Below are 120842 nucleotides of genomic sequence, written 5' to 3' on the forward strand. Positions count from 1 at the left end.
CATAACACTCTCTTTAACGCCGGCCCAGCAGTGTGTCTTGAGGAATACACTCCCCAAGCATCTGTCATTGCCTGATACATTTCTAGTGATGATATAAACTCATCTCCACTCATCCGCAAATGGAGGCCGACACAATGCAAATTGATTGGAACTGCAAATTTACCTTCTTTTCCCCATTACCTCTGAGATTTCATTCAAACACTCCATAGTGCTGTCATAATATTGGTGTTACATCTGTCACAACATGCAGCGGCATATTATGCCTACGGTGGTTTTGAAGAAAAAAAAAACACAAAAAACAGCAGAGATTAGCCTGGCAATCATTCCTTCAACACTGATCTGTCTGAAAAAACAATAAGCCCCGTTACTCGCTAAGTCAAACTTCAAGCATTGTATTTGGAGTGTGTATTTAACAAAATCAAGCACGATAAGTACTGTCAGGTGTCAGATGCTTAGCCCAAAATGATAAGTAGGGTTAGAGTTACACAAACAATTGTTATAAATTCTGAGTAACATGATAAGGGAATATTTATTGTTTTCCACCAAATCCAGCAATGTGAACCATAAATGAAGAATTTCATTCATATATATGAGATAATAAACCAGTTATTGCATGCATGTCAATGTATAATTCAATGGAAATGACACTAGCTGACTTAGCTTCTTAGTTGATACTAAATGGTGAGTTAAAGCACTTTTTCTTTTAATTCAGTTTAAATATACAGTGGGGTCTTAGTGACTTTTAATGTAGAATCTCTAAAATAATCATCTAATAAACTCAGTTTAAAGAACAGACAGTAGCACAGTACACCAAGGCTTTAGCCTTGAGGAACATTTGGAGAACAGTCGGTTCCTCTCTAAACTGATGTCTGTGACAATCTCAGTCACACCACTTTTACACCGCCCGTAACAGGACACACTGACAGAGCCGATGGCCTTCACCGAGGTATGTTTAGACTTAACTCAGGAGCAGCAACATCTTGGGAAAATATTTGTGCTTTCAGAAATAGTTCTTTTATACATAAGAAAATATGAGACCAAGGGTTAAAATCTAGATTTTGACACACACGTTGCAAGATGTAAACAAAATGATTAGGAACAGACATCAATGTGGCAGGATACTGTCAATTAGTCATAAAAAGTGTGAGTAGCCTATAGGCTTTTGTGAACAGTGACAATAGTTAAAATAGGTTAAAGTGAATATGTGTAATTTAAAAGGGGTCGCTTGTAGTGACCACCCACTGACAATTAGCCACATGGGATGTTTTAGGGTCTCTCAGCTTACTGTTTTGGTTTTATGGACCATAACAGTGAAGAAGCTCTGATTAACTAACTGCAGATAGATGCACAACACAAACATTAGACAAAGTGTCAGATATTTCCTTTAGTAGTGGGTGAAAATGAGAAAAAGAGAGTGAATACTGGATGTCAGGTGGTCAGAAACACAACTCCAAATGAGTGCTAATGTTGCTCTGTGTCTGTTGGAAGTGTAAATAGGAAACCGTTTGCTAATATGATCACCATGACAACTTAATAAGGTGATAATATGTTAATATTGTGTTTAGCCACCCCCAAGTGACCAAAAAACAATTCATGCAGGATAAAGTCAGTGAACTGACTCAGTGTCAGTTACCTATCATTAGCTAACATTAGCTAGCATATGCTACTGGTCATGCCAGACCAAGTAAGGCTGTAAAACGTGGTTGTATTTGGTGGAGAATGTTTTATGGCGTCTTTCAAATGTTACATAGTCTTACTTTATAGCTGAGCGTGCTAGCAAATCATTTCATGTAATTGTATAGTGCTGCAGTACTCATACCTCAGGTGCTATACCTACACATGCTAGTTATACATGTGTGTGACATTGTACATATTTGATGAACCTTAATGGCCTGAGGCAGCTGTATAGGCAGACTGATGTATAAGCTGCACAAAAAGGTTGAGAGCGGGCCACATATTTCCTCTGAAGCTTCTCTAAGTTAGATGAATAGGACTTCAGGCAGACGTTCCGAGTCACTGAGGCTTTTGTACACCCAAACAGAAAGTCCCACTACCCTAACTCCTAGCTTCCTTCCACTGAAATTCTTTGATTAAGTCACTCTGCTGATGTGAATGTGTGCCTGCTTGTCCATGAGCGTCAGTGGACACGCTTTAATGAGTAAGAAAAAAGCATATTATTCAAGAATTTCAAGCCAAACAAGTTTTTTTTATTTTTATGTGTGGTTTTCATATCTGATACATTTGGAAAAGGGTAGGTGAAAAAACAAAATAAAAGATGTTTGTGTATTTACAGTTTGTCGACTACTAACATCTGAAATATGTGATAGCATGGATATTTTCATGTGGCTGTAACTTTTCTTTTTCTTCCTTTATTATTTTCATGATACCCTGGACTGGAATACAGAAAGGGGGTGTATCAAGGGGGGGAAAAAAGATTGACAAAGAGGAAAAGAAAGGAAGGGTGAAGGAGAGGTTAGCTGGGAGGCAGACATAGGAAGGAGGAAGTTCATCCACCTGTGTCTGATTTACAGCAGTCGGATATAATCTCCCTGACCAGAGAGAGATACAACTCTTTTTTCAGATTGATATGCTCAAACAGGACTACATAGGATGAGGCCTGTTCTTGATATCCGACTACAGATATGAGACAAAGGAGGTAATAGCATTTCAGTATAAGAAACTTATGGCTGAACCATTGAGAGATCAAAGAAGTGAGAATTCAGATGTTTGAGATTTGTTTTATTTATTTAAAAGATAAAATATATTGCTGGATAATGTAGGTGAAGAAAATTTGCACAGTAATCTATACAGTCAATATGCCAGAGGCATATATTTTACAACATCAAATATGTAAAATAGCTTAAGTCCAATATAATGTGAACTTTCCAGAGATTTTTTTTTAATTGCTGCCAGAAAGTTCTTTACTTGCATGCCTAGCTTCAGCACAGAGGCCAAAGGTCAGGTTCAGCTACAGAATAGTGCCTCAGGAAAAGGTAGGATTCAATGACTTGCTCATGGAAACTTCGGCAAGGCAGATGCTAGATGAGACAGCATTTGCCCTGAGTTTTCACCCCTCTGATGCTTGAATATAGTCAGCAAGAATTTATTAGATATGCTATAACTGTATAACAATGTGACAGCAAACATATGAGCTAACAGTTGTCTATTTATCCAACAGTCATGGAGCAACATTAGCATTCGTTTAGAGTTGCGTTTCTGTCCACTGAATGTTAGTCAAATTTTCTCTCAGATTTTTGCTCTTAGATTTGATCTCCACTGATTAGAGTTGTAAGTTAGAATATCTGACTTTTTAGCAGCTAAATGTTCCACTCTTTTAATCTACTTAGCACTAACTCTGTCTGTTTGGTGCTGTGCAGCTAGTGTACAGTGGATTTATTTATTTATTACATAAACAGTTTTCTGCTGGAGCTGAAAATGAGGCTAAAGAGAGCTGCAAGTCTGAACTTATACAGTAATGTCAAGCGTGTCAGAACTGAGGAAAACTGCAGGGTCAGGTGATAATTATCTGAGAGAGCCCTATCACATAGCTCGTTGTCATTTGATCTGTTGTGAAAATACAATATTGATAAGTGCAGCTTTATGAATTATGATATTTATCAAATAAGCACTTAGACCTGGAAGTGTTCAGGCAGTTTTCTTCTTTATTCAGTGTTCTTCTTTCTCCTATTTGAAAACTGGAACAGTGCAAATCACGTTTTTAAGATTTAGCAAGGGTCCATTTTGCTCGGAAAATCATCCATCTCTAATTATGCAGATTTGCAATACATCAGTACTTCCAATATTACTCTCTAATCTGCAGAAATTTCACTGGCTGCAGACACATGAGCACCAAAACATGCGGCGAATAAATATTTAAAAATCATAACAATAACAATGCATTAGCCAATGATAAATGAATACAACATGAGGAAACATCAGCCGGCCTCATCCCCCTCAGTACGAGTGTCTGCTGAACCAGCTGCTTCACTAATCTGTCACCAGTTGTGCTTCTTGATCTTCCGTCTCTCTCAGAAGTTTGTTTAACTTTTTTTAACATGATTATTAGATATGGTATGTCCTCACTTCATTATTCAACAGTCTGGCCTTTTTTTTTTTCTTTTTTTACATTTTCTTTTTATTCCATTTTTGGCTGACTCCATTGTTTTTGATTATCTCCACCTCTAAACTGTGCCCTTTCAGCTCGACATCAATTGTAAACTCCATCCAGGAGGCAGTCACGGTAGGAGATTGCTTTATTAACTGCTGCTTTCGTGAATCGGATTTGCCAATTTCAGATTGTAATCGCAACTTTCTTGAATCATGATGTATGTGCTGGGTGTCAAAAGACAAATGGAAGTTTTCTTCAGCCAGATGCAAGTTGAAACTCCTAGAAGACAGAGTGAAAGAGCAGTAAAGACTTTTATATGAATGTAATAGATTGATGAGGAACAGTATTTTGGCAGTAAGTGCCTCCTTTTCCAGTTAAAGGCCTCCTACCTCCAACAGCCACACTCCATCTCCAGCAGCTATCTCTATGCACGGAAGACCTAATCAGCAATTAGTGATTAGCTATGTCGTGCCACCATCGTAACCCCACCACAGTGACATTTCCTGGCGGCTGGGCCTCCGCTGACTGACAAAGACTCAGATGAAGCAAATATGGCCGCTCATTATGTCGTCCGCCCGCTCCTAGCCTCCTCTTCCCTCGCTCTTTCTCTAATCATGGTCGAAACAGACCTCGGCGTTCAGAACAAAGGGCGGGTGTTTGTTTTTTCGCAGGCCTTTTATTTCAGGCGTGTTCCTCCGCAGTGCGTGTGCTGGCCTTTGATGTGTAACACAGCAACGCTCGCTTAGGCCGGTCCGGGCCCTCGGCGAAGCGTGCAGAGAGGAGGGAAGAAGGGAGGAATACAAAGGAGAGGAGAAGTGTTTTCTTTCCTCCTCAATCACTGATCAGGTTTTTTTTTTTCTTTACAGTTGGGTATTTTACAGAGGAGCCTTTCATTTAGCAGTTCCGTGTAATCAGCTGCTGTGACAATGAACTTTTCAACTTCAGCACACAGGGCAAGACCTGATGTGAGCCATTTCTAAGTTTAGCTCAAACAAGTTAGACTTGTAACGACGGTCATATTTTCCTCTGCAGATCCCAGCTGCTGATCATGAAAGATTCTCTAAGTTTTTTGTTCTTTTTGATCCTTATTTTATTATTGAATCATTTTTTATAAAGTCTAGACAGACTCTGACTCATATAAAAGTACATGATTCCTGCATGTGAGAAACACCAAAAGTAGATATGGCAAATGATGCTAGAAGTTGATGGTGCTGATTGTCTGATAGGAGGAATGTCTCTCTAAGAATTCTCTCTATGAGAAAAAGACAGACAGATGATGAAGCGACAGAAGCAGATAAGGTGGTGTTACACGATGAGTCCCCCCAAACATACATTGACACACACATGCACGCACCTCTCCATCGTCTGCTGGATTTGACGCATGAGCTCACATGGAGAATGCCAGTGTGTGTGTGTGTGTATTCTGTGTGCGTGTGTATGAGAAAATCAGAGAAGGTGTGAAAAGTCTGACTTGTAATTCACCTCCCCCTGCATAGGGGTTAATTCTTCCTTTCCATCCGGCTTACTTTAGATTTAAGAGAAGGGGGGGCTGAAGTGGCAACAGATGCGTAAATGTGCCTGTGTAAAGATTCAGATGTGTTATTTAAAACCTTTGCTGCCTTTCCCTCCTCTCCATCCACCTGTAACCTAAAATCTGTTAATTGCTTAATGATTTTGAGCACAGCCCCACTTTCACATCTGCAGGGAGGATATTCATTTCTCCTCTCAGTTTGTTAAGCTCTCTGTGTTTTTGCAGTCTCTATGGGCAGGCAGGAGCTGTTTGGAATAACACATCTACAAAACAAACCAAACAGACTGTTATCAGGCTGGGATCAGTCACACAGACAGTCAGTAAGAGCTCTCTGTAAAGCTGTTTATGTTCTGTGTGATGGTCCACAAGGGGGCAACGTTTGGAGGCCAAATGTGTGACATAATTATAGTGACCTGACATGTTTCCCATACATACTGAGCAGGTTTTGAGTGACTCTGTAGAAAAGTGACTCTATTAAATATACTCAATGAGTCAGCATGCATAGTAAAAACAGCTATTTTCCCACACTGCACAAAAGAAACGGACAATCTAGAAAAAGAGAATATTCATATTTTTCTGCACATTTCTATGTGTAAAGTTTAATAGGAAATTGCTTTCTAAAGTTGCAGTTTGATTGATATATATATCTATACAGTATACAAACAGCAAAAACAGCTAAGGGACCATGACTGACAGAGGCCCTAATAATATTTTTATTAACATATCATCATTAATAGATATTAATAGAATATGTCATTAACACTTTATTTGTATGCAGAATGTTGCATGAATGTTTACACAGTGTTATATTATTACAGTTTAATGTCAGTACATATTGTACAGTTAGTATTGGACAACAAGAGAGTTGCAAGCCTTCACAGAGGTGTGGTTACAGAAATTACACATGGTTGGTGTGACCTGTGTGTAGTGGTGGGGCCCAATGTGATATCCCAAAATCCCCGGCAGCGCCCATGAATACCATACAGATATGGGACAAATTAAGTGGATTTAGTCTGCATACTGACAACTTTGAGAATAACTTACTCACTTTTCCACAGTTAAAGCACTACATAAGTAAAACTTATTAAGAGTTAGTGTGTAGTGTAACAATTGAACCTTTATCTAGTTTATGTATCACAACTAATTTCAGGGGGACAATGGACGCTTATTCCATTTTCGTAACAGCCACAAACTCTGATAGCAGCCATAATACACCACATCCCTTTCTCGGGGTGTATCACTCCACCCGTTACAGTGTTATGTAGTCCCCACCAAAACACAAAAATGTGTACTTTTTGAGCAACACAATGTTTGTTGCATAGTTAACATTCCTTCATTTATGTCCACTAGCAAAGAAGGTTAATCCACAACATACTTCTAAAATCTCATTTTATAATAGCATGAAATTGAAACAAAGCTTTGGTGATGCTTGAAAAGACTGAATATCATAAAAGAGGAAGAGGAGAAAAAGAAGGAGGATGCTGTTGCTATCAGCCTTCATGGATATATTCTCTTATAATATCTCCATATGCTCATTTGAAATGCTTTATTGTTACACCTGAGATGTGCTCTATATTCCTAAAAAAAACACCTCTACCTCCAGCCTGGCTTTATATCAAGCTGTTCCATCTCTCCTTGCTGGTAGCCAGCTCTGGTAATACCATACATGCCCTGTAAAGGCTCATAATTGCCAAGTGCTATTAGATGGCCAAATGGGATTATTTCTTCAAAAGAAACATTAGCTGCCTTTAGGAAGGAGTGTGAGGGATTGGGGGGCTCGCCACCCCCACCTAATCTAGCAGGAGACCCCCACAGTCACACTGCTCCACCTGGCTCCCATTACCCCTCCTCAAATCCCTAATCCCTCCGTTTGTTTTCCCGGATAGAGACGGAGAAGAATGGAGGAGAGAGCAGGCGGAGGAGGAAAGGGAAGACAGGATCTGGGGTCATGGGTGATGGTGATAATAGTGATTTGACAGCTATTTGCCAGCGCTGATTTACAGCTGCTTAAACTTTGTGTTCATAAAACATGACACATAAATTTTGCTCCCATTCTTATTTAAAGTAAAGAAAATTGCAGCTCGTGTGTGTGTGTGTGTGTGTGTGTGTGTGTGTGTGTGTGTGTGTGTGTGTGTGTGTGTGTGTGTGTGTGTCTGTGTGTGTGCGGATGGCCTCAGCGGTCTCCACTCTTTAATAAAAGTATTGTTTGTGTTTCTCCTGATTGGGAACACATTGGGCCTGGGTCGGGCCCTGCCAGGGCTGGGGTCCGGGGTCTGGGGCAGACCGGGGGTCCTGTTCTCCGGGGGTCTCTCCTCTGGTCCTTCCTCTTCTCTCCTCAGAAGTCCCGTCTGCTCGGGGGGCCACAAGGGGCGGCGGGGTCGCCCCTGAGAAGTGTCCCGCTGCGGGATGACCCCGCGCTGCCTCTATCAGGGGGTAACCTTAGTCCCCTCCTGACGGACCCCCTCTCTCCCCACAGGGATGTAATACACACACGTACACACACACACACACAAGCCAGTCACCAAACAGCCACACAGGGTGATGAAATACACGTGCGCACAAAAAAAAAAATCACATACCCAGCCATTGTTCTCTTTGTACCAGACTGTGAAACACACACACACACATTCACACCCTTTACTCTCCCAATCCCTTATAGACAACTTACACAAACACACACGCACACAAACACACACATTACCAAAGAGACCATCATGCAGGTCGAACTCAGCTGCCTGTGTGGCTTCAGCTTTGTTGTCTTGACGACGCCCTGTGTTAGAGATCCCCACATCTGATAGTGTTAACATGATCAAATTCAAGCTGTTAGAGCCATGTAGCTGAGATGGAAAAAAAAGAGCAAGAGTGAAGGAGATAAGAGGAAAAGAGGGAGCATTCAAATATCCCGTAGTCAAAAATGCTCAGAATTAAGAGGCGAGATAGCAAACGGGGGATGCATGGTGGGAGAAAAATGGTCATTAAAGACGGAAGAAATTGAAGTCGGGGATGAACAAAGAAACCACCGTCCACCACACCTCTGCGCAGCATGAGCAACCAACACATGGACTCTATATTAGCTCATGGACTTAACAGGCAGCAGCAGTGCTCTGACATGAGCTCATGTGTTTGGACAGATCTGCTGAAGGTTTAAGACCAGTACCGAAGCCTTATCTGATCCAGAGATAAAGTATCACACTAAGAATGAGAGGAAACACACACACACACACACACACACACACACACACACACAGAGAAAGAGAGAGAAGCAGCCAGTGTGAATGAATGGTCATAAGGAGAAAGAGAGAGAGAGAGAAATGTAGCTTATGTATGAAGAGAGAGAGAGAAAGAAGAATGGAAAAGAGAGGGCCTAGCTGTGGATAGAGACTCAAAGAGCAAAGTGGGTCCTGGGAGACCCCCGGCCACAGAATGTACACTGGGTGTGTGTTGGTGATGATGTCAGTGTGAATTACAAATGTGTGGATAGATATGAGAACAAAAGTCACCACGGGCCTCAGTGTGTGTGTGTAAGTGTGTGTGAGTGTGTGCATATTTGTAAATTATTTTAAATCACCAAATTTTATGAATGAATGTGACATCTGTGTGTGTGTGTGTGTGTGTGTGTGTGAGTGCTGTATTATAGGCACGGGTGCATGCAAATAGTGTTGGATTCCACTGTTTGAAAAAGTTGAATCTCACATTTGGCTTTTAATTTTCTCTCACTGCAAGTTTTTGGATCCTGTTTTTAAGGTGGAATAATTTAATTTGTTTCCGATGACTTTCTCATACAGCTTTCATTTTAATGGCTTCATTTTAACCTGGCTTTGAACACATGGTTCCTATTCTTCACTAATTCCATCACTAATCGTTTGATGAGAGTTCGTCCCATTGCAGTTATTAAACTTCGGCCGGCACTTTCTGCTGAATTTATCACGCTTAAATTAACAACTCCATTCAGAGCTTACATTAAAACTTCAATTTTTTTTTAAGAGATTGGTTTGTAAATGCCCCTTTAACCTCTTGGAGTACTTCCATAGTTTTTACTGCACATTTTCCACTGGTAGCACACTTGCGTTTTCTTCCGAATTTTAGTTTTAATGCATTTTCCTCCGTCTTTGGAAGTTTCTGTGAGTTTTGGGGTGTCTATATTTAAAAAGAAGCACAACATGGAACATCACTAGATTTTTTTAAACTAATTAACAGACTTGATTTTTTTCCCCACTTTCTGAAAAACACGTAGTTTATATCATTCTTTGTCTGTTGTCCTGTTTGTTACATAGCCTTTAGATTCTCCAGGCAGTTCATCTTAAGAACTGTTTCCTGAAGTGACATGTTATAAATTCAAGCGTTCTACCGAAAACATGCATACAGTGGCTCCGGCACTTCTTCAGCATCTCACATCAATTACATTTGACTTGTTGCCCATCTGTATATCTGTCCATTATTGTTCCATCACATTTGTAGACAGCACACATCAGTACCAGATCTGAATAGCCAGAGCTTGCCAATGCTTTGGTGCCCAGCGTGATGTTGCTTCCTGCAGGAAGAGGGAGAGCGGAGGAAAAGCAAAACAGGACATCTTCAGATCTGTCAGGGGAGCAGCCCCTCTCCTCCTCTCTGCCCTCAGGGGACAACGCACCAAAGGAAGCGCTCTCTCCCTCCTGTTATCCCCCCTTTTCTGCCCTCGCCCCTGCTCCGCTCTCGCTGGGACAAGCTCTCCCTTCTGATTACTCCTCTTTTTCTCTGTGTGATAGTGATCACCTTTCATGATCTGCAGTTCTGACAGCCACTGTAATTTGTCATCACTGTAGTGATATATTTCCTGTGAGAATTCCTATAGTGTTTGAAAACAGTATGATGAATTGCACTGTTGCTTGCTTACAGTAAATATTGATTATTATTGGTGTGGAATCTGACCAGTCTTTATCTGATGCTAGCAGTTTTGTGTTGGTTATATTAAATGTATTGTATTTTTGTCTATATCTCTATGTGTATATTGGTATTTTATCACTTTTTCTATTGTTTTTTTTTATTACTGTCATATGTTTATCTTTGTAAAGCACTTTGCAACTGTTAATTTGCAACTGTTGAAATGCTTTATAAATAAACAGTATTGTATTATTATTATTATTCTAGTTTCTCAAAATTAAGATTTTTTTTTCCTAAACACTATTGCTTGTTTATGCAAAGAGCATATTGTTACCTCTCACTTCATAAACATACCGTAAATTCTCTCTTGTCTTTTACATTTTAACACTCACTGTTAGAACTCTGTACAACTTTCACAAACAGCTAGTACCATGAAAAATGACATATGATATATATAAAATACATATCATAATATATACATTTCTGTTTATGCTCCATGTAGTTATTTTCACACCCATAAACATAGTTAATGTACAATGTATTAGAGCATATGCCGAAACTTCCACACATAGACATAAAAAAAATTTTTTGATTGGAATAATAATTTTTGTGATGTGTTTTTTTTCCACAAAAAGTTAGTTTAACAATTCTTTAAATTACATCTATTCATATAACATCAGAAAAACAAAATTACATGAATATGCAAATGTTCTCCAAATGTTTAGCAGCTTGACAAAACATGTGTCCCACTTCACTCTAAGCTTTCTAGTGACTCACTCTAGTGACTCACACTGAAGTAAAGCAACTATAAGCAAGCTCCTGAGTGCTTGAGAGGAGATGAAAACATGCTTTTAAATAGTTAACTGAGAAGGATAACTATTTCATATGGATCAATACTCCAATTACCTGCATCTGTTATTTTTGTGGATATTTTTCTGCATTTTCCAGCAGTAATAGCATTAAGTGATTATAACTGGCCCAAGTGGAGCCAGATGGGATTCTGCAGTGTTCCAGTTGGAAACAGTCCTCCTAAACTGTCTCTCATCCTCTTACTCCCAGCTAGCCCGCTCTTTAACCATCGTCAAGGTTACCGCAGCCACTGTATGCGTGCCGTTTGTGTGAGCGAGGGAGCGTGTGTGCGTGCGTGTGTTTTTGTCTCTTCATGCGAGTGTGTTCCATTGCCTGGTTTTCCTGTTTGTTATTGCGGTCATGACAGAGGCAGGAGAGCTGGAACTGAGGAGGTTTGTGTAGTGGTGCTGTGTGGGAGCAGATCCTACGGAGAGTGACACTCCGTTGGCCGAGCGCAGTGTGTTTTAGCGGTGCGTGTGGTTTCGAGATCTCATCTTTATCCTATATTTACTCAAGTCTGTAGGATCTGTTTGAAGTCTACGGCGGTGGCCTCGAACATCATCTTTCAGCATTCGCAACATCGTGTGCCAAAAGAAAATGATGGCCAAATCCAAAATGAAGAGCCTGCGATCGACTTGAGTGTTTGTAAGTCCCTTGAAGATGTTTGTGTGGTAATTCATTACAGTTAAAAAACCAGTAGCCTACTATTACTACCCTGATATTTACCCAACCAGCATAAAAGCATTGAGTCAAAGCCCCATACTTTGTCAAAACACTTAAAGGCTGAATTTTTTTTTTGCATTCTACCATGATGTCTGCAATACTGTAATCTGCCTCATTTCAGCCCATATCCCCTTTAACAGTTACTCCTTATCCTCATTTGTCTCCATCTCACCCCTGATTGACCAATATGTGTACATGTAGCAGCACATCCTGCCACAATGCATGGAAGACATCTACCGCCTCAGGCTTCTGTTTGCATCAACGAGGAAGACCTTCATTAGCAAAGTAGCATAGCAGCAACATATAACGCTCAATTCATAACCAAGAGATGGCGAGATAAAGGAGCAACACTAGAACAATAAAGAACATTGATGAGACAGAAGCAAACCGGTAGAAAGACCATAATGGACAGCTGGTGTTCAGTGGAGACTGCCTGGCTTCCCCTTGCTCGCTTTCCATGAGGTGATTAGATAACATCTTTTTCCCTTATTCACCCAGACCCACATACACTCTGTTCTATTGTACACCGGTAGGCTGGTATTTCAGGGAAAGGAAGAATAACCTTGCCCGGTTGCCTTAACAACGCTGGGTTTCAACGGTAGGCTTGCAGGGTGTGTGAGAAAGAGAAAGAGAAAGAGAAATAGAATTTGAATTTTGACAACAGCTACGACGCAGACTTGAATTAGTACAGTAGAATGAGGGATATAGTAATAATCTTCATTTTAAAAAGTAGGGTTAGGGTTAGGGGGGGGGGGGGGGGTTATGTCAAGAGCAGCTGTCAAGTAATGTTGGTGGTGCTTTAAAGGACGACCAAAGTTGAAAAGGTTAAGATGAGATGAAGCTATGAGTATGAAGAGGCTAATATAATAGGGCCTGTCATACAAAAGAGCCACATTGACAGGTAGCACTTCCACCATGTCCGATATCATTCCTCACCAGGCTAACATGCAAGACCACCAAAGCGGAGTAAGCGCCCCCATATAGCGCGATATATCTCTGCTGTTCTGCACCATTTACGCATACTGTCCTCAAATGCAGCTCAACTGTAAAGGTCACTCTATTCACTTCTGATTCATCTTTCAACTGCAGAACCCCTCCCCGCCTCCCCCACCTCTACCCCTGCCCACATCAGGACAGTGTGTGAAGGAGATGGTGTGTGTGATGTATGCATGTTCCCACAAACACGTCCTCACAGCTACAGTTGAACACAAAAAAAAGGAGAATATGCAAAGCCTGTGTTTGAACATCCTCCTCCTCCTCCTCCTCCTCCTCCTCCTGCAGCGCTCCTTGTCAGGGCCCGGCTGCTTTGATCTGTCTTCAGGGTGTCAGCTGGCAGCCATGTTTGTTTGCCCAGCGAGGTAGCCTACCTGTGTAATTACCTCTAACGAAGTGACTTGTTTTGATTTGGCCTGAAATCTAATCCCCCCCCAGCCGGGATGAAGACGTGGAAATGGGTTTTGAGGTTACTTGGGGATTTTTGGAGTGAGAGTTGGGCCGTGGCTGTGACTAGTTAAGCCGTTTCGGGGGTGAAAAAGGTTCATCTGGTGAGCTTTGAGGAAGTTTACATTGCGAGGAGGAAGGTTTTTGGCCTCAGTGTGAGTTTGGCTTGTTACTGTTCTTTTATTCACATCCACCCAAGAGTTTGGATAATCGGCTGTTACCGCCCAGCTCACCTTCTTTTTTTTCCTCTCATTCGCACATCCTTTCACCCCCCCCCTCCTCCTTCCCCTCTATCTTATCCCTCTCTACACCTCTCACATTAATATAAAGTGTATGCACAGACGCAAAAAAAAAAAAAGAATCTAAACACATGTTGACTCAAAAAGTTCTCCCTCAGCTCTAACACACGTGCGGTACACACATACTTGTGCTCCTGTGAATCATTTAAGCTCTGGCACCGGTTCAAGAAAACCTCAAAGAGAATCTTGTTGGCAGGAGGCTGCAGCACTTCACCTCTCAGTAAAGGTTAGCTAGAACACAATGTGGCTCTTCTCTGCTCCGTCCTCTGTTTTCACCTCTCTCCTCACCTCCCTCTTTAACTCCTCCGTTACAGTCGCTCTTTTCCTCCACCTTTATCCCATTTATTACTTTTAATGGCCTTTTAGCATCTCTGCTATTGCACATGCAGGAAAATCATTGCATCTATCATGACATCTCTTCAGGTGTTTACCAATACACCCACATGCACATATGATAGCATATTTCCAATTTTTCAGCTAATGAAAACAGGATTTTGTCCAATATTAAGGATTTGTTTTTAACTAAAGAGCTATGAAGTGAAATAGTGTTTTTACTGTGTATAACACCTGTGTGTAAGTTTGTAAGTTTGATGGATAATGTCCTTGTCACTGGATTACACTGTGGAAATCCATAGTGCTTCCCATAGGCTTCCTGCAGCCGTTAAGAAGTGTAAACACGCCGTGCCACCAAAATACATGTCACGTTCCATGCTGCAGCTAATGAAGGATGGTGGTTGGGTGGGGGGGACGTGGGGGGTGGGGTAGACTCTCACACAATGATCTGAGTGTTTGAAGGAGAGGGGATGGACTGTACAAAGTAAGGAAGTGTCCCCCACACACCGCCCGCTGAACATCCCCCTTAATAAGACATTTTCATTATGGAAGCACATGCACACACACACGCACACAAACACACACACACACACACACACACGCACACGCACACACACACACGCACACAAAACACCTCAAAAAGAGAGACCATGTGTGTATATGCACGTGTTTATGTCTGTGTGTACCCCCCCAGCCCCACACACACACACACACACACACACACACACACACACACCACCCCTCCCTCCCTCCTTTAACCTTAATCCATGCGGGCGGGGATGTAAAAGAGATGGAGGGAATCTGGTGGTCGCTGTTTATTTGCTCTATCTCCTCTCTTCTCTCCGAGAGGAACAAGAGCCGTGTTGGAGGCGCTGCATGAGGGCTAAGGGTACATCCTTCTTCTTCCTCTTCACCTCATCCCTCCATTCATCTGTCCGTCCTTCTTCCATCCCTTTCCTGCACCTCATAAGGATTCCATTGAGGAGAGGCAATGTCTTGTTGATGTTTAATCGTGCAGGCGAGCCAGATGCTAATGAACCAGAGACCGACCCAGTGAGATCAAACTGGGACAACCAGTGAGAGACGTCTCTCCCAGCAGCATGTCCAGGACACATGTGCTACTCCCCTATGAGTCAATATGAGACAGCGAAGCATGTTTTATAAGACTTAAATATGTAATGTTTCAATCAGTGCATTAACTCGCACACACCAGTCTGTCTTATGCTACACATGTGGCATACCTGCAAGGAAAAGAACCTATGGAAGTACACAGCGATGACAAAACTCCTTAAGCAGCCTGCTTAGCCTTACTGCTAATTTAAACAGTCATTTAGATTACTGTGTTTATTTATTTATTTAGCTGTTAAATGAATCTGACCTCAAAGAAGATTTAATGAATAAAGCTAATCCTACATTAAGAATAGACTTCCATTCCATGAGCCACAAAAATGATTTGCAACACTTTCATTTACATTATATTCTGACAACATCATTCAGTTCATAAATAATGTAAAATCTGGAATGAACTGATGCAAATTCATTTCCAAAAACTGCAATCAGATTTTTTCTTCTTATCTAATGTGTGCACGTGTGTGTTATTACTCAAAACAGTTCAGATCAGTGAAACCTATATCTACATATATTATCTTTAAACAGCAGAGGTTACCTTATATATAAAAGCCAGTGCAGACAAACATATTAAATTGTCATGATAAAAATATACAACTTGTGTGTTTGAAAACAAAGAATTCTTCAGTATAATTCTACCTTTAGATACACACTATATGCATAATATTATTATTGTTGTTATTATTGTTATCATTATTTTCCTAAAATGGTATGTATTTGTTACTAATAAAATGATTAATAAAATAATCATCATCATGCGCATGACACTATTATATTCTACACATTAAAATCTCATTACATATAAGACATCCAGTAATGATCCTAACATGATATTTTAATTATAAATGGTAACATTATCTTACTGACATGGTCTTACCTTGCCGGCAGAGCTTCACTGAAGCCTCTCCAGCGCGCGTGGTTTTTCTCCGGTCCCGACCTGACCCGGCGGATCCGTCCGCCGCATTCCACAAGCACGCGCTATCATAAACATCCTAGTCCCAGACCTGCAAGGGCAGGAAGTGCACGAGGACAGGAATTCAACTCTTTCAAATGACATTACGGCCCGTTACAATGATTGTTGTAGGACTACCACACGCACACCGCGCGTTTGTGGGCCTATATGTCAAATAAAGGATATCACAGCAAAGCTTTAGGCTCTGTGGCTTTATGACATTAATGGCAACATGTTTATTAACTAAGTTGCATATATTAAATGGGGAAAGTACACTAGAATATTATAGACTTTTACTGTGGACTCTATAAGCCACCACTCAGCTCAGTCATATTTATAGGTTAGGAGGAATTACAGTGCTGCAGCCTCTGATTGGCCACAGGTATATATATATTTGTACTATGTATGTGTATATGGTTATATTTATATATAATATTTGCATGTATATAAACATATACATTATTATTTTATCGTTTATGTCTTTTTAATATTTTTATCTTTATGACTCTTTTAACCTTGAATCTTAATGGCTGAACTAATCTAAGAGAAGCTAAATTGCATTTCACTGTATTGTATGCTTCGTGTGTGTGACCTACTTTGATTTGACTTTGACAATTATTGTTACTGCTTTACAGATAAAATATCATGTTTATATATAAAGTCACATCAATGTAAATTAATTACTTTTTACACGTGTTTCCAAAGATGTGCGTGCGTGCGTGTGTGTGTGTGTGTGTGTGTGTGTGTGTGTAGATGCATGTGTTTATTAGCAGTGTGTTTTGGATCAAGTGATAACTTGAGAAAGACTTTTTAGAGGATGTATATTTATCTAAGAGAAAAAACATGAACTCTTCTCTGTCTGTGATATCAGTAGCATTCTCAGTCACTGGAGAGCCTGGTTCTCTCTCTCTCTCTCTCTCTCTCTCTCTCTCTCTCTCTCTAATCTCACACTACCCACAAAATGTACATTATACATGATTTACAACGCAATTACATCCAAATAAATGAATGAAAAACGCATGTGTTGTTTCACTCACATTTGTGCTTGCATTTTTTTAAAATAATCTGGCCTTATTGTAGCTAAATTCAGGGAGGTTTTTCACGTCACTGGAAAGGTGTCACTGCAGATGAAGTCAATATGGTGAAAATAAATAATTAATCACATATTACCAGGAAACCATGTGTAATTTTCCTCCTTGTTTTTACTGTTAATATTTATTTATCTATGTATTTATTGGCCATCAAATTCCCCTTTTTTTCCCACGATAGCAGGCTTTACTATCAAATGAGCATTCCTCACCGCCTCACTGAAGCCTACAGGCAGGTCAAGTTTCAGATTCCTTGTTGTGTTTGTGGATTGTGGACTTGCTAGTTTGCTGCTTTGTTGTGACTTGACGAGCGTCACTACGGCGGCTCCAACCCGGAAAGGTTACAGGTAGTAATGGAGGAACGGACAAATAACCAAAACCTTTTTTTTTTTTTTTACCTGGAAAGAAAACGTCAGTAGTTAAGTATTTCAAGTTTGCAATAAAAATAAAAAACATGCATAATTAAAGTAGATTGAAATATATAAGGCTGGGGCTCCAAATGGTGCGTTCAGGTGAAATATTGTTCCCATTTGAGAGCAACTGCCATCTATAGGCCAACACTTCCTCATAACAAGTTAGCCTAAATAAGCTTATTATAACTACAAAATATTTATTTCAAGTGATCATGTAGACAGAACAGCCTCTCTCACAGGGCTATATTTTCATTTATATGTCCGTTCTTGGGAGTTTTTTAGCATTTAGCCTGTTTTAGTAGTGATGTGTGTGTGTGTGTGTGTGTGTGGGTGGGGCACTTTAACTTGTCTGTCATTTTTATAGCTATTACTTTAAAGGATTTCTATAAATCTAATGCAAACAGTAGAAATGAAGATCAAATTGTATACTATATATATATATATATATATTATGCATAATGATAACTGAGCTATACTGAAAAGCACAATTAAAGATCTTCCCTCCCTCATGTGTATATGTGTGTGTTGTGAGTGTGTGTGTGTGTGTGTGTGTGTGTGTGTGTGTGTGTGTGTGTGTGTGTGTGTGTGTGTGTGTGTGTGTGTGTGTGTGTTGTGTGTGTGTTGTGTGTGTGTGTGGGTGTGCAGCAGAACAAGGGAAGACGAGAAGACCACAGACTTTCTCTGGAACAATAAAAGAAGACTAAACAACTCCCGAAATCATGAGGTAAAACAAACACATAGCGGGCTAGGACAAAGGGGGTCTATTTTGTGGTTTCTACTTTATTTTTACAAACTTATAAACCACTCCATCATATTTCTGACGGTTTGGTTTCTTGTAAAAGAACAGTGAAAAAATGTATGTAAAAGCAAAATTAATTTTAAAAAAAACAGAAAAGAAATGGTTTAATAATTTGTCCACACATTCCATGCAGTATTAATGTAACACACTAATAATCTCCAATTTATAAATATTTATAGGCCTATATCTTTTTGATCCAAACCATTTTTTATCATTTTATAAATTTGTAAATGAATAGTTGGATTTATCTCAACTTGTGTAATTTGATAGCTGTATAAATGAATATATTGAATGATGTAATATTTTAACCAAGCCAAATACTTACAAAGATAATACAAAGCGAGGGTATAATGGTGCTGTTGAGATTATCGGGAAACGCTCTTCGCCTCAAACATGTGAAAAAGACATTGAAACAAGAAATAACATCGCGTTGTGACGCTTGAAACTGTGAGTGTGCGGTAATTGCACGTTGAGAGATGGTTGGCTCTCACCGAAGTTCAGCTGCTGTGTCCAGGCTGCACACTGGGTGCAGGGTGATGACACACATGCCAATGCTGCTCCACCTGCACAACGCTCCCAGAGCACGGAAATACACTCCCAAAGAAACCCGAAGGGACCCACATGGGTGGCCAAAGGCGGGGGTGGAGGGATGGGGGGGATGTACACCTCTCCATGTACCTCCCTCTCAATGTGGGCTAATTAAGCAGCACTATCTGTACAGACTCTCTCAGAGCTGTGCGCGTGCAGCCGTTGGCAAATGTGCGCGTCTTTGCAATGGGATGAGGATGTCAGAGCTTCCATTTGGAGAAGCTTCCTCAGATATATTTCACTGTAGTTTGTTTGGAACGGATTTTGTTTTAAACTGCTTGTCCAGGCTGGAAAATATGAAGTAAGGTAGCATGCTGTATTTCATTTTTCATATATCAGAAAATGTCCCTGAAATGAATTATGGAAAAGAAATATATTTCAATAAATAAATAAACAATAAAATAAATGAAAATATTTTTAAATGACTACTTTCTTTTTTTTTCCTTCCCAAAGCTGGATCCAAATATTTCATATTTTCTTTTTCTGTTGTTTATATTGTGCTGTGTTCTTGCTGTTAGACTCATACACCATAAAAGAAAAAAATGTTTTACAGCTTCATATGTCATTAAAATGAAATCAGTGTCTAAGCTTTTAATATGCAATATAAACAGATGAGATAAGTGCTTTAAAAAGTAATGCAATCTATTAAAATGATAAATCCACATCCATCGTTAACAGCATTGGATGATTTTCATTAATTCAGTAATTAAATGCAAATAGTTGTTTAAAGTCCATAATGTGCTATTTTGACCTGAGTGTGATAAAAACGTATTTCAACAAGTTACTAGAAGCTGATTATTATTTCATTCACTGTAACCACCAGAGGCGGAACTCAAATGCTCGCAAATCACCAGCCACTACGTCTCATTGGAGCAGAAGCAGCCACTCAGTGGACCTGAAAAAAGAGAGGAAAGGGCTGGGCTTCCAGAGTCGCAAACCACAACTTGGGTTGCGCCTCCATCAGAAACCAGTTTAAAAATAATCGCTGAAGAAAGAAGAAGGTCTGGTGCATGTCACCTACTGGGGCGCAAAATAAAACTTTCTCTGTGCGTGATTTGGAAGACGAGCTTTAATCCGAGGCGCATCTTCTAGTTGTGCATCATTCAGCTCATCGAAGTTGCAAAGCGCGCAGAAAGTTGGGGCTTTTTTCTCAAGCATTTGGACTGGACTTGTTTTGTTTTGGTGTGCGCAATGATGGCCACTTACCAAAACCCCGAGGATGACGCAATGGCACTAATGATCCACGATACCAACACTACCAAGGAGAAAGAGCGACCAAAAGAGGAGCCGATCCAGGACAAAGTCGTGGAGAAACCAGACCCGTCCCAAAAACCACCGTACTCCTATGTCGCTCTCATTGCCATGGCCATTCGGGAGAGCACAGAGAAGCGCCTCACTCTGTCTGGTATTTACCAATATATAATCAGTAAATTCCCCTTCTATGAGAAAAATAAAAAGGGTTGGCAGAACAGTATCAGACACAACCTGAGTCTCAACGAATGCTTCATTAAGGTTCCGCGGGAGGGCGGCGGGGAGAGAAAAGGGAATTACTGGACACTCGACCCAGCCTGCGAGGACATGTTTGAAAAGGGGAACTACAGGAGACGCCGCAGGATGAAGCGGCCATTCAGACCTCCACCGACTCACTTCCAACCAGGGAAGTCCTTGTTCGGAGGTGACGGCTATGGATACCTGTCTCCACCCAAGTACCTGCAGTCTAGCTTCATGAATAACTCCTGGTCGCTAGGCCAGCCGCCCACCCCGATGTCCTACACATCCTGTCAGATGGCCAGCGGTAACGTGAGTCCGGTGAACGTGAAGGGACTGTCAGCCCCCTCATCTTATAACCCTTACTCCCGGGTGCAGAGCATGGCGCTGCCAAGCATGGTGAACTCTTACAACGGCATGAGTCACCATCACCATCCCGCACATCCCCACCATGCCCAGCAGCTGAGCCCGGCCACCGCTGCACCACCCCCGGTTTCCTCCAGTAACGGAGCGGGCCTTCAGTTCGCTTGCTCCCGCCAGCCCGCGGAGCTCTCCATGATGCACTGCTCTTACTGGGAACACGATACCAAACACTCGGCGTTACACACGAGGATTGATATTTAAAGTTTACCAAACAAAAAAAACGAGAAAAAAACGGTCTGCGTAAAATAAGGACACTTGAATGAGAGTGAGATTTAATTCCTGTGATTTCAAAACAGAACCAAGAGTATTTTTTTTGTTTTGTTTTTTGTTTTGTTTTTTTGTGAAGAGACCATTCTGACCATGCTGTTTGGGTCCAGCTGACATCCATAAATGCCAAATGGAGAGGTATGTGCGAGTTGATGTTGAGAAGGTTTTACAAAATGGAAACTGGAGGTAAAGGAGTCACCAGGACACATCAGGTAGCACAACCTCTGGGAGCCATTTCGTGCGCCTGTATTACACTTGGACTGATGGCTATAACTTGGTATTGTAGTCGAAACTGTGCTTATGAAAAAAAAAAAACTTTTCATTCTCACGAGGATAGACATTGCTTCAGTTGTGTGTTATTGGTATGCGTAATGATTTCTCTCCACTTTACGCACGGCTTATCTTTAACTTTTGCAAAAAAGAAAAAAGAAAAAAAAATGAGACGTGAAACACAAGATGCCCTAATTAAACCAGTGCTTTAATATGTAATTGAACTAAGAAACCTGCACTGAGCAAAGGCCTGCATGGTAAAAAAAAAAAACCTTCACCTCCTGTCATAGTTGTAAACCTTGTCCAGTTAAATAAGGTGAAAGTGTGGGTATAACAGATCCTTCAGACTGCCAAAAAAATTACAATTCAGGGTTTTTCATATTTCTTGATTCCATCTGTATGTATGATATAATTTCCAATATGACATCAGCCAGTGCCAGGTTTTGTTTATCTTTCTAATTATTATTATTATTATTTTTTACGTGATTAGCTATATCGTCTCATTCATGTTGGGGCCATGTTTCATTTTAATTAGCACTTTTCACTATTTTCTAGGTTTGTGAATTTCTTAATAAACTTGTTTTTCTTAAAGTAATACAGTGGTCATGAAGTAATGTTTTTTTATGTACTTTAGGCGGTGATAACCACTGTTGGCATGCTATTATCACTAAACAGCAACAGAACAGAACTCAGTGAGAGTAGGTTTATTTATTGATTGATTTTATAGAAACAACAATGATATTATTTTTGGTTTAAAGAGAACAGGAGTAGGTGAAGTTTGACTCTGCTGTCATTCAACTGTTTAATGAAATGAGTCCAGACTGATATTAATTGGAATTGGAATTATCCTTACTATTAAGGGCCGATTTACCTTAGTGTTTGTAAAAAAAATCTTTTTATCTCTAATAATAACAATCATAATCAGAACAGCAATAATAATAATAATAATGTACATTTTATAGTGTCACTGATCCGTTTTTGTCACAGTATATTTTTTATTTCATATTTTTCCTGTAGATGTCTTCAAGCTGCAGAACTGCTTCACAAAACAACAACATAACATGCGTCAAACACAGCTAGAGTATTTGGTGTTGTAGATGACTACACAGCAACATACAGATTATTTACTGTTATATTTCAGACCGTGAGGTTTCATTTTATTTTACGGCTCAAGACATTTAGAAATAACCTTTGAAAAAAGTGCAGAGTTTGTCACTTTAAGTCTGATTTCCCTCCTTGCTTTAATGAAGAATATAAAATAGGATATTAACGCAGCTGTCCCCAAAATGCTGCTGAACGTTTAGTTAATAGTTGTAGCCTATAAATAAAAAAAAGCAAATCAACCATTATAATAATAGTCTTCAATATCATAGTGAAGAGATACCAGTATATGAGAATAGATGTATTTTCTATCATTTTATTTAACCCGACGGCTGCCAACGACAAATACAATAATGTCATTAATGCCGTTAACTAAATATTAAAGTATAGTTGAGGATATAAGGCCAACAAAGACAGGAAGACAGGAAGCGTCATTTGAAAAAGAGAATCGGTGAATACATATGAGTCTCATAGCCGCTCATAAAAAACATTTGTAGGGTTGGAAAATGTGACATCATATAAGCTCCAATGGTGAATTCATCCTGTCTCTAACTAATGAATAGAAATATTCCAGTCAGCTCCTCCGTCCTGCTCATGTTTTACTGTGAGATAAACTGTTGAATCACGTAGAAACTTTCCCCCCGTGGACCCCAGAGGATGATCCGGCGGCCCCGGGGCCAGGGAGCCTCTTGCTAAAAGAGACATGTTGACGAGTGAAACGCCTCATAAATACACCGACTGATCTCAGCTGCGTCCCCTCCTATTATCACAACGCATCAGGATCTCACAGATACAGCCATCTGGTTTTGACTTGGACTTTCAAGGGTGTACCACTACAATACATTTACTGTTTTGACATCACCATCGCAGCCATCATGCATAGTTCATTATTATTATTATTATTATTTTTTAAACGGAACAATTGTAGGATATTATTTCTTCACATCTAATAGCTCGATGTAAATTAGGTTATGGGCTCAAGCCTTCAAAGATCACCGCGTATATTTTGGCGCCAGAGTTGACGCTGAAGCTGAGCATAGTCCCGGATCTCCCGTGTATCTACACATTCACCTTGATCCACCCTGTCTGCTCTGCTGCGACTGTCAAACACAGACTCATCATCTAATACAACACAACCAAAAACACAGTGTAAGGCCCACACACTCTCCGGTGTGTGTTCTGCTGCAAGAGGAATCAATGACCCGACACATTAAACCCACATAGCCTGCACAGCGCTGGCACTGGCCTATTCATGAGCTTTTATTTCCATTATTCAATCCTGTAGATACCACTAAACAGGATATATGACTTTGGGTGATTTTAAAAAAAAAAGTGCTTTAATATTTGAATCAGTTAAGAGATTTTTTGGGCACGAGTTTCTCTATTTGTGAACATTACACCAGCCTGCAGATTTTCATCCACCTCCAATTCCATCCAGGTAAATGAGCTCAGTATAAATATAAACAGCAATAATAGTTCAATAATAAAGCAATTTATCATAAGGAAACATAAAGATGCAGTTATTAAAAACTACAAATGAACACTATATTTTAAAAAACGATGTTTTTTATTTTATTTATTAAAACACATTGAAACACATTTATTATGTTTGGATCTTTTTTTTCTTTTCTGTACCACAGCCAACATTTTTGAAACACACTGGTAATCTACAATTTGATTTGATTGAAGTAGTTTAACAGGGTAGAATAATGCTAAGGAGTCCACTTAGTACAAACTGACAAATCATCACGCACACTTAAGTGGCTGACTGAGATTTCATTATGTCTTTGACTCATTAGATGAAAATGAAATAAACTCTGCATGTTTTATTTCTGTATGTTCTCCATGTTTTACTGCATGCATGATCGAAGCGCATCATACTTACCTTAAAGGACGTTTATTTAAAAAGTTAAGATCTTTACCACTGCAGTGAGAGGCTTCAGTCCGTCTCTTATAAATTATGCATGAAGCCATAATCATTCTGCAAAAAAATGGAAACTTTAAATCGACTTCTTGGCTAAATAATGGAGCATGTATGGACTACAGGAGAAAAACAAAGCTTCTTCCTGGCGTTCATAAATATCTGTACATCAACCAGCCGTCGGGTTAAGTGGCATGTTAGAGTCGTTGGCCTAATAAATGTGCACTGGTGAACATAACATGATAATCCCAGCTGAGCCGCGGCCTCACTCGGGCACTCTGACACTTCTCCATCCTCCTGTGTGCAGGGGAGCGACGGGAGAGCCTGAAATGTAACTGTGTACATTCTCTGCTTCCTCACATTAATGTTTTGTAAACAATAAGGAGATAAGGGCGCGTTTGAAAGGCAAGTGTATTCTAAACACCCTCCTAAAAATAATAAATACAAGTGTTTTACACGAAATTATGTTTCGACGAGTGTAACTATCCTTTACACAAACTATAAGGGCATAGATTTATTTAATGATTTCGTCTTGAGTTCAGGTGAATGAAATGTGTTTTTTATGTGTCAAGGCAAAAAATAATTTATTTATTTTTTATTCTGCTTTTACTCATTAAGTAGACATATGATGTTATTATGAACCTAAATGATATCACAGTATAGCTGTTAAATAAAACAGACTATATAATATAATAAGTTTATGGTTGATGGTGCAGTCTGTTTGTATAGCTTGCATTACGCACTGTGTCACAAAGGTGACAAAGAATGATAGTTAACCGATCAACCATAGAATAAAATGCTACTCACTACAGGAGCCAGGCACGCACTAAACTAACAGAAACGTAGTGACACAACACCTCTGTAAAAGGAATAAAGTGAGTACATCTCTGGGTGCTCGGCCAGGCAGGTGTGCCTTTGCACAGAAGGGTTGACAGTTCAGCCGGGCGGCCGGGAACAATGGGCCTGCATACAGGATGTCTCAGGGGCTGAGAGAGATGAGGCCAGCCGAGGTTCATGGCTCCCAACACAGGCCGGCTTTAAAATATATGCTTCTAAAAATATTCATTTACACTGATTATAAAGCCAGCAGAAGTGCATCCATGCTGCCTGGATGTGTTGTTTGGTTTATGAATAATAATTTATTATTTTGAACCATGAGTGTTTGGAATATTTACCACTGACAACATTCATGAACTGATTTCTGATATTAAAGTTGTGATTATATACAGTACCAGTCAAAACCTTGGACACACTTTCCCATTAACATCAATGAGAAAGTGTGTCCAAACTTTTTACTGCTACTATATATATATATATATATATATATATATATATATATATATATATATATATATATATATGAAACATTGTGACTATAATTTTCTCAGGAGATAGATCCTGCAATTCCATCAGAACATTTGACTTTTCCATTAGAACCTGCCTCCTTCTGTACATGTAGGTGTGTTACCTTCTGTTTTTACGCAACAACTGCGCAACTTATCACATGTACAGGCACACAAAAAAATGTGTGTGTATGAATGAGGCGCATAGCTGTAGGTGACAAATAGCGGTTTTCTATTAATCCTACATTATTTCTCCTCGAGGTGAAAAGGTTTAGAGCCGTGTGTGGTTTTGTTTTCATGCGTCTTTTCCGCTGAGCTCGTAGTGAATAACCGTGATTGTATCCTTTGTTGTGCTCTCTGAGATGACAGATTATAATCAACAAGACGAATGAGGTCAACTCATTGTAGAAGCAACACATTTGACCCCCGCTTCTTCTTCTTCTTCTTCAACGCACACGCACACGCACTGGCGCTCTCTCTCACACACACGAGCGTATACCTGGAAGCGTTCCGGGTATGACAGCTTGCATGCTCTGCAGGGCGCCGGCGATGCGACCCGGCCGGTCAAGTCACACGCAGGTTGCAGGTTTTCCAATGCCTGCACACAATTGAATTCCTGGCATTCTCGTTCATGTTTGAGATTGAAGAGCAACCGTTTCCACTTAGAAGCGGTGCACATCACCCCAAACCCATTGAAAAGGAGAGTGGGGGTCACCACTGTTTGGTATACATCTGCTCCAAACAGGAAAATATGCAAAGATTTGATTCGCAGAAAATCCGGCAATTGTTCAAATCAGCACGAGTTTTCTTTTCTTTTCTCTCGTCTTGGACCAGAAATACTCCAAGTTTCATTCTGTCCGCTTCATGATCCGTTTTCTTTCGCATTACTCAACATAGAGCTGTTTATTTTCTAAACGCGTCTATTGGTGGATCTCCAAAGTAATCAACTTGTCACAGTGATCTACGTGATGTTTTCAAAGTGACTGCTGATGTCTATCTCGATGACAACCCCGCGAGACAATGGATAACATGTAATAACTCTTTATTAAGCCAAAATAATTTCAATAGAGTGTGTTGATATACCAGCTACAGTTTATAAATAGGAACCGTGCGTTTGTTAACTGGGCCTCTCTGGTCAACAGAGGTTCATCACATGTCTATTAATACACGCGAGAGTCATCTATTCAAGGACAAAAAAAAAAAAAAGATGGGACTGTCATCTACTCAAAAAAAGGAACATCATCACCCGCTGACCTCTGTTCACCCTCAGCCATCACCGGGGCCACTCCACTGTCTCATAACGCACCATCGTTGAGCTGGAAGTGATGGGAAGTTGGTAAAGAAGATTTGTGAATAACACCATGCATGCTACAAAAAAATATCCCACATTTCAATTTTTTTTTGTTTTTTTTAAATGCAACCATTTTTTTCCTCCCCTTTCACTTTTTACTTTCTGGATCAGGAAAAAAAAACACTTCACCAAACAAACTGGTTTTCATAATGTCATATCAACCTCCGAGCATTAACTGCCAACAAACCTGTTAGAACAGACAAAAGTCAACATTTAAGCAACGTTTGGCTTGGATGTTAATTTGTACTGTGGCGGAACTGGTCGGCTTATACTGTAAAGGGAAGTGCGATAAAATGTTTCCGTTCTCTTGATTATGAGCTGCAAATTGCTTTGTCGGGACTTAAATGGCAGGTCTTTTCCCATCGTGCATTGATGGAGAGTCTATTTTTAAACCCCTTTCCTTTCTCGCCCCCCACCCCCACCCCCACTAAAAACTTCCGCTGGGTTGGCAACAAGAAGCTATTAGGGATAACTTTTCTCCTGTTAACATTCCAATTAATCAAAGATGAAACCAAATTCCCACAGGGATCATTAAGGGTCAGCACCTGTTGTCCTGATACTTCTACTACTACTACAAGCCATATAATAAACTGGTACAACTTCATGGTCAGACTTTTTGGGCTGACCTCTGGGGACTGTGTGTCACTGCAAGCCAGTCATACATCAGCCCTATCTGTAATAGAAATATAACCTTTAAATCAGATATGAATGGCAAATATCTAATGACCTTTTATCACAACCAAAACAATTCCGAAATGCCTCCTGAGTCCTACAATCGGGATTTCCTTAAATTTCATAACAGTGCAGCATAGCCCTATTAGGATACAAATTGCAAAAGAGGTAATACTCAGATTTAATGACACATTCAATTAAATTAAGTGTTGGTTCAGTCAGTTAAGTTGTTATTGTAATATTTCTCCATCAAATGTGTTTTCCAGTGCCATATTCTAATACGCCGTTTTCTTTTCATGATAAGCTTTGTGAAGTCCGTCTCTCTCGATATCAGCTATAATATACACATGGTAAACAGGAAGTTTGCCTCAGGCCTGACCCTCACCCCGCCTCTCCCATCAGGCCTACATGCCAACCCCGAGCCCCAGGTCAGCTCTCAGACACTGCAGTCCAATTTCAGCCATATTTCTTTCAAGCAATTACATACCTCTTGGCAAGGCCTCACAATTAAACAAATGATTATATTTTGATATCCATAATTATACGCATTCACATAAGGTACCCTTTCAAGTTCAATATGCTTTTTATTACACGCTTATCATCTGTGATGAGATTATGCACAGTGTGGGTTTGGAATGAGTTAGGGTACATTTAATCGAATAAGAGGAGGGTAACTCAGTAATGGAACCATGCTGGAACCAGAACTATACTGCAGAGGCTGCTCGCTTTGAGCCCAGCTTATGTTTGGCAAATTTCAGACAATGAGAACGTTATGAGGGGAACTCTGAGGGGAGCGCCTCTAACCCCTGCCCACCAGCAGGTCAAGCACGTGGCACATGACACAAACTCACTTCCACACCACTGATGAGGTGCACCAGGACATACTTGTGGCATAACGACATTATTAAAGTGTACATATCTCTGGCAAAAACAACTAGCTATACTTGATCATTCGGTTTGGATCGTGGTGTTATCCGCTCATTCTACACAATCTCTCAAGGCAGCTGGCTCCATAACACAGTAAACAGGCGAGTATCCACGTGCAGTAATGACACTGAATACCATTATTCAACATTTATTGAAAGCAGTCACATTGGGAACCTAATTTTTTACAGAAGTCACCCAAATCTGCTCACTAAGGAAGAGTTATCATTCCTTCTCTCTTGAAAAGGACTCCCAGCTGATATAAGAGAGTGTGCTATGTAGATCTTTGCTGCCCCCTTGTGATATGAGAACGGCTGAGGCACCTCTCCTAGCTGCATGTGCTGCATGTTAAGCTACCAAACCTAGAGACACCATGAAATCAGGCGAGAAGTCTACATCAATTTAGACTCAAACTAATTGAATTCTTCAGGTGCCCTCTTTAAAAAAAAATAGATGTGCTGGAATGTATATGTTGAATGGTTTCAAAAAGAAACAAAAGAGTTTTATGTCTATCAAGAGAAATGGCTCTTAAATATACTAGTAACAGCTATGGATAATATCCTAATCTATGACAGATGTTGGCATAAGTGGATCCTCTTTTACACAATAGGGTGATGTGACAACACACTTCTTACAGAAACACACACACACACACACACACACACACAAACACATACACAAACACACACAGCACCTGCATTTTCAACATGCGTATGGCCTTAAAATCCCAGTGGAGAATGTTTGGCCAGTTAGGAATGACTTCATACTCTGAGACACTTGATAAATATGGGCCCAGCACTTGTTTTCAAAAGCGATACACTTCTAAATATAAAAGACTTACAGCTAGAGCCCAATGTGTAAATCTTTAAATCTGCCATAGTGGAAAAAAAACAGGACACATTTTGACATGTCACATAATGCAATCAGTGGTGGCTGAATTCCATTTGAGCTGCTTCAGTTTGAGAGGTCCTGGTATTGTTCATGCTGGCTCACTGTCACACTTAAACAGAGCTATCAAAATGTTATTAGTTACACCCTTTTCCTACTGTGAAAAGCCAAAATGTTTGCAGAAATGTTGGTTTCGGTGTTCTAAGAAGATGATTTGTGCCCGTCATTGCTTAGGTCTAGCCCTTTAAAAGGTGTTTATTTAACAGTCAACTGCAGATCAGACTTTGGATGTACTGGTTAGCATCTTGGTGTGAATGTGTGTAATACTGAGTGGGAGCAGGGCGTTGCAACAAACAAGCTAGTGAAACAATTCAGAATGATTAATAATTACTTCTTAATCAAATTAAATGTATTCTTGGATTAATATCACCTCCATAATCTGATTAATCTAAATTTCGCCGACTTTTCACACTAAACTTTTCACCTGTAAAATTAAAATTTTAAATACATTTTAAAAAGTCTAAATTGTAAGATTCTTTTTGTGTGTCCTAAATAATTAAGAAATCACAAAAAAAAAAAAGAAAACAGAAATTGGAGGACATTTTTTTCCTTTGGTTCCCTGGAGGATATCAGCCCTGTAAAGTTAACTGAGGACATTATTCAAGGTGAAGTAAAACTCATTTGGTCACCAGAGGGCAGCAAAGCTCATTTTAAATGCAACCAACACACGCTTTACTGTTTCAGACTCCACGTTTCATGAAGATAAAACGTTCTGACAATGAATCATGACAGTTACTTAATAAAGGTATTTCATGCTTCAACTCGGTGCTTGAGGGGGCTGACCTGCGTTACAGATCATAACTTGCCAAATAAATGACAATCTACTCTAAAGTGATCCGCTTGGATAAGAAATTCACTCCAGTCTTACTTTAACTAGAGGTTCATGAGAAAATGTTGCGTTTCCGGGTGAAACACGGCTCTGAAGTTAGTTTTGTGCTGGTGGTGTGTGGTTTAGAAGGAAGCCGGCTGCCCTCCATGCCTCAACCGGAGAGCTGCAACCAGCTAAAGATAAAAGTAGAGACAATACAACCAGAAGACAAGGAAAATGACTTTCACAATAAAACGACTTGATACAGTTCAGGCATGCTTTCAGTCAAATGTGCTTTGAAAATAAACAGTTATAAATGCAGACTGTGTTATTTCGCTGTGAATTTTCTTGAATGTTGTATTGCGTGAATTTTCTTGAATGTTGTATTGCAAAAGACTATGGATTACCACATAACTAAAATCATTTTTGTTTTGCAGTTTTACAGGGCTGCTGAGACCGGATCACACATAGTCCTCAGAATAATTAACAGGAGAAACCCATGAATACAGTGCTAGAGTCAGTATGGCAGGATTTAGGATTTGTACACTTAATGATTATTATGTAGGCCCATATAGGAGCAGAGACATGAATCTATTTTTAAACATAAATGTTCAGATGAAATGAGATGGAAACTTTTTTTTTTGAAAGGAGAAGAAACATAAAAGGCTTTTAACTATATTTCAGTGCTTGGGACACTGTAATACATATTATTGGCAATATGTTTATTAAACTAAACTAAAACTGTCAGTCCAAATAATAGGCTATGTGTAATGTCAGTTAGGCTACTATATTACTAATGAACTTTAAAAACTGTCATCTGGTGACATTATAATTTCAAATCTTGATGGCCCAAATCCTGCACACAACTGACTTTGTTTCCCAAATCTTTGGGAAGTAGAGAAAACACATTATCAGGCCTTATTTTGCCTTTTTAAGTCTCCCTTCACTCTCTCTCTCTCTCTCTTTCTCTCTCCCCCCCCCCCCCCACACACACACACACATACACACACACATACACACACACACACACACACACACACACACACACACACACACACACACACACACACACACACACACACAAATGTTTTTCTTATTGTTCTGACACTTAGATATTTGAGCTTGTTTTCACATCCATCTGCTGGAAAGCTTCTCTCTGCTCATTAAAAATACATTTAAAAAAAGTGGTGGGCTGATTAGTGATATCACAAATCGTTTTGAAGCCAATCCTGATCCAGTGTTCACACAAATGTGATGTGGAAACTTGAAGCCTCCAGAGCACAAACACTGATAATGAACATTATCGCCAACTCACAACAAAAGTCAGTTTTAAGCCTACTCTTAAATGTAAGGAGGGTGTCTGTCCCCCGGACCAAATCTGGAAGATGGGTCCACAGGAGAGGAGCCTGATAGCTGAAAGCTCTGCCTCCTGTTCTACTTTTAGAGATACTAGGAACCACAAGTAGGCCTGCATGCTGGGAGCGCAGTGTTCTAGTAGGTTCTAGAAGGTACTATGAGCTCTTTGAGATATGATGGAGCCTGACCATTAAGAGCTTTGAAACTTTTACAGGAAGTCAATGCAGTGAAGCTGAAATGGGAGTAATACGATCTCTCTTTCTAGTTTTGGTCAGTACACGTGCAGCTGCATTCTGGACCAGCTGAAGAGTCTTCAACTTGTTAGGGCAGCCTGAAAATAATGAATTACAGATAACTTCATTTTTATATATTTTTTTATTATTGTATTTCATTATATGGAGATAATTATTCCTAGATAATTATTGCACTATAGTCTATAGTGCAATAATTATCTATAGTCTATAGATAATAACAATCTTTTCTATTTTAATATTTAACTATTTTATTCTATTTGTGTGATGTGTGCTGGACAGTGCTTAAATGTATTATGTGATTATATCAGACACAAGTTATTACTCAAAACAGAGTATTTGGGGATCTGCAGTACAGCAGCACTCCTGCGGGCTGTGTCTTTTATTTTGAACACGCTGAGCGGAAGTGCTTCTGCTCTGTCACTGTGTGGGACTTGACACTGTGGGAGGAGAGTATGAGGAGAGGAGGGAGCGGAGGGAAAAGCAGCGGCGGAGGTTTCACCTTCTCTAACAAACAGGAAACGAGACGGAGCGCGCTCTCCTGTCCACCTGAGACACATCTGTGTCCCTCGTCAGAGACACACACAGCCGGGCTGCACCTGAACGCTCCACTGTCGCAACGACTTTTCTCATGTGAAACTACGTCAATGCAACAGTAGCTGTCAGCTGTTCGTTCGTCCGGTACATTTTATTTTTTTTAAAGCTACCAACACGACAGAGTGAGTAAAGGTAAGTCCTTCACTGGTTTTTACACGTCTCATGTTAGCACTCTCCTCTTGTTTAGTGCCCACGTCACGCCAAACTCACTACATGAATGTGTCCATTAGCTTACCTTTAAAGACAAATTATAACCTTGACAACTTCTGCGAATACACAACAGTCAGTTTGTTCACATTCGACATGTTTTCAAAAGATATTGCTGTCAAATGAATGTGATAGCTATAAACAGACATTCAGTAAAATGGACTGTGGAATTAAGAGTGGTGCCAACAGTTTTTAAGTTGCCCACTGTGGATTTATGGCGAATTCAATACCTGATAAGAGAGTTGTTGACTTGTACTGATAAGCGTGGCAACAGCAGACTACAAGATTTTCAAGCCTAGTTTGAGTAATGGTGTCTTCGTGTGTGTGTGTGTGTGTGTGTGTGTGTGTGTGTGTGTGTGTGTGTGTGTGTGTGTGTGTGTTTATGTCTTAACCGAGGTGAATCTTCTGATGCTTGTACACTGTAACTGTACTGTTGCGTTTTGGGCCTTGGAGATGATGAGTTTTTTTTTTCTAAATTTCACAATAAAGACCACAATGACAGAAGGGTTGTTTTTAACTGGCTTGGTCCAGCTTCTAAACTTGCTGTTTTTATTCTACACTAGTCAAATTAGCTCATTTTATGTCTCCACTAAAACATTTTCATGTGACAGACTCCTATTTACAATGAAGTAATTTGCATTCTCTTTCTGGGATCATTTATTTTGAAAATGTTGGGGTTATTTTTCCCATTTCGCTTGTGGTCCTGATGATCTTCTTCCCCACCTTAAGAAACACTAGGAGTAGCAGTGTTAGGATATCAGTGGGACGACTTCACTGAGTCTGTAACTGATGACTGTTATATTGTTGAGAAATAGACAGAACACAGGGGCAAATAAAGGGGATATGAAACTTTGGGAGTTTCATTTATGTAGTCAGCTTGTCTGTTATAAATGTGTCACCTTTTGCTTTTACTTACTTCAAAAACAGAAGTCAGCAGCGGTGTTAGAGTTTAGCTGCTCTGTTAGCTTTACATGACCCTCCTGTTTACCCAAGCTTATTCAGAAAAAACCTTTCATGAATCAACAGTTGAAGACTAATCTTGGTTTGGGTGGACAGTGTTTGTCTTAACCAGTCATATGTACTTGATGTATTGTAGGCGAGGTTGAAATAGGAAGCGAATCATCAAGACAGCTGGTGTGTCACAAATAAGGAGTAACATCCAAGAATTATTGTCATTTTGATGCAGATTTGAGCATGACCGAATCTTTTATAATAACTCAGCCAACTGTACAAACTGTATTGCATGAGTGACACCTGCTTATGTGGAAATGGACTGATTTTTGCATGCATGCTTGCATTTTTTTGGATAGTGATAACCAAAAATAACTTTAGGCTGATTTACCTAGAAGCTCCACTCAGTTCTTTATTTACAGTAAGCTAACAGAGATATTTGTAAATCAAAGTACAGTTTGAGCTCAATCTGTTTCCTGATAGTCAATGACAGTATTCAGTAAGTCTAATATAATGTTGCAGGCTACATGCTGCGTGGGAAGATGTAACAAAATGCTTCTTTGCTGGTAGGTGTGTTTATGTTTGCCCCTCGTGTGCATTTCCAGCACATTTCCAGCACTTAGCCTAACCTTTTCCAACTGGTTAGCTTTAACATTTCTCTGTTGGTCACCGTACAGTTAATATCTCTGGTTGTATGAGGCCATTACAGGCTGTGTTTCAAATCAATGAGCAGTGCTGTTTCATGGCGGTAGTGGATTTGGAGGATTTAATTCACCGTATCGACTAAAAACAGATGATCCAAGTGGTTGTTTTGCTATTTCTCAGTAAAAGTGACACAGAACGTGTCCCGATCATGATATAAAATCCACCCCCCCCCCCCCCTCCCCTCCCCTCCTGCCTGGCCTGAAGCTCATGCGTTCCAGGTGGGTGATGGTGGAGCGATCGTGGCTGCAGTATTGTATGTGAGGTGAGATTTGTTCTGATTGTCCGCGTGTTTGATTAAGCACCTAAAACACTCACTAACACATGTAACCTTAAAGATCATTTGACCTTTTAGTAGTCTGATCTCCAGAGGTACAGCCATTTGTCATAACACGCTTTTAACACACACACACACACATACACACCTGTGCTCTCCCTTACCCTTTGAAAAAAACCTTAAGAGCCTGTTACAAAAAAAGAAGGAGAGATTTAATCAAAGTATCCTACTTATGATTGTTTTTGTGTTCGGCACAGCGCTACCGCTTTAAATGTCACTGCCCAATCAGTGCATTTGATGATGTCATTTTAATCAGGCAAAGGCCCAGGCTGCCCCGTTTTGGGCGGGGTCTGCTGTCAGGCCCCTTTCTCTGAGGTAAAGCAAGAGAACATACTGATAAGGCTAAACTTGACATCACTCTGTAGACATCAGCCAACAATGCTGCTATTTACTCCAAGCCAGATTTAGTCCCAAAGCAGGCCTCTCCTGAGAAACTGGGCACAAATGAAAAGAGACTTCTAAATAAGTGTTTCACGAAAAAAAAAAAAGAAAAGAAAAGGGGTGGTGGAAAACAAAGTTGTGTAACTGTGGTGACATCCCTCTGAATCATTATGAGCTTTAAAAAAAAAAAAAGTTTTCTAACAAGTTTCCGATGCTTTGGTTTTGAGAGGAAACTACCTGAATGATACAGGCTGATGTAACGGAAAGGGGGGGGGGGGATAAAAGAAAAGAGTGTTTCTGGTCTCGATGGCCAGCAGCATGGTGAAATGATGAGGTGAAGTTTAGAGGAAGGAGGCCTGCAACTAATACTTTACACAGCAGTAGCAGCAGCAGCAGTGTGTTTGCTGCCAGTAATCAGAACAATAATGCATTTTATTGGTGTGTTTTTCTGGGTGCTTAACTAGACTTAAAGGCACACTGTAGCGCGGTGAAACTAAACATACAGTGCAGCCTGTTAAGTATTTGAGCAGCGATTGTAGTTTTCATTGCTTTGGCTCGGCTCCATCATGTTTTAATTCCAAATGAAACAATGACTGTGAGGTTAGAATGCTGACTTGAAACTTAAGGGAGGCGTTCACGTCCACACTGTGTGAAAGGTATCCGAAAGATGAAAGTCAACAACCTCGGTGGTGTTTCATTTCCAATCCTACGTGCTGGACTCCAACAAACATAAACAAACACAGACTGCTTTGTGTACAAGTAGGGTTCAAAATCCAAGGTAAAGTTCAAATTGGGTATATTGAAGGTTTTAATATGGAGAATAACTGCTAGCGGCTCATTTTAGCATCAACCCTATATGCTTTTCTACCTTTTTGTACTTTCTGTTTGCGTTTCACTGACTACATGCTGCGTTTAAATGCTGTTAGATTTTCTTAGCTAAACTCTGAAAGCCAGAAGTATTTAACTGCTTAGAGCCCGAGCCTGAGCAGTGGAGCTGGATTAGATAAGATTAGAGCAGCACGCTTACGTAGAATACCTACCTATTCTTGTTAAAAGACTCACTTTTGCAACCTGAATTGTGTATCCTGTTCTGTTGTCGCTGTCTTTGTTTCGAGTGAAACACACCTGTCTCTCTATGTGTGTGTGTGTGTGTGTGTGTGTGTTGTATCTGTCACTTATTATACTATGCCCATTATGTTCTCTCTCTCTCTCTCTCTCTCTCGCTCTCTCGCTCTCTCTCTCTCTCATTCACACTTCCTGCTGTAGTTTTAATGTAATCACCTCTCATTACAGTGAAAGGCTTGCAAAACATCCTCCCAGAGAGTAGTACGACAGAGGAGTTGGTAGATGTTGTTGTCATTTTGTGTGTGTGTGTGTGTGTGTGTGTGAGCTGACTTTCTCTATTTTGTCTTTTTTTATTTTTATTTTTTTAAGCCCTTACAATCTCATCCACCAGCAGCTCCAACCATGGAAAGGGAACATCCAGTATCCAGTTATACTTAGTGCAGGCTGGATCCTACTGCTTATTATAAAACTATACATAGAAATGGTAATTGCCAGAGCAAGAAAATGTGACTGTGAGATGAGAACGGCCTGCTGGAATTCTCCACTTTTGCTGCACAGCAGGCCGAGACCTGCCAAGGAATGCAGGGGAGACAGCAGGAGAGAGATAGAGGGAGATGCAGTGAACAGAGAGAGAGAGAGAGAGAGAGAGAGAGAGAGACAGACAGACAGAAAGAAGGTACAGTGAAATATACAAGAGACAAATCTTACATAACGTGTGTACACAGTAAGGTCATGAAGAAACAGCTGCACAGTTAGCACAACATGCATTTCTGGCTCAAGACACATTTAGACAGTTAGCCATAAGGGAATGTTGTTGTAGTAGAAAATAGGGCTACAACTCATTATTTTCATTGTTGGTTAAGCTGGTGATTATTTCCTCCATGAATCTATTAATTGCCGTCTATAAAATGTTCAAAAATGGCAATGGATGTCTTGTTTTGTCCCATCAGCAGTCCAAAATTCAATATCATCAAGATCAAGAAACAGAATCCACAACCACCAAATCTTGAAATTGTAATCAGCTCTACTAGAAAACATAGAGTTGCTATCTTGAGTCAGGGCCACTCGTGAATTTAAAATGAGAAGCTATCACCCAAACAAACATCATGACATCGTCCATCAGTAAACACATGCAGATCCCTCTAACATGAGACCCGCTGCAGGCTGTTATGTGTGAGGCGGACTCTCGTTGTCGTACGCTAGTGTGAAAGCGTGACATCTTTTGACTTGAAAAGTGGCCACCGAGTGGACTAGCAGCTTAAAGGGCAACCTATAAATGGAAATGTTAAGAAAGCAGTAACACTGTTAGAAAAAACGTTCCTCTGTCCCAGTTAGACAGTTTCCCTTTGCAATAACTAGAATGAGTCTATACTTAAAAATGAACATTTTCATTACTGGAATTGATGGTTTTGTTCCAGTTATTTAGTCTGACAGTGAAAGCATTAATATATTTAATGATAGCATTACGCATGAACAGATATCAGAGAAGCATGTGAGGTTAAACATCCACTTAAAACAGAAAACACACACACACACACATACAGGCAGGAGAAGAAAAACCAGCCGTCTGAGTAAATGGAGGCTAGTTAATGAGTCACAGAGACAAACACTGACATAGATGGAAGATGAATGTGGGTGAGAGGAACAAAATTAAAGCACAACATTATTCATAACCAATTAATTTAAAGTTTAGGACAACAAAACAAACCTGATGTTTATTTGGCCGAAGTGGAAACAAAAGCTGGCAATGGATGACAGAGCACATTCCTGGCTGGACACTGCTCATATGTAAACAAGACATCTGCTTCATGTAGTCTGCAGGCTAGTTACAACCATCATACCAACACTATTTAAATCAACTACATCTAAACTCTTCATTTAATTTGTCTTCTTTTCATGCACAGTATTCAGTTGATTTACATTCACTGCACATCTGATGAAATGAATCAACTGAAGTACTGTGATGGATAACTGGATACTGATTATAATATTGGTTTTTATGATAAGACACAACATGGTATCTGGATAATGATGAGCAGATGTAATCCTTTTCTTATCTTAAATATGAATCAGTTATTTATAGAGGGGAGTTTCATCACAAGCAGGCAAAATCAGAAAAGTAACAGGTGTCAAATTTGTCTGAATGACTTTTAGAAAAAGAGAAATGGAAAAAGAGAAGACAGAATTTGAGAGATGAGCAAGAGGATGGATGTACTGGATGCATGTACAGTATATTAGTATATTATATTGTGTATCCCTGCTGTTGTTTTCACAGTCATGGGTTGCAGTAATGTGTCAAGCAAATAGATGAATAAATAACTTAATGCAGTAAAGCACTTTCTACCTGATGTACAGAAGGTTTTTTGTGCATCTTGATATAAGTAGTAGGTTTATTGCTAGTGAGCTGTGACTTAATGGAAACTAACAAATTCAATGCATGACACATGTTTTTGGATACAGGTACACACATTTACTAACCCAAGTGTGTAGATGGAAAAAGTCATTTGGATTTTCAGTCTGTATCTGAGCCAAGCTGGACTTTTAAACTAAAGATTATGATGAAAAACAGATGCCTTTTGGCTAATTAAGAAACAGAACAGAACTTTTTATGATTATGTAACATTTGGAAACCTTCTAATAAATAAAGATAACACAGCTGTCATATTTTAACAGCTGTGGTTGCAGTGGTTAGTAATCTCCTCCTCACAGGTAGCTAGATGCAGCAACCGCACCAACACTAGATGCATAGATAACGTCGGGAAGTGCTGCCACCCTGGTGGAGGGGAGGGGAGGGGGGGGGGTGCTCCATCCTCCAGCCTCCATCCTCCATCCTCCATCCTCCGTCCTCCGTCCTCCAGCCTCTTGTCTGAAACCTGAGAGGGCAAAACCTCAGCTTCACATCTCTATGGCAACACTTCCTCACAGCGCAGGATGCAGGATGACGCATACACACTGTGTCCCACACACGCTTGGAGAGAGACAGCGAGCGCGCATCAAGGCTTGTGATATGTCGATATGCACACAGCCCTGTGGTTGCACATGCATGTTACATACTGCAGCTGTCTTTACAACATTCCCCACGTCTCCATACATAACTGGAAACTGGTAATGCATGTCACTTTGAAAATGTCTGAGTATGTGTAGGCTCAAGCGCTGCCTTCTCCTTATATCTGGCTCTTTTTTAAACTGTAGATTACCTTTTTTTTTTTTTTTTTTAGAAAGAGATGATGGTATTTGTCTTCAATTGCAGGGGCGTGTCGTCCAACTTTCTGCTCGGCCGCTCTCATGATTGTTATCGTGTCTTAAAGTCCGCAGGTCTGGACAGTTTCTCACACTGTCAGCCCCCCTCTGTCACTTCTGTTTTTCCTTCCTCCTGTAAAACTAGACGTCTGTATTACTGATCTCAGCCAGCTGCATCATTGTGCGTCTGTCTACATTGTAATTATGGTGTGACACTTTTTTGTGTGTGTGTGTGTGTGTGTGTGTGTGTGTGTGTGTGTGTCTCCACTGAGTGAAAACACCAGTGTAGTTCCCCAAGCTGTGAGACGGGACCTTTGCTCCGGCAGACAGCCGGAAGGTAACTGATTTACAGCATCTGAGAACTTTGAGAACACACACTCACACACACACACACACACACACACACACACACACACACACACACACACACACACACACACACACACTCACTCCACCCACCTAAGGGGCAGCCTCACAATAGCAGCTATAAATAGAGATTGAAGCAAGCAGCTAAATAAAGGGGATTCATGGTGGGAGGAAGAAGTGGGTAAAGGCCAACGGTTCAACTCAGACTCCACAAAGAGGAAACCCTGAGTGAAAAAACTACACGTAAAGATCTTCATCCACCTTTTTAAAAAACTTTTTTTTTTTACTAATCTGTGTGTTTTTCAGCCACAGAGGGATGTTAACACCCCACCGTGCTAATGATCGGGTTGGTATTGTTTTAAGAAATAGACAGACAGTGCTCTTTTGTGTACGGCGAGGCAGTGATGACGCATGGTCAAATGCAGCAAGCCCTTCAGACCACACTTGGTTTGGGGAGCGCATAAAATGTGTGTGCTGGCGCATTCCTCTCGCATTCCTTTAGCATGTTTTGAGCTCATTAACTAAATCGTCTTTACTCACCGTGATTTCGGACTGTTTCTCTAAAGCATATAGCACGAGATGAAGTTGATTTTCCTATGAGAAAAAAACAGTTTGAAGAGAAGTTGAACATCACAATGAATAGGCTTTAGCAGCTTCCTAGTAATAGTTGATTTATTATGTTAGATTGTAGAGGTGTTTTATTTCCTTTTTAAATGAGAAAAGTGTGTCCAAACTTTTGTCTGGTGCTGCATTTATGCTTTAATTGCTTATGTTTAAGCCCTGAGGTTAAGTCATCATGAGGTACAGTAGGAAGAGAGAGGTGTAGGGTGTCAGGAGAGGGAGAGGGAGTGTCAACCAGGTTTCAGATTCAGTTTAATATGCAATGCTTCAGGGCTCCAAAAACCATCTGTTTACATTTACAATAGGAGCTTTCACAGCCCCTTTATGCCCCTAAAGGTCACATGGAAATTAGGGATATTCATGACAATAGTAAGGGGTGAAAGCATGCCCCCACCTCTCCTTCACACACACACACACACACAGTGATTGCCCCACATGACCGAGGTGTTTTGTTTGTGTGTGTGTGTGCATGTGCCCCAAGGTGAAACAGAGTGAGCGATGAAGCCCCCAGTTGTCTTAGGATTGCGCATTCCTCTCATTCCTTCACCAGAGGATGGGTGGAGGAGAGGAAGGGTGTGTGTTTGTATGCGGTTGTGTGTGGTGGGACAGAGAGACAGAGAGAGAGAGAGAGAGGGAGAGAGAAAGTCATATCAAAGTTAGATGCTCGCTGTAGTGTTTGTACAATGATTAGAGTGACAAGAGTTTGGAGGGAGGCTCTGAGGATGAGAAACTCTATCTTTGAATGTGTGTGGGTATGTGTGTGCGTTCTGCCACAGGCTACTTTTGGGGACAAATTTGAGACTTAGTACCAGTTAATTGAGGGTGGCTTGTGCCGTTGGGAAAAGGCAGATTTTTGGGGGCAGTGGTTATGGGTTAGGATAAGTCTCCAGAATATAAATGTAAGTCTATCTAGCGTCCCCAGAAGTGACCATGGTGTGATAATATGTGTGTGTGTGTGTGTGTGTGTGTGTGTGTGTGTGTTTGGTCAGTTAGTCATTTAGTACAGAGTGTCATGTTTGTGCAGTAGCCTGAATCCTTTTGCGTAAGTAATAACAGTAAATACACTCGAAACTCAGAGCTAACGTCACTAACCACTGCTCTGTGCATTGTGCTGTGAGCTGTTCTACCACATACATAACTGCAGTTTAGCAAATGACCTCAAACACACTGATGCAGTTAAGAATAGCATTTGCCCTTTACTAATATGAGTATACTTTTTGTCATTTGTAAAGATAATCCCTTACATTGATGATATCAATACATAAACACATTGAAGCCACTGCAGATTCACTTCCATAAATGTCAGCTAATATGATAAAAGTCATCACTGGTGACACCAGCACATTTAATTTTAGTTCTTATCACATTAAGATCTTACTATCTGCTTTGCTCTTCCTGGAATTAAAAAAGTTATCACCCATTAATGGGAAATTAAGACTTAAAGATAAGAATACTTGTGAATTCCTGAAAATGTTAAAAGAAGAAAAAAAGTAGCCGTAAACCAAAATTTCAGGCTTCAAATAAATCCTTTCAGAGGTCTGCAGGGGGGGATGGTGATCGGGGTGGGGGTGGGGATGGGGTGGCGTAGCAGACAGTTATTACATTCCATGATTAAAACCCAGATTATTTTCAGCATCTGCCCCACAACCCATTGACGTTAAAGTGGATGTTTTTCTATTGAACTGAGGCAGAGCTAACTTTTGGTGGGGGGGGGGTGGAGGGGTTTAACCCTCCAGCAAGAGTGTCATCACTGTAGCACTCTGCTGTGAACCCTCTGACTGTCTCTCAGTTTCTCCTAAAAATGACTGAAAACACACACACACACACACACACACACACACACACACACACACACACACACACACAGTGGATCATGTGATGCTCTAAGCAGAATCCAGTCAGGCAGTTAAACATTGACTGTCTCTTGCCTGAGATTTTATCATTGTGTTAAACAGCACACTTCCTGGAACCAGTCATTCCACTTGTGGTTTACTGTAGCTGTGTGTGGCGAATATTATTTCCATTTTCGGAGGGAAACCCAAAGTATCACCTCTTTCTATGAATTTATGCTCAGGCTCAACTGTAAGTATATAAATACGCCATTACATAGAAGATCACTGACTCTAAAACACTCACCACAGTAGGTTTTTTTTTGTGAACCTCTCTCTGTCACGCTCTGGTAAACAAGATAGAGCATCTTAACCACCGGGGGGAAAAACAGGAAATTTACTGGCCTCAAACAGAGTGAGTGCATTGCGTGTCATAAACGCGTATGAGTCCGCCGTGTGTTTTGGTCCACAGTATATTTGTCTTTCATATCGCTGGCTTCACATCTCGGTTTCTATAGTTGCAGCTCTTTGAACTGTGGGCAGATGGTAGTGATGGAGAGGCCTATGGACTGCCTCGGGTGTTCTGTCTGCACACATACACAGGTCACGTCCTTCGCTTCCTTTTCTTCCTCATGTCTCCAACTCTTTCATATTTCCAAGTTTTATGACACATAAATGCAGCAAATCTGAGAAGCTGAATACAGATGATTTTTTGGGGGGTTTTGTTTGAACCTGTACTAAAAAGATTAACTGATTATCAAAATAGTTGGTGATTTATTTACTTCTTATCTCCTCAAACAATAATCCTGACATGAAAACATTGATAGTGGCTGTTATGGCAACTTAATCTAAAAGGTTTATTTTCATTATCAATTCATCTGAAGATAATTTCTTCATTAACGGATTGTTTTGTCTATAAATTATGAAAAATATCAATTTCTAGAGCCAAAGGTGACATCTTCTCACTCCTTGTTTTATGTCACTATCAATCCAAAACTCAAAAATACCATAAACGTCCAAAAAATGCATTCAATCTTCACATTTTGAGATGCTGGAACCAGAAAACTGTATTAATTCTCTGATAATATGTTTTGTTACTTGATTGCTATTTCAAAATATTAGCGACTTAAAGGTGACTTCTTTGAGTTAACTGAATATTTACAAGTAAAATCAAATTAAATATTAAAACAGGAACATGTAACCATTGACAGACAAATAGCACTAAATAATTGCTGATTATATTTTGCTCTGGTTATACACAGTTAATACATCAACAATACATTCTACTGGCCTTGCTCATAATAGTTCCCACATTTCTTACAGGAGTTTCAGACTTTTGATTAGTTGCTGGGAAACCACTTTCAGCCACTTTGGATTATCTCTAAGAGGATTTTAACACCTTGTAGATGTTACTCAGACATTTCTGTAGGTGTGATTCACTGCAAGGCCTTGCCCTGCTTCCACTCTCACTGAGAAATACTGTTTCATTACTTTCTCTTGAATATTTACTCAGCTTCATAGCCACTGTGATAATATTGTGCTTTGAAACCGCGTCGGTATGAGAACTCTTCAGTGTTCATATCAGCAGTCATTACATGCAGAAATTACATTTATTAAGCGTGGAGAACATGATTTAAAAACGTTTGCTTGGTGTTCCTTCATTCCATAGATGAATATTCTTGTATCTGTAAGTGATTTTCAGAATGATCGAGACTATGACCCTAAGTGAAAGGTGAGTGATTAAGTATCACAGAAAAAAGGAGATAATGGGAAATGATTGTAAAGAACAGAGAGTGAGTGGAGAGACGGAGGAACAGAAGAGAGATAGAGAGAAAGAGAGAGAGAGAGGTCAGAGAGGCCATGTTGCTTCGAGCGCTCTGCACTTTCTGTTGTCTTATCTCAAACGAGGGGGGTGGGTGGGGGGGGGCAGCTGGGGGCCCCCTTTTGGAGTGTGTGGTAGCCTGTGTCAGTGTTCAGTGTAGTGTAGTTTCTCACCTCAAGAACAAACTGCCTTTTTTACTGCCTTTGTGACCCCCACTTTCTTTCATACAGTATGAACACTTTAAGATACAGCTCTCAGTCACCTAGCACACTTTCATGGTCTCTTTCCCTCCGTTAACAGTCAGTTTGCTCTCTCCCATCAGATGCAGTGTCCCAGCCGCTATCCAGACACCCCCAACGAGGAGCAGAGGCAAAGGAAATAAGTCTCAAGGCAACAGCAGGTAAAACCCGTCCGTGTGTGTGTGACAGCGATAGAGACCGTGAGCATGCTCTATCTTGTAATTATCTTGACCTACTTTACCTGTGACTCCGCTTCTGTGGGCTTCTGTGTGAAAGTGGGAGAGGAGGAATGGAGCGCTGACTTAGCTGGAATCTGGGAGAGTAGGCCTCGTCCTGACAGGCGCGGGGTGGGGGGGGGGGGGGTGGGTGGTGCACATGGAAGTGAGCCATGCGCGCTCACTTCGCTTTGACGTCACAGCTCGGCGTTACACCATCAGTTTTTTTTTGTGTTTTCTCGTGTCTGACATCCCTTCTAATTAGCTGAATTAGCTTCAAGACTTGTCCGGACAGCGCGGCAAAATAAATATCAAGCAAGTAGTGTTGCAGGTTGTGTTTTTCCACGACTCTACAGCTATAGTTCATGTAGCTTTATGAAAATGATCTGCATCCTTTTTTGCTTCCTGTATTGTCTCCTGCAGCTCTCTCTCAGGCTGCAGTCAAAAATGATAAAGTCATGAGTGCTTTACTGTATCGAGTTTCACCTCTCGGTGCACTCTGCCTTCAACTTCCTCATCAGAAGCGTTGCACCTCTTTTTGGCCCGTTGACGTAACAGCGCAGAAAATAACGCGCGGTAACGTCTGTTTATATACAGATTTCTATGAATTATAGTTGCCTTATTTTTTTCCTCCCTCGCTGTGGTAAGCGGTCGCCCAGAGATCGCCTCTTTTTTTAGAACAGATGTGGTGATTGGAAGAATGTAAAATTAACTGTTAAAGTGCTGAACTGTGATGCTCTCAGTACTACTGACCCACTTAGCAGTGTGTGTGTGAGCCTGCTCTCGTGTACCAGAACCATATCCCAACATGTGCAGGAAGGCTTATTCACTGGAGTTACACTTCTCCTCCATCCTTACTCACCACATGCTACCCTTTTTTTTTATCTTTTTAAGCAGTGCCAACAGAGCTGTAATAATTAGATAAGCATAGGAAATAAAGAGTTCAGGCTTTTATTTGCTATTTTCCCCCCCTGTATTTCAACACAGTGGTATGTGAGCCAGCTGCAAACACTGGCAAAGGAAACATCTTCTTTTTTACCGCCTCCCTTCAAATGTAATGCTGCTCTAACAGTACCATACAGCACAGGTGCAGCTGTGATATTTATAAGCATGACATTTCCTCTTGTCAATCAGTACTGCTGACCAATAACCATCAATAATTGGCACAAATGCCTCCCACCTGCTCTCTTCTTTCTTTCTTTCTTTCTCTCTCCTATCTCTTTCTTCACTCCTACACAAATTTGTTAAAAAATAGCTTGATTCAATTACTCATGCTACGTTCCGTCTCCGTTCCGTGATCCCATTCTTCCCACCGACACACGACCGTATTATCTCCTCGAAGCATAAGGGATTTCTAATGGCACTCCAAGATCATCACAAAGCCAAATGAGGAGGAACTTGTGTGTGTGTGTGACTTTTTTTACCCCCCCCCCCCCCCCCCCCCCCCCCATCTCAGCAATGAATGTTCTCCCTCTACTTTTTCTTATTAACCTTAAGCAGCTCAACCATAACTCTTTCTTTCACACAATCCTAGGAAGCCCTGCCCTTCGATGCATTCTTAGGAGTGTGTTTGGGTGGCATTATCCTTCTGCCTGTTGACCTTGGTACCAGAGTTATTTCAGAGGTTTTGTGTAATTCAATCAGACTGTGTTTTCAGCTGGATAATAGAACATGCACCGCTACTATTAACAAATTAGAGACGGACAATAAATGCCACATCTTATGTCCTGCCTGCAGTAACAAGAGACGTACTTATGCGTCTGTAGATGGGGTAGATAACAAAGATAACACATTATATTTGGTATTGATTACCGTGTGTACAATATTAAAGGTTTAACAGAAAGCGACAGTGTGTGTGTGTGTGTGTGTGTGTGTGTGTGCATAGAGTCGAGCGGCCCAGACAGATGGATGGATGTATAAACTAGAAAGGCGAGCATCAGCCTGCCATTTACCGCAGCTAAGTGTTCCCAGCAACCCAGTCACCCCTATGGTGAGATGACGACCGGAGCCAAGAAACATCTCCCATTTCTAGGCTTGTGTGTGTCTCTCTGTGTGTGTGTGTGTGTGTGTGTGTGTGTGTGTGTGTGTGTGTGTGTGTGTGTGTGTGTGTGTGTGTGTGTGTGTGTGTGTGTGTGTGTGTGTGTGTGTGTGTGTGTGTGTGTGTGTGTGTGTGTGTGTGTGTGTGTGTGTGTGTGTCATTCAAGGCCAATGTGTGGCCCTTTTGTTTATGAGGGAGATAGATGGTGGCTTGGCAAGATGTTGAGAGACCAATACTGAAAAATCAGCAGTGTGTGTGGGAGCCATCCCCGCTACATTCACGGCCGCTCAGTGTTATTTTTGTCCATCTCTTTCCAGTCTTTCCACTGTTTTCACGACATAATCGGTGGCTGCGGTCCTGCGGAGGCTGTGTGACTGTGTGACAGGCCGGGATTTTCTTCCAATCTATTTTCAAACTTCCCATTTTTGAAGGATCCTGTCGCAGCGCGTCGTGCTTCTGACAGTGACCTCAAAAGACCTCTCAATCAGCTCCGTTGTTCTTTCGCTCCGCTTGTTTTTCACGCCGCTCTATGAGAGTCCTCTGTTGTCGATGCGAGTTGTGCCGGCGCCCCCGTGCAGTGGTGGCAGTGCCGAAGAGGCTTTGATTATAATCCACACTGTGGTTATAATAATGTCAACAATAACAACTGTAACTTCTGTAAGAGTTGAAACATGAAATTCAAGCTGAAGTCATTTTCAGTTGATTACTCATTTAGCTGACTGAAAATAATCAGCAACAATTTGTGTAATTGATCATTTCTATGATGTTGAACTGAACATATTTGGGTTTTGATTGTTTGTTAGAATTTTACAGACAAAATGATTAATTGAATCAGCAGCTTAAACAGTAATGAAGTAAAAAGAACAAACAAACCCAAATGCCCTGCTGCCCATAGACATCATCATAAACCAGTAGTACACTTATTTCCTCTTTCATCCATTATCATGTCCACAAAAATAGACAAGCAAATACATAACATATATGTGTATTCATATAACGTTATAATACAATAAACTTTATTGTGTAAAGGACATCAGTGCACTGAAACGGTAAGCTTTACTTTTACTATAATTCTAAATTACTGTGAATAAAAAAGAAGAAAGGAAGAAAAAGAAAAGGATCAAATGTACATAAAATGATGTCAGTATAACGTGTGTAACCGATATATCTGTGAAAGACTAGATCGGCATCCATCTGATATATCAGTCGGGCTCTAAGCGACAATCTAACATCTTTATTGGTCAGACAAAACAACCAATACAAATGGGTCAACTTAGGCTTTGGGAACATTTTAGATTGATCAAGACTATAACAGCTGCAGCCATAATCATAAATATTGTACTAGATACTGTATTGTTGTCGGCTTTTGAAGTATCGGTGGCATCTGTTGTTAATGTGGGACTGAGCTGGAAACTGAGTCAAATGAAAACCAGTTGCATACACAGTTGTTAAGTAGGTAGTCATGAGAAAGGTTAATATTATCTTGCTTACTCCCTAATCATAGCTTTTCATTGTTTCCTTTTTGTCAGAGTTTCCAAGGAAAGCTTCCTCTGTTCTTTTTCAAAAAAAGAAGCTGTTGTGTCAAACGGAACAAAGGCTAAACCTTACGTCACCCTCATACAGCAGCTGTTAGTGCACGATCCTACTCCACATCAAAACAGGAAGTACTATACTGACCGCCTCTCGTCTACGGGCGAATGGCCTGTGATCACTGGATGCTGAGGCAGAAGGAAGGAGGAGCTCAGACCTTGATGCTCCAGTTATTCAAATTTCTTTTTTTTCTCTTTTTTTCTTTTAAGAGGAACAAGGAAGTAGCCTGTTCTATAGTATTCAAAATAGAACTTTTGTTCTCGTTTTGATGACATCAGGTGTATTTATAGAAGTGATTTATGAGAATCTTAGTAGATCATAACCAGTAACTAACTGGTCATCTCTTCTACTGTATTTTATTCACTGACAAAACGCTTATTAATCATCTGTGTGTATATAAATATGCAAGCACTTCCAACATCTTCATTTCCTGTTTCACAGAATCAGATTGGCAAGGCAAACTTTGCATGTGATTTTTTAAATTTTTTTTCTCTCTCTTTTACCTGCAAGGCTTCCTTTTTGCCTGTTAGTGTTAGTGTGAGTGTGTATTGAAGCTCACTTTGAATAAAGGCCTTTTTATCAGGATGAGTGTTTGCATAGCTTTTCAGTGAGGGTGCGGTGAACGTAAGCCCTGTTTGGGTGTCGAGGACATCTCTTTGATTCCGTGTCTGTCAGGAACGCTAAAAAAAAAAACGGCTTATTTATACGTGCTTAGCCTTTAACCCTTGTGTGTGTGTGGAAGTTACTGGAGGTGTGAGTAAGCCACCTGAAGCTGTAGATCTCACACTCTTAAATACAGTAAATCATGTGAGAGCAGTTGTTTATTGTGAGGGGGGGGGGACACTGTGTGACTAGTGCCATGTGACCCCGCTGCCCCCTCCAGCCTCAGTGTTTTTACGGGAGCCCAGTGTGTGTGTTTGTGTTGGTCTGTGAGGCCTAGCTGGTAGGGCTTTGTGTGTGTGTGTGTGTGTGTGTGTGCGTGCATGTGTGTATGTGTGTATTTGAGAGAGAGAGAAATGTTGTAAGGAGGGGTTGATGGGGGCAAGGGCAACACAAGGGCAGTGTTTGTGCAGGGCACGGGACTGTCCTCGCTGGCACGCACGTACACATACAAACATGCACACACACTTGCCAAAAACAGAGGCTTATTGTGGACACCCAGCCCAGTTCGGTCCACCCACTACAGTCACACATTGTATCACACTTTGCCTTTTCTATCTCTCTCCTCCTCTTATCTCCCTCCCTCTCTCTCTCTCTTGCTCTCTCTCTCTCGCTCTCGCTCTCGCTCTCGCTCTCTCTCTCTCTCTCTATATATCTATCACAAATTGCTGCCTCTGTCTGTTTTTCTTCCTCTCTGTCACTTCCCTCCACTCTATTTTAAACTCGTCGTCACTTTCTTGCCTTACCGTGACCTCACATTCACACTTCACCTGTAGGCCGATCTAGCCATTTTTAAAACATCTTTTCGTCCGTCCCCTCCCTCCTTCTTTCTATAATCATCTTGAGTCATCATCCACATCCCCTCTTTTATTTTCATCTCCGAGGGAGGTGTGAAAAGTGGACTCGTGCTATTGCTGCTTATATTTACGTCCGTGTGTGCTTCTCCTCGCTTGTGTTCGAAGTGAATCGGGCTCTGTGGAACATCACTCACACGCACACACACACACGCACACACACACACACACACACACACACACACACGCACACACACTGACAGAGATGGAGGCTGATAAAAGGAACCCATACTCCATCTTTATTATTATGCAGACTATCTGCACAACTATTAATATCCATCTGAAATTACTCTTGAATGATCAACAATGCAATTATGGCTTCTTTTTATGCGTATTATTGTATTTGCACCCTTGTAATATTTTCCTTTGCTTTCATTTTCTCTAGATGTAAACTAATTGACATCTTTTTTTTATGAGAAGCTATGTTACCATGGTCACTAATACATCATTATTCTTATGATCTAATAAAGCCATCCACCTTGCTTTCTATCTATCTGTCAAATCAAAAGCACACAGGATGTTAGGGTCGGGACAAATAATCCACTCAGCATGATATTAAGATATATTTTCTTTTGCTACATAATTGATGGCACCAATTGACGTCCCATTACTATCTCTCGCAGCATCGAGGCATAATGAGATCCTTCCTTTGTGACAGATATTTGAACTGCTCTCTGGCAGTTCAGGATCTACCAGTTTATTGCCTGTTGACATTTGATATATGGCCCACGTGTACACAGGACTGTGTGTACGTGTGTTTTTGGAAGGCAGATGGGTACAGATATGGATAGTGTTACTGAACATCAAGTATGACTTTAAAGGCATGGTACCAAGGGTTATATTTTCCTCTTCGATTACAGATATTTAAATGTACCTTCCATTGCTGTTCAGTATACCGCGACATAATCACGTCACATCATGATCCCGGGAAATGTATAAGGGAGTTGTTGTGTTAGTAGTACTATAATTACAATCAGCACGTGGAGCACCACATGCCAGGAAATAGAGTACATGCAAATACAGGCAAACCACAAGGGCTCGATTCAAGTTTCAGCCATGATGAGTAGAATATCTATGTTGTTGTTGATGATGGTCAGTGTGCTGGATTCACAGGATTTTTGCATTAATGTCTTAATTTACTGTATCACTAATTATAAGTCTATGGTGATATATAATTACCATGCTAGAAGATTTCATCTATCTAACCCAGCCCATGTGTGAATGAGTCAGATGTGACTCTGCTGTTGTTACCACACACACACACACACACACACACACACACACACACACATTCATCCATAACGTAGTCAGTGTGCAGAATATGTTCTAGGCAGGTTCAGACTCAATCTTCTTGTAAGTGGAATTGTGAGATCATTTTTTCGACATGGGAAGTTGAGTATCATGCTTGGGATTGAAGTGGTTTAACAAGATGGCACCACTGCTAGACAGTTAATATCTATATTTAAATAGACAACAACAATGTTGACTTGTTATCTTTTCAGAAGTGGTGAATGATTGTGTGTTTTTCTTTTTCATTGTGCTGTTGAAGGCAGCATGTTCAGGCCACACATAACCGTGATGTCATTACAGGTGTTTTCAGAGGGAAAACTTCTGTTGTGACATAAGTGGGAGGAGTTTCATGCCACAGAGATTAGCTCTGGACAGAAGGGCAGATACATGAGAGAGGTTACTAAAAAAACAGAGTGCTGTAGATAAAGGTCTTTTTTGCTGCAGTAAAACATGCAAAGAGTTAGTAGCATTCATTTGAATTCATGTTTTGAATAGTATCATACATTTAAGTGCACATTTTATGGGAAAAAAAAACTTTAGTGGCATCACAAATCAACTTGTGTGGTCCGGCCGGTGAAGTAGTGATATACTGTTAACTATAGAGATGCTACATTCAACAGAAAAGAAACCGCTAACTTTTTTTAATATAATGGATTTATTGTTATTGCCACTTTTTAAAACAAAATTGCCTACATTTAGGTGGAGGTGAATGTAAACTGAATATGATTGAGTTTTAGATTGGTCTGACAAAACAAGACAATTTGAAGACATCATTGTTGACTTTGAAAAATGTCATTATGTCACTGTTTTCTGAAATGTAATCAACAATATGAATAATCAGGAATATAATTTACAGATAAATCCATAATGAAGTACAGAAAACACTGATCAAAGTGAAATATCCTCACATTTTTTCAACTTTCTGTATGATTTTGTAATGTTATTTATTGTTAAACATTATGTAGCGTGTCATTTTATACATATGGTTGGAGCCCAGGAAGAACAGCTACAGAATAGCTGCATCTAATGGGGATCCTAATCAACTAAACTAAACATTGAATTATTACATCATTTTTGTTTTGAATGATACTCACCTGTACAAATGGATAGTCACAGCTGTAGTGTACTCATGATGTGCCTTTATTGACGTTCATCATATTGTAGGGATTACATGTATCTCTAAGAGCAATCTGCATTGTGCATGATAAAGATCTGTCCTTCCTGTCCTAATCCCCCTCTGCCTGCCTCGCTCCGTCCCTCCTTCCCTCACCTCCGCTCGGCCCGCTCCTCCTGACGCAGATGTGTAAATGGATCGCAAGGAGCGCACATTAGACCTGCTAATGTCATTCAAACTGGATGTTATCGCGAGGCCGACCTGCAATGTCACAACCTATCGGGCAGAATGACTCATCACGATGACACAGATAGATACTTAAAGCGCATAGTTGTCACAGAAGATTTTCAAGATACAGCGGTTGAAGTGGTATGATGTATCTTTTGTGATTATACGCTGTTTTTGTTTACCCTGCCTGTGATGTAACAACACTGCCGCAGGTCGGATATAAGCAGCATCACAGTGGATTGATGCTGATGCTGCAGATGTCACTTTGATTGCAAGCGTATTATTACCATCTTCACTGTAAATGCAGTGGGACGTTTAGTCTTGCTCAGCATAAAACATGTCAGTGAAAATGTCTGAATGTCACTTCCAATATACAAGCACTCTGTACATGATGAAGTTATCCTTCTGGGTGAAAACTTGAACACCTTCCCCCTCTACCATCTACCTAATAACAGTGAGGTGGTGGGCCATCTCAGCTGTATAGAGCCATCCTTTTACGAGAACAAAGAAGATTGCTGGAAGACTGCCGAGCTAGCAGCTCTGTGAGGCAGAGGTGCTGTGAGCTAAATGCTGATATCAGCACGCTCACAATAACTATTAACAGTTAATGTTTATCATGTTCATTATCTTAGTTTACGGTGTCAGCGTACAGACACACATTAACATCTCCAGAAACGCACACAAGGCGTTAGGGGATAGAAAGAAAGCATGTCTCCTCCTCATCTGAATCTGCTCTGTTTGTTCAGAGTAAACACAAAACTCATTTTCTTGCATTGATTTGCTTAAATTTGACCACTGGAGCGTTTTAGAAGTCTGTGTTTATTCCTCCCCAATTCCCAAAGTACTTTCTGTACAGACAGTAGGTTCAACAATGAGTCCATGCTGAGTTTCAGTGAATGCCATGCTGTATTTTCTTCCAGCTTCTCTCCTTCTTACTTCCTTTGCTTTATGATTATGAAGTAGAGTAATCAGAATATAAAATAAGCAAGAAATTAGCTTTGCTTTAATGATGCTGCCTCTGAAATTCAACTTTTGAACTCACCTTTAGATTTGTGATACCAGCACCATTCCTCAACCGTTTTCTGCCATAATGACAGAAATAAGTAGAAATAAAGTTCTACACCCCAAGAGACACACTGGTGTATATATCTGGTGTTTGTAACAGACCAGAATTACTGCTTATTTGCATAAACAAACTGTATGGCTCACGTAAGCCATGCAAAGATATTTAGTCTTCTCCCACGCTGTCTGATAAGAGCGTGTTGATTTAAGTAAAACACAGTATACGCCATCGGAATTAACTTCTAAGGAATTAGAATAACAGCTCAGCCTCTGATTCAGCGTTGATCAGCTTTTTTATGAATGGCTGGTTGGGACTTTTGCGAGGGTTATTTGTCACTCACTTCCCTTCTGGTATCACTGCTTTCTGTCTGAGCCGTGGGCGTGAGCCGCTCTGTCACTGGAGGTGGTTGGTATGATTGAGCTCTGTTAGCTGGCCGGATGCAGTTGGCTCACGTGCTTAATTCTGTTCAAACACAGAAGTATGCACAGACACACACACACACACACACACACACACACACACACACTTCATCGCCTCACTCACATTTCCTCTCTGATACAGCATGTCTTTGGAGACAGTTTGTTCCTTAGCGCCTGTGAGAATATTCTTGCAGGGGATTTGGCTTCAAGACGCTTCCTCATTTCCAGTTCCAAAGCTGCTTGACGTCTGTGCATGATACAGCGTGGTTTTAGGAAGATGATCTCATTTGGACCATCAGATAAAACCGATCCCCCCCCGTGGAGGAACGTGGGCATGGAAGTAACAAATAATTATAGGATGCGGCAAGATTTTAACAATCAAAGCATGACCAGGGTGTGAAATATGTAATGAAAATGAAAGAAATGCCAAATGTAGCCGAAGTTGCAAAAAAAAACCCAAAACACTCATGAATGCTATGTGAATATTTGCAAATATATGCACACATTCATACACGCATAAACATGTCTAGTCACCAACCCAGCCACAGATGACCTTTTAGACTAGTGTGTTTACCGTCTACATCCACCACCTACGTCCACTCCTAAATACAGTAAGTGCTGGTGTTGCTCGACTGGTGACTCACACACACACACACACACACACACACACACACACACAGACGCAGACATACATACACAGTTTAAAGACACACACCCCAGCTGACCACTTATCCACACACCAGCCAGACAAACACATACTGTTGAGCTTAACAGCTTTTCTGTTAACCTACACACACACACACACACACACACACACACACACACACATGCTGGCCAACACTAATATTTAGTCAGATTTAAGCACAAGCTACAAGCACCATGAACTAAAAGAGCCACATATATATGAACATCTGCTCATTAATCCAACTGTGAAAATAGCTCCGCCCCAGTTACCTGAAGCTCTCTATTTGCTGTAATTAGTAATCATTGATAAGAGAAATGGCACATCTTTCATGACTGGACTGTCTGCTGCTGTTGCTAGGATACATGTCTGTATCCCTGCTTTCTTCTTGTTATTAAGATATTTAGAGTGCAGACCGGGTGGGTTAAGGGAGAAACAATCTCCCAATCCTTGATTTTTTTTGAGCCTTAATGTTTACCAGTAGTTACGGCAGTTTGCACACAGTGAGCAACAAGGAAGATGAAACTCCATATTGAGGCGATGGGTGTTGGTGACGTAGTTTCGGTCTCGGTTTCAGGACCGCTGCACCTCTAGTGTGGGCACAGTGTTGTGGTTAGCTTTGATGTAATCTCTGTGGCTGAAAATAAACTGCATTATATTGTGGTGACAGTAATATCTTAAACTAGGTGGGTAGATTGTTTGGGTACTGAATTGGTAGCACTAATCTCGAAACTGTGCTGATTGTTTAGATCTTCCGTGCTGCCGGGTTGAAGATGTGTTTGAAGCATCTATGATTTAGAATGTGTAGCTTTTCCGCAGCAACATCACTTTACTAGGCAGCTGGATTCTCAAGATCGTGACATCATGTGAGAATCCATCTTCAGGCATCAGGCTTCAAGTTGTATACTCCATAGCACCGGTTGTTCAGACATGATAGACACTTGGTTCATCCAATCAACTGCCATTCTTTCAAACAGGACTTTCTAAGGACTTCTCCTCAGATTGTTCTGTGAAACAAACCGTCCGGTGCGTCAAGTTAGGCAACATTCAGATCTTGAAGCATTGTGTACTGTCAGGGCTTCAACTTTGTGCTCTGTGAGAATTAGCTTTATTGGCCAACCGTGTTAACACAAACAAGGAAAATACATTTGATACCTTTCATTAAATTCCTCCCAAGTCCTGGAGGAATTTAAGACACGGATGTAAACTGCAACATGACTCAGTCAATTATGTGTAATGTCAGTAAACTGAAAAATTCTCACCACAGTTTCCCAGAACCCAAAGTGACATGTACAGTCCAAAACTCAAAGAGAATTCATTTACTGTATGGGTGATAGATGGGTCAGTGACAAAAAGCATCGACCCTAACCCAACCCTGTGTGTGCAAGTTATTCATACATTTATTCTCCAATTCTAACCCCTTTTAAATTTGACCCATAAATGAAATGATATAAAACAGGAAAAAAGGTCAAATTTTAACTTTGTTCTGAACTTAATTATTAATTAATACATTATACAATTATTGTTGATTACAATTTCTGTCTTTTCTATTGATTAATTAATAAATTGTATTCAAGTTTTAATAAATATAGGCAGTTCTTGTTTGGCTCTACTCCACTTTGAAATGATCCTCTTAACAACATGTCTTTGTTTTGATACAGAAAGGTGTGCTGTATGAAGCCATAAGAGCCTTCTACACTCATTTACTGTATACACACACTCACTCACTCAGCTTGCCTACATGTGGAAACGCTGACTCAGGCAGCCTCGATATTGCATGTGTGTATTGCTCCATGGTCACTTGTGTACAGTGTTTGTAGTGGGGAGGTAAAAAGGTCTTGGATCCTCTTTGTGAACTTTATTTTTAGCACAGTGTGGAAGAAAATGTGTCACAGGACCCTTAATCACCAGGCCTGACCTTTTTTTTTTTTACACACACACACACACACACACACACACAGACGCACAATCACACAGACACACACATACCATTTATGTTAGCCCTTCTCTTTCAATCAGTCACACACACGCACAGACAGACGCGTGGACACACACTCCATTGTGGAGAGCCTCACAGGCCTCTTACTGTCAGACAGAGAGAGCTTTAGAAAGAGAGTGCTGAGTAACACTAGTGTTTAAATAAGCATAAATGCATCTGGGCATGAAAGCATTCACAACATGTCCCTGTCACTGGTTTAGAGGGACTTATATCTATCGAGGGCAATGATTGGCTCTGTCTTTACTATGCAAGGTGTGATTTATATGGCCGGTCATAATTTACTGTATGTTGAAGGGTTTTTTATTCTGTGCTCTTATCTGCCAGAAGATGGCATTTCTATAAAACTGAAACCGTGTGTGTGTGTGTGTGTGTGTGTGTGTGTGTGTGTGTGTGTCCCTCTGATCTCCCAGCTCTCTGTTTGATTTCCCGACACACCCCTGTCCCAGTGCATCTGCAGATATGTGATGAGAGCACAGAAAGATTCAAAGATGTGAACAAATGACAGTTCTCTCCTTCATCCTAGGCAGCTGTATAAGGGGTTTGTGAAAGGAGTCAAGCAGAGACACATTTCTGCATAAAGACACTGTTTTATAACTGTTATATAAATGTAAAAAAAAAAAAAAAAGCACGCCTTGGAAAACAGGCAAAGCGCATATAAATGGGATCGTATTTCTACTCCTTTTTAAACACCGACGGTCATCAAAGTGTGCCTGGGGGCAGGGGGTGGGGCGTGGATTGGAGGCTTGCATAGCGATGCGTCGTTTACTTCTGCTAATGTTGAATGGATCCCCTCTGGCTCTGCTGTTTTGTTGTCACATGAAACTCTCCTCGTTCTCCCTGATCTCGCAAAAAACTCACTTGTTCTCCTCTGACTGAGACTGCTGCTGAAACCTGACCCAGCAGCAGACCTCTGGCTGTCTGCCACCACATCCTCAATAACCCCGCTCACCTGCAAATGTACAGCATGTGTGTGTGTGTGTGACAGAGAGAGAAAGAAAGAGAGAGAGAGAGAGAGAGGCTGAGATCCTGCATCACAGCAGGACGAGACACTTTTCAAGCTGTCTGGTGTGAAAACGTCATTCTGAAGCCCGTAATTAATGAGACGAGCGTTTTATATGCATAGACGCACACGCACACTCGCTCTCGTTCATCCTTCCTTGATCAGCCGATGTTGTCAATGCGTCAGACAGACACCGCCGGGTGTCATGTTACTTTTCATGTGTGTGTAACTGTGCACCTTTGTGACGTTACAGGCTCGCCATTGTTTCCTCTCTAACCGTTCGTTTGAATAGCTCCTTGTGCTGGTGTGTGTGTGTGTGTGTGTGTGTGTGTGTGTGTGTGTATTCTCATGTTGCTGCCTGGAAGTAAATGTGTGTGTGTGTGTGTGTCAGTGAGTATGTAGACGTGACTTCATACATAAACACTCCTGCCTAGTACAGTGGTTGTGTTTGTTAACTGATGTTGTGTTCACCACCCTGTTATCACGTGCAATAATAGGAAACTCACTTTTAAGTGATGTTCAGGGAAACTACAGTCGTAATGGCACACAGAGAAAAAACACAAACACACACACAAGATTGTTTCCATTTGCATTGCAGATAATGTTAAGTGTTTGAGATGGTGGCTCTAAATGCACCACATATATTGCACCACGCTGAGGCACGTGGCACAATAACAGCTCATCTGCTGGTAGCTCGAGCACTTAACTTAGAAGAGGGGGCAAGACCATTAGAGGCAATCAGGGCTGTCATCTTTAAGGGGCGGAACGAGACGAAATGGAGATGGACCTGTGGCCTAGTGGAAGAGTTAATGTACTAGGCCACTTGATGACTAGGTAATGAGGGGAAAAAAAGAGCAGGTGGAAATGATGTGAGGGTACAGCTGTGGTTGTGGAAGGAGCTCAAATGGAAACCAGGCTGCGGGCTGTTTTACACCAGCTGTCCAGCCACTTACTGCAGCTCAGTGGAAGTAGCTGGAGCTTGCCTTGCGTGTGTGTTAATTTGAGGGGGGGTTTTTTGTCCTTGAGTTGCATGTTTACACTGTTGCGTTGCACACATTCTGGATTTTGAGATTTGTCAGCGGCCGACAGAATTCGCCCTCACTCCGCCAGTGTTTTTGAGCACACACAGAAAGGAACTGTGGCAGTGTAAATCCCCCCTGCCTTCCTTGATAATTACCTTGGCACCAGCCTCTGTGTGAGTGTGTGTGTGTGTGTGTGTGTGTGTGTGTCAAAAGACGACGATGATGTATGAGAGTGCACTTTTATGCATGCCTTATCGGTCTATAAGTGTGAGTGTTTTCTTTGTGTGTGTGTGTGTGTGTGTGTGTTCTCTCTGCCGGGGAGGGGGGGCAGATTGTCAGATGAGGGGAGGGCAGCCTGACCTTTTGTTCTGTTTGCTTAGTGGGCATTCCTCTGAGCATTGGCCCTCACCCAAGTTAAAGCCAACCGACCTCCCACTGTACTCGGCACACTGCTGCCCCCACAGGGACACAGCGGAACTGTCAACTAGTTGTTAATGAAAAGGAGAGCAGAAAAAAAAGCTTGCCTGTGAAGAAAAACAACAGCGTGGTGTAGATGTTGATGTGGCTTTACAGTGAATAAGTAGTATATTCTAAGACTGTTTGAACCACCGCAGAAGCTGAAACCTCATTTTTAGGATGACACCAGTATTTGAGCGTCATCAAATCTTCAAATGTTCTGAAAAAGCTTGCTTTGATATGTTCTACACGACTCAGCTGTCTTTTTAGATCTCTCCTCTTCAGTGTGAATTGATGTCATTGGTGTTTGACTTGTCTCCTAAACTCACTTAGCGTGATTATTTAGACCAGAATGAATGAACCTTATTATGTTTCCTCTGAGCTGGATTTTTTTTTTTTAAGGAATGATTTCATGGCATTTCTGGAATACCACATGGAGCTGATCAATAGTGAGCCGTGAGAACATCGTATCACTCACATGTTTACATGTAGCGTGTTTGCCTTTAGGTTGGATGAGCTCACCATGAGTAGACGAGGTTTGATGAGTCACTGGATCATTTAGCCTACATTCTATTAGCCCTGACGTTGTTGTTTTGTCACCTCTGTAACCTTTGCTCTAATTTTCTCCTGTGTCATTAAGTTTTTAAAGCCTGATTGGTGCTTTTACACTCCTCAATCATTAGAATGACCTATTAAGATTTTCTTGATTTTAAAAATGTCTCTCCTCTGTTTCTCCAGGTCCTTATGGTTGAGGTGGTGTGTGGTGTCCCTTGCCATGCCTCCTGCCATGACAGACCTCCTGGACATATGGGCGGCCCACTCGCCCCTGGCAGGCCACGCTCCGGACCAGATCACTGTGGACTTTCTGCTGCCCACCGGTATCTACATCCAGATGGACGTTCCACGCGAGGCCACCATTCAGCACATCAAACTGGTGAGTAGCACAGCGGTTTGGGGCCTAAATTGAAGTGTCTAAGCTCAAGTTTTAGAGAAAGTCATTTGTTGGTGAGGGCTGGCAAAAGAAGATGAGCTATATTGTCACAACACAACTGAAAGAAAAAACCTTTTAAATACTTAATTTGCTTGTTGTGTGTCATTTAGTCACTTTATTGCATTTACACGCCTCTAGGTCTTTTGTCCTACAGTCAGCCCACACACACATTTACTCACAAGTAAACAAACACAGCCGCACAACTGTTCCTTTACACGTCACCTAATGCCTGTTTTTGTTGCGGCTGGCTGGGTGTTTTCTTTTTAGCAGATAGTTCTTTGCTTTCAGGATGCAAACAGCTCATGACATCATGCATGACCACGGCTAATCTTGGGAAGCGGAGGTCAGAGGTCTCAGACATGATCAGCCTTTTTTTTTCTTTTTTTAGAAGTTGCTCAGGAAATGAATTGCCTTGTTTACCAAGTATCACAAACTGCATGTCAGTGTGAGGATGCTTGAAATAAGAATTGGGCAATTGTTGTGTGTGTTGTTTGCCAGTAATAGTGGCTCCTGTGATGTTGTTCAGGTATCAATTTACACCAAGTGACCAGAAAAATGGAAACACCTGTTTAATGGAAAAGCAATGAAATGTGATATGCCTACAATAACTGCTACCTTACTTGAGGTTTACTTTAAGGCTGAACTTTGAGGTGGTGCTGTATCGGACTGCATCATGCTGAAAACAGCTTTGTAACATTATGTTCACTTCATACAGAAAAACAAACTTACATTATATATTATAATTAGAGCTTGACCAACACTGTTTTTTTTTTCTTTTTCGGGCTGATACCGGTATTAAGGAATTTTTAAAATCTGATATCAATATGTCAGCCAATCATTTTATATATACAGAATATAAACATAATAAACGTAAAAATGTAGTTATCAAACACATGACAAAGATATATAATGAAAGGGTGAAGTTTTTACAGTTTGACAATCAACTTTATTGTATAATGATGGATGATGGATAATCAAATATGTGATTTATATTCTACGGTCTCAAAATTGGTCCTGAGTAGACTCCACATTTCTGATATAGTCTCAACAATAATCAAGGTTTCAAAATGTATTATTTATTACTGACAGTCATTTTCAGGGCTGTTGTATTGGATTGCTTCACAGTGTACAACCCCTCCTGTTTTCTAGTGACTCTAGTGCGTGACCTTCTCACAGCTGATGTTTAGCATTCTTTTGATCGCCTTTGAAAACACACACATAGGGAGACACAACCTCCAATATGTTTTTCCCTAGCGAAGCGCTGTTCAAAAAAAGCCTCAAGAGGTTCTTCTAAACAGCGAATAAACAAGTCCGTCTGTCGTTTTCTGGAAATCACTCATGGCTTTATCAGCCCTGTAACGTGACCAAAGATACGCATTTACAGGAACTATATGATGAATTAGGTTTCTGCCTAGGTTCAGGCCTTTTAAGTGATTGGACTAAATGTATCGATGTGTGGCTTTGCATGCATAAAAGATGTCTGTTGGCACTCATATGTAAGAGATCTTCATTTCCTTGAGGGAAACTGACACAACCAACAAACACTCTGACAAATTATACATCAGTGAAGCATGGAAATAGAAGGAGAAGACAGGGAGAGTGAAACTTTTTCTACGAAATGAAAGAATGGTGAAGAAAAGGTGAAGCTCCAAACAGCCACATAACAGCTTCTTTATCTGTGATCAAGCAGCCAAAAAGAGCAGCATTATGAATGAAAGTGTTTGAAAGTATTTATAAATATCGTAGTATTTATATATCATTCTAATAAATCTTTGTTATAATTTCCCAGAAAAAGCAGAACTGAGCTATCATCTGTTGGCTTGTTAATACGTGGGAAATAAAAGTAACTACGGCAATAAGTTTTCTAAGTGTTCCCACAGAAGCATGTATTATTGGTAGGGCAAATGTGTCCTGCTCCCATATGCTACAACAGAGCTCAGACAAGCACAAACAAACCTGTGATCATGCTGTGGGGACACAGGGACATGAATCATTCCAGCATTGGCGGGTGGATATATTATTCATTTCCTGATTGGCTCACCCAGACGCTGTGTCATGTTGCCGTGAGTCATATTTTGCTCCTGATCATGAAACGTACACTTTCGTCAATATATTACGTCATGTATGTTTTCAATGTAGTTTGAAGGTGTTGTTTAAAAATCAAAGGACAAAAGCCCCATTTGTGCTCCTTATGAAGCTATATAGTGTTCATGTAAAGGTTAGAAGACTTGCTTTGTCAAACCTTTTTGAATACCATTAGATAACCTCATATATGTAAGGCCATAAAGCTGACAACGCAGATGCTTTTTATTTTCCGGTTGCATTTACTCTAAGTTGGAATTATTTAATTCAGTCTAATGGACACAATAAAAACACCCCCGGTGGTTTTACAGCGCTAAAGCATTAAAGTGAAACCTCAAACAAGTGCTCGCACCATAGTAAAACTTTCTTTCTCTCCCTTCCAGCTCTTATGGAAGCAGGCTCAGACGTTCCCGTTGTTCCCCTCCCTGGGCGACATGGAGAGCCACATGTTCGAGTGTGTCAACCAGGCAGCCGTGCACGAAGAACTGGAGGACGAAACCCGCCGGCTGTGCGACGTTCGCCCTTTCCTGCCTGTCCTCAAGCTGGTGACGCGCAACTGCGGCCGAGCCGAGCGCCTGCTGGACTCCAAAATCGGCGTGCTCATCAGCAAGGGTGAGGAAACGTTGCTCTCGATGACTGTTGCTCGTGTACAGTTGTGGTGATTTGAATGCTGAGACACGTGTTAAATAATGAAAGTGGGCTCTCGAATGCATCACTCCCTCTCTGATTGATCCGTTTACTGTCCCTGTTTGGAATTCCCAATGCCATGAAGGCACTTGAGAGTTAGTTAATGGGACAGTAAATCATTACGTACGCACAACAAGGCTTGAGAACCTCTAGTATGCTAAGTAGTTCCCCTACTCAGCACATTCACCCCAGCCATCAGAGCCAAAGGCCTGTCTGCAGCTGGCTCCCATCAGCAGCCCAGCTGTCTGATAGAGAGGCATGAGGATTGACTGGACGTCTTCCTGATGTGTCTTCCATCAGCTGTCACTTTGTATTATCTCTGGTGAAGATTAGGCCTTAAAGAGGATCAGAGGTGATCAATCACTATGATAGGAAGGTTACCTAACCTCACTGTACTCTCTTACTTAACTTATGATAAGTTAGAAGTGTTATATATGGGGATGCATGCATTATATACATACTTTTACAAAACTTTAAAAAGAAAAGTCACACATCTCTCTTCTCATTGAGATAGTCAGGATCATGGAAGTCCTCTGGCCACAGCAGGCCTCTTCAGAGGAAGAAAGGGACCCAGGGAGAGAAGCGGCTCTGAGACTAATTGAAGGAGACTCAGACGATATTGATATTCTCCCCTCCTGGCTCCACTTTGGTCTGACATGATCTTTTAAAGGCTTTTGTCAGAGTAAAGAGTGTTTGAAAAGGAACCCCACAGGCACGTCTGGCCAGCCCCACGCAAACGCGCACACCTACCTCGTGCCGTGCGCAGTAATAAACAATTACACACTCACGGGGCCGACCGTGTTTTTTTACCCTCCAGAAATACAGTCACACAGACCGGCTCACACAATGCAGCTAATGTGGTCCAGAGCCCCTCTTTGAAAGCAGAGGGTCATATGAATGTTAAATGGCTTTAAATGTCAACATGTTGTTTTCATTACCAAGAAAGTATTGTGCAGCACCCCTTTGAAAAAATAGAGACAAAAGCTCAAAGGGGAACAGAAAGATAAAGTATAATCAGTCAAACAGCAGTTCATGCATCTGGCATTTAGCGCCAGTGTGAATATGAAGAGGCTGTGGCTTATTCCCGTGAGAGACTGCAGTTTGTAATCCTGTTTTTTTACACATTCATTACCAGGTGCAACTGCCTGATGTCAAGTGTCCCACAGGTGTTTGTGCATTTTACATGAACCCTTAATCCTGTGCTTTAGAGCAGTTTATCCTCAGTGTACAAGATCCTTTTCTCACCTGAGAGCTCGTTCAGTTTCATGAGATCACATAAAAAACCTGCTGGATAAGTAGAGGTTGTACCTGTTTGTTAAATTCATTTCTATTACAGGAATTTCTCATAACATGAACAAGTACCAGTCACACTTTCCCACTCCTTTGAATGAGAGTCCAAACATATCATTTGTGGGTCAATGACGTTTCTTTGTGTCCATGTGATTTAGTCAAATTTAAAATGGATTTTAAAATAAATATATGAATAACTTGCACACATTCCTTTTTTTCTGGACCCAGTATAAAATTTCTGCTTTTAATCCATTTTGAGAGAATATATTAAAGGATTATGGCAAAAATGTCTAAGTGGTGTAACCATAAAAACTTTGTACCAAATAATTCAACTTTCTTAAAAATGCTAAATTCTTAATAAAACACCATTTCAACTAGCTGGCATGATCTTACATTATGACTTTTTTATATTAAATAAAAGTAATGGAATACAATTGTTCTAAATATTGCATTTAATCCGGAGAACCATGTAAATCTGGAACCATTTCAATGTTTGAAATTAAGTGATTATTTGTATAAGTACACTTAAAATACACTGTAGGTGGATAAATGCACTTTATTTAAATCAAGATGTATCCTACTTCCGAGCGATGCTTCAACTATTATTTTGTACTCGAACCTCCACTAGGCCTCCATGAACTCGATGGCATAAATGACCAGGAGGTGAAGGACTTTCGCAGTAAGATGTTTCGTATCAGTGAAGATAGGATGCAACATATGCAGATGATGTCGTGGAAGGAATGGCTGCAGGCCTGCTTCTCCCCTCAGCTAGAGCCCGCAGCCAAGACAGCCATCACCGATGGACTCAATGACCGGCCCGCAGACCTGAAAGTCATTATCCACTTTGACCAGTCTCAGGTGAGTCTGTCGCCCTGTGCAGAAGTATGTTTTTGGTTTATTTAGGGGTTAGATTGAAACTGTAAATAAAGACTGTTTTCATGATGCAATGACTGTGGACCGGGTAACCCTAACCTGCTATCACCTCTCCACACCTGGCAAGAAATTAGAGCACAGCACCAAATGTGTGTTCATAAGCAATATTACAACTCTGTAAATTATGTCTACAACATTTTTATTATGCCTTCACGCCGATGACAGCTGTGACCGGAGGTATCATGTTTCCAGGTTGTCTAACCTCATGAACGAGATATCTCAGGAACTCTTTGAAGGAATTTCTTCAAATTTGGCACAAACATTCACTTGACCCCACATTTTGGTAGTCAAAGGTCACTGTGGCCATAACTTGAGAATGTATACACTAATTATGATAAAGTTTAACACAAATGTCTAGTAGGACAAAATGATGGAGATGACTGTTTTATACCCAGTAGGTCAAAGGTCATATTTAACAGTGGTAATGTTCTGTACAAACACTTCTCTGGCCAACATTATTCAACACTATAACTCAGGAACAGAAGGGCAGGTTGTGACCATATTTCACATTTGGTCACATACTGAATTGGTGACACTAATCTTAGGACCCCCCTGGAAATTGTGGTGATTGTTTCGATCTTCTCTGCTGCTGAATTGAAGATGTGTGTGAAGCATCCATGTTTTAGTATTTGTAGCTTTTTTTTGCAGCAACATTCATATCTGAAGCATCGTCTATTGTCATGGTTACAACTGTACGTTCTATCAGAGTCAGCTTTATTGGCTAAACATGTGAACACATACAAGGAAAATACAGTTAAAACCATTGCTACAAATATTACATGAGTCTGGACAGACATGGAAAGAAAACTGCAACTCGACAGGTTGTTGGAGGCAAACAACATGTTGTACCATGCAGTGTATTGTTTGTTTTGTTTTTATTAGATTGCCCACAGTAAAGAGATGACGGTAAATGAGGATGATAGCGAGAAAGGGTGTGACATGCAATTAAGCTCCCTTACCGGATGCACCAGGGGGAAATCATGGACAAACATCCTACAACGAGTCTTCTCTTAAAATGAGACGTTTCATTTTAACACCAGTCTTGAAACTGGTGATAATGAGCTCAAAAGTATATTGTTGCTCTGAAAACTTACCAGTTCTTAATTCTATTTTATCTCATAAAGAATCCACTGATGGAGACAATTGTGAATGATTAGTTTTAATTTTGTGTGTTGGCAAGCCTATCACAAAAAGCCAGGGCAATTGATCTGCCTTGTAACTCATCAAAGCAAAACACTGATTTGACAGGATTTAGGAGTATTTCTTTCTTTTCAGGCCTTGATGTTAGATAGCTCTCTATATGAATAAATATAACATGTAATAAATAAATAGTGATAACTATAACTAATATGTTTTATAAAATGATAGGGTTCTGAGGTTATTCCCAATTGCCCAACTGCACAAACATAATGAAGTTTTAAAAATGCCTTTATTAAACTTAATGCCTTATTAACCACATATTTAATCAGTGTTATTTTTAAACATTATCAACTTATAATTGCATTTTTCTGTAAAGGGCAAAAACAAAACAAAAATTTACATTCTTGCTGAAGTGATGCCTATCACTTTCTTGCCATCATTTTTGAACCATAACATCTGCATACACAATGAGCCCAGAACAACTATGTGATTTATTGCAACTACTACAGCAGAAAGTAGCCATGTGACCCCCACCAGTGTAGACTCATGCACTGTAACTCAGCTTCTTTTCTGGCTCACAGTTTGCAGCTTCACCATAGTCACGTGACTGAGCCCACTAGAAAGTCATGTGACAACACTAAATGGGTCACAACTATCAGCAAAATTATGCCATCCTCCCGGACACACACACACACACACACACACACACACATACATTAGCATGGCAGCTCAAGGGACCCAAACGCTAATTAAAATGAACCTCTTTCCCTCTCCTTCTGTGATCTAGCTGCCTGTCTCCTTCCATCTGTCTTTGTCTCTGCAGGTTTTCTATTTGCTTCTGTTATAGATGTTATTTAATAATAAAACAGATGGTCATGTCCCTCCAGACCTGTGTGTGTGTGTGTGTGTGCGCGTCTAAGCTTTGGTCAACATCATGGATACACACATACATGCACATACACAAAGACGGGCCATCTGTGCCACTGTGCTCAGGTGGACATAGACGGGAAGTCTTATTTAAGAGGTCAGACACAATAAGCGACATTATGGGCAGGAAGTGTGGCGGTGTGTGTTTTATTGTTGTGAAGTGAATATGAGGTTCAGTGCTGAAGCTTCCTTTTTTAAAGTGACATCATTAGGATTATTCAGTGGCTGACTTTGGTTTTATTCACACGGTCCCTCATTGTATTAGCAGAGAAATCTTATCTTAATTTCGATCTTTTTAAAATAATGTTCATCAGTTTAGAAAAAGTCCAAGATATGTCTTCTATGAGCTGCCGGTTTTTCTCCTTCCACCATAATGTAGCTGTGGAATATTTTCTATCATTAATAATTAATGGAGGACATTTTTATTAAACCTCCAGGAAATTATAATTCCATCTCAGGTATCAGGTCAGCACTGAGCTATAAATAGGATGAAACAGTGAGCCTCGCTCTGGCACTCAGAACATATTAGATCGGTGGTGGCAATGTGTGGAGCACTCACATGCATTTACACGCACCGTGGTTCACACACAGTCTGTCAGAGTGTGAAGTCACATCGCTTGTGTATGAACCAAGTGACTGGATGCATGTTTATTCTGTGCCATTGTCCTGTGTCTGTATTTAATTAGCTACAGTTTCCTCTTCTTTACACAATATGTCATGAGATCAGTAAACAAATGCAGAACTTGCCTTGATATGATTCAGCAGCAAGGGTCATCAAGAGTTTGTGCATCCTCATGTTGCTTTTTAACATCCTTTATTCCACTTTTGACCTCTCATGAAAGATTAAGCTACTCGTATTTCTATTAGAAATATAATCCCCGTCTTTCTTTTTTCTCTGGCAGGACTCGGCCAGCCTGAAGATGCCATCGTCCTGCACCCCCACCGAACTGATGGAGCAGGCGGTGAAGAAGTGGCTGACAACCCACGGGCCTGAGGAGGAGGCTTGGAGGGGACAGTACGTACTGAGGGTCAGCCATTGCCTGGAGTTCCTTTGTGGAGACCACCCTCTCATTCAGTACAAGGTCTGTTGATCATGCAGTGCACAAGGTGACTCTGCGTTCTGTAAGAAATCCAGTGTTACACAAGCAGTTACGCAAAACATCCTGATAACAACCATTATATAGAAGTGGATAGAGATGATTGCATTCATAATTTTTTCATTACTGCGACCTTGTAAAGTTTCTCTGAGACACAGTGGGGATTACTATCTATCAGTGATTTATAGACTCTACTCTAAACCTCACTTTGATGTTTCATTTCCTTTATCAGTATTGTTGGCATAACCAGGTGGATCAGAGATAGTCCTCTTAAAAGGTTAACATTTTCTACCCTTGGATTCTAAACATCTCTGCTTATCACATGATAATATGATTTAAACTGATATAAAGTTGCGTAATGTTTGACACTAACAGCCTGAGCTATTATCAGACCTGTCTGGTCTGACTGTGGAAAAAAAGATGAGATGTAAACTAGAATTAATGGGCTTGAACCGCAGTAGTTTTGGTAATGGTGCGGGAGGTTGATGGTGTGTTTACAGTATACATGTTCGCGTGTTGCTTGTTTTCAGCTGTTACACAAATATCAGGTAACCCAGATAAGCCTACATGTGAATCAGGAGCAGGTTTATTATTCACTTAAATGAGCCATTGCAGTTATACATTATCTTGGAGAACAAATATAAAAGAGAAATGTGTCTAGTTTACAGTCGCAGTTCTGCAGAGAGAGCTGTTAAAAAACACAGATTTATAAAGATAATAAACATATTTACATAGACACATTTAAATAAGTTATAAGAATAATCACACAAAACAGGCACCAAGTATAAAAAGCAACAAGATTGCATCTATCTACAGGAAGCACAGCATACATTAGTGTGCTGGTAAGTGACTATGAATTAATAGCAATAACTAGCAAGCACTTATCTTATCTCAGTGCGAGTATAGTACAGCTGTTACTTTTGGTTTCCTGTGAAATGAATGTCATAAACTAGGGATGACTTTATTACCTCAGAGAAGTATCATAGATTTTAAGATTCCTCAGTTTAAAGGCCAGTTTGAGCATATTTGTGGAGTCAACCGGCTCGATAGTGTTATGAGATCAGCTAATCATGAAGGCAGCCTCTGTAGGTAATATATGTAAGTTCCACAAGCTATATTTGGTTAGTCACTTCTTTTTTTTAATTAATGATTTTAAATTAAGTGCCAAGCATTTTTAAGCAGAATCTGGCCCTGTCTGTGTGCAGCCTTGCATGCTTATTTGATGAAGTATGCTCTATAAGCAGTGCATAAATTTCCCTAGTTTTGACTTGTGTTCTTTTTTGCCTGTCTTTGAAGTACTTTAGCTAGCTATTTCTGAAAAGCCATTCCACTTTTATGTCTGTCAGAGTGTACTTTAACTTTTAACTTTTAACACAACTATGAACAAAACAACTTTTTCACAAGACTAAAAAAGGCTTGGAAATGCACATAACTAAAAAGCTCTCCTTCCCTGTCTTGTGTGTGTGCAGTACATCCGCACGTGCATGCAAGCCAAGGAGCCTCCACACCTCACCCTGGTCCACACCAGCACCGTCAAGGCCATGTTTGAAAAGGAAATCTGTGCCATCGGAGCTGTGGTCAGCCGCAAGTCATCCAACCCACCTTTACCACTACCTCCCAAGAGAAGAGCTCCCACGGTTAGTATGGGGATAATGTGTGTGAATAAATGGGACTCTCACTTCTGTGCTGTGGTGGTTTGGTGTGTTCAACAGTCACAAACGCAGGTTAACTGAGTCTTCATTGGGTAAGAAGATGAAGTCAATTTCAGCTTGTTCTTATCACATACGTTTATTAATGTTAAGTGATTTGATAACATTTGATTAAAACTGATGTTTCGATGCACAAAATGCTCCTATGTGCTCTAGATAACAGTCACTTAATATCCACCAGTGTTTACTGAGCAATGTTCTTCTTTCACCAAAATAAAAGCTCCAGTTTGTTTGGTTCACCTGCATTGAACAAGGCAGGTGTGCAGGTTGTGTAAACATGTACTTGGCAGCTGCCACCTGTCTTTTTATGAGGCACTGTTTTGAATGCATGGCAACAAGCCTGCGCTGCCCTGCCAGCATTAGCCCTGTTGACCAATGAACCTCATAGAGACCACAGGCTGCTCCATAAAGTAAAGCTGTTCTATATACTACAAGCGTCTACTTAGTTTTGGCCTCTTCAGCATTTGTTACGTTGTCAGAAAACATCAGTAGCTCCCCCGCTGATGCCGCCAGGTGTGCAGTGACATCACTCATTGATGTGTGCATCCACATTTAAATGTCAGATTGCATTTAATTGGCCTTTCGTTAGCGAGTCTCCTGTGGTTTTAATTGCCTGATGCCACGCTGACTCTTGATGCCTGGTGATGTGCAGCTGAGAAAGTCTGTAAATATTGCAGGTGTGAATGATTATATGAAATGTAACCACATCATATTTATCAAATATTATCATAAAAGTGTTAAAGCCATTATTACAAAACTTGCTCTCACCTTATGATCTTTATTTTTTGCGTGTGTGTGCGTTTAGAAATAAAAACAACCAGCAGTTTCATCTCACTTCCCCATTTTGTAGATGAGTACATTCATACTCAGCGGAGAATGTGACTAAGTGTCTCAATCACTGTATATTATCATACACTATGATGCATGCAGGCATACTGTAAAATGACTGGAACATTTTATCCAGATTAAGTGGGTATACTTGATGAACAAAACATGGAAATGCCAACAAAATGAAATTATTTTATATATCCATCAAGGGATAAAAAGCAGCCTAATATCCCTTAGTGCTTGGATGAATTGATTTACATATATATTAAGGCATACATCATAAGTGATGTATGCTTGATATTTAGGTGAAAACTTCCACTTAACTAGGTTAGGGCTGCAACTAAAGATTTCATCCCTTGTTGAATAATCTGCAAATTATTTTCTTGATTAATCTATTTATCTTTGGAATGTCAGAAAATTGTGAAAAATGTCCTAAACTATGAATCTCATCTCTTTTACTGAACCAATCAATGGGTTGACTGCCTTCTAGTATCAGTAAAAACCCTTTATCCTGTTTACAGCTTGTTCAAAATGATACGTCATAAACAACATTTTTGACAGGGCTTCTGGTCATACTGTAATAAGGTTTTTGGTTGCTGGTTGACAGGAAGCGAGATTTATTTTCAGGAAATGAACCTGTTTTTGGTTGCTCTGCTCTCGTGCTCATGTCGATCTTTCTGATAATTGCTCCCAACAAAGCAAGTGAACAGAGGGACGTGCTGTTTTTGTAACAATACAGCGCACGCAGCTCTCGTTTCTGCCTGTAATAATGAAGGCAGAAAAAAATTACAGCATCTTATCTGACATGAGGCAAATTACACACACTCACACAAGCATTTAAACACATCAGCACCCACACAGAGAGACAACAAACAGCAGGAAGTGTGCTAGTTGGTTATGTTCATAGGCTCTAGGTGTCATGTGATGCTGTTTATCTTACTGACTGCTGACCCTTGCAAATCCACTTGGCTTGACATCAGAATGACCTGCCTGACCACCCCCCGCCCCCCACATTTCACCTCTCCACCCTTACATTTTTTGTGTGTGTGCATGAGTAACTGTGTGCAGGGAAACTGGTGCTCGTGAAAAAAGAGAAAAAAAAAAGCAGCATGTTGGAGTACATATTTTTACAGCACGTCATGCAAATACTGCTCGCCCATCTCTAATCGCTCCCTCTGCTCTCACTCTCCCTTCGCAGCAAGTACAGACGTGTGTGTGGGATGTGTCGAGCACGTTTAAGATAGTCCTTGTGAAAGGAAGCAAGGTGAACGCGGAGGAGACTGCCAAGGTAAACTCCTGCTTTGTCCACATCCATAATGCAGTCATTTGTCTTTCTTGTTAATATGCCAGTGGACACGTAAAACACAATTGTGCTGTGTCTTCAAAGAGGTTTAACATCTACAGAAGTAGCACACCAACATGTCATCAGTAGCTGTAGATTGTCAGACAGATAAGTAATGGAGACATGTCATAAAAGATTATATAAGCATAATAAACATTTTCATTTTAACACATTGGCTTAAGTGTTAAGTAGCTGCAAAATACTTCAGATTATTATCCTCCTTTTTGCTTTCATAAGGCCTTGCCAAAAGCCAGTCCAACTGAAGGTTATTAACAAACTTTAGCTCAAGGATTAAGATGACACTTTCTTTGTGCTGCCACCCTCCCGCCTGCCCGCCCAGGTCCAGGTGAGAGCAGGCCTCTTCCACGGTACAGAGCTGCTGTGCAAACCCGCAGTGAGCAGCGAGAGCAGCGGACGCTCGGATCACACATGGAAAGACAGCACGCTGGAGTTCGACATCTCTGTCTGTGACCTGCCACGCATGACCCGCCTCTGCTTCGCCATCTACGCTGTCATGGATAAGGTGAAGAAGCAGAAGTCCACCAAAAACGCTCATCTAAACAAGTACCAGACCATTCGCAAAGCAGGGAAAGTGGTAAGAAACAGTCTTGTTCTCAAACCTACACAGTCACAGTTACTGCACATATATATATACTCTATTTTTATAGTATCATCGGCTGAAAATGTGTTTCTCTGTGCCAGCACTACCCTATAGCCTGGGTCAACACCATGGTGTTTGACTACAAAGGCCAGCTGAAGACTGGAGATATCATCTTGCACTGCTGGTCTTCCTTTCCTGGTATACACACCGCTCTCATGTTTACTTAATTTCTACTAACACAAATAAGTTAGAGTTGCCACCATGTAGTAGATAAACATCAGCTAAGTCTTGTGTATGTGTATGTGTGTGTGTGTCTTGGACAGATGAACTTGAAGAGATGCTGAACCCCATAGGAACCATCCAGACCAACCCGTACACTGAGAACGCCACAGCACTGCACATCCATTTTCCAGAGTACTCGTCACACCCCATCATCTTCCCTCCCTTTGACAAGGTCAGACATTAGTCAGCCCACACACACACACCTTTTCTGTCAACATTTGGACATGCCAGTAATTTTGAATATTTCAGAATCATTTGTCTTGAAAAAATGATTTCTGCAGCCATTCACCCAAAGATCTAGAAGTACGATGTGGCCTCATTTGCCCCCTTTCTTCAAAGACTTGACTGCAGTTGAATTTGTCATCACGGTGGCTTAGTGCTCTTAATAATGGTACCTAGTGATTATGATGAAGTGGTAGCTGCTGGCACGAAAGGATCAGGACATGCTCAGCCTGCTTAATGTACTCCAGCAGTGTTGTATCAGTGAGGGTGTTCACTCAATACTCACTCACTCACTTTCTTGCAGATACTGGAAAAAGCTGCAGAGATCGCCAGAGCGAATGACAGTGTACCTATGGTGAGTTTGGGGTTAATTGTGTAGATATACCAAAATATTCACATTCTTCAGCAGCACAGGTGAAAAGCAGTGTCAGGTGATAAAAATTAACATGCAGTGTCATTTCTCTCTCCTCACCAACGCACATAGCAAGTGTAATCTCTCAAATAAGCACACACTGCTAGTTTCCTTGGAAACCCATTGTTATCACTTTGGCAGGGTGTAACAGCAAAATATTCCAATCCCCTTCAAAACTAGAGACTCTAATCAGATTACTTGTATGTTTTCCTGTCTCACTGCCCCTTCGACCAAAAACCCACTCCTGGGCGTGTTACAGCCGGTTACATAATCCTGTGTTATGTAGAGGGCATGCCCGAACGCAGCCTTTTAAAGTTGAGGTGTTCGTGTGAAACTATGGATTAGCACTGACGACAGATTGGTGTTAATTTTTTTAACAGTGTGTCAATTTGTGCCTAAGTGTACAGCTCCACACAGCTGTACTAATGTTATGCCCTTAGAATGAAAGTTCGACCTGGTGTCTGTTTTACGTCAGCATATCATGACTAAGTTTATAATGAAATTATTGGCTCTTTAACGCACCTGTGTTCTTTTAAGAGTCAAACAGCATACACTTGGTATAAACAGAGATAATTCAATGATAGTCCTTGGATTATGAATTGAGATGACTCACATTTAAAAGAGTAACTGAAAAAATTCTGTAGTAGTACTTTGATACACTTCTGCCATCTTGTGGTCGATTAGAGTTACTGCTGTTGCTCCCCTCACATATTTTCACTTCCTGGCTCCTTTTCCTATTTTTCTTCCCTTCCTCTCCATCCGTTCACCTCATCTCACCTCTAAATGCTCTCCTTCTCAAATTCCCTAACCCATTGGACATTTTTTTCCTTCCTCCCATCCTTTCTCTCAGGGTCGTGGAGGTAAGAAGTTCCACATAGAGCTGAAGGAGATCATGGAGCGGGACCCACTCTCTCAGCTGTGTGAGAACGAGAAGGATCTGATCTGGACACTACGTTATGACTGCCGTGAGAATTTCCCTCAGTCACTGCCCAAGCTGCTACTCTCTGTCAAATGGAGCAAACATGAGGACATGGCCCAGGTTAGCCAATGCATTATTTGACACTAGAGACAAATAGAAATAAAACTAATAAAAATAAAGTAATATAAACTAAACTGATGCACTGTGGATGAAACATTACCTGTATGAGATCAACTCGTTTTTATTGCTAAATTCCTCCTCTCCCTCTTAAGTCTGTAATCTCTTTTAGTGAGTATGAATGTGCACACTCCTATGCCAAGATTCAGAGTGATGCAACAAATGTGAGCAAAGTGTCTCATTCAAGAAGCTGATTTGGATTAAATTGGCTTATTTTAGACAGACAGGCCATTCATATTTGATCCTGTGTAGAGGTTTAAGATTATCCTAACTGTTAAGGGACAATTTGGACCTCAATTATTTGTTAGTCTCACAGATATTTAGCATAAATGTTATTAAATTGTTTACATATCCTCTGTTGGAAAAGGAATAGTTTACCAGCACCTGAAAAATAACCAGATACCACACTGTAAGTAATCATCATAAAAAATAAAATGTTGAACAACCAAATTTGGGCATTAAATCATCACTAACTAAAATTGAGGTGAGAACAAACATCTCTTTCTAGATTGTGGTGCAAAAGGTAATCACAGTTAAAATAGTTAAAATCACAGTTAAAATCAGTTTTTGAGTATCTGTGTATGTGTATGTGTGTGTCTCAGCTGCAGGCACTGCTTCAGATTTGGCCCAAACTGAGTCCCAGAGACGCTCTAGAGCTTTTGGACTTCAACTACCCTGATCAGTATGTCAGAGAATATGCTGTGCGCTGTCTGCGTGACATGAGGTAAACACATGTATCCACCCACACATAAATATTATATAACACATCCTTTTCTCCTCAGTTTTTCTTCGCCTCATATTCAAGCCAGACTGTATTTGTATCATCCACTGTAATACAGTGTTATCCAGTACACCTTGTTTAATTACACCTTCTTTCTTTTGGATCAGTAAATACATTAAGTTCTTTCATGCAAAGGACAGTAGATAATAAATATGCTCCAAAATCATTTTATAGTTTTAAGTTTAAGAGTTTTTTAAAAATGAAAGTGAAATGTTAAAGACCTTAAAGACTCATGCCTCTCCTTGTTTTCCCTCCTACTCTTTCCTCACCAGTAATGAGGAGCTGTCGCAGTACTTGCTGCAGTTGGTGCAGGTGTTGCGCTATGAGCCCTACTATGACTGCGCCCTTACCCACTTCCTCCTGGAACGTGCCCAGAAGAACCGCAAGATAGGACACTTCCTCTTCTGGCATTTACGGTATGTGAGAAAGAAAGGGAAAAGTATTTGTGTTTTTAAAAGAGCAGCTTGACTCTAGAGAGGCATCTCCTCTGACCATGCCTGCCTCTCTGCTGCCCCCCGCAGGTCAGAGATGCACATGCCAGCTGTTTCAGTCCAGTTTGCTCTCATCCTGGAAGCCTACTGTAGAGGCAGCATCCCTCATATTGAGGTTCTAAAGAAACAGGTAAGCCACACAGCATCTCTTTTTATTTCTTGTCACTTATACACATGTGATCTCACAAAAATGAAGAAATCACAATCTATTTCCAGTATACTCTTTCTAGACATATTCCTGTTAAGAAGTAGTTCCTTTCGCTCTAAATTTTGTAAGGTTTTCTTTGGGCTTTCACCCTACTAGTCCCTGCTCATGGTGCAGAGTAGCTCAAGTCTATTGTCAACCCCAGCAGAGTTGTATTTTTGGTATTCTTAGCCCATCACAGCGACAACAGCATCACCTTCCTGCCCTCTGACCTTTGCCCTCTACACTGTTGCTGTTGCTACGACAGTCACTCCTCTGGCGTTTCCCCCTACTTCCTCATCAGCACAGTCATTTATCGGGTCACTTCCTGTTTTGAAGAGCATACAGGCTGGTTTAGGATTGTAATGCTGACATTGTGTGTTTAAGAAGAGTGTGCTCACTTGTCAGTAACCAGAATTAATAATTTTGAGGGTTTCGCCAGCTGGTTTCAATTATAAGATGTGGCAGCTGTTTCCAGGAGAACGTAAAGTGTGATGTTAACAGTCCACGTTAAACTAACTGAAATACAACATTGCATTCATATGGTTTATTTTTTATGGTTTACATTTTTTTTTAACTCAAACCAGGTGGAAGCCCTGAGTAAGCTAAAGTCGGTCAATGAGCTAATTAAGCTGGGGACCATCAAGAACGCTCGAAGTAAGACCAAGGAGGCAATGTTGACCAAAGAGGCCATGATGACCTGTCTGAGGCAAAGCGGCTACTCAGAGACTCTGTCAGACCTGCACTCGCCTCTAAACCCCCATGTCCTGCTGTCCGGCATCAAGTAAGACCACACCACTATTCAGCGAGATTGCATGGAAATCTCCATTCCAATCATAGGCTTCAGGTTTCAGATCAAGTTTAACTTTTTCTCCTCTTCTTCTATGCCTCATTCTACCATCTATCTCTCAGTGTGGAGAGGTGTCGGTACATGGACTCTAAGATGAAGCCACTCTGGATTGTTTACAACAACAAGCTGCTGGGGGGAGACTCCCTAGGAATCATCTTCAAGAATGGAGACGGTAGGAGGAATCAGAGATTAGAGGGGAGGGCAGTTTGGGATGGAGGGGGAGAGATATAATAAGGTCACGATGAGTAGTCAATTAAACCACTTTTTAAGTTTTGAAGTAAATTCTGCTGACAGGTTTGTAATGCAAAATATGTTCTTTTGAAATCACAAAAACTTTGTCTCTTTTCTTCCTCACTGTCTTTTCTTAGACCTACGACAAGATATGTTAACCCTCCAGATTTTGAGGTTAATGGATCTGCTATGGAAGGAGGCGAATCTGGATCTCAGGTGCGTTTTTGTGCTCATGGCTGTGTGTGTGTGTGTGTGTGTGTGTGTGTGTGTGTCTGAGTGTGTGTTAAACGGTCAGTGTTTGTCAAGCTTGTTTGTTCCTGCTCTCTGTGGGGAAGGGGAAGCTCTGGCGGGGAGCAGCAGAGGAGGGGAGATACTAAATTACCCCATGCCAGTTTGACCTCCAACCCTTTTACACCCTAGACTTCCACACTCTCCTACACACACACATGCACGAACACGAACACACACACACACACACACACACACACACACACACACACACACACACATGCATTATCTACATTACATCCTAATCAAATCCACACGTTGGCACTTTTGTAAAGCCCTTTTTTTTCTGCCTTTGTCATACACTGACACATCTGGAGCTGAGCAGTGGAGGGGGGTTGTTTTGACAGTTGAGCTTAAGGACGGTGATTCAGATTACAAGGGAAATGGGTTCAGGGTTCAAACACAGTGATGGGATGTAGAGAATGGAGGAATGGACAATGTAATGAAACCGCTATCGGTGATTTCTGGATATGTTTCACCACATGTATACTTACTTGTTGGCTGTCTGTACAGTAATCATTTTCTCATTGACTTAAACTCAACACCCGTCATGTAGAATAAAGAAATGCCCTGAAGGCTTCGGGTCTCCATTACACCTCTGTCAAACTGTAAATGAAATCTAGAAATTGAGTCAGCTTTGAGCGTTGAGTCATGGCTGTCTGGTGTATGAGACTGGGGAGGAACAGTATGTTCAGTATGTTAGCATTCTTGTTATTTAGTTGTTATGCTGCGAACTGCAAAATGAAGGCCTACTGCCATCTTGTGGAAGTGGTTAATAAATTCAGTTAAAGTGAATGAAATAGAAAATGTTTCATCTGGCAGGCATGCATGCTATCATGTAATCATCATAGTTGTTCACTGTATGTCCCCATCTGCACAGTCTCTGCTCACTGTCAACAGTATAAAAGTCTCCACTGTCCGACAGAGAGGGGATTGTACCCAGATGACTGCTGTTTGAATGAGTCCCCAAACTAACGGGAGCCTAATATCTTAATCTCATAAATGCAAAATACTGGAATCAGATATGAAGCAACACTCACACACACACACACACACACACAGCATTACCCATTTACGCTGACCCGATTCAGATTTCTGCTCTCATGTGACACAGGTTTTGTGGGTCATAAATGTTTTTGAGGACTGTTTTGGAGCACATTCATGTCTTGAAATATGATATAATGTGTCACTACTATGTTTGGTAATGTTACTGTATGTATGCGCAGATTGTATAGTGTGATTATAATTGGAAATGGTGCATTTGTGTAAAACTAGGATTTGTGATTTACTGACTGTGGATATGGGTCAATGATGTTTTTTTGTGTCAATGTGGTTTAGTCAAATTTAAAGAGTTTAAATACACATATGAATATTTTTTCACACATTCTTCTTTGTGGACCCAGCAAAAAATTATGCTTTTAATCCATTTTGAGATAATATATAAGTGGTATTACCATAAAAATGGTGCACCAAATAATTAAACTTGCTTAAAAATGCTAAATTCTCAACAAAACACCATATCAACTACTTTGGCATTATCTTAAATTATAACTTTTTATATTAAATAAAGGTAATGGACACAATTGTTCTAAATATTACATTTAATCTGGGGAATCCTGTAAATCAGGAACCATTTCAATGGTACACTAAAAGCTCTTTTCTTCGCTTTCTCTTCATATTGTGCAGGATCGTACCATATGGTTGCCTAGCGACAGGTGACCGTGCAGGGCTGATTGAGGTTGTGTCATCAGCAGACACGATTGCCAACATCCAGCTGACCAGCAGCAACGTGGCAGCAGCTGCCGCCTTCAACAAGGATGCTTTGCTAAACTGGCTCAAAGAGAGAAACTCTGGGTATGATTCTGTCTGTTTAATGAATCTTGTAGTAACTGCAAGGATATGTTGACTATTACAGGCTAACACACCCCCCCCCTTTTTTTTGTGTACTGACAGCGATGCTCTTGAGCGAGCCATCGAGGAGTTCACTCTGTCATGTGCAGGCTACTGTGTAGCCACCTATGTCCTGGGCATCGGAGACCGCCACAGTGACAACATCATGGTCCGCAGCACTGGACAGGTGTGATAGATGCTATGTTTTATCTGTTGAAATTATCCAGGGGCCAGTAGAAAGCCCACAAATCATTTCATTAGATAAATATTTTATGATTATTTACATTACATTGGCACACTGGATTGTTTAAAGTCTGTTCCAGTCTGCTTTTCCTGTTTCCATGATGCTCACTGTTTGGCTTTGGTGTCTGCCTGTCAGCTCTTTCACATAGACTTTGGCCACATCCTCGGCAACTTCAAGTCCAAGTTTGGCATCAAGAGGGAGCGTGTACCATTTATCCTCACACACGACTTCATCCACGTCATACAACAGGGAAAGACGGGTTACACAGAAAAATTTGGCAGGTTTGTTGCACATTTTGTTTGTTCTTTCATCTTACAGTAAGTCTCTGTCTGTCTTTGCATGTATACTGTTGTGGAATTCTACTACTTTGAGATTATAGCCATGATAATGCTTTTTAAGAACACGCACCTTTTTCTGTCTACATGAATTAATATGTTTCATCCATTTGACACATTTGACTGTGTTGCTATTACTAGGCCTGTCATTTGTCTTGTTTGGACTATAAACAAAACACCACTAACGTACCAACTTCTGGTGTGACTGTCAACTTACTAAGAGGGCACTTACTGTGGCAACAACAGTATAACAGCTAAGAAAATCCATTAGACATAGACAACACTAGCTTTATCTCACAGGATCTAAGTCTGCAGTGGCATTGCATCTGCACAGCTGGTTCATGAGTTTCTCTTTTCGTGTTTCTTGATTTTTCCGCCTGGCTGCATTGTGCATTTTTATCTTTGTTTTTGTTTTCAGCTGTCTCAGAAATAACACTTGGATCTTTTTAAAGAGCATTACAGTCCTAAAGAGCAGAATGTCCATGCCTCTGACATGATTTGATGTGTGTCAGTGCAGTATACTCATTCACCAGTAGGTGGCAGTAGAGACTTAAACAATGATAAAGCTCTAGCCTGCAAGTGTCACTGAGGAGGAATGTGCCCAGTTACTAACACCATTGAGAATTGAAGTAAAACTGAGCGTATTAGAATGTTTCTCTACATTTTGTGTTTTGTGCGTATTGTATCTGAAGCATTTTAAAAACACATTATGTTGAGAGATTTCATGTAGAATTTGGTTCATTCAGATATGGTTTAATCCACTGAATTTTATTGTAAAATGTAGATTATAAAAATCAAATGTATTGAGTTTGTTCCCGCCAGTCATGAATAACAGTTAAGTTCTAAACCAGCATAAATACTATAAGCCTTCATAGGCCCTCATCTTAAGACATCAATACCTCATCAATTACAGTCATGTCTCATTGTATCTTAAAAAGTAATATTTGTAGTTTTATATTACACAAAACAAGATCCTATGAAACAGCCTTATGCTTCGTGACTGATACCTCATGTGATAATGTAGCAGTTAATCCCTCACACAGATAGACTGACCGGACCGTACTGAAGTGTTTACACATTCTTGAGGTGCTCCCATGAGCCTGAAAACCTTTCAGCCACAATAACATGTGCAGTGCAGCATGTGTAAGTCAGGCATCACGTAGCTGCACTGCAGCAGGGTAGGTTGTTTATCAAAGAGATCAGTGACGCAAAAAGAAGACAAGTCATTTAGTGAAAGTGGAAATACCCTTGTGCTGTCATGGCCTACATTCGTGATTTATGCCACACAAGAGTAAACATCTGCAGACAAGTTGTGTGAAGTATCAACAGTTGCTTTAGATCAAGTTACTGCTGTCCAGGAATAACAACCACATCAATCACTGATTTGTAGTGAAGGGTGCAGATCCATTGTGAAATAGCTACCTTCTTCTGTTTTCGAGCATCACAGTAGCATGTTAAACCCAAGCAATGACCGTGAATTTGAGCGTGCTGGATTGTTAACACTGGATAAACTGTGTGACTATGAAATATTGTCACTAAGGCTTTGAAGGTATTGACTAAAACATTAAACATTTTATTGCACTGACTGCATGACTTAACAGTACTTAATAACTAAGCTGCTGCTGGTGAAGTGCAGCATGTAGGAGTTATGTCTTAAATATGCAACTTGATCCCACAGAAATACATGAAATGTGTGTAAATGTGTCCTGCCTGGCATGAGTGCATAATCCCTATCCTCAACAATGTAAGAAAGAGAAGTACACTGGTTGTGTATTGCTGCGTCAGCAAATGTAGTTTTTGTGGGCGTTATGAAAAAGAACGTTATGTTCTAATTTGTGATCAGATACAGTAAATAGATCACAGTGTTGACCAGAAATACAGAAGTGAAAACACTTCCTGTAGCCCGCTGTACATTCAAAACCCTGCCAGGGTGGATGTGTTGAAATATTTTAAGTTCATCTACATGTTATATTCAATATTCCAAAGATCACACATGTGCCGATCAGCCAAAACGTTAGAACCACTTGCCTAATATTGTGTTGTTTCCCTTAATGCTACCAGTACAGCTCTGCAACGTTGAGGCATGGACTCCACAAGACCTTTGAAGCTGTCCTGTGGTATCTAACACCAACACGTTAGCAGCAGACCATTGAAGTCTTCTAAGTTGCGAAGTGCGGCCTGTATGGATTGGACTTGTTTTTCCAACACATTCCACAGATGTTTGATTGGATTGAGATCTGTAGGATTTGGAGGCCAAGACAACACCTTGAACTCTTTATCATGTCCTCAAACCATTCCAGAACAATGTTTTTCAGTTGGGCATTGCACATTATCCTGCTTAAAGAGAGCACTGCCATCAAGGAATGCAGTGGCCATGAAGGGATGTACTTGGCCTACAACAATATCAAAAGTAACAGACATAGGAATTCCAGGACCCAAGGTTTCCCAGCAGAACATCACTTAGTGCATCTACTAACTTGCCTTCTTCCCAGGCCACCTTCTTCCATTGATCCATGGTTCAGTTATGACACTCAAGTGCCCATTTTAGGCGCTTTTGGTGGCGGACAATGACCAGCATGAGCTCTCTGACAGTTCGGCAGCTATGCAGCCCCCTACTCAGCAAGCTGTGATGCACACTGTGTTCTGACACTTGCCTATCATAGCCAGCATCAACTTTTTCAGAAGTGTGAACTATTGTAGCTCTTTGGTGGGATCCAACCAGATGGGCTGGCTTTCACCTCCCATGTACATCAATGAGTCTTTGGCATCCATGACCCCTGTCGCAGGTTCACAGGTTATCATTCCTTGGACCACTTTCAGTCCTGACTACTGCATACCAGGAAGACCCCATAAGACCTGCACTTTTGGAGATGCTCTGACCCAGTCATCTAGCCATCACAAGTAGACCCTTGTCAAAGTTGCTCAGATCCTTTTGCTTGCACATTTTTCCTGCTTCCAACACATCAACTTCAAGAACTGTGTAATATATTCCACCCCTTAACAGGTGCTATTTTAACTAGGTAATGAATGGTACTCACTTCGCCTTTCAGTGGTTTTAATGTTTTTGCTGATCAGTATATAGTACCAGTTAACATTTTGGACTCACATTCTCATTCAGAAATGGGAACCTGTGTCCAAACTTTGACTGGTATTATTGCATAGTCAACTGTGACTTTCAGTTCACGATAATAAAAATGGGAAAAAGGCATACTTTGAGATTCTGTGAGTTTTTGCATGACAGTAAAAATGCTGGTCAGCAAGCTTGTCATGAGCTGTTTGAAAGCACCTTTATCTATCTAGACATTTAGTTTACACGAAGTCAAGGAGCAGTGAGTAAAACAGAGAGGAGCATAAAGGAAGTGTTTATCATTTATTATCACAGTTTCTGGGTAACCTCAGTCAGGTCAGTCATACATCAGCAGATATTTTAAAACATATTCATAACCAGTCAGATGTCATATCAGTGTTTTGAAACTTTTACTTGATAATGAAAACGAGCCATCAACAAAACAACATGGTGACCATTATCTTCATGATAACGGTCACTATGTTGTTTTGTCAGCTGTATCAGCTTTATCAGCTGTATGTGTATGACAGAAAATAAACTGTGTATATGTCTGTGTGTTGATAGTTTCCGACAGTACTGTGAGGAGGCCTATCTAATCTTGAGGAAGAACGGGAACCTCTTCATCACACTGTTCGCCCTCATGCTTACTGCTGGACTGCCTGAGCTCACCTCAGTCAAAGACATCCAGTATCTAAAGGTATTACACTCACACACACACACCATCTTCATACATATAGCATATGCAAGTCATTCAGTGCAAAAGAAAACATGTGGTATCAGTGCATCTCTTACTCTCTGCATCTTGCAGACAATGGTGATTTCTTGTTTTCTAGACTTTACCGCAGGTCAGGTTTTTGCCAGTCGTGTTTTTTGTTTTTGTCTTTACCTTCATCTCTTGACATTTTGGAAAGAGAAAAGGTGAAGAGAAGAACAAACAGAAAGTATCGTTATTAACAGCAATGACAAGCGCACAGCACCAGATGGCCCAATGAATTATATGTATGTCAGGATTACACTGCAGCACTTGATGCAGTTCATTAAATGAATATTTAAGGTTACAGTAGTTTCTTTTTTTCCCTTTTGGTATCTTTGCCTTTCATTTTCTGAAAAATGGCAACAAATGATGGTGAAGAGAGGAAGGATGAGCTGCAGCAGAGGTCCCTTGCTAGAGTCAAAGGACATGTTACATTACATGATCAATGTCTTAGGTTAATCCATTAGTTCATAAGCAAAGGCATATGTGGATCATGTACTGTTGTCAGATTTGTGTCAAAGTGTTTCTAGAGTCCACCTCCACTCAAGGAAGTGTTTTGCTTATTGTTACTTCATTCGGAGATTTGTGCTTCACTGTGCAGAATGATGTATGTAGCCTGCAAAGTTTACTCATCTATGAAAGGTTTCTATGTGTTCACTTTAAATCTGAGTTTAATCAACAGTGGTCCAGTATGTGGTTTATGCAGTTCAGTTTAGTTCAGTTTAGTTCAGTTTAGTTCAGTTTAGTTCAGTTTATTAGGATCCCCATTAGCCATTGCGCTGGGAGACAGCTACTCTTCTTGGGGTCCACAGTTAACACAGAAAATAAACCCACAATATTATACAAAAATATAATGCAACAAAAATGATGAAAGATAAAGAGAGCATGGAAGAGAGTAGAAATATATGTTCAAAGCATACATGGAAAAAAACACAATATAAAACCACACAAATTTAGACAAGATTGTAAAAGTAAAGAAAGAAAAGAATATCATCCCCCCATTAGTTCAGGATTACATGCATGGTAGTCTCTTGAACTAATGGGGGGATGACATTTTTTTCTTTATACAGTTTAAGTATGAAGTGGACACCTGAAGCCTCATGTGCATGTACACTGAAAATAGACTTTTCAGTTGTGCATAACATTAATACTGATATTACTAATATTTGAGCTTGAACTTTGAACCTAAGCAGTGACATACTAAGTCAAGTCTAGTCTAAGATAAGTTGATGGACCTGTCACCTGTCATATTCTGGTGTTAAAATAGTATCTTTTGTACAATCCAAAATGATGGCTAGAAATTATGCAGTGCTAGAGTGGAAAAAGTTTTTTGAAATCTTAATATACCATAACATACCAACCATAACATTTGAGTGTATGCTTAATCACCAACACCCCCTTTATTTTTTGAGCCCATTTCATTAACTTTCTCTTCCCTTCTCCACCCTTCCCCTCCTCAGGATTCTCTGGCTCTGGGTAAAACGGACGAAGATGCGCTGAAGCAGTTCCGCCAGAAGTTCGATGAGGCCCTGAGAGAGAGCTGGACAACCAAAGTCAACTGGATGGCCCACAACGTGGCCAAAGACAACCGCTCCTAGAGCAGCTGCGACCCCTCTAAGCCAGGGGTCAGGGGCCAAGAGTGAAGGAGTGTGTCAGTGTGTGGGAGGGCCAAGGTGTGCCAAGGAGTCAGGGTGACAGCCACCCATATTTAAAGGGAATCTAGCAGAATATCGCAAACCTGAGCAGATTCACCCCCATATACTGTACATAAAGAGTGAAATCTACTCCAGTCAGTCCAGTTACTTGGCACACATACTTACTGTACCCCTCCTCACCTTGCATCACTCTAGCATGGTGCCTCCTATAAAATCCAGATTCACGGTCTTGTGACATTTCTGAGGAATCATGGTGGGTAAAGTCGTTGCACGTTTTGCACAGGCACAACAGCTGATGGAGCACACGAGCCAAAGGAAGGGAACTGAAGCACCCGCTCTGCCCACACTAAACCTTCAGAGGAGAACTGTCCCCCCCCCACCCCCCAACACACAGAGCGGGCTTGAGCTCTACAGTCATTTGGAGCGGTTGAATAAGTGGTCTTCAAACTTGGCTTGTACAGACTCTGAAGCGGGGCATGAGGCAAAAGGTTTTGCCATATCTCTGAACTGTTTTAAAGTACAGTGGAGATAACAGATGGGTGTGGACAGGCAGAATGGACAAAAAAAAGAAGAAAAAAAAGTCTGACCCCCATGTCTTAAACACCACACCATCATGTGCACAACGGCCACAAGAAGTGCAACTTAACAGTCTTGCTCCCGCTGCCTCAAAGTGTGCCTCAAAAACTGCGGGAAGATTGTATTTTTTTAATGAGTTTTCTTTTTTCTTTTGCCATTTAAGAATTTATCATGAGACTTCTATGTGCCAGACTACTTTAATAGTCCACAAAGAAACCTTGTGTGTGAGGGAATAATGATGAAAGAGAAGGATGGATTAGAGGAAAAAGGATACCCTGAGCCTTTTTGGTCCAGTGTTTGAATCTCAGCTCATTTGGACCATCGAACACTGGAACGTTTTTAGAAAGACGTATATGAGAAATTTCAAATAGTCTTTTAATGAACTAAAACACTTTATTTTTAATTTTATGTTGAGATGTGACAAAGTGCATCATTTCTTTTAAAACCATCATCAAACCAAGAGCATTATTGGACAAAGAGTTAAGGTCTGTGAGTGATCACTACCCTGAGACGTCTAAAAAGGATTTCTGACGTTTAAAGCGCCATCCAACTCACGCTAGCAACTACGACAAATAAACCCACTGAGAAATAACTGATGCTTTTAACATGTTAGGACCAAAACACACACAAAAAAGCAAATGTTTAGTTATTTTATTGTTTATACTGTATTTTTAATTATCTGTCTCTGAATGTCTCAAATGTGCAAATACGTGCCGCTCTCTTTTTAAATGTATTTGTTTTTATACGAGAAGGTGTAGGCGAAGTTCGGCTGGGGAGGGGGGGAGGGGGCGGCTGTGTGGGTGGGATTTATCAGTAGGGACATTACACTGCGATGCAAAGCTACTTCCTCGTTTCGACATAAGGTGCTCCTCCGGCATCTGCATCTGTGTTTAATTTTTCGTGCAATATCCGTAAACGAGTATATGAACCATATCTTATTATATAAAACCTTTGGCTCATGCCTAAGCCTATAATGGTTTTTCTCTGTTGGTTTATGTGTGATGCAGCTGTAGTTTGAACCACTAGCCTTCGAAAGTCTCAGACACTGGATATTGTCAAATGTACAGGCTTCTATTGTTTTGCTGGTTTGTTTTCATAGGAGTTTTATTAAAGTTATTTTCCACCGTGCTACATTTCCTCCTGTGGTCTATTTCTTCTATTTCTTTCCTTTTGAGATGTGGGTTGTGTGACTGTGCACCTACTCAGGGCAGCACCGTGGATTTCATCTCTGTTTTGAGTGCTGCAGCGAATTCTTATTGATTCAAGGCTAGAAATATATTCTGCCCTATTCTCCCTTGCTTTCTGCACAAGAGAAAATAGCTTCATTGCTAAATAAGATTCATGCCAGTTCATATGCTCTTTTCATTGCTCCTCTTTTCTTACATAGCACTTTGAAGATTGCTATATTATAGTATCACACTGCACATTCAGACACTCTCTGTAATTATGTGCTTTGAGGCTAAAATAATCACATAACGCAAATGACCAAATCAAGAAGACCAAAGGTAACCTGAGGATTTGAATCTCATAGGCTGTGACTGTTAAGATGCAAAAATGAGCATCAGTAAAATGATGCTGCATCTGACCCTCTTTTCAATATCTGTCTGGTTATTTCAGAACACACAGCCTCAGTTCATTTCAGACTCAGTTAAAGGTTGCACAATACCACAGACAGACAGACAGGAAAATGTTATTTTAGAATGAGAATGTAATTTCAAGAGATTCTTTGACCAACAATATAAAATATAGTTTCCTGTCATGATGCACTTACAACAAGCTGTAAACAAATACACAATAGCTGCTGAAAAGGTCGATCAGTACTGCCAAGCTTCTCCAAGTAACCCAAGACCCAAAAGATTTTTGGCTTGTTCACCCACAAAATATCCACTGTGGTAAAGCAATTAGCAGAACTTTTCACATATGTATATAACTATTATTATCAAAATGCAATTAAAGTGTAAAAAAATATTAAATGCAGAAATTCTATACAAAATGTGCCGTTTATAATATGGTACAATGTTACTACTTCTTGATGAGGGCCTTGCACTGATTTTAGAAGCCTGATCTGTTCTTGTCAATGTAGTTTATTGGGAACCTGCGTTTGTGCTTTCACACTTGCACGTGTGTAAGTATTACCCCCAGTGGCCTCCCACTGTATTTCTAGACTAGAATTAAAGGTTATTTAAAGAGATCTTTGCAATTACCAACCTCTTCATTACGAAGCTTCTTTGTGCATGGGTGGCTGTTTGACATCTGAGGAGCAGAGAAGTGTTTTTCTTTTTCCACTGTTGTTTGTATGACTCAGGAAATGTATTATTTTCACTCTGTGGGGAGTGTCTATCTTTCAGCTGCCATCATTTATTGATTCTCTACTACTCAGAGCCACAATCATAGCTGTGTGAATCATCTGCTGTATGCGTGTTGTTCACCACAGTTACATAATCCACTAACCTGTAGAAGGGTTGTTTATGGGGTGCAGAGACACGGAAGCAGATATCCTGTAAACAAAGGGGTGAAAAATAAATCTTACATGTCATGTGAGAAGCAGGGATGAAAAACAACATTAAACATGGTTATGTGGATGTGTGGATTCACCATCTGAATATCATAAGGTTTTATTTCACCGTGGGTATGTACTGTGACGACCCCTCCCACTCTGTCTGGTGGTCTGACATGCTTTGACTGTTTTTGCAGATACAGGTGGAGCTGGGAGGGTCGTCTTCCTGTACCTGCCTTTCTGGGCTGGGCATGGGACGTGGCACAACTGATGCCTTTCCTATTTTAAACACATCCCACTAATTACTTAATGTTTATCTTGTCTTGAGTTAATAAATTATTTTTTGCATAAGATGTCTATGTGTGGCCTCCCTTCTTGTTGCCATCTTTGAGCCAGGTGGTAACAGTACGCAGGTGATTTCCGTACTCTTCCCTCCACACTCACCCTTTTTGTCTACTGACATCACTGAGTGCAACAGGTGGCTGATGTTTCCAGACGTTAACATTCATGACTTAAGATGATTACTGCATCAAACGCTCAAGTGTTGAAGTAGAGACCACTTAACTGGCTGTGCGCTGTCTGTCTTCCACTGACGCATCTGTGACACTGTTTTCCACTGACTCTCACAAATTTGATTCTGGCCTACTTTCATTTTATTTTTTATTTTTAACCAATGCAGGACAACACCTACACAATTACAGCACATGGGACTGACGCTAATCTAATGCATAGCAACAGTGTCAATGTAATATACACTGCAAATTATTCCAGAAATGCATCAAAATTAATTATTTGAAGTAGATACATCCAGTATTCAGCAATGCAGCTATACCACATTGTTCAGGCCACAAACACACTGTAAAATGATGTGACATATTTGATTTCTATTCATTACTGTTTACATGAAGCACCTCTTTGTCTGTGAAGCAGAGATGATGTAATGAAGAATGAATGTCCTTCAACTGGAGAATCCACATTCAAGTCTCTGTGGAGCGCATTGTGGTTCAACACTGAGGAGAATATAAGTTTGCATAACCTCAAACTATTTTAACGATACAGATCTTTTAGTATTTCAATAAAATCTTACAGAGACTTAGAAATGTATGTTATGACATTAAACATGTTTTCAGAGACAATAATATATGACTTGTTGGTATAGATTTATTAATCAAATCATGAAATTTACCATTTTAAATGCTTTCTTTTACTTGTGCCATCCAACTGACATTAAGACCTTCAGCCAGGTAATCCCCATCAGCTCAGTGTTGCTGGTCTGTAGATGTCTAACCTTCTGTTGGATATACAAGCATTATTACAGCAGAAAGTATGCATTGCATAATATACTATCCTGTTTTCTCTGACAGTTTCTAAATGACTTCTGAACACTGAGCTTTGTAGCTCAAAGCTGTAACAGAAGGGAAAAGTCAGTTTAATACATGGGCTGTAACACATACGCTTTCATTGTAGGATTTCTGGTTAGATAATCATGATAATCATGATCACCAGTCAGAGCTCTTGGGCTTTTCAGTCCAAGCTGCCCACATCATGACTCACGATTGTTCAGGGAATTCCACCCACCTGTAGGATCTCCAAATCTGTTGACACCACCAGCAAATGAGATTTATGTGTGTGTGGTAAAAAAATAATGGTAAAGGGAGCAATCCATCAATATCAGATCCACAAACATACACACTCTCTCTCTCTCTCTCTCTCTCTCTCTCTCTCTCTCTCAGTTGTGATGTGTGTTGAGAAGTTTAATCTCTCCACTCACAGTTAAACCCACAACTGAATGGAACAAGTTTGCCTTTCTCCTCAGGGGTTGTCGAAAGCCTTTCTGGGGAAACATCGGAAACCACAATAAAGCAAAGGAAATCCAACAATAGATCCTAATACAGTATTAGCTCAGTGTGATACAAGTGCTGGATGAGTGCAGGCTGAGTGAGGGAAGAGGGAGGGTGGATGTGAGAGACATGGTTCTCACATGTTCTGGTGAGTGGACACTAAGCATCACAAGGCAGTCAGCGGGGGTGTGTGGCTGCCACTTGAAACTGGCGCTTACTCAGAGAATGATTTCGTCAGCAAGATATTCTATGGAGGCTCTTGGCATGAGAATGGGTGTTGTGGCTGCCATGCCAACTTGGGAAAATAGCAGTCTGTGCTCTACAGTCTAAGTCCCATTCAAACATAACAGCCTATTAAACAAAGGCTTCAATTTAGAATAGGAGGAGGATGTAAAATATCCTCCCTCTCAAATACTAGGCAGTACCTGATGACGCAGCAAGATATGGGGGGGTGGGAGTGGTGCATAATTGTTACTACTTTTTTCATGTACTCTCGATTACAAACACAAATGTACACCTGTATTCCTACTTCATTTCCTCTCCAACAACAAATCCTCCAAAGTGACAAAATGCATTTTTGTGCTTTCTGAGAGGGAGCCAGCATCATTGCAGTGCAATAATGATGATGTGACGTAGGTAACAGTGGAAAGCATGTATATCTATTCCACACGACAGCAGCTGCTTCGCTTCCAGTTACTCGTGTGTTGTTTTTTCTCTGCAGACGTTTTTGATGAGAAAAAAAAGCATAAAACATGTGTTTAACTGTAAAGTGTTAACCTCACCTTACTCACTTTTGAGTTATAATATCTTATTTACAATCGTCTTACACCGCTACATCACAGTGGTGGCAAGTTAAACGTATCTTTGTCACATATTTAATATGGTTCATAGTTTCCTGGGTGTTTCTTCCTCAGACTTTTGCATTTATGTAATTTCAACACTCGATAGGTTGTTTTGGATTCGGCTTGGTCGTAACTATCCCAGCATCACACTCCACGCTACACACAACATGGGAATCCACGTGCAGCCGAGGGCTTGTTTATATAAAATGACGGACAGCGCTCTGGACCAATGAGCTCCTGTTATTTAGATTTCGTCATGTTATCCATGGAAACCCGTATTTTACAGCCAATAGGGAAACGCTATGGGCGGAGTCTGAATTGAGGTCATGAGCCGAGCCGGCTGATTGGCTGGTAGGGCGACACCGGAGTGAGCCGGGGAGGAACCGCTCAGTACTGTGTCAACCCGTTTGAACAGCGGCTCCCATTGAGGAATACTGGATGTTTCTAACTAACGAATTCTTTTACTTGACACTAAGGACATCAGAAGAGGTTCGTTTTCATCTCGACAGCACAGGTCAGTTGTTCCTCAATTTATACTCTTTTAGTTGCAGTGAAACAATGAAAAACCTGAACGTAAAAAATAAGTTGCATAACTAAATTCGTGTTGCGCATGCGCGACAATTCAGATTGCTCTACTTTTTGTAGTTTTATAACCAATATGTACCTGTTCAAGCTTTTCTGACCATCCGTAATGGTAGAAAAATGTCCGCTGTCGTGATATGGCCCCTCTGTGCCCAGTGGCCGGTCTTTTTTTGCGGGTTTTTTAACGTTAAACGTTACTTTTACATAACTGTGTCAGTGTACCGTGCAGTGGATTGCAGGTCAACGTGTGTGTGGATTGTGAATAGCAGGTCAATGCGAGTTAGATGGGGGAAGGGATATTTGTTCCCATTACAAATGTAGTTTTACTGTATTTTATTAAATGTAACCTTTTTTTTAAATTGATGCACATGAAGTATATATATGAATATATAATAAACGTTGTAACATAATCATTGGTTTGTAAAAAATGAGCTGTTAGTTTGAGCCTCAAAGAAATAAATAAAAAAAGGCTTTATGATGTTATGATTTTGGTCTTGTCTTGAGCTGATTTGAACTTCTGAAAACTGCATATATGTCGCCCCCTCCCCCCATATTACGAAACTGGAGGTTAACTGGATGATGTAGCCTACATTGGGTTTAAATCATCAACTCTGGGTAACATTGTTTCAGCTCTATAGGAGGTAGGCTACTTTGTATCACATCACTCCTTCAAAAGTTTAGGTCACTCTGAAAGGCAAGAGGTTACTTTCCAGATTTACTGTTAAATGTTATTACATTTGCCACCAATCATAAGGTATAAAAGTAATAACTTAATGTGTAGTATATTGCGACAGCCAGCTTTGTTTCACTGGACTGTGTCAATCTTAAGATAAGTCAGCTATTTCATTTAAACTGCAAGATTTCCTGTCTTTGCCATTGCTGTTTCATTGAGGGATGTTCTTGAGAGTGGCTGTAACTGGATACAGTTGAAAGCATGTGGTTTTATTATAAAAGGCTATAATTGCTCAGTGCAGCACTATAGCCAAATCCATGTGACTGGAGCAGCGTTGTATAATCCTTGAGATCTGTGCTAGTGTGTTGGCTTCTTGAGTGCTCTGGTTGAAACAGTGCTGAGCTGGGACCAGGATGGGAGCTCACTGACATTATGTTATTTCTTCTGCTCTGTTTCGAGAGTTACATGATTATGTGCACGTTTCCTGCTGAGTAAATATAAAAAAATTTAAAAAGCTGTTATTTTTTACTTGTCAAATTTTGCCCACTGGTGTCTGATACTAAATGTTCTCTTTAAATGTGTAACAACTCTTTAAACATGCAGTTTATTTTCTGATTGTGATTTTGCTGTTACAGATCTGCTTTAGTATATGATTTATAAGTGAGGAACAGTTTCCCCCCCCTGATACAGCTCTGTATCTGGTAACATTCTTATTATGTTAACCTAGTTTTTAAATGTTTTGTTCCATCGTTGGCTGTTGAAGGTCTTAACACCAGCTTGTGCTCCATACTGTTCCCTGTTTATCCACTGATTGTTATACAGTGACAGGATGTTGTGTGATAAAGTGCTGAGTTTACCATCCATTTACTTATCTTTTCTTTAGTTTTCCCTCTATGCAAAAGTGAGTAAAACCCCTGTGTACTGATTCTAACCTGCCATGACCCTTGACTGCCCCCTCCTTGGCTGACATAATTCTAACCTGTTGTCACTCCCTGCTTTCTCCTCATTGGTTACTCAGAGCGGCCAATTGAAAGTCCCCTCTGATGGCTTGGCAGCTGCCTCAGTGTAACTCGGCAGTGGGTCATTTCCGATGTAGGCACTGAATATGGGTGTGTGGGTGTTTGGAAAGTGTTTTTTGTTAGAGCTTTTTTTTTTTTAAATACAAAAAAACAAACCTTCCCTCTTAAAACTTTGAGAAGTTATGTAAAAGCCGCTTATGTAAAAGAGCAAAGAATAGACAAGTTGCTGAATTTGCACGCTTACATAAATAGCTGCAACCTGATCTCAGATAGCAGTGAAAAAAGAGTGAAATATTTCTGGATTTGGCTCCAATGCCTGTTGCCAATATATCCTATTAAGGCTGTAATAGACATAAATAACTCCCAACTAATGCTGCTACGCCCTCAAAGGCAGTGGAGGGCAGAGGAGGAAGAGGCTGCTGCACAGCTGATTAAAACTGTTACATTTCATTTCAAGATTGTTGACATTCCTAGATGCTAATTATGATTATCCACAAGCAAATAACAATATGGATGCTTACTTAACACACACGTGTTACTTGTGTACTTGTGTAATTACCGGATATAATAGGTGGTAGCTGTTGCTTGAGGATGTATGCAGTGTCTTTATTATACATCTATATTGCTTGTCAGTTCAGTAGCACTGTACTGTGTTACATAAGGCTATGTTTATTTGATTTGGACTTAAGTGATCATAGAGAATGCATCAGCACATCTGTTTATCGCCTGTTTGTGTTGGATCCGTACCTTCAGCATTTCACATTGACTGTACCTTTACATAATTATGTGTGATAAAATAAACTTGCTCGATCATAACACCGCTGTCGTGAACTGGATCACACTGGTCTAGTGCTTAAATCCATCCATAAAGGGCAAACCACGGCCTATTTACTACGCGCACCTTTTGAAGGATAGATGGCAGCAGCAGTCTTTTTTGTGTGTGTGTGTGTGTGTGTGTGTGTGTGTGTGTGTGTGTGTGTGTGTGTGTGTGTGTGTGTGTGTGTGTGTGTGTGTGTGTGTGTGTGTGTGTGAAAAACAGTAGTTTATCTGTGCTGCTGTGCCCTTTTCTTTAAGCTCCACTGGTCTTCAGATCAAAGTGATGGTCATTGGTCACTCTATTTTTGATGGTTTCTTCTAATCCTCATCGATTGCTTCTAATTTTAGGGTTTGTCAGTTGGACCCCAACAGCGGTGCCTGATTTATAAATGTACAGGTCTATGACTGACTGAAGTTAGACCATTGGTCAGGAGAATGCTGCCACCTCCTGTATCCATTTAAAATTATTGAATCTGTTTTTTTTTTTTCTTCCTATAGATCACATCCCCCCTCTTGAGGCAGCAATTCTATTTACGTCCCTGTGCCTACCCTTGATGCCAAAATGTGGAAGATAACCTAATCTCCCAGCTTTTTCCCATTTGGCGTGTCTCATGTCTGAGGACAGTGATCTGAAGCACTACCCGTACTCGACCCTGGACGGGCGCGAACTAAACCGGGAGAGGGTCGGCTTCCAGTTGGACGAAGAAGAAGGTTCTCCCTGCAGCGCCATCAGCCAGCTGCACCGCATGGCCAGTGGTTACAACGAGGGTTGTGGCGGACCGGACAGGGTCGAACTGGAACCAGAGTTAGGGATGGCGTCTGAGGGGAGCGACAGCAGTCATGAGCACCCGGCATCATCCGGCTCCCAACACAATGACAGGAAGCGGCCACGCCCAACCTTACACGAAGATGTAGAGATGGGCGGCAGCGGCTCAAGTGGGAGCGGGACGGAATCCCATGGTAACGAGTCACATGGCAATGAGTCCCACGGAAATGAATCTGTGGCCAGCTCGAGCGGCAACGGCAAGGACTCGGCTCTGATGGAGTCATCGGGGAGCAACAAGAGGTGAGAGCACATCAAATGCACTGGAACATGGTAAATGAAGTTTTTAACCCTACCACCATGGGGGAGCAGACCATCTAGGTCATGGAAGTAAGGTTCATTAAATGTAATAGAAATGGCATTTTCTCCTGAGTGAGTCACTTTTTGGTCTTGAGTCATAGTAATCTAATGGCGAATGAGGTGAAGTGGCTATTTTATTCTTAGTTATGCAATAGACCAGAAAAAAACAATATGACTATTGACATGAGATAACTTGCTTTAAGCTTAATTAGAAAGAACATCTCTATCTCTATGCTGGAATGATGAATAAATGATGCAGGCTCATTAACAAAGGAGATCATCTAATAATCATCAGCTGTAATGTGTTCCACGCTCACTGGGGCTTACTCTCTGTTGATTAACCAGACTGGATTCAAAGATACAAGTTAAATGTCCTTCTATACATGTCTGCCAATCATTTTCATCCATGTCTGAAGAAAACAACACTTGAATTGAATGTTTTTCCTCACCTCATATTTGAATCCGAGAGCAGGACTGTGACCACACATTTTTGTGTGGGCAGGTGCTCCACTGAGTAACTGAGTATACGCATTCACATTACACATCTTTTGGATAGTCTCATTAATCAAACTCTCAAACTGCATCTCATCAGAACAAATCCTCCAGTTATTTTTCTATAAAATCAACTGGAACTAGATCTAAATCTAATTCCAGTGGACATTCATACTAAAAGTTTATGACCTTTGAGTCTTTCCTGGAGTCTTTGTCAGAGAGGAAATAAAAATATTAAAGCTGTCAATCTTGTTATCCTGTATCAGCCAGATAAGAGGGGAAACTCCATGCAAACATGCGATGGAAAGAGGAGGACCGGGAAGAAGGGAGGCATGCTGCGTTCCATTTACCTCGGAAGTTGGAAGTCGCCGCTGGGAATGATGTCACACTCGAGTTTGATTCATTCCAGTTTAGAAGTCAGAAAACCAGTTGTAGCGTGGCTAGCCATCAATAGCAATACTAGTTCATAAAAATGCAATTCCGACTTCCGAGTACAACTGGAACGCAACATCAATATCACCTTAAATTTCTCTATAAGCCTGTCACCCCAAAAGCATTGGAGAGGAGAGGAGAGGAGAGGAGAGGAGAGGAGGAAAAGAGATCAGGAGTAAGGAGGAAAAAGAAGGAGGAAAGATGCAGGATGTTATTGAGGACAATGAGGATAAGGTGAATGGACATTGAATGATGGTCTGAATAATAGAATAAAAAATATTCTCTTTGAGTTGAATTGTAATGAAACAGCATACTGTGAGAAAACAAGTTGTTCACATGCAGTGGTGCAACACAGGTCCCTGTCCTGGGCTGTCCCACATGTTTTTAAAGGAAAATACCCTGTTTGTTGACCCACCTGGTTGCTCCTTGTTAGCTACTGTCCATGTTGTGTAGGCATTTTTATGAAGGGCATTCTATAACGAGTCCTTGACTCACTTAATGTGTTTTGTCTTACATTTTGTTTTGCAGCTCAACTGATCTGTCACAATACTTAGTCTTCAATGACATTATATGTTGTTTATGGTTCCAGCTCGAACTCGCACAGCCCCTCACCGCCCAGCAGCTCCAATGCCTTCAGTCTGGTGAGCTCCGAGCAAGACAACCCTTCAACCAGCGGCTGCAGGTTAGTTATTGCCCACAGCAGTAAAATGAATTGTCATAAGTCATCTTAATGTTAGGGTGTAACTGCATAGTCAACTTACAAATGAATGGCCCATGGTGTGATACACCTCCTTTCCTTTTTGCAAAGTTAAACTGATAATAATCTATAAAAGGAGGATGTTCCATTACTGTTCCTTTTGCAGACATCAAATCTGTTTTTTTTTAATAACTTGAACACACCAGTAGAAAGCTTCTTGAAGTCAGATCCACAGAAGATCCAATCCATCCCTTCATGACCCCATCACCTTTTACATACTGTTAGCTACCACCTTCTGTTCTGCTCTCCACGCTGCTGAGAGTATGGCAGCACTGGTGAGACCATGTCATTTTGACGCACGTGTATCTCTCTCATGTGCGCCCTGCAGCAGCGAACAGTCAGCCAAAGCTAAGACACAGAAGGAGCTGTTGAAGACCATAAAGGATCTGAAGAGGCACATGCCGTCGGAAAAGAGGAGCAAGGGCAAATCCAGCACCGTCAACACGCTCAAATACGCTCTGCGATGTGTCAAGCAGGTGAAAGGTAAGACTGGCTTCTTCCTTTCATGAACGTGCTCTTCCATGTATTCATTTTGTTGTTAACGTACAGCAGCAACGTTGACAATTCGATGTTGCATTAATTGATTAATCTTTAATTATTGAAAATATTTGTGGAATTTGACCCAATTCCAGGCAATACACATGCATTCTTAATCATCTTCTACAATTTTGAGTGTGAATATTGCATGACTACTTTTACTAATGAGGTGTTATAGTTATGAAATCAAGCATGCCCTGCCCTGTAATATCCCCCTGACCACATGTGCAAAAAGATGTGTGCATTAATCTGTGTTCTCTCTCTGATTTTCAGCCAATGAGGAGTATTACCAGACACTGATGACTAATGACAGTCAGCCACCAGGTTGTGACGTGTCATCCTACACTATTGAGGAGATCAACAGCATCACCTCTGAATATACCCTCAAAAACACTGTAGGTACCTTTGCTGTCCACCTCCAATCCAACTCCAACACCAAGTAGCATCCTGAAAGTCTAATATCACACCTATGATGATAGCACAATGCAAAATACATTTCAAAAGCAAAATTCTGATGATGTTTAACTAGTTTTATGAAATGAGTTTGAATTGGTCTCCTTAGTTTAGAAAAGTCAAGTCAAATGTATTTGTCATTTCCATAAAATTCACCTTCTTTTTCTTTTACTTGCAGTTTTTGAGACATCTTGAAATTAAGAAATGCCTTACTGAGTTTTCAAAATCTTTTTACCCGCAGGATATATTTGCTGTAGCTGTCTCCCTCATCACGGGGAAGATCGTTTACATCTCGGACCAAGCGGCATCCATCTTGAACTGCAACCGGGAAGTGTTCAACAATGCCAAGTTTGTGGAGTTCCTGACACCTCAGGATGTCAGCGTGTTCTACAGCTTCACAACGCCTTACCGTCTGCCGTCATGGAGCATGTGCACCGGAGCAGGTGACAGCAATCTCTGAACTCAAATCTTTTATGTAAAAATATTTTATTTCACCTAGTCATCAATATAGATTTTTCATGACAGATGGAAAGATTCTGTCTGCCATTGTGGACACAGATGGTACATTTCACTTACAAAGGGCACGTTGTGAACCCACATGTAACATCACTGGTACCACTGTCACACTCATCATAAACACTTATTACCTCCACATGACCCACCCACCCACACACATGCTCATACACATGTAGCACATATTTCATTACCATGCTCAATGACACATTAAATGCACGCCCACACACACACACACACACACACCTGTTACATATTGCTAAAGACATAATCACATGTTGCTGCAGCTCTGTTTTGTTGATTTATGGAATAGGTTCACCTGCTTATTTGTTTGGGGACTTATAAACTGTAGCCAGTCCAGTAATGTCAAAGTAGTGTTGTTGCTCATTTGCAGTGATTACTGGGTTTCAGGCTATTCAGTTAGATGGTGCTACCTTGGAGGTAGTGCAAGTCCATAAGGGGGTTGCACAAGGCTCAGTTTGGGCCCACTACTATTTACTATGTACATAAATTGCCTAGGACAAAATATTCCAAACTCAGCCTTTCGTTTATATGCTGACAACACTGTCATTTACTGCTTTCACCCACTCCTGCTTAGGTTTTTGCACAGATCTTCAGAATGCATTTGATAGAGTATAAGAACAGCTTAATCAGTTGCAGTTGGTTTCAAGTGCAGATAAAACAACACATTTCTTTATTCTACTTCAAAAACAATACGATCCGCATTTTTACCAGAAAATGGTCAGCAAATTGAGATGTTTACACTTTAGTTACATAATTGCACTCTTGTTTGCCTCTCTTCCTTGTTAAGATGATAGACAGACTTCTCAGGTCCTGTCACACGGGTGTTGAATATAGATGAGTAACATATGGGCCTGTTGGAAATAGTCCATCTAATCAAATGCATTTGATGATATATTCATCCTGTCTCTCTCTTGTCTTATTCAGAGTCGTCTCCCACGGAGTGCATGCAGGAGAAATCCTTCTTTTGCCGCATCAGGTGAGTGGCAGTGGCCAGCAGCTTCTCTGATCCATAGTTTCCTGCTCAAACAAGCTCTGACTCAGCATAGAGTTAGTGAGCAGCAGAGAGGGTGACTGAGAGGAGGGAGGAAGTCAGCAGCTGTGAGCTTTTCACCGTTACCTCCATCTAGTGGCCAGATGGGAACTTACAACTACAGTTTTAGTTCAAAGCATTTTGTTGGCCAAGTTAAATATAGTTTGATGTATAGTCTTGTCAGGTATAGCTTGGATAAATGAATGCACAGTTTTGATATATATATTTTTAAAATAATACAGAAAACATTAGAAACTGGAGTTTATTTTAAGCATAGTATTTGATTATTTCTAAAATATTTCCCCAGATGGAAATTAAAAATGTAATTCTGGTTACTCTGGATCAATAGGCTATTTCTGTTTGTTTCTTTGCTTCAGTTTATATCTACAATAACAGTATAATGCAGTTTCTTATAGATAAAAGTAGAGATTCAGACAAAGGCATCTTTAAGTGATGCTCCAGTACCATGGAACCATTGTAAAACTCATCTGTAATGCTCTGAAAGCACAAATGATAAATCCTATGTGTGCTGTGTGTTGCAGTGGTGGTAAGGAGCATGAAGGGGATATCCAGTACTATCCTTTCCGCATGACTCCCTACCTGATGAAAGTCCAGGATGCTGAGCTGTCTGAGGAACAGTTCTGCTGCCTCCTGCTGGCTGAGAGGGTGCACTCTGGTTATGAAGGTAAGACACATTTGTGGTTTCATACACATTTTTAGTTTTTATTGTACATTTTACACTGTCTCTGTGATTTACGTAACACTTGGTTATTTACCACATATCATGAAAGTAATTTTGCCAATTTGAAATGAGCCCATTGAGTCTGATGGTGTTGAAAATATTTTCATGTAGTGTATATAATATAATAGAGTTGCTAATGTTTTGTTTCCACCTCTCTGGATGTACATAGATGGTACAAGCATTAGTGCTTCTTATCATTTTTTACCATCATTATAATTAAGTTTTCTGTGTTTCTTTTCTTTTCTTTCTCCACAGCACCCAGAATCCCTACAGATAAACGCATCTTCACTACCACACACACGCCTAACTGTGTGTTCCAGGATGTGGATGAGAGGTGAGTGTGGAAAAACCTTTATTAAGTATGCTTGTCTTTTCGTATGCGAGCATGTGCTGCTGTACTTGGTGTTTGTTTTAATTTTCAAATTAATTTTAATGACATAAAAAAACTTGGAGTCAGTCTTGCTGTGAAATAAAACTTAAACATGTTGTTGTTGCTGTTTTCTATCAGGGCTGTTCCTCTGTTAGGTCACCTCCCTCAGGATCTGATTGGGACCCCCGTGCTGCTCAATCTGCACCCAAATGATCGGCCCTTAATGTTGGCTGTGCATCGCAAGAGTAAGAATCATTCCATCACTTGAATCTTCTTAACTAAAACATTTTTGAATCTATGGTTAATACTAGATTCTACAAAAGCACTTTTTGAACAGTTATTTTTTTGGTTAAACAAACATCAACAGTATACACTTTATGTTGTTATGCACTCTGTTTCTCACACACTTTCTCTACCTTCTTCTGCTACAGTCTTGCAGTATGCTGGCCAGCCATTTGACCACTCCTCCATCCGTTTCTGTGCAAGAAACGGGGAGTACATCACCACGGACACCAGCTGGTCCAGCTTCGTCAACCCCTGGAGCCGCAAGGTCTCCTTCGTTATTGGCAGGCACAAAGTTCGCATGTGAGTTGACGCACGTGCACACATGCTGAGAGTTTGTAACACTTGTAAAGAAGCTGACAACACTTACATTCTTAAACATCTGCTCTCACCCTCACTTCAGAATTACTGTTTATCTCTGCTGAGTATGTTTAGACTATAGTTAAGACAAATTTTGGTCATTATTCTTCTTATTCTATGTTAAGTTTTATTTGGCTGTGTGAATATACCTGATGATCATGGTGTGTGTGTGTGTGTTTCAGGGGTCCTGTAAACGAAGATGTGTTTGCAGCACCAGCTTTCCATGGAGGGAAGATCATTGATTCAGACATTCAGGAAATAAGTGAACAGATCCACAGGCTCCTTCTCCAAGTATGTACACACACCAGACTCTTACTTCCTTTTTCATACACAAGTGCATCAGTCTCTGTAACAGCCTTTTTTCCCATCAGCCTGTCCACAACATGGGCTCCAGCGGTTACGGTAGCCACGGCAGCAACGGCTCCCACGAACAGCTGGTGAGCATCAGCTCATCCAGTGAGAGCAACGGGATTGTCACACCGGGGAACACCTTGGAGGAGACGGGCAAGGCCAAGCCAGCCAGGACATTCCAGGAGATTTGTAAGGGAGTCCATATGCTGAAGAACCAGGACTCCCAGGTCAGCCTGCGCTCCCCTCCCTCTTCACCCTCACCCTCACCCTCACCGTCTCCATCCAGGCCTGAACAAAAGAAAACCATGGACAGTGAGTTCAATTTAATATAACATCAAACTTTTTTATATTGTGGTTGCTTTAAGTTAAAATTCATAACCAGGTCGATCATACACTGTATATTGTGAGCTTAAATCCAATCAAATGATATGCTTTGAGTGTGGCTCAAGGTGAGCACACACACAGGTATGTTGGCTCAAATAGTCACATTCACTTTCTGCCACATGGATGTCTCTAACAGCAGCAGCTCAGAAGAGTCCAGTGGTGCGTCTGAAGGACTCGGCGCCCCCCCTGCAGGCCAGAGACAGTACTGCAGCCAGCATGCAGGAATTCACCTGCAAAGACCAGACCGTCTGCTCCTACCAGCAAATCAGCTGCCTCGACAGTGTCATCAGGTAAGTGTGTGTCTGTGTTGTGTATACATGAATGATAATGGTTAAAACATGAGCATGTGCTAAACATGAACTTTCTGATTCAACCCTGTTTTCTGTTTCTCAGGTATCTGGAAGGTTGTAGCATCCCCATCACAGTAAAGAGAAAGTACCAGTTCTCCTCCAACACCACTTCCTCCAACTCTGATGACGACAGGAAAGCCACAGAGGACGGTTTGGAAGTACCTCCGGGAGCAAACACAGGCATGTGCAAATCATTTGTTAGTCCCCATGTGTCACACACAATCTAGGATGTTAGATCTGTGATGATCCATAACTAGGAGCTAACAGAGGATCTCTCTCTCCCCATTCAGATCCTTTAATGCTAGATGCCCAGCCAGGCCTGTCAAACATGAAAGCACCTAAGAAGCCTCCATCTGGGGCAGCTGCTGTGGTCGGAGGCCCCCTGGCGCCCCTCACCCTGCCCAGTAAGGCTGAAAGTGTTGTGTCTATCACCTCACAGTGCAGCTACAGCAGCACCATCGTCCATGTGGGAGACAAGAAGCCTCAGCCAGAGTCTGGTAAATTTTTATGTCCAAGTCATGTTGAAACACTTTCACACAGACATACAGCTGGAATTGCATATTGTGTGTTATACAACTGGTAGAATTTCAATTCTGTTAGACTTATTATGGCTCTTTTCCATTTGACAGAGATTATTGAGGACGTGGCAGGGAGCCCAGCACCCCCACCTTTGCCTGTCAGTGTGGTGTCTCCGCCCAGCCAGGAGAAGGAGGCATATAAGAGGCTGGGACTGACCAAGCAAGTGCTTGCAGCACACACCCAGAAAGAAGAACAAGCCTTCCTCAACCGCTGCCGGGAACTCCACAGCGCCAGGACCTCCCAGAAGAGCTTTTCCACACATCTGCACAAACACAGAGGACCAACCAATGCTGAAGGTACAGACAGTTGTAGATGGTAGTTTATCTATAATTAAAACTTCTTTACACAGGTGTTCACACAGTTTAGGCCACCAGCAATGCAAAGATAACAAGACAAAGATATAAAGCAAGACTCTAAATCACCTCTTTGTATCTCCCACATGAAGACTTCTCATTGTACCTGCTTCCAAACCTGTCCTCTACTGTTTTATAGTAATTAAGTTTGTGGTCATTTAAAAATGATTGTACCCAGGTACATTATTTTAGTTAGTTTTACAAACTGAAGGGCATTGTGTTATTTCACAAAAAGCTGGAAGTGTTTTTGCCAGTGCTGAAAATAAACTCTAATCTGTGTGACTTGTCATCTCAGAATCATCTGGACAGCGAGGTGCTGCCAAACAGGGCACCACCAGACCAGAGACTACTGTCAAGAAGGGCAACCGCAACAGGAAGTCTAAGAAACCACGCATGAAGCATCCTGATTCGTCGGACAGTGCTGTGTCTAACCGCAAACCCCGGCCCCCTCTCCAGGGTCTCAACCAAACCTCATGGTCCCCATCAGAAGCATCCCAGTCAGCTTTTAATGTGTCCTACCCTGCCATGGTGCCTGCATACCCACTCTACCCCCCAGCACCTGCCGCCCCAGCTCAGGCTGCCCACCCTGACCCCTCTCTTTCGACAGGCTTTGGAGAGGGGCAGAGTACACAAGCCCCGCCCGCTGCCACTCCATTCCCCGCACCTATTGTTACACCTGTGGTGGCTTTGGTGTTGCCGAATTACCTCTTCCCCCAAATGGGACAGTTAGGTCAGATAGGGCAGCTGGGGGCTGCCCCTAGACCTGCGTTTTTCCCCGAGCAGACCCAGACACAACCTGCATACACTACCCAGCAGGCCTTTCAGCCCCCGCAGCCAGCTTACACCATGCAAACACAACCTCCCTTCACCGGCCAACAGCCGTTCCCTGTGCAGACTGCCTTCCCCACCCAGCAGTCATTTCAAGCTGCCCAGACACCCTTCACTACCCATCAGCCTTTCCATGCCGCTCAAACTGCCTTCCCCACCCAGCAGCCATTCCAAGCTGCCCAGACACCCTTCACTACCCAGCAGCCTTTCCAGGCCGCTCAGACAGCCTACACTACCCAGCAGCCCTTCGCTGCTCAGCCTTCTTTCTCAGTGCAGACTCCGTTTGTGGCTCAAACCCCTTACCCAACTCAACCCTTCTCGTACAGCCTAACCACTGAGCCTCCCAAAACCTCTGCCATAGAACCCCGCGAGGGAGCGGCGTCTCGCTCCTCCACCCCAGCCTCTGGGGCACGGGAGCCCACCACGTCACCGCCACTGTTCGAATCGCGGTGCAGCTCACCCCTGCAGCTCAATCTGCTGAGTATGGAGGAGGGGCAGCGCTCAGTCGAGCGCCAGGACAGCAACACGACACCTGCTGGAGCCCAGGGCAGCATTACGGTCGCTGGGTCAGGAGCAGCGGTAGCCGCGGTAGCCGCAGGGGAGAAGAACGGAGCCCAACAGGTGAGAGACACAAAGAACCAAGTGATGGACAGAGACAATATCTGTTCATTAACATCTAATGGGATGTAAAATCAGAGACATGAAACCACAGTGCACAGTGCATTAGCCTAGCGTGGCTCAATCTCTCGTCTTTCAGGTGGAGTCTCCAGAAGATGCCGCTCACAGTGATCACAGTAACTCCTCGTCCTGCGACTTGCTTGACATCCTGCTTCAAGAACAGGAGGATTCCCATTCCGGCACCGGATCAGCCACCTCTGGCTCCATGGGCTCAGGATCTGGCTCTAGATCCGGCTCGGGCTGTAACGGCTGTGGTACCTCAGCTAGCGGAGCCTCGGGCAGCAGAACAGGTCAGTAGAGGAACATATAGGTTGGATGAGAGCGTCAGTCCTCTTGGTTAACTTGGATTGTTTATTCATGAGGCCACTAGTTTTTGAGTGATTATTCTGCATATTTCCTACCAAACTCCCACAACTTCTTCCATAATTGACTCTTTTATTTTGATACACATGCACAAGAAATGACTTCGCTTTTGACCGTTTCTCTGCCTCTCTAAATTTTCATACAGGGAGCAGCAATACCAGCAAGTACTTCGGCAGTGTTGACTCCCTAGAACACAACCCAAAGGCCAAGGCCAAGGCTAAAGCCAAGACAAGAGGTGAAGGAGACAGTGAAAGTGGCCAGTCGCAGGCTAAGGTCTCATCACAAGGGGAAGGAGAGCATTTCATCAAATATGTTCTCCAGGAGCCCGTCTGGCTGCTGATGGCTAACGCTGACAACAAGGTCATGATGACATATCAAATGCCATCCAGGTGAGTTATTTTTTTTCCCCTAGTAGATTTTTTTTATGTCATAAGCTCTTGTAACTTTATAATAAAGCTATAAATCTGCGCTTCCTTACCAACAGGGACATTCAGAAGGTCCTGCGGGAAGACAAGGAGAGGCTGAGGCAGATGCAGAAGACCCAGCCTCACTTCACCTCAGACCAGCGACGAGAGCTAATGGAGGAACACCCCTGGATGAGAAGGGGGGGTCTGCCGTCTGCTATCAATGTCAAGGTCAGAACCACACACACACACAAGCACATGTTGTGTCTCGTAGATCTACAGCCCTGAGAAGAGATCATTTAGATGTCTTAAACATCAACACAGGAAACTGTGAGCTATGATCACTAGGCTAAGCATTAACATAATTATATATTAACCAGGATTTTTATATGGTCATCAAACGTTCACCTCTGATATAGTAGAAGTGCTGGATATGATGCAGTTTATGTCTATGTTTATTGTATTAATTATTCCACTAGTCACTGGTTATATCCCAATGGTAGCGTATACTTATACTTTTTAATAGCATTATAATTGTGGTATAAGTTTTTAGTGTCCCATGATGACAAGAACAACATTCTCAGTTAATGAAAAAAAAAATCATATTTAACAATGTATCATCCTTCCAAGCCTGTACTAGTTGAACAATGGAGAAAAATGTGAGCTTGAGACTATAATATTAGAAATAGTTACCAACAGTTGTGCCTGTCTGTCTGTGTGTTCAGGAGTGTGTGTACTGTGAGGACGCAGCAGCAGCCCCCATTGAGGAGGATCTGCCAGACATGGACATGGGCGAGCTGAGTGAGGAGCTGAGACGAGAGGGCCAGAAAACTAAGAGCAAATTAGACGAGACAAGGCCTCAACCGGACTCCTGAACACATCCCTCCAGTAGGAGGACACTACAGACCAGTCACGGACACTTATGATGCAGACACACACACTCTTTGTGGATGTGAGACAGATCAGCTGCGTGCCTGACCATCCTCACAATTAGTCACACAACATGAACGCAAACAGAACTCTCTGTTGCCATGGTGGTGGCTGTGAGAAGCTGTTGGTGTGTGTGTGTTGGACATAGGACTGCTATTGAGGTGCAGTTCTTGGTGTGCCCTCACAGGGGGCGACAGTGCTTTATGGAGGTCTTAGTATGTATGACCTTCATGTTGTACTTTTGTCAGCTCACACACAAACACACACACAATGTCTCTGACATGATATAGACCCAACCTGCACGGTTGGCCACCTTTCAACTCCAAGAAATAAGATATTTTTTTATTTAATTATTTCCCATCCTCTCTGAGCTCCACTCCCAAGCTCAGAGCTTTACAGCAACATTATTTCAAAAAAAGGAAAGTAGTTCATGTACATCTTATAAACTTCTAAAAAAAATATATTTGAAAAAAAAATTTTTTTTTTGATGTTTTGACTAAAGAATGGTTAGGGTACAGTCATTAAATGTTTTGTAAACTTTAATCAATAAGCAAAACAGCATTGCTGTTAAAATACGCTGCCAGACATCATGTTTGGGTTTTCTTGTTTTGCCACATGGTCTCATAAAAGCCCTACAAATCCCAGGATTCCCCTGTTTGGATCCCTCCTTAGGGAGAAAAGTTGTGGTGCTCACTAGATGATATAGGCTGGGGTCAAAGTGTAGGGGAGATTTTGGTCTAGTATCCAGGCATCCGTAGTTGAACCAGACTCAACAGTTAGCAGAATACAGAGATATATGCTGGCTGATTGGAACTTGCCCGAGTGCAAGTTATTCATTTCCCTAAATATTGTATTTATTTTCTAACAGATAATATATCTAGTTTAGACATCTTTCAAGATGAAGCCAAATCCGTTCAACATAATGACAGAATTGATGTATTCACAGTTTACATGTGTTTGACAATGAACTCTCGCTTTAGCTGGTAGCTAAAAACTGGAGGTACATGTAGTGTGTCCATTTTACAGTATAACCTCCAAATGTTGTAGATCTCTGTACACCTCAAAGTCAGCACAGGTGTTATGAAAAAGTGGGCACTATCATGGATTGAGAAGCTGCTGAAATACTTTATGCATCAGTAGGTGAGAGGATAGATCTGCAGTGAGGCTGCAAATCAAGTTCATACAGCTATAAAAATGAATTAAAACTAACAAAATCCTATGGATTAAAGGGGACCTATTATGCTCATTTTCAGCTCTATGTTTTTATTCTGGGACTCCACTAGAGTAGCTTTACACGATTCACAGTTTAAAAACTGCATATTTATGTTATACTGGTCCTTTATGCAGCCCTTCAGTTCAGCCTCTGTCTCTAACATGCAGTTTTAGCTTCTGTCTCTGTAAGTCTCTTTAATTTTTCTTTGCTGTGGCACTCACAGCATGCCAGCTCAACTAGAGTCATGGCTTGGTGTGAACACCCTCAAAACAATGGAAAAATGCCTTTATATTAGCAGAGCAGAGCAGTGAACTTGTGTGCAACACAGATAACCATATAAAGAAATCTGTTACAAGATGATGTCATCTCAGACTGAAAGTAGAAAAAACTGTGGGAAACTGAGCATTCAGAGCAGTCTGAAGCCGCTGCTTTTTGCTTTACAGGGATTACTTCTAGATACATTGACCTTGTTATTTGTGAATTTGGCCATGTTTAATATGAACATCCGACATTGTAACATTATAACTGAAAATAAGGAAAGGTGTAAGAGATCCTCTTTAATGTTTTCTTTTCACCTCCAATTTGTGTCTTTTAAAAGATCAGTTTCTGTCAATATGATGCAGCTCTGCTACAAAATGTCATTCGAAGAACAAATACCAGCTATTTTAGGAATTTTAAACAGATGCTCATCGCTAAAAAAAATAAGCTATCTCTGCCTGAGCCCATTTTTTAGGGCTGAGATACTGTGTGTTTATATAATACTGTCATGTTTCAGAGACCATCTGAAGTCTGTGTGCAGCAGTACAGAGCCTTCTTGGATAGTGAAAGCTTTCAGTCAGAGTGAGAGTTTGCATCAGAGGTTATAACTGAGCTTCAACACTTACATTTCCAAAGCTCTGAGAATGCTGGATGAAAATTGTAGCTAATATGGGGACCTTGTTGCCTGAGTAACCTTCTATAGAAAACTGTGTTACATGACTAATTTATGACATGTTCATTGTACATGGGCAGCCATGTAAGCCCTTCATCATCTAACATGAAGTATTAAGGAAGCTGTGATCCACAGTGTGAGAACTGGGAACAACTCAGGTGCTATGGCAGATAAGCTGCTGGGGGCAGGGCATGTGAATGTAACACAGACTGGACCAAGAGCATCTCACTGACTTAATTTGTTTTCATGATTTTTCTTTTTTTTTTTTTATTTCTCGTTCATTTGTTCAGAAGTGTTTATATTATATTTTTCTGTTTCTCTGTTCTGTGTGTTTTTATGTTATTTGTCAAAGACGGTAAGAGCTTTTGAGTGTCATTGGGGACAGTACCTACCTCAAATAAATCCCAGGTCATGTTACTTGTAAGCAGTGAATAACCAGCACAGCACGTGTATGCATGTGGGCAAGGCGCAATGGACAGAGTGGTTAGATATTTAAGTGATTCCGATGAGCTTGTGCAGAGTTTGGTTACAGGTTTGATAACTTCTGTCGCCTGTCACCACCTTTGGCAACTGCAGTCTCTGTCTTTTGTCTCTTCTATCGAGTGGGAGGCCTCCAACACTCACCTGAGTGCAACAACAAGCATTAAGAATGCATGAATGTCAATAAATTCATTTTCTAGTGAAATGTGATAATAAGCTCTTCTTGTTGCTGAGAGCACACCAGAGTTTGGAGGCTCTAGCAATGTTTCAAGCCTTATTTTTTTCTCATAAGGTCTCACAAAGGGGTAATCTATTTTAAATGAGTTACAAACTGGTGAGCTGTTGGAAGCACCCTGACCTGTAAATGCATACAAGTGGTACTGACACATTATGTTGTGTATGGTTGTGTAAATTTGTCTCATTGCCACTGTATGACTCTGTGGTATATTAAAACTAGCACAGTTCCGTGCATTTTTGTAGGTAAGATTTTGTGTTGTTTGAGACATGAAAACAAATGTTGTAATAAAATTACAGAAATATAAACAGCGTGACTTTGTGTGTATCTATTGTGACAGCAGCATCCACGCATACATCTGCCCCACTGCCCACTCTTCCAATTTTACTGATATCTTTTTCTGAATAAGCCTAGTTTTTGAATTTTTAGAAAATAGTTTTAAACACCTTTAGTGGCTAACACTTGAAAAAAGATTCATAAACATGGATGAAATAATAATAAGTTTATTGGTGCCAGTTTTATACTTGCCGCTTGCACCCCTGAGGAATAAAAATATATTTAAAAAAAGAAAGAAAAGAGAATTAGCCTATGTGCTATATCTCATAAAATGTGTGTTTGGAGAATAGTTTACCGGAAAGCAGCAGCTGCAAAAAGTGAGATACTGCTATTAAATTCTACACTCTCCACCTTTAAGAAACTTGAATTCTTCAATTTAAAAATGTAAAACTTTTAACTAGATATCAAGCTTGATGTGTGAAGGAAAAGATCAAATTAAAGAAACAAACAAGCATGTTCTCTGGGGAGGGGCACCTGTCATTGCCCTCATTGACTGACCACCTATAGCGGACCTGGACCTGAAACATCACTTAATTTTAAAGCAAGGTGATAAGATAATTAACATTTTATTTAACCTGATGTTGGATTAAGTGACTTGATTTGTACAAATTACATACAGTGGATTCACAAGGTATCCAGACCTCTTACATTTTTATACACTTTATTGTATTTTTGTAAACAGTTTCAGTTTTTGATGTTCAAGAAAGGTGAAAACATTTCAAAAAGCACGTTGTCACTTTGTCATTATGGATTGAGTGCAGATGAATTGGCAAGAAAAGCCGATGTCATCATCGTCAGCCCCTTGGCTCATGTTGATGAAGCAGTGACTCAGAGCTACACTTGGTGATATTCTCTTTTCAGGATTGAGATGCATCATCTGCTTCAGCAGGTCAACACCATCTTTTCCTTCACCTGTTCCACTTCTAGGTACAGCTTTGGAAACATAGTCAATGGTCATTCAAATGAATCAGATTCTTTACCTTCAGAGTGTTTCTCTTAAGTCAGTGTTAAAGTAAAATGAGAACCACTTACCATCACAAGGTCATCCAGGCTGCTGAACATGGAGCTCCCTCTGTGGTTTTGGGGCAGGAAGCCAGTTACGCTTTGTGCTCATCAGCAGTCTAAATCAACAGAGAACATACAGTATGTGAAGTACTTTTTCCTAGTTTCTGCTAGGGCTGTCACTTTTTGTCAAAAATCAAGTTCAAACGAATATCAAATTTGTTCGAAGTATTGTAACTCAGATTCAAGGTCTGTGTATCATTCCTTCATTTGAGCTGCTACATGTTTGTCTGAAGTGAAGCTTCATGTTGTTACTGGATAGAGGAACAGCACTGCCTGCAGACTATCACTAGCTTTACACACTAAACATACATACTAAACTATGTTTAACAGTCATTGAGCAGAGACCAAAACTGTTTAGAAGTTAGTGTTTCAGGTTTGACTTGCAACTCAAAAAGTGATACAGACTTCTAAAAACTCCTAGAGAAGAGGTGAAATTTGTTAGAATGAACATAAAAAAACTGTTTTTTAAATGAAGGATTTTAATTGAATCTTTTATTTGCATGGTATCTTTATTTCCTCTGTTGAACTTATGAAAAATATCACAACAAAGAGGACACATATTGTATATTGTGCATGTATACACCACCCTAATGTAGTGTGTAAGAAAATCCAATGGTTGCAGTCCGATGTGCCACTATGTCACCGAACTGAATTGACTTGCTGCCAAACATCCACAAAGCTGCAAAAACACTGCTATTTGGGTGTAGTGTTTTTTTGCTGGTTGTTATTAATAATTTATAATTTCACATCTATTGTTGAATGAGAGTTAAAACTGAAACAACAGATGCTGAATTATCCTGACTTCAAGGTCCTAGTTTAACCAAAGCTCCAAAAACATAGAATACTTGCAAACAGGGCCTCAAATATAAGACGATATAAAATGGTGAAAGGATAAAGAAAGGCATCGAACCTGCATTAAATGACAATTGAACACAACCATAAAAAGGCCTGGTTGTCCTCAAACATCTCTCTCTACTCTACTCAGATCTAACCATCACAAGTGCAGTTTGTTTCATCTGAGTTGAAATAAAACATCTAAAAACCTTTTACCAAGCTGTTCTTCTCATCATAAGCACCAGAATCTTTTATGTGAATAGCCTCTTTGACTGCATTTTCTTATCTCATTTAAGATTTATATGAGTCAGAGGCTCCTTTTAAAAATCTCCAACACCCAGAAATTAGCATTTTCTGTCTGTTCCTGTGAGACAGACGTTAAATGATGAATATGATGATTTTCTTTAGTACATGCAGCACATATAAGCATACTGCTGTTGCTGCTGCTGCTGTCCTATAGGCAGGCGATTGTTCTCTCACAGTCAAAGACAGTTGAGGAAGCACCCAAGGACGGCAGAGTTCCCCAGGGATCTGTTTCAGTGCCATATGCTCGCCTCCACCGTTAAACCTCTCTCTCGCGCCAACTGTTGCATTGCACCAACCTTTGACCTCAGAATTCATATACACGGTCACAAACCCGCAGCTGATGCACGAGTCCTCCCTTCTGTTTCATGCAGTTTTTTTCCCCCCCTCGAAACGAAATCTGGTAATGTGGTCGGTCTGTCATCTGTCGTTTTCAGTTAGCAGACTAGCAGTGACATGCAGGGGTTTGATGGAGGGAAGTATTCCCACACTCATTAACTCTGGTTTTCCACAGTGTCCTTACAAAAACTTCACAATTTCATAGTTTATTTCATTGAAAGCGGTCGTCTTATCCACCATGATACTATGAATATCTGTCTGTCTGTTTCAGTAAATAACATTTTCTCCAGTGAGGGTGTGACAACATTTTAATTAAGATGAGGACCCTTAAAAACTACACCCCTCCCCCTGCCCCCCCACCCATTCACCCACCTGTTCCCTTCAACACAAAAGGATACAAACTACACAGGGCCACAAAATGACTAGGACTGGTAATAGTTCTAAACATTGCATAACACAGTTTGGCTCAAATCTAAAAGACCAAAAAGAGAAAGAGCGTTCCAGTAAAAAGACAGCTGTTTGTCTGTCTGGATGTTAAACTTGGAGCTGGTGGTGAAATTTGGTGACAGCTGACCAGGAAAATTGCCCAGAACTACTCACTTCAATCAGGGGTGCGTCTAAGATCATTTCAAGCATGTGGACTGACACACAGCACTGTCTGGTTCTGGGTTCCTGAAGTATTTTTTCATCAAAACTGACTGAATTTACTCATTTTCTGAGGTAATAAACATACATACTAGCCACCATCCTACCATCTCAAAAGGCACATTTGTCAGTGAAAACCAAACATGACCCATTTCTGTGTGGTTTTTCATACAGTGATAGAAAATAACTCATTATTTACTCAAGAACTGTACTTCTAAGGTACTTCCTATGTCACTTTATGCCCCAACTTGACTACATTCACCTGACAGCTACACTGCAGATTCATATATTAGATACACATTTATAAAATGTGATGAACTGTTCATGATTTATCACCTCAGTAGCACATTAAGTAGTTTAAATGAACTCTATATTTATGAAATCATTTCTTAAGGGATTCAAGATTAGTCCTAGGACATAAAACTTTGGGGTTGCCATTGTTTGACACAGATACATTGGGTGGTAATACCCTCCTTTGTTGCTTTTACTTTTACTTTTCATAATTTCAGTATTTTTACACTGAGCATATGTCACTTTTATATAAGGAAAATATGTCTCTAATCCCCCTCTGCGGCCCCTGATAGCCCATGTCTGTGTCTTCGTGTGTGTGTGTGTGTGTGTGTGTGTGTGTGTGTGTGCGTGTGTGTATGTGTGTGTGCGCGTGTATGTGTGTGTGCTTCTTGCAGCCCTTTGAAGAATCTGAGCCTGCTTGTATCCTTTTTAGTGTCTTTTCAACTCTGTGGGCTTTGACGCTCTTCTGTCAAATGGTCGCCAGCAACTTTGATCACCGTGTCTCGTCCGCTCCCATTTCAATGTGTTTCCTCCGACATTCACACCCAGAACCATATTACCTCCACCTCCTCCACCTCCACTAATTCTCCATGCAAGCCTCCAGCGAGATCATCTGACAACAGATAACGTAGAAAATGAACAAAGTACTATTTCCCCTAAATATTAGACGTAGTCTTTACGCAGGTTGGGAACTGGTTATATTTAATTTAATATCAAGAAAGAGAGAGCAAGTTGCGTCGCTGTAGGTTAATGGTGGGTCCAGGCAGGATCTAACAGTCCTTTGTTAATATGGTCATTGAATCTGAGGTGAGAGTGAAGACACTTTGGAGAGGTGCGACTCTTTCATGTGCGCACACGCACCGCGCGTCCTCGTGGTGTGAGAGGACTGCAGATCGGACCCAGGAGAATGAAATGTCATTAGAAACAAGAGAGCAAGTCTTGAGGATATGATCATTTATGTTGTTTAATTTTCTACAAGACAGAGCAGACAGTTTGCCTCAGACCTAACACCGTGTGTGACTATAATGACGCGTAAGTAGCAGAGAAAAAGTGTAAAATAGTCACAATAAAAACCTTATAAGCATACTGTGTTTTGGTTTGTTCACAAAAAGCTAAAAGCTGTGACAAATTAGGGTGATAGGAATCAAACTTCAAAATAAACTTCTTGTAGGTTTAAAAGGATAAATCATTTAATACAATTTAAACTGGTGTCCTTTATAATGAAAACCAATTCTTCTCTGATACATAAATACAGCCTACCTTATTGACACCAATAAAAACTTTTTTGCTCACTTTATCTTTAAACATTTTGACTTTTTTTCTTTTCAGTGTATTGAGTCAAATCAGACAGCAGCATTTCAGTTACATTATTTTATTTAGCAAATTCAGACATTTTCCTGGCCAAACATCTCTAAACATCATTACAATATATAGTGGTCGTTCTGAAGGAGGCTACTGGTTTAATAAACTACAGGCCTTTATGAAATACAATAGAAATATTTATATTAATCAGACGCATTGCCAAACTTCTGGGTTTCTAAAAGAGCTTTTCTCCTCGTACAAATCCTATATACACGGAGTTATTGACACAAAAACAGTGTGAACATGCTGAACTGTTCCTCGTCTGTCCTTTGCTGTTGGGTTATAAGTGAAGTGTTGAGAGGGAAGGTTTCTCTGGGTGTAAGGAAAAGTCACAACACTCAGGTGGAATCAAAGCCAGTGTGTCACAACAGGAGGTTTCCGAGCTGGAGAGACCCTGGAAAGAAAAGGCCCTTAAAGGAAAACTCCACCCTTTAACATTTTGCTGTGATATCCAATGTATTGTACTTCAGGTGTGATTTTCTGATGACATGGTGTTCCTTCAATCTGCTCCTCCATTTCCCCCAAAATAAAGAGTAGAGGGTGTAATCTTGCAGCACTGCAGGGTAAAGAGAAACGCCACAGTCGCGATAATTCAACTGAGGCTCCTGGCAGCGTCTCTGTGCTTCTTGTACAACAGATGTGATATTAATCATCAGTGCGGGGAGCCCAGGAGAAAAATCCATGCATGTGGTGAATAATCTGCAGGCGTAAGTGAGTGTACAAATGGCAGTTTTTCAAGTGTTTATATGTTCTAGGGTGGAATTTTCCCTTTCTGTGGGTCACTCGGTGTCATATCTTAAAAGAACACCCACAAACCCTGCTTCAACGTATCCCAACTGCATCCTTTCCAAGCCCCCGCGCCCCTACCAGGGTCTCCACATGGACCGAGGGTAGGTGATGGTGGGCATGCTCAGGCCCTCCCTGTTCTCCAACCCCTCCGTGGAGCTCTGGTTGTGCTCGCTGTCGGTTTCGTCCAGGTCAGAACACAGGTCCTCGCTGGACGTGGTGGACGGGGCTGGGGAGAGGGCCGATGACGAGCAGCTGGATGTACTCCTACCGCCCGGGGAGGCCAGGGATGTGCAGAGGGTCTCACCATCTCCGTGCCAAGTGCTGCTCGCAGAAGTGTCCGTGATTAAATCCATCAGCACGTCCTGGAGGTGGTCCTCATTCAGGGGCATGCACTCCAGCAGATGGTTGAGGAGCTCGGCCGCCACCGTTGCATCGATCCCCGGACAGCTGGACACAAACATGTGGACCTCGTGCATGCACTGGATGTAGCCGGCCGCAAATCTCTCACTGGCTTCACGGCTGAGTGCGTCTGATTCTGTGTGAGGAGAGAGAGAGAGATTATTAAATGACTCAGACTTATTGCACAGCTCATTGTCCCAAACATTGATGGAAAGCATTTAAATATAAATACATACTCCATGTTTTTGTTCTTATACTTCTTTTCCACTATAGAGAGGAATATTTTACTTTTATTGACCACATTTATTTGATAGCAACTATATAAAGTGGTTATACATCTCTAGTGACTCTACTTTGCACCAACCATAAAATGAAAATGTACTTCAATTTTGAATGCAGGACTTTTACTTGTCAGTGAGTACATCTAAATTGTGTTATGCTACTTATATTTCAGTACAGGACTCTCAATACTTCTTCCACCACTGAGTCCAGTCAAGTCCAACCACACACTCAGGAGTGTTGTGAGATCCTGGTTATCCAGCTGAGAAAACACTGAGTAATTAAATAAAACCTGCAACTTAAAATCCAGAAAAGGCTGGTTTGCTGTCATCCTGTAAATTTCAGGCTTAACTTCAGTCCTGCATCCACAGACACATAGTTGTATATGGTAGTTAGACTGTACATCAGTTTGGAGTTTGGTTCTCATAATAAGGTGATGCAGCTTTAACATAATCTTTTTCCTGTTGCATTGTATTTAACTACAAGTGTCCTGAAGTCATTCTAGCTGAGTGCAATGAACGCCTGCTTGATCACTTCATATTCTAAATGTTTCCCCAAATCACCATATGTTATTAATATTGAAGTATTTGCACACTCCAGTTCTGATGGTACAGTGTGTGAAGGTTAAACAGATTGGTGCAGACCTTGAGTTCGGTTCTTGAGTACATCCTCCACTTTTTTCACCGTCATCTCCAGCACCTCTGCGTTCTCCATCTTGGAATGAAACTGTGGGAAAAAAACAAGTGAAGCTTCATCAGAACCATGATCCACCTCCACATGACAGAGAGGAGGAAGGTGGACAGGTGAACATGGGGCGTAGTGTGCGCGCTGTACTCACGTCTGTGTCTGCCAGCAACGTCCTCAGCTCCTGCAAACTCTCATTGATGCGAGCTCGCCTCTTCTTCTCCACCAGGGGTTTCCTTATCTGCAGGAAATACCAAAATTAATCTCAGAGCTGTGTGTAGTCATTTAGATGATGTGAGTGGTGAATGCGTAATAGAAAAATATTGTTGTTCCTCGCTGTTAAAGTTGCAACCTTATGTGGAATGTAATTAACTGTTAAAAATCAATAGGTTTCCTCTTGAACTACACACTCCTGGCAAAAAAACAAACCAAAACTCTGCTGTTTAGCATCAATGAGAGATGTAATACAGAACGATGCTGTGTGAAACCGGTGTGACAAGTGCGTCAGTGCCAAGTGTGTCCAGGGAGTGCAGAGTTATCCCGTCTCTGTGCTACCTTTCTGTCTCCTTTCTGAATCCCGTAGTAAGGTTCATCTTCTTCCATGTCAAGTCCGGTGCTGCTGGGCCGAGACGAAGGGGCCATGTTGGTTGGATCGCCGCTTCTGTGGCTTCTCCCACTGCTGATTTTTTTACTCCAAATTCGTCAGCGAGGGGGCAGCTGGCAAACGGAACCGGTTACAGGAAGAAAAAAAATCGACAAACTCGCAGGCGAGGCGAGGCACCCTGTGTTTATTGTGCAATCCAAGTGAGACGTGCTGCTGGCGCTGAGTGGCTGTTGTTAGTATTTATAGGGGCTTATTAACATGTGAATAGGGGCTGAGCTGCTCTCGCTGGGGGACAACAGAGCGCACACGGCCGGAGCCAATGAGCGCCCACTCTCTTTGTCTCCGGTCAGCCCCAGTCTGCGCCCTGGGGAGCTGGACTGGCTTTAATCAGATTTTTTTGGGGTTAAGGGATCGACCGCTATGTTTTTCCCTTCACTGTTGCTACTAATGAACTGTGTGTACTTCCACTCAGTTGTACACGATTCATTATCAGGCAGAGCCACAGAGAGAAAAGGCTGTTAGTGATGCATATACTTTATTATTTATATGAAATTTTAATTATAACGTTCTAACCACTGTATCAAATATCCTGAGGATTGCATTTCTAGAGTGATTTATGATACAAGTTCAAGGTATACAAATATAACATATTTCTGGCTTTTAATCCTTGTTGCGCAATGTTGTGACCAGCTTTACACATTAGAGCATCTCATCATTACTGGTACTAAAATATGCCCGTTCTGTTTTCTGCCCTACCCATTCTTCTTTCTCTTGTCTTTTGTGTCCGAGCCTCAGTAGATTTACCCGGCTGTTTGGCGGATGTAACGCGATGCCTTCAGTTGGCAGCTGCTGCTGGTGGCCCCTCGGCCCAAACTGAATCAGCCGGGGGAATTAGGGCCCTTCTCCAAAGAAAGCGACAGGTGTTGGCCTGCGCCTCGTTTGTTCTCCCTGTTGTTTGGTGACTTCTGATTTGTGTGTAACTGCATTCTCACGTTGCCCGCTCTGCTGGAAGAGAGTTCATAATATCTGGTTGATTTTGCTGATAACCTGCATCATTTGTGCCATGGGATTCTGGCGTGTTGTGTGTAGTCTAAACAAGCAAAAGATTCGACTTACGATCTTTAAACAACATTTGGACTGTTAAGGATTTAGTGATGCTGGTATACGTTGGAAAGACATGAGACTTTCTGCGTCTGGGTGTGCTGGTTTAGTCTTTTGCGTACAACGTCTGTTTGTTTATGTCTTATAAGGGTGCTCAACACTGCAGTCGTTATAATGCATGTTTTGTCTGCTGTATTATCATGCAAATTAGCCATACAATAGAGCAGATCTGTCTGCTCGAAAAAGGACCACGTAGTCATCTGTGCTACCTTCCAGGTAAATGCTGCGCTGTGTGTTCAGGGGCTCTTTTACGCACGGAATTACCACAATTGCGCAGCATTTCCGCAAAAAGCACCACTAAAATCTATTGCCCCAAATGAAGGAAGACTTTCAGACCTTTGAAGTGCAGGGTTTTTGGCACCTCGCCACCCCCAGATCCCTGTTCCAGATCTTTAATAGTGTGGACTGTGGAGAGAGCAGCTGTCTCGGCTCGCTTTTGTTAGTGAGCTCGATGAGGGACCAGGCTTCCCCCTCTCTGTCTCTCTCCCTCTCTTCAACCCAGCCGCCTGGCTCCATGTGGCGGCCAATCATAACGGCAATAATAGCGAGAGAATGGACCATATGCACATTGATAGATTTTAAAACGCAATGATGAATTACACCTTTATTAAAGCGTAAATAAATGTACCAAAACACTCACCGTGGCCACAGTGCGCTCAGATGGAGGCTTTGACAATTTGAAGAGCTCCAAAAAACCCTTCTCATTGGGTGTATACTAAATAACATAATCTCATATAAACATGATGTGTGAACAATTCTCAACTGCAATTAGCCTATCATTAGAGATGTAAATATGCAGTATATCAGCATCATTGAAACACTGTCATGTATCTTGCTGTGACTTTTGTTTACCAGATTTGATCAACTATGAAAAGTATATGCAAAATGCAATCCCTCACAGGCGCCCTTTAGCCTACTCATTGTTAACATTAAATGTTTATAATAAAAATAAACAAATATGTACAGAAATAAATAATGCATGAGTCATGCTGATTTAATGGCTGAATTAATGCAGGGTGTACCATGAATTCATGTTGCTGTTAACAGATGATCAAGTTACTATGACTTTATGAAGCAGTGTTTTTTAAATCAAACCGGTCATCAGATGCAAACATGGTTTGTTGCATGAGCCAGTGGTCTATATGTCATACATGCTAAGGGTGGAACATGTGGTTTTTAAACATTAAACAGTAAGCAATTTGCAAATGAGTATACATAATATGACTTGAGGAGACACAAGTCTGCATTTGTTTTCAAAGTTAGAAATCCACTGGATTGGTCTTGAAATAAAATGAATTGTCTTGTAGTTGCACCCGATATTGGTCAGCTGCAGATATCCAGACTGTGTTCATAGCATGACATGTGCCAGTGTTTAGCATGATGATGGACCTGCAACTTACTAACTAACTAATTTAGTGACATATTAATTAATGTATGATGTAAGTGTTAAAAAAAATTAAATGATTAATTGTTTACTAATCACGTAAAGTCATAGTGGCTCAATCATTTATTAATATTGAGCAGCACCCTCCACTGATTCATGCATAAAATGACCATGACTCTGTTGCTATAGGTCATCCTTGACATGGGTTGTTCTATAAATCACTATAAATCACAAAAATAACACTATGATTTATAACGGTCATTTATATATTTTGTCATGACTTCAATACACTGCTGAATAGGATTTTATATTGTTGTGCCTCAAAAATCAAAAAAATATATTTGAAATTGTGAAATTCAACATGTCTCAATGCCCTGGCTACGCTGGATAATCCACTGTGAACACTTTTCATTGGAACTAGTTTCTACCCTGTGAAGGATCAGACATCTTGACTCCTTATAGCAGGAAAAGCACAGGTGGTAATAATAACATTAACAATGGTTCTGTTCCATTCAAGTGCCCCAGCAAGCCATGACAGTGTACCAGCATGCTAAATACCAATACCCACCTGTTAAGGCCTGTGCTTTTTCTACTGTGACAAGTTCAAGTATCTTCTATGGAAAAGTCCTATGCCTTAAGCACCACAAATAATTCCACTTACTCTAAGAGCATTGAGAGGGCACAAAGGTTTCAG

The 120842-nt window shown here is 41.0% G+C and overlaps 4 protein-coding genes across 4 annotated transcripts; 3 read left to right on the plus strand and 1 right to left on the minus strand.

Annotated features, from left to right (window-relative positions):
- Positions 1-20302: 20302 nt before the first annotated feature.
- foxl2a (forkhead box L2a) lies at positions 20303-21226 on the plus strand. Its single transcript, XM_053321195.1, has one exon. The coding sequence runs from the start codon at positions 20306-20308 to the stop codon at positions 21224-21226; it is 921 nt and encodes a 306-aa protein (XP_053177170.1). The 5' UTR covers positions 20303-20305.
- An 11533-nt stretch (positions 21227-32759) lies between these two features.
- pik3cb (phosphatidylinositol-4,5-bisphosphate 3-kinase, catalytic subunit beta) lies at positions 32760-87337 on the plus strand. Its single transcript, XM_053321191.1, has 24 exons — positions 32760-32966; positions 44678-44755; positions 59963-60158; positions 62681-62909; positions 64903-65132; positions 68177-68356; positions 69841-70008; positions 72107-72196; positions 72591-72845; positions 72953-73049; positions 73175-73305; positions 73660-73710; positions 74618-74806; positions 75466-75587; positions 75917-76060; positions 76166-76265; positions 76907-77103; positions 77232-77341; positions 77538-77616; positions 79375-79542; positions 79642-79765; positions 79958-80103; positions 83789-83921; positions 85439-87337. The coding sequence occupies exons 3-24, from the start codon at positions 60000-60002 to the stop codon at positions 85574-85576; spliced, it is 3240 nt and encodes a 1079-aa protein (XP_053177166.1). The 5' UTR covers positions 32760-32966; positions 44678-44755; positions 59963-59999; the 3' UTR covers positions 85577-87337.
- Positions 87338-91792: 4455 nt separating this feature from the next.
- Positions 91793-106811, plus strand: LOC128360699 (period circadian protein homolog 2-like). Its single transcript, XM_053321188.1, has 22 exons — positions 91793-91903; positions 94978-95545; positions 97116-97208; positions 97612-97766; positions 98094-98215; positions 98515-98716; positions 99735-99786; positions 100383-100525; positions 100838-100916; positions 101091-101197; positions 101384-101537; positions 101777-101885; positions 101966-102257; positions 102466-102619; positions 102723-102859; positions 102970-103176; positions 103309-103554; positions 103907-105060; positions 105197-105407; positions 105626-105869; positions 105965-106115; positions 106610-106811. Exons 2-22 carry the CDS (start codon positions 95091-95093, stop codon positions 106757-106759), a joined length of 4617 nt encoding a protein of 1538 aa, XP_053177163.1. The 5' UTR covers positions 91793-91903; positions 94978-95090; the 3' UTR covers positions 106760-106811.
- Positions 106812-115176: 8365 nt separating this feature from the next.
- Positions 115177-117863, minus strand: her13 (hairy-related 13). The gene is given in 4 exon segments (XM_053321092.1): positions 115177-116172; positions 116960-117041; positions 117154-117240; positions 117555-117863. Coding segments are annotated over 4 exon segments (939 nt in total). The 3' UTR covers positions 115177-115711.
- Positions 117864-120842: the final 2979 nt, after the last annotated feature.

This window comes from Scomber japonicus, chromosome 6 (assembly GCF_027409825.1).
Source record: "Scomber japonicus isolate fScoJap1 chromosome 6, fScoJap1.pri, whole genome shotgun sequence".
NCBI lineage: Eukaryota > Metazoa > Chordata > Actinopteri > Scombriformes > Scombridae > Scomber > Scomber japonicus.

Bases quoted from the DNA above. Each gene is read 5' to 3' on its own strand.
- LOC128360699 (XM_053321188.1), top strand. From the start codon at position 95,091: ATGTCTGAGGACAGTGATCTGAAGCACTACCCGTACTCGACCCTGGAC. The intron at 101,198-101,383 runs GTAAGAATCATT...CTTCTGCTACAG, and splicing joins GTTGGCTGTGCATCGCAAGA to TCTTGCAGTATGCTGGCCAG. The intron at 101,886-101,965 runs GTATGTACACAC...TTTTCCCATCAG, and splicing joins TCCACAGGCTCCTTCTCCAA to CCTGTCCACAACATGGGCTC.
- pik3cb (XM_053321191.1), top strand. From the start codon at position 60,000: ATGCCTCCTGCCATGACAGACCTCCTGGACATATGGGCGGCCCACTCG. The intron at 73,050-73,174 runs GTATACACACCG...TGTCTTGGACAG, and splicing joins CTGCTGGTCTTCCTTTCCTG to ATGAACTTGAAGAGATGCTG. The intron at 76,266-76,906 runs GTAAGCCACACA...AACTCAAACCAG, and splicing joins TTGAGGTTCTAAAGAAACAG to GTGGAAGCCCTGAGTAAGCT.
- foxl2a (XM_053321195.1), top strand. From the start codon at position 20,306: ATGATGGCCACTTACCAAAACCCCGAGGATGACGCAATGGCACTAATG.